At 49.3% G+C, this 142,301-nt stretch overlaps 2 protein-coding genes, 1 long non-coding RNA gene and 7 other non-coding genes across 10 annotated transcripts in view; 3 read left to right on the plus strand and 7 right to left on the minus strand.

Annotated features, from left to right (window-relative positions):
- Positions 1-13,928: 13,928 nt before the first annotated feature.
- Positions 13,929-14,001, minus strand: TRNAF-GAA (transfer RNA phenylalanine (anticodon GAA)). The gene has a single exon. It is a non-coding gene; the product is annotated as a tRNA-Phe (tRNA).
- A 923-nt stretch (positions 14,002-14,924) lies between these two features.
- TRNAS-UGA (transfer RNA serine (anticodon UGA)) lies at positions 14,925-15,006 on the minus strand. Its single transcript has one exon. It is a non-coding gene; the product is annotated as a tRNA-Ser (tRNA).
- A 10,039-nt stretch (positions 15,007-25,045) lies between these two features.
- TRNAS-ACU (transfer RNA serine (anticodon ACU)) lies at positions 25,046-25,127 on the plus strand. Its single transcript has one exon. It is a non-coding gene; the product is annotated as a tRNA-Ser (tRNA).
- Positions 25,128-32,235: 7,108 nt separating this feature from the next.
- On the minus strand, positions 32,236-97,207 carry LOC127036085 (uncharacterized). The gene is made up of 3 exons (XR_007770005.1): positions 96,848-97,207; positions 96,213-96,343; positions 32,236-32,625 (listed from the first exon to the last, which is right to left on the minus strand). It is a non-coding gene; the product is annotated as an uncharacterized LOC127036085 (long non-coding RNA).
- TRNAE-UUC (transfer RNA glutamic acid (anticodon UUC)) lies at positions 68,319-68,390 on the minus strand. Its single transcript has one exon. It is a non-coding gene; the product is annotated as a tRNA-Glu (tRNA).
- TRNAS-AGA (transfer RNA serine (anticodon AGA)) lies at positions 73,655-73,736 on the minus strand. Its single transcript has one exon. It is a non-coding gene; the product is annotated as a tRNA-Ser (tRNA).
- On the minus strand, positions 78,753-78,826 carry TRNAT-UGU (transfer RNA threonine (anticodon UGU)). Its single transcript has one exon. It is a non-coding gene; the product is annotated as a tRNA-Thr (tRNA).
- A 13,138-nt stretch (positions 97,208-110,345) lies between the features above and the next one.
- Positions 110,346-110,417, minus strand: TRNAE-UUC (transfer RNA glutamic acid (anticodon UUC)). Its single transcript has one exon. It is a non-coding gene; the product is annotated as a tRNA-Glu (tRNA).
- A 13,916-nt stretch (positions 110,418-124,333) lies between these two features.
- On the plus strand, positions 124,334-127,043 carry LOC127036291 (E3 ubiquitin-protein ligase TRIM7-like). The gene is made up of 3 exons (XM_050927104.1): positions 124,334-124,411; positions 125,168-125,254; positions 126,831-127,043. The coding sequence occupies exons 1-3, from the start codon at positions 124,349-124,351 to the stop codon at positions 127,041-127,043; spliced, it is 363 nt and encodes a 120-aa protein (XP_050783061.1). The 5' UTR covers positions 124,334-124,348.
- A 313-nt stretch (positions 127,044-127,356) lies between these two features.
- LOC127036049 (zinc finger protein 383-like) overlaps positions 127,357-142,301 on the plus strand; it is a 103,137-nt gene continuing 88,192 nt past the window's right edge. The window contains exons 1-7 of the mRNA XM_050926506.1: positions 127,357-127,541; positions 127,682-127,704; positions 129,033-129,148; positions 129,449-129,481; positions 130,305-130,409; positions 133,780-133,868; positions 134,598-134,724. Of these exons, the coding sequence (XP_050782463.1) occupies positions 127,377-127,541; positions 127,682-127,704; positions 129,033-129,148; positions 129,449-129,481; positions 130,305-130,409; positions 133,780-133,868; positions 134,598-134,724 (658 nt within the window). The 5' untranslated portion in view covers positions 127,357-127,376. The remainder of the gene's footprint in view (positions 127,542-127,681; positions 127,705-129,032; positions 129,149-129,448; positions 129,482-130,304; positions 130,410-133,779; positions 133,869-134,597; positions 134,725-142,301) is intronic.

Below are 142,301 nucleotides of genomic sequence, written 5' to 3' on the forward strand. Positions count from 1 at the left end.
TGAGAGCATGGTGATTGCACAACAGCTGCAAGGCCTTTTCCCCTCTCCTTGGCTTCCCCAGACTTTCCCCACAAATGATTCTATCAGGCGCTGGAGGGATCTAAGGACCTTCAGGTTTCCCTCACCCACCTCTTAAGGCAAACAGTGATTCCCTTCTCTGGCACTCCTGGGTCTGGGCTTCTTATGAGTTTTTCTCCAGGGGACCTGATTCCCTGTGAAAATTTGTGTGTGGCACGTAGGGAACTCAGACGCAGACTCTCCCCCACTAGATGAGTCCAACAGCACCTCCCCTTGGTGGGAGAATCCTAAATTCCACCCTCCCCCCATGGTTTCTCTGACCAGCTGATGGTGGCAGCATGCTAAATCAACCCCAGCTCTCTGGGCTAGAAAGCAGCATCTAACCAGCCTTGTGACAGCTCCGGTTTGCTCACTGGAGACATAACAAACCAGGAAAGAAGTCAAATGTCAGACAGAGAACCTCAGCTCACAAATAAACACCCTCAGGGATTGAGAACTGGTTAAACGGTAGGGAACAAAGGGCAGGAATTAATGGTAAATTCTCAGAATGGAGAGGGGTAACTAGTGGTGTTCCCCAAGGGTCAGTCCTAGGACCAATCCTATTCAATTTATTCATAAATGATCTGGAGAAAGGGGTAAACAGTGAGGTGGCAAAGTTTGCAAATGATACTAACCTACTCAAGATAGTTAAGACCAAAGCAGATTGTGAAGAACTTCAAAAAGATCTCACAAAACTAAGTGATTGGGCAACAAAATGGCAAATTAAATTGAATGTGGATAAATGTAAAGTAATGCACATTGGAAAAAATAACCTCAACTATACATACAATATGATGGGGGCTAATTTAGCTACAACGAGTCAAGAAAAAGATCTTAGCGTCATTGTGGATAGTTCTCTGAAGATGTGCACGCAGTGCGCAGAGGAGGTCAAAAAAGCAAAGAGGATGTTAGGAATCATTAAAAAGGGGATAGAAAATAAGACTGACAGTATATTATTGCCCTTATATAAATTCATGGTACGCCCACATCTCGAATACTGTGTACAGATGTGGTCTCCTCATCTCAAAAAAGAGATTCTAGCACTAGAAAATGTTCGGAAAAGGGCAACTAAAATGATTAGGGGTTTGGAGAGGGTCCCATATGAGGAGAGATTAAAGAGGCTAGGCCTCTTCAGCTTGGAAAAGAGGAGACTAAGGGGGTATATGATAGAGGTACATAAAGTCATGAATGATGTTGAGAAAGTGGATAAGGAAAAGTTATTTACTTATTCCCATAATACAAGAACTAGGGGTCACCAAATGAAATGAATAGGTAGCAGGTTTAAAACAAATAAAAGGAAGTTCTTCTTCACACAGCGCACAGTCAACTTGTGGAACTCCTTACCTGAGGAGGTTGTGAAGCCTGGGACTATAACAATGTTTAAAAGGGAACTGGATAAATTCATGGTGGCTAGGTCCATAAATGGCTATTAGCCAGGAAGGGTAAAGAATGGTGTCCCCAGCCTCTGTTCATCAGAGGATGGAGATGGATGGCAGGAGAGAGATCACTTGATCACTGCCTGTTAGCTTCACTCCCTCTGGGGCACCTGGCATTGGCCACTGTCAGTAGACAGATACTGGGCTAGATGGACCTTTGGTCTGACCCGGTATGGCCGTTCTTATGTTCTTATAGGGCACCTTCTACATGGCGACTGGGAAGTTGACTGACTTTAAATCTAACTAGCTGTGTTGGTAGACCATGATGCTCTTAATCCCACCATCATAAATTCAAGCCCCATGGTGGGTGGTAGCGACAGCCCTTAGGGGTCACTCTTCTGCTAATAGTCCCAGATCCAGCTGAAACAAACTCTCTATGCTCTTTGGCAGGTCATGCTTCTTCTCTCTGAGCTTCACTAAAACATGAAGAGAGAACAAACTGATATTTGCATCCTATGTTAAGAGAGTATTTTCTCCTCTTCCATTGTACCCCAGGCAAGAAGAGGGGATAATAACCAGTTAACGGATGATTGCAGAGGGAAAAGTTTGGTCTTTATAAATAGGACAATGATCATTTGGTCTCCATGTCCACTGACAGTAGGACAAGAAGTAATGGACTTAATCTGCAGCCAGGGAGATTCACGTTAGATGTTGGGAACAGCTTTCTAACTCTGAGGGTAGTTAAGCTCTGGAACAGGCTTCCAAGGGTGTCTGTGGAGTCTCTGTCCTAGGAGGCTTTTAAGAACAGGTTGAACAAACCTCTGTCAAGGATACTCTGCATATACTTGGTCCCATAGACAACCTGCTCTGGCTCTGGTTCCCTCCTTCTGCTCCCTGCCTGGGCCGACTGCTGTGGGCACTTGATCCCACATGCCCCCAATGCATCGTCTCTGCTTGGCTCTGCTTCAGCAGAGAGGGCTGGATTTCATGACCTCTCCAGGGCCCTTGCAGCTGTACATCTCTATAATTTGATGCCATCACAATACAATATAAACAACAACAAAAGTGGAAACACCCCAATCTAACATCTAACAATTTTGTGTGAACTGACATTCCACAGCACAAAGTGACAACACGTAGGAGTGCAAAGCCCGACAATTCAGCACCATGTAAATGAACGCCCCATAGGGCAAAATGACGCACTGCAAAAAAGCTCAGCTCAAACCAGTGCAACACAAGCCAGTGCAAAAACCATACAACACGAAACAATGCATCAGAGTGCAAAGTGACACTGTGCAAAACAGCTCAGTGTGGAACAATGACACAGCACAAACCCACACAACAGAATCATATAGAAAGGTAGGGCAGGGAGGGACCCTGAGAGTCAGGACCAAGTCTCCTTGGGCCGTCCCTGGCAGGTGTTTGAAAAACAGGGAAACAAAGGGCACCACAAACTTATGTTTTTTGGATGAGCAAATAAAAGGGAGTAGCATTGTCCCCCTCGGGTAGCCCCTGTTCAATTCCAGGTAAGAAAACAAAACTCTTAGACTCATAGACTCATAGGTCAGAAGGGACCAATCTGATCATCTAGTCTGACCTCCTGCACAAGGCAGGCCACAGAACCCCACCCATCCAATTTTATACAACCCCTATCCCAGGACCGAGTTATTGAAATCCTCAAAAATGGTTTGAAGACCTCAAGCTGCAGAGACACCACCAGCAAGCGACCCGTGCCCCACGCTGCAGGGGAAGGCGAAAAACCTCCAGGGCACCTGCCAATCCGCCCTGGAGGAAAATTCCTTCCCGACCCCAAATATGGCGATCAGCTAAACCCTGAGCATTTGGGCAAGAGTCACCAGCCAGCACCCACTCTTCTGCAAGAATATCCAAAAAATGTTGTGTTTCACTTTACTTTATAAGTACAGTTGTGTGGCAATTAAATGATGACTCTAAAGTTTCATAAAAGTGTGGGAAATATGGATGTATCTGAGGAAATGGCTTGGAATGAAGGAAGACAAAAACTGATGAGTCGAGAGAACAGGCCCTGTTTCCCCCTGGTTTGGAACTTCTCTCACAACTACTGGAAGAGAAAAGCTAAGCAAATGGTGTTCTATTGTTGCAAAGGAGATTAAAGTGAGGCCGTTTTCTGCAGACAGAATTAAATGGTCATGTCAGGAGTGGGATTTGAAACCACATCTCCATGCAGAGACCAGAACACCCAATGGATTGGAAAAAAGAGTCTCATAACTAGCACTTTAGACCAGTCCACCATCCTGATACTACAAAGAATGTGACTTATCAACCCTAGTTTTCATTAATAGTTGATGAACTCTTTAGGGCGGTCAAGATGGCACATCTCTTTCAACTCTTAGAGACCTTCTACAGCACAGCTGATTTTTAGACACACTCACCCAGACCTAAAGTTACACGTTTCCTGGAGCTCCATGAGTTCTGCGGTGTTGGAATCTCCCTGTTCTCTTTTTAAGTGAACAAAAGATGGGTGCTGGCATTCTGAGAGAGTAATGGTGAACCTCAAAATCCTGCCCTGTGCGCCAGACAGTTAAGCAACCAGCACCCACAACCTCTACTAGGATAGCATCCTGTCTGGGAACAATTCATTTACCAACAGCTGGGGAATGAAATCCTCATTTCTTTGTTGTTCTATCACTGTAGTCCCCACTTTCCTATTGCTTGTCTGTATAATCTCTGTCTGGTTCTGTAACTGTTTCTGTCTGCTGTATAATTAATTTGTTTTGTGTAAACCCATTAAGGTGGTGGGGTATAATTGGTTAGATAATCATGTTACAATATGTTAGGATTGGTCAGTAAAATGATTGGTTAAGATAGAGCTAAGCGGAACTCAAGTTTTACTATATAGTCTGCAATCAATCAGGAAGTAAGGGGGGGATGCGAATGGGAATTGGGGTAGGGGAATTGGAATTATGTTTTGCTAAGGGGGGGAATAGGAACAGGGAGGGGGAACAGGGACACAGGCAAGGCTTTATGGTGTCAGAGCTGGGAAGGGGGACACTAAGGAAGGAAATTGGAATCATTGCTTGCTGGAAGTTTACCCCAATAAACATTGAATTGTTTGCTCCTTTGAGCTTCGTGCATTGCTGCTCTCTGGTCACGTGAGAAGGACCAGGGAATGGGAGGGTGATGGGACACACCCTGTAACAAGTACGTCTTTCAGGGTGTGAAACCCCGCAGAACCAGTATAATTAAGCTGACCTAAGCCATGGTTAGATAGTGCTAAATGAAAGGAAGGATTGTTTTGCCAATGCAGCTAATACAGGGATGGAAAACCCTTCTGGTCACTGTAGCAACTGTCTACTCCACAGGGCTACAGCAGTATTTTAAGCACAGCCAGCCTCAGAGGGAGATGAAATCTGGCTCCATGGATGCTCAGGCACTAAGACAGCAGCAATTACAATACACTAATGCTCCCATAGTTGACAGGATTCGAACCTGCATGGGGAGACCCCAATGGATTTCTAGTCCACCGCCTTAACCATGCAGCCACAACAACTTGATGTATAGCTGGTGCCCTACACGATGATTCTGTTCTCAGAGAATTGTCACTTCAAATGGCTCAGACCAACTCCCCCAGCGCGCTCACGGCTGTGCATTAGTGTAAATGTGTCCATGGTGAACAGCAAGAGTTCCTGCCCATTTCCCTTCCAGCTGGAGCATGATTAGTGTGTTTGTGGCTAACGACATTGCTGTAGATTGTTGTTCATTCCCCACACTGACAATTCAGACAGTCCCTTTCCTATTCGAATCTCCACCACATCATTCCAATAGCTGGGGGCAGGATCTCTCTGGGGCACTGAAATGTTTCAGGGGTTGGTGTGTGAGCTCAGCCTTGCATTCCATCCCTGATGTTCATGGACTAACAACAGCAGCAGAAAGAAAGAGCTGAGCCAATATCTCCCTGGCAGGGATGCAGGTGCCATGTCCCCTCTGTCTGACCATCTCCATTGCAGGAGAGAAGGGTTCACTGCAATCGAATGCCCTGGCTCAGACCAGAGACACAGGGAGGTTTTACTGTGATTGGATCTGTGCAAAGGAAACTGTGTCTCTGTGTGAAATTGAGGCAGGAAATGAAACGCCCACATGGTGGCCCAGTGCCTTAAGGAATGTGGGTGATGGACTCTGGCTGAGAAATGATTTAACAGGAATTTGTATCAATGTATTGCCCTGATTAAAAGCTATGGCTGTAAGGTGCCATTGTTGTTAGTACTTGAACCTGCGTGGAGACACCCGAGTGGGTGTCAAGTCCATTACCTTAACGAGGGGTAGTTGATTATTTTGTCAAGATCCAAATTTCTTGGTCAAGGTCTAGTCAATGTCTGGATGACAGAGTAAATAATACACTGATGATAATAAGAATAATTTAGAAATATTTACAGTTGCTATGGGCATAACTATGATGATTGTTTCATGTTTCACTCTTTATATCTGACACCACCATCACCTTTCCCTTTAGCCTTGTAGTTTACCAAGGGTAAAACTAAACATCTCTTCAGATACAAGGGAGTGTTTGTGTTCACTCCTGCTAGCTACACAGAGGCTTGATGTAGCTGCTTTCAATCCTCCGGCTCTGCCCTGATAAGTAACATTTCACTGAACTGAAGGAGGGAGATTATTTTTTGACAGATGATGCCTCCTCTTAAAGGTGTTTGTCTGGCTGGCAGCCCTGGTTCCCTGGTCTCTCCTGAGGGAAGAAAGTTTCTGTGCAAATTCTAAAACTTTTAACAGAGAGGAGGGAAAGGCGATGGCCACATGATGGGGCCAGTATGTACCACAATATGATTCTTTTATGTGTGATGACTCTGAACATTGACTGATCTCCACTCCCTTGGATTTGAAGAGATGTTTAGTTTTGTACTTGGGAACCTGTAAGGCTGAAGCAATTTTATGGATGATGACACTACGATTGAAGGGTTATTTAATGTTGTAGAAATCATTAAAAACACTTAGCTTCAACTTGAGCTGCCTGTTATTAAAGGCTGGTTTCCCCATGTCAGTTTCTTAAGCTCTTCTAGAAAGGCCCTGGGTTCTCTCCTGCCTTGGTGGGAACTAAAGGCAATCGTCCCCTGCTGCCCTTGGCTTCAGGCTGATTTTTCTGGGGAGGGGATGTGGAATTGGTTTGTTCGCTGTTGAGAAGGGAGCTAGGCCAGTTCTCAGGGAGCGAGAACTCCCAGCACCTTCCCAGCCCAACCCAGGATGCTGCCCTCTCCCAGCCTCTTTTCCCCTGGAAGCCCTGATTGTTTGACTCTAGAGCAGGCCGGGAGCAGCAGCTGAGGCAGAGGACAGCCTGGGCTGGGCAGATGCTAGGAGCAGAGCTCCAGAGGCCTCTACTGGCTCCCTCCTCAGCAGCAAACAATCAGTCCCCACCCACACCCTGGGACAGCAGCCTGGAGCCAAGGGCAGTGCCCAGTGGGGGTTTCTCTTTTTCTTCTTCCTGGGGTGAGCAGGGACCTGGGGGTGTTTCTAGCAGGGAAGTTGGAACTGAATTGGGGAACCAGCTTTTAATAACAGGCAGCTCAAATTCTGACTACTTTTGTTACAATTTTATTTATAATGTAAAATAATTCAAAAGTAAATGGGCAGAAATGATTGGAACTCTTTTCTCCCTGTCATACAAAGAAACGGCTTTTTGGCTTTTCATGATACAGGAGTCAGGTTCATTCACTGTGCAGAATCAATGTGCACAGAAGCCTGTTGTGTTTCATTTCTTAGGTTCTGCTGCCATCGTGTGGCCATTTCCTTCCCCTCCTTTCTGTTCAAAGCGCAGAGCCCAGTTCCTCCAGGGAGAGAAGGACATCTTTCTTCTTTCCTTTCTCAACAGCCCCCTTCCTTGGAAAGCCCTTTGCTGGGGTCTGGGTGGGGAACAGCCATTCCTGAGGATTAATTTCACACCATTATTGGGGTTGATATATAGATTTTACAGCCCGACTAGATCACTAGATACCTCTGCTCTGACCTGAGTCATAACAGAGTGCAGAGAATTTTATCCAGTGACTCCTACACCCACCCCAAGATCTTCTGGCTGAACGAGGTGGGTTCATTCAGAAAGTCATCGTGTTTGGATGTAAAGGTGTGAAATGATGGGGAAATTGGCCCCTCTTTCAAGTTTCAGTGTTGTAACTTCTACATCTAGGCCGGGGTGAACAACCTGAGCCAATATAACTGCCAAACGTGCATCTTTGTATGCAACTATTGCATCAATTGTGAACTTTCCCATCATTATCATTATCCCTTTGAAATAATGATGGTGATGAACACTTGGCTGTATATCCCAGTGTGCCCTGCACGTCTACTGGTTGCATTAGCCAATCCAACCATTCGGCACTTGCAGATGGGCACCTCTGTAATGTGCCTGAGTCTTGTACAGCTATGAAAGGCTGGTAGATGCCGATATTTTCCCCTCTTTTTAACCAGCACTAGTACCAGGTGTCATAAACAGATAGTTAAGGGTTAATGTCTCTTTTACCTGTAAAGGGTTAAGCAGCTCAGTAAACCTGGCTGACACCTGATCAGAGGACCAATCGAGGGACAAGATACTTTCAAATCTCAGTGGAGGGAAGTCTTTGTTTGTGCTTTTTGTTTTGGGGGTTGTTCGCTCTTGGGAAAAAGAGGGACCAGACGTACAACTAGACTCACCAAAACTATCTGAATCAGTCTTCCATGTTTCAAAATTGTAAGTATAGCCAGGCAAGGCGGATTAGTCTTATGTTTGTTTTCTTTCAACTTGTGAATGTTTTTTCCTTTTGCTGGAAGGATTTTTACCTCTGTTTGCTGTAACTTTGAATCTCAGGCTAAGGGGGAGGGAGGGAAGTCCTTCTAGGCAATATGAATCTGAATACCCTGTGAAACATTTTCTATCCTGATTTGGCAGAGATAATTTTTACCTTTTCTTTCTTTAATTAAAAGCTTCTTTTTTAAGAACCTGACTGATTTTTTTCCTTGTTTTAAGACCCAAGAGGATTGGGTCTGAACTCACCAGGGATTGGTAGGGGGAAAGGACGGGGGGGAAGGTTAATTTCTCTTTGTTTTAAGATCCAAGAAGTTTGGATCAGTGAAGCTTCCCAAGACAACTCAGGGAGGGGAAAGTCGGGGGGGGGGGAAGGAAGGGGAATGGTTTATTTCTCCTTGTTTTAAGACCCAAGGGGTTTGGGTCTTGGGTTCCCCAGGGAAGGTTTTGGGGGAACAGGAAGTGTGCCAAACACCATATTTTGGCTGGTGGAAGCCTACCAAATTTAAGCTGGTAATTAAGCTTAAAAGTGATCATGCAGGTCTCCACTTTTTGAAAGCTAAAGTTCAAAGTGGGGGAAAAAACCTTGACACCAGGCTAGGCCAGGACTGGGAAGAGAGAGAGAACAGAAGGTTTCCCCTATTGTTTCCTGCTCTCTTTTTCTTCACTAGTTTCCCATCTAACCCCCCCTTCTCCCTGCTGCTCTGAGTGGCACGGTAAGGGGGTTGGGGGGGTTGGAGAAGCGGTATGGGGTTCCCGGGGGCTGTCAAGGGATAGGGAGCGGGGGGGGTTGGATGGGTCAGAGGTGGAGGGGCAGTCAGCGGACAGGCAGCGGTTGGATAGTCATGGGAGTCTCATGGGTCTGTCAGGGGACAGGTAGGGGGTGGGGTCCTGGGGGGAAGTTGATGGGGTCTCAGGAGGGGGCTGTTGGGGACAAGGAGAAGGGAGGCTTAGAAAGGGGGTGAGGTTTCAAGGGGCAGTTAGGGGCAGGGGTCCCGGGAGGGGGCAATCAGGGGACAAGGACCAGTGGTGCTTAGATAGGGGGTGGGGTCCTGGGGGCAGTTAGGGACAAGGGTCCCAGCAGGGGGTGATCGGAGAAAAGGAGCCGGGGGGAGTTGGATGGGTTGGAGTTTCTGTGAGGGGCAGTCGGAGGGAGTGGATGGTGGCGGGGGGGGCTTCCCTCCCCCTGGAGTGTCCTGTGTTTTGAATGTTAAAATACGGTCTTCCTCCATTCACAGTGCAACTCTCCACTCACAGCACGCTGCCGCATGAGGTCCCCCTCCTTCTTTTCAAGTTGGTAGTGGCCAAGGGAATGCTGGGAAATGTAGTTCTTTCCCTGCTCCAGGCCTTGCTCTATAGGCAAGGAGCTAACGAAGAAACTACAGCTCCCAGAGCCCCCTATTGGTTCTCAGCTCCCATGCCGCGCCTGCAAATGGGCTGCCCCAAGCAGGTGCTTGCTTTGCTGGTGGCTAGAGCCGCCCTAGGGGGTGACGCTCCGGCTCCCCAGCCGCAGGGCAGCCTGACCTGCAGTCCAGCCTGTGCACCTCAGGCTGCCGTGAGCGCCATCTTGTTACTGAAGCCAGAATTGCAGGGTCAGTGCCAGCTCAGCCTGAAAGCCTCAGCTGACAGGGAACATCTTGGTTCAGGGCTGGCTCCTGGCTTTTTGCGTGCCCCCTGCTCCAAAAAAAGAGGGGGCAGGGGCTGGAGTGCCGCCGCCAAGCACATGCTTGGAGCACTGGTGCCTGATCCCAGCACTGGAAATGGAACCCAGGAGTCCTGGCTCCCAGCCTCCCTTCCTCTAACCACTAGACCCCACTCCCCCCTGCTTTTGGGGAGCCAGGATTCCTGGGTTCTAGCCCCATCTCTGGGAGCAGAGTGGGGTCTAGTAGTTAGAGCAGGAGGAGCCAAGACTCCTGGGTTCTACTCTCAGTGCTGCTGTCCGACCCTGGACCTCTGTTTTTCCTCCCACTTTTTGGGTATGGAGCCTGTAAACTCTCTGGGGCATGGCCTGTCTCTCGCTGTATCTGAGCAGCGCCTGGCCCAACGGGGCCCTGATCTCAGCTGGGGCAGGGACTTTCTCTGTGTCTGTGCAGCCCCTGGCACAACAAGGGTTTGAGTCTGCCCCGCTCTCTGTAGGTGCTGCTATTGTACAGATAAATAGTCATGATACTAAAAGGTGTGCCAGTGCATGAGTGTACCACCATTGCCATGCAAGGGGAAAGCCGGTACAGATTACCGGGGCCCAGTGGTCCAGAAGAGGGCCCAGGGCCTGGCATCCTTGGCTTCATTGCCCTGTTTAGCTACTCCACTTTTGCTGAGGGGCCTGAAAAATTTTTTCACCGGGGCCTGAACCCGCTTTCAGCGGCCCTGCGGATATGGGGGGACTTGCCCCCCCTTCACGGAGCATGGGGGTGTCAATAGGCACTTATGCATGGTACCCCCAAGCCTGGCCCTGGCACTCCTTCCTTCAAGTGCCATGTGGACAAGAGGCAACATGTGGCTGCAAGCAAAATGGTCAAACTTGTGGGCATCAGGCAAAGCTGTGAGAATCCCAAGCATCTGGTCAAACCACAGGACTGCAGGCATCAGCATCCTGGGTAGTAAGTTCTAGAGCCCCAACCCATTGTGGCCATCACAATCAGGCTCTAGAGGGCAAGTCACCCAGCAGGAGAAGAAAGATTTGCTCTTGCACAGCTGGAGACAGGGAAGTTGAACACTGTGAGCTCCAGGGGTTTGCCACAAGGTCCCACTCAAATTTGAACTCAGATTGCAGAATTTAGAGTCCTGAGTGCTGCCCGTTACACCATGGCACCAGTTTGTGCTGCTGTCTCTGCACATTGGTGACCCTCATGGGGCCGGCTCGTGTAAGGGACTGTTGGCCCCTTACTAAAGCTCAGTGGGTTTTTGGTTGGCTAGTTCCCAGGACCAATAGAAGGGGGAAGGATCAATAGGAAATCAGGACCCTAAGACTGACAGTCCCCAGGTACAATGGGGAGAGGCCAAAGCTCCAAAGTTAGCCCGACTGACAGGCCAGGCAGTGTAATGAGGGAGTCACCAGGACAGGGGATCCCATCATCTGTGTGAGCTGGAACTACCTGGGCCAGAATGGGACCCAGCTAAGGAGAAAGCAGGAGCCCAAGAAGAGATGGGGGGAAGAGCTGCGCCAGCCAGGGAGAACCAGAGCAGATCCATGCTGGGAACTGAGCCGGAGCAGCATAAGCCACAGAAGCTGCCCAGGGAGCAGATCTATGCTGAGAGAAGAACTGCAGCAAGCAGAGCCAGAGAAGAAGCCCAGAGAGATGGAGGCAGAGCCACAGCAGCACTGGGGCTGGAGGTGGGTGCAGTGAGCAGCTTGGGAGAGTGAGAGGGACCCTGGGCAGAAGGCCCAGCACAAGGAGATGCCACCAATCAAGAGGCCTTGCAGGCCAGACCTTCGGGGGTGGAGGTATAATATTCCCTACATGGGGCCTGGCACTGGGAACAAGGGTCCTGTCACCTAGAGTATGTGGCCACTGCCAGAGCAAGTGTCCGGCCCGTGGTGTCCCTGCAGCACAGCCAGGGCCTGGGAAGGAGGCCTGGGACATGTGAGGGAGAGACTGTGACCTGCTCTGACACTCCAGAGATGCTGATTGTGCTCTCCCTGCACCACAGAACAGGGTGACGTGTTTTCCTTTAATCTTTCCTTATGTTTTACATTAATTGCTGGGTAATAAATTGTATTTGCTTGAAGCAATGCAATGCAATGAGGAGTGGGTCAGGGAAGTGCCCAGAGTACCCCAGAGTGGGGACACTGTAGCCCTTTTCAAGTGAGCATGACAAGATTGGGGGTCAAGCCCCCCAGGACTCCTGGGCCCAGCCTTGTTGGGGTTATGAAGACTCTGCCACACATGAGAGTAGAAAGAGCGTCCTTGGGGTCAGGCAGGCCTCTGGGTAAGCAGGTGGGGACTCAGACCCTTTCTCTGGCCAATTGCACCAAGGTCATGTATAAACCAGGTAAGTTCCCCACAATAGCCAGACCTGAACTCCCTGTACACTTGCCCTCTGTCCTCATTGCTTCTCTGTCTTCTCCTAATCTCTGCTGCTCTCCCTCTGAGCTTTCTCAGCACCTGGCCCCACAGCTCTTCCTGCCAGCCAGAGACTGCTTGTTCTAGGCCTGTTCCTGTGGATGTGGCCTCTCTCCTGATTCCTGAGGAAAGGCCATGGATTCTGGGAATCTGCATGTGGCTGGTGGAGAGCACCAGGAATCATTTGGCTCCTGGCATACAAGGCCACTTAAAAGCTGGGTGCTCAGACAAGGGCTTGAACCCTGGATCCTCAGATTAAGAGCCTGCTGTGTTACCAACTGAGCTAGTTGAGATCACTTTCACTGTTCCCCACAAGAGCGAGCAGGCAGGCAAAAGAGAGGCAAAAAATGTCCCCAGAACCCCTCCTCTTTTTCTGCACATCCACTGCCTGTCAGCAGGATTCCTCCTCCTTCTCCCTCCTGTGCCTCAGTGTGACTAAATCTCCACACCTAGACAGTCGGTCCATCCACTGCACCCCAATCCCCCATGCCTGAGCCTCCCTACCAAAGCCCTGCACCTGGCTCCATAGAATTAATTCTCACTTGTCGCTGGGAACTCTACTTCTTGTGCCCAGAGAGTCTTGGCCCCCCTCAGTAGATGACCTGAGAAACACAATGTCTACCTTTTCCAAAGAAGTGCTTGGAGGGCTTCTTCTTATGTTACCATGTGGCCTAATGGATAAGGCGTCTGCGTGTGGATCAGAAGGTTGAGGGGTTGAGTCCCTTGGTGGTTGTGTTGCTGCAGCTTTACCTTTGTGCTGAACATCCTGCTCCCTTCAGGGCTGGAACCTCTTCTTGGCTGCTCAGGCCAATGCTCTGGCTTCAGCTAGAGCCCCGGGAAGGAGTTGGGGGTTGGGTGTCACAAAGGCTGGGACATGAGACCCAGGTGCTTCCAGTCTAACCTTTACCCTTCCTGACTTGCCAAAGAAAGTGGGCGGCTGCCTAGGCTAGCGTGTGCACCTGTCCCTGTGCTGGAGGGTACTTGCTACATAATGTCTTGGGAGCCTGGGTGTTTCTCTGCTTCTTGCCAGCTCAGGAAAAGCCTCTTGGGGTAAAATCTCCTGCCCCACAGCAAAAGTGAGCACCTTGAGTGGGACCAGTCAGAGGTCCCACCATGGGGGCTGGCCCTGGCCCTGCTTTCCTACTATCTTGTGATGTTGGCCACAGAGCATCAGTAGCCACCCCGCATGCTGGTGACCTTCAGTGGGTGTTTGGCATGGCAGGCAGCATCCTGGCTGGGTGTTTTTGTGCCTGTCTGAAGGCCACACCTAGGCATGGTCCTGCCCTCCTCTAGCCCCTCTGTGGCTTTTAAGACTTCCCTTCAAGCTGTCAGCACCAGCTGCCCAGAGGAGGAGAGGTGTGTGGAGTCACTTTTACAGATGCCTCTTCCCTGGTACTGCCCTTGCTCAGCTGCATAGAGGAGTTTTTATCCCCAACCCCTGCTTAGCAGCCCTCTGGCACCATTCCTGAGGGCTGCCCTGCCTCACTTTCTTCCCACCATGTTGGGAAAGACAGCTCTCATCATTAAAGGTCAGATGGGCCAACCTGGGGCAGTAAGCCCCTTCTGTGTTTTCCTACTGCAGATCCCAAGGTCAGGAACTCCCCTTGGGTGCAGGTACTGCTGTGCTCCCAGAGGGCAAGCCATCTCTGCACAAAGCATAATGACAGGGCCTGCCAAAGCCCAGGATTGAACCAGAGACCTTTAGATCTTCAGTTTAACACTCTCCCAACTGAGCTACTTTGGCAGTTGCATGACAGTATTTTGGCCTGTTGCTTGTCTGTCTGGGATGTTTTTGTCAGCAGTTGCACACAAAAAGGATAGGAAAAGAATGGCTGCTTCACACCTACACTGGAGGAACCCGGCGCCCTTAGCTGTGGTGAGTAAGAAGTGTCTGTTAGCTGACAGGGCCTGTCCCCCAGGAGCTGGAACAGTAGCTGCCACCTCACCCTTGGCTCCAGGCTGTGAGAAATGCTCATTGCCTGGCTGCATGGGCGGATGCTGCTCCGTGCTCTGGAGAGTGTCTGTCTTGGTCTGTCAACCCCCCGTCTTCAATGAGACAGTCTGGTAAGGTCCCAAGTGTCCTCTCTGGTCTGGCAGCTGAGAGTCTGTGCAGACATCAACCCCCCTGCCAGCCCCAGAGCCAGCAGCAGCGCCAGCCCCCCTCCCAGCACCACAGGGGCACTCAATGCACATCCTGTGGGGAAATGGCTCCTTAGTGTCCAGCTGCTAGAGTGAGAGCCAGGAGAGAGCAATGTCTGGCTCACCTTGGGGGAGAGAAGAGACTTGATGAGTGCGGATCTCCCTCAGTCTCCCCGCAATGCTGATCAGTTGTATTGTCACTGTGATAGTCAGTGCTTCTCTTCAGGGCCGGCCCTAGAGGGGTCCGGGACAAATCCCATGGAGTCACTGACTTGGCTCCTTTCACACACTAGAAAGAGGAGCAGAACCAGGGTTATGGCTAATCTATGGGGCACTAGGTGAGTGGCAGAGGTTACAGGCGCTGAGAGTTTGCCTGACCCCTCAGGGACACAGTGTGAGGTGGTGTCCCAGGCATCTCTATGAAAGAAGCAGAACAGGATTTACTTGGGGTGGGGAGAGACTTGAGAGTGTCTCAGGGGGTTGTACAGAGGTATTGTCTGGATAAGATACTGGCTAAAACACAAGCCTCGCTGTGAGCAGGATTTGAACCTGCGCAGGGGAACCCTATTGGATTTCAACTCCAACACCTTAACCGCTCGGCCATCACAGCTGTGAGCATAAAGGTGCTCCAATGCCAGAGAAACTGGTAAAGGATCACAGTGCCCAGGAGTGAAGTCATCTGAACTGCAGAATTCCCATCGCAAACCTGGCTCCCAAAGCACAGGGGGGATTTGGGTTTGTTCTCTTTGCTTAGCCATGTGCAGTCGCACAGAGAGTGTGTTTATAAGTCTCCCCTCCCACAGAGCGGGAATAGGAAATTATTCTCAACTTGAAGCCTGATGTGAATGAGGATGTCTGGACCACAGGGCCAGGGACTGACCTTTGCTATAGAAACCACTGACATACGGAACCAGGCTAAGGAAAATGTTTCCTGGAATCAATAACTGGAATAGCAGCAGTATTGTGCAGAGAAATGTCTCACAAGATGAGTCAGCGCATTGGTGGTTTGGTAGCAGAAGTCACAGCTACAGCAGGGGAGGTCTAGCTTTGGTTTCTGGCCAACAGAGGAAGGAGTTTTATTATCTCCAAATTTCAGTAGAAAAATTCAGACCCAAACTGTGTGTGGTGGGAGTTTCTCTGGTTTCGTTTGTTTTTCTCATTTGAAATGTCCTTGATCATTTTTCTGGGAAAACTATTTGGACAAATCCAAGGAAGAGTTAGAACAATTACAAATCTCCATGGGAGTAAAGGGGGTCTCTCAGCACCAGGGGAGGGGTGGAGATTTTCATGGAGGGGAGTTGGGGAGATAAATGAGAGGCTTTTGCTCCAGCAAAGGGAGTGGCTTGGGAGTTTCATTTTTAACAAGTGAATCCCCCCGCACACACACACTGCTTCCCTGCTATTGCTACCCCAGCTCAAATCTCACTAACACCCCCAGCATGTGACCTACAGCTTCCTCCTGACAAAGCCCTTATCTATCAGAGACAAAATCCCCTCATCTGCCCCTTCTCCCAGCTCAGCCCTCTGCCCCCAGAGCCCAGGACAAACCCGACCTAACCATGCCGGGGGGTTGGGCTTAATCTTCAAGGCCGAGCGCAAAACCTTCAGCCGGGGACGTTTCGCTCCCTTCCCACCTCGGCCCAAGTGGCAAGGGAGAAATGGACGAGACACGCTGGCTGGAAGACACCTCTCTCCCACTTCTCTATAGCCTTCTGTGATGTTATTAATATGAACTGGGACCGTAGGGATCATTGTTGCCACCACTGTTATATATGTGCAGCAAATATTGTGCAAAGGTTGTCATGTGAGGTCTCTATGACAAGGTTATGATTTGCTGGTTATAATTATGCTGGCTGTATGTGTGTACCATTTTTGTATTTGAAGTTATGAATATGGGCTATGTGCTTGTATCTCAAATGTATTTGATTCCAAGTAGCCTCAGTGTCATCAGCCCCCAACTCCTTCAGGAGTCCATAGCAAAGAGACCCCTCCACCCACAATCCTGGACTCCCTGGGAGGTGCCTCCCACACACACACCCCAACCCAATGGCGCATCAAGGAATAAAGTGGCAGCATCTAGTGTCAATGGGGTTCAGTGGCTCAGGCCAGACACCTGAGCTGGGGACCCACCCCCATAGCACTGCTCGAGGGCCTGGGCCTGGGGTGTTCTCAGCCCCTTCCTTACCCCTCCGAGCCCAGCCGGGCTCCTCACCTGGAATAAAGCAGAAGCGTCTGTCGGCCTCGCTGCTGTCCAAGTTCCAGGCGCTGCTGTTGTCCCACAGGAAGCGGGCCGAGCTGCTGGGGCTGGGAGAGGGATCCTCCACCTCCTGCCCTGGGAAGGCTGGAAGGTCCCCACTGACTGGGCCGGGCGATGCCTCCTGCTGGAAATCGGGGCTGGGCTCCTGGGGCCGCTGCTGCCCACACAACAAGCCCCGGAACCACCCTGCCCGGTTCTGCTCCAGGGCTGGGTCCTGCCTGCCCAGCCGCATCCTGGCCCAGCTCCATTTTGGCCTTGACGGTGCCTCTCCCACCTCGGCACCTGCACTAGGAGCAGGTTTCCTCTTCCAGAAGGCTGGGCACTTCCACCTCCTGGCCCGGCCGAGAGCCCCTTCCCCGCCATTGGGGATGGTCGGGCCGCTCCTGGGGAAGATGGCAGCTGCTTCCCACAGGCTCTGGGGCCGCCTGCAGAGCCTTCTCCCTGAACATCCTCAGGCGCCTGGCCATCCTGGAACCGAGCGGCGAGCAGACGTGAGTCTGGGGTCAAGGCAGCCTCTCACTTACCAATTTGTTTGGTCTCTCCCCATCCCTGCCCCAGCCAGAGCAGATCCTCCCCCTCCCCACGGGGTGCAGGGAGTGCAAGCTACACACACTGGCAGGAGTTCATTGCATGATCTGCTCCCCCTCAACCTTCCCCCTCGTCATCCCTGGGGCTGCAAGAACCGGGGAGTCTCGTCCTTTTCGAGCAGTGGGGTCAGTCACAAAGACCATCGGTCACTTTGGACAAGCAGCTCCCTCCTGCCAGCCCAGGACACATCACACTTCCTCCCACCCATCCTCTGCCCAGGCTAGAGAAGGAACAGAACCCAGGAGTCCAGACTTCTCCTGGGAAACCATTCCCCACTTCAAAGTCCCTAGACATAGCAAGGCCAGGGCCCCTTCGTTTCCCATTGATTTCCATGCTCAGCAGCTCACTGGGTCTGGTCCAGCTCCGAGACTCTCAGCCTGGGGAACAGTCTCCCACAAGGGAAGGGCTGGGAGCCCCATTGCTGGGACCTTGCCAAACACGCTGGAGACGGCTCTGGAGAAGCCCCTCCCTGATCTGAGAGTGGATATGGACTCCTGGGGGCTGTTTGCAAATCTAATGTCCTTTGGGAGAGATTCTCTCCCCCTCTTTCTGCCTCTCCCCAGACAGACAGGGGATGCCACCGAGGAACCCTAATGCCACTCACTTGCTCTGGTGATGGAGCGATGGATGGAGGATGTTCAATGTCATCCCTCACTCTTCTCCTCACTTTCCAAGCCCAAGACAGGCTGGAGAGGGGGGTGGTGACCTGAGGAGCTACCCTGCCCAGCCAGCAGGCAGGGTGATGACACTGGGCGATTGGTTGACAGGGAAAACAAGAGTCTGTCTTATTGCCAGGGAAAGGAGAAACTTGGCCAGCATCAGGGGGTGTAGAACATCACCCTAGTGCGGGTCACTTCCATGATTTCTGAGAACATTTTGTCTCTCGTCTTTTTTTTCCACTGCCTTATCTGAGATAGCCTTCGGGATGGAGTAGGGAGGCTTGAAAAATTTGCAGCTGCATGAGCTAGGGAAAAAAGGAAGAGAAGTATTTTAAAAGATACATTTTACAGAACAATGCTTATACTCTTTCACGGTGAACAACACTATTCACCTTACATAGCACATGTGATTTCACTGCAAGGTCACATTTTGCATCTTAATATTGAGAGCCTGCGTCTCTGGTGTTAGAGATCTCACAGATGCAGGTCCGGGCAGCAGAATTCAACTTGCATGCATCCATGGTAAGCCATTGTCTTTTGGCTTCTGCAACCTTCATATATCCAGCACCCTCCTTTACCAAATAGCAAGCAAAGCCCGTGCAGTGCTGCTTCTTTCCTCTTAACATGCGGCAGCAGAAGCCACCCCCCGCCATCCAATTCTCTGGGATGATCGCTTTACCCCTCCTCCCACGGCGTGGCTGGTATCATGGAAGATCATTGCTAAACACCTCCCTCCCACCTCCCCCCCACATTGCGTGTCTGGTAGCAGGGAAGATCCCTGCTAGCCAAACGCGAAAAAGCTCAGTGCCAATCACCCGCTCCCCTTCCCCCTGCTTGGCTACTTGCAAGGAAGGATTTCTTTTAAGCAACAGGCAAACAGACCAGTAGGAATGGCCATCTCTGTCCCCTTAATTAAATTCCTGAATTTCAACCAGGTTACCATGATTGATATCACTCTCCTGAGGATAACACAGCGAGATAAAGAATGGATGTTGCCTGAATGCCAGCAAACACCGGGACCATACGCAGCTAGACTTTGTCATGCAATGATACCAGATTACTTGCTACATGCATGGCGTGGTCGAGTGTCCTACCATGGAGGACGGAATAAGGCTGCCCTGCCCAGAAACCTTCTGCAAAGGCTTTTGGAGTACCTCCAGGAGAGCTTCCTGGAGATGTTCCTGGAGGATTTCCGCTCCATCTCAGACATGTTAACAGACTTTTCCAGTAACTGTAATGGCTGCGAATGCATCCCAAGTTCTCAGGGCAAATTAATCATTAAAAAACGCTTGCTTTTAAACCATGTTTTTTATTTACAAAGGTACACTCACCAGAGGTCCCTTCCATGGCTTCATTGTGTGGGATAGCGGCTTGGGAGGACTGGGAGGGTAATTCCATCAAGGTGAGAAAAAGCTCCTGGCTGTTGGGGAGAATGGAGTGCTGTGTGCTCTCTGCAAGCTCGTCCTCCTCTTCCTCCTCCTCATCTTCCCCGTCTGCAGAATCCTCAGCCATGGCTGAGATTACCACCCCACCTAGGAATCCATGGACATGGGTGGGGTAGTGGTGGCGGACCCCCCCGAGAATTGCATGCAGCTCAGCGTAGAAGCGGAATGTTTTCGGCCCTGCCCTGGACCTTCCGTTTGCTTCTTTGGTTTTTCTGGTAGGCTTGTCTGAGCTCCTTAACTTTCACACGGCACTGTACTGAGTCCCTGGTGTTGCCTCTCTGCATCATGGCCTTGGAAATTTTTTCAAATGTTTTTTCATTTCGTTTTTTGGAACAGAGTTCTGTTGGGACGGAATCCTCTCCCCAAATAGCGATCAGATCCAGTACCTCCCGTGCGGTCCATGCTGGAGCTCTTTTTTGATTCTCAGGAGACTTCATTGTCACCTGTGCTGATGAGCTCTGCATGGTCACCTGTGCTGATCAGAGCTCCACGCTGGCCAAACAGGAAATGAAATGCAAAAGTTTGCAGGGCTTTTCCTGTCTACCTGGCCAGTGAATCTGAGTTCAGATGGCTTTCCAGAGCAGTCACACTAACCCTAATCTGACATGGCAATACCGATTTCAGCGCTACTCCCCTCATCAGGGAGGAGTACAGAAATCAGTTTTAAGAGCCCTTTATATCGATATAAAGGGCTTCATTGTGTGGACGGATGCAGGGTTAAATCGGTTTAACTCTGCTAAATTCGGTATAAACACATGGTGTAGACCAGGCCTGTAAGTCTCAGAGTTCTCTTAGTTCCCTTTTAAAGATAGGTCCTGTCTTGTTGAAGGGTGGGAAAATGTTCTTCTTCAGGGATCTTAGACAAGAACTGGGGTACAACACCTGGTTTGTTAAGGCCACAAAAACAGAGGCAGGAACCTCTTCTCTCCTGCTGGCAAAGAATCCCAGGTACCTAAGAGACAGGGACTCACATCCCTGAATGGGCTTTAAAAAAGGCAGTGGTTAAAAAGTTTGGCCCCAACCATTTCTTGTTTCTACAGACTAGACATTTTAGCAAACTTTAGAATTCCTTGGTGCTAAACACCGTGAAACTCCCCTTTCTCCTTCACGGAGGGTTTTAACACCCCTTATCTCACCCAGGCTCACAACTGCCCAGAGTTCGAGAACTGTCCCTGTTCCCATTGGACAGATGAGGAGGAGCCTGAAGTCCAGAGAAGGGAAGTGACCTACCCAAGGGCCTAGACAGCAAGGCAGTGGCAGAGCCAGAAATAGAAGCCACTGGTCCTGACTCTTGTTCTAACAACCAGCAAATCTCCACTCCCCAGAGGCAGGGATAGAGCTCAGGAATTTAGATGGTGGGGAAATTTAATTGAAACTGTTTCTGTCACAAAATTCCATTCAGACTAAACCACTTTCTTTCGCGAAATCAAAACAAGTGGGATGAAATTTCTTTGCAAAAATATTTTGTTGCAAAACAAACGCATCTCCTGTTTGTCAGAATGTGTTAAATTGCCTCGTTGCACACAAAGAGGAGACACTTAGATTACAAACATGAGATAACATGCTTCACTCTGAGCTAAGTAGTTGCTGCTCTTAAAAATTTCAAAATAAAAAAGCACAAATAAAAGAGACTATTTCAGCTATTCTATTATGTCATAATCTGCTCTGAGTAAACGTGATAGGACACTTCATATTATGCACTACACCTCGTGACACTCTCCAATGGATCCCCATCCTCCATCCACCTTGAGATAGGTAGGAGCGGATCATTATTATCCCTACTTGAAAGAGGGAGAAGCTAAGGCTGAGAAAGGAGAATTGACTTGTCTTAGGTCACACAGCCAGCAAGTGGCAGAGTTGGGAATAGGACCCAAGAGCCCTGATTTTCAAACTAACCATCAGATCTTGAATTTCATACATGGAATGACTTGAGTAAAATGTTCTCAAATGAGCTGCAGACCAACACTGCACAGTAATTATTCAGCAAGTTTTTGAGGAGAATTGCAATGTTAGAGAGAATCATGAACTGCTCAGAGACCATTAATGCAGAGAAGCAGCAAAATTCTTCAAACATATGACTGGTTATGACTTATTTACTTGTTCGTAAAAGAGAAGAAAAAGGACCTGAGTCTCCTCCTTGTCAATAACCCCCTGCTCAGCCAATCAAGGTAGAGACTGAAGACAGGAGGCTGAGGGTTCTCACCAGAGGCCAAAGGACGGCCCAGGTCACTGGTGGGGATCACTGCCCGAGCACTATCTCAGCTGCACATTTTTGGGTGGACCTCCCAGAGTGGGAGCTACAGAGCACTCCCCCGCAACACACACACACACACAAACCCCTCACTCTTGGTGTTGGGAGGGGAACAGGTGAAAGGATAAAAGAAGCAAGAGACAAAGAGAAAGGAGGAAGGCATGGATGGAGGAAAAGGTGAAACACAAAGGACAAACCCTAATGTCCCCAGTGATTCTAAGGGACAAAATCCCAGGTGCAGAATAAAATTCTGCATCTTTAAACTTGTATTTTCCATGCCTAGAATTCAACTGTCAACAGATGGATCAGACTGAACAGGGTTCAAACCTCGAGGGGGCTCTTACCTTCTAAACAGGGATGGCTGTTTTCTAGTAAAATCAGGAAAAGGGAAGGAGAAAATACAAAAGAGGTTCCTCCTGGTGCTCACATCCGTGAACCCGAATACTCTCTTAGTCTTAAAGAGAGACCTGGAGAAACAGACTTGCTGAAGCAAAGCCATAGGGGTCTCTGAGGTGTCCCTGGTCCCTCGCCCCTGTCCTGCCTGGCTGATGTCAGCATCTCTCTGTGAGGTCACCACCTCCCCACCACCTTTGACCAATAATCTGAGGTCCTGCAAAAGGCCTTTGTGATGTCAGTGCTAGACCCCTCCCTTGCTGTGCTAATGTCCTTCCCCTGGCCAGGCGCTTTAGAGGTTTGAGCTACTCCCTGTGGATCACTCCACTCAAGGAGCATTCGTTCTAGGAAGCAAGCCGGCTAGACAGTAACACATCAGATGCTGCTCCCAATGCTACCCTCAGTTTTTCAGAAATTAGTCAACTTTATGGCCAGAAGAGTCCATTAGAGCATCTAATCTGACCCCCTGCATATCACAGGCCTCCTGTATGACACAATAGCTACTTTTGGGGCAAACACATTCCACAAAGGCATCTAGTTTTCATTAAATGACATCAGGAGATGGCAAATCCACAACGTTCCTTGGTAGCTTGGTCCTGTGGTGAATCATACTCGCTCTTGCATATATGTGTCTTATTTGTAATATGAATTTGTCTCTTTTCACCTTCCAGCCACTGGGTCTTGTTATGACTTTCTCTGCTAGACTAAAGAGCCCTTTCATACCCAATCTTTTCTCTCCATTAAGGCACTTCAACACTTCAATGAAGTCACCTTTCAATCTTCTTTTGATAAGCTAAACAGGTTGAGCTCGTTCAATAGCTCACTAGAAGGCATTTTTCTCCAGCCCTCAGAACATTTGTTGGCTCTTTGCTCATCAGAATCCTGAACCCCAACTGGATGTGGTTCTTGTTCTTCTGCACAACATAGCTCCTGGAGAAGAGGGATCTGCAAATGCACATTCATATGATACCTTTGTTTAATTGATGAAAACATAAACTAGACACTTAGAGGATTAAAACTGATTTCAGCTGATGGACAGCTTCGCTAGGTTTTTATGCCTTTGGACAGCGAAATGTTGAATGTTTACATTCATATCAAGCCCCCCCGTATAGTGGAGCTCCTGAACATAATGGAGAATGGAAATGAAAATGTTTTCCTTTTTAAAAAAAAAGAAAGAAATTTATAAAAGAACACTGGGGTTTGAACTGAGGACCACATGAGCTGTAATCAAAAACCTCTACCACTGAGCTATACCCTTATGACAACAAGTGCATGGAATTGTGATCTCCAGGACTTTGACGGACAAACCCTGCTTCATCAACATCCTTTGCCATTCCCAGACTACAGATGGTTTTAAAAATGGGGTTTTATTAAACTTCTTAAATGTGGTAAACACCACAGCTTTCACACCCACTGATATAGCTTCTCCCACTGGCATAGCTGCCACCTCTTGGGGAAGTGAATCAACTACACCCACAGGAAAACTCCCTCCCCTCAACATAGCGCAGTGGTTCTCAAACTATGTCAGGACCCCAAAGTGGGATGTGACCCTGTTTTAATGGGGTTGCCTGGGCTGGCATTAGACTTCTTGGTGCCTGGGGCTGAAGCCAAAAGTCTGAGCCCCACCACCCAGGGCTGAATCCCTCAAGCTCTGGTATTCGCCCTCCCCCAACTGGGGCAAGGCTCAGGTTTTGTCTCCTTTGCCTCTGCTCAGTGCGGAGAGGCTTGGTCCCTCTTTCCAGGGCCATGTAGTAAGGTTTTTTTCAGCAAAACGGGGTTGCAGTGAAAGAAAGTTTGAGAAACCCTGGCAAAGAGCCTCTGAATATGTCTAGACTTGGCTCCCTGTGGCACCATGGGTAATCAGACTCTGAAAAAACAGCCATGGAGACACCATGCGCCAACCTTGCCTAGCAGGCAAGAATCAAACCTCCACAGAGAGATGCCTGTTGTTTTTTAACCCAGATCCCTAAGCACTCAGCCACAACCACTTAACAAGGGGGCTTTTCTACACTATGGTTCTGGTCTCACTGAAGGGTCATGTCCAATTGCTAGGACCAGCATTAGGGAAAATGGTGCCCTGGGCAAAACTTGTACTTTAGCACTTCCCCATTGTCCCTGAATGATCCCCACTCCCCCTTTACTGCTAGCTCCTGCATGCCCAACCCTTGCACCTCTTTCACCCCCAACTCCTGCCCCCTCCTGTGCCCACTTTGCCCTTAACTCCCCGTGCTACCAGCCATTGCCCCTCTTCTGCAGCCCCTTCACATGGTTCCAGTGCTGGGGGCCCTGCACTTGTTCTCCCTTTCCCTGGGCTTTGGCATCACTAGCCCTGCTTAGCAAGTAGGGTTCAGTGGTTCCCAAAATGTGGGGCATGACCCCTAGGGGGACACAGAGGAACATTCTTGGGGGCACCTCAGGGCCTGAGCCAGCCCCCATGGAGGTAGCATCATTCAGCCTCACTCTGTCCCAGCTCTTCCCCAACCCCACCCTTATCCTGGGGCTCTGGCTTCCAGCTTGGCCTTGACCCCCTTACCCATCTGCACCTCTCTCTCCAGCAAGCAACAGCCCCACTCCCAGTCTCGGTTCTTGACCGCGGCTTCCAAGGGTCCACCGTCATGGATAAGAGGGCACAGTGTGAAATGTTTGGGGACCACTGCTTTAGGATGATGTCCTCAATCACTTCTACAAAGTCCAATAAAAGCTATTCCTTATCCACCCACCCCTCCATCAGGACCGACTAGGTATGTTCTGCTGCCCTTCACTCATACAGGAAGGATAACAACATTTCATTCCATTCAATCGTAAAGTGATTTGTAACCCACCACCAGCCAAAACTGGTCATTTTGGGAAAGTGGCCCCATGATGCTGCATACCTAGGCAGAGTAAGTGTATCTGTGCAAACACGGTCTGTTCCTGAAGTCTTTCCCCCAGCTCCTCACTAGATATGAGGGGGGAGCTTATTCAGCCCCTGCTTCCGCTTAGTATTTAAAAACTCCTTATTGTCCCTATCTCTGCTGGCCTGAGATTTCTCCTCCTGTCTCTTTCTTGACAGCTCAGATGAGGTGATCAAGTGGTTAAGGTGATGGACTACTAATCCATTGTGCTTTGCAGACATGGGTTCAAATCCCCTCCTTATTGGATGCATTTAGTCTTCACCCTTCCTTTATAGACAACCATCTTCCCCCTTTGGTACAATGACAGATCAAACAATGTTGCTTCTTGCAAACAAAAACCTACTCACAACTCCCTTGCTTTAAATAAAATGTCTAAATCCCAGTTTTCTTTAAAAAAAATTCTCTAGTGGTGTATTGCTTAGTTTTTATCTCAAAAGGTAACATCCTCATCATCTCCCCCAAACCCTGGGACCTGCCCAAATTATTAAAATACCCTCGACCCGAGCAAGGTCAGAGCAGTGAACCAGAGCTAATGTCTAGGCCAAGCTGTTCTGAAGGAGGCAATTCAAACATTTTCTCCCTGCTTCCCTTGGCAAGGTCTGACTGAGAAAACTAAATTCCCCAAACTGAAAATTTTCTGCTGAAAAACCAAGACTAGTTTGTTTGGAGACTTTGATTTGAAAGTATTATTGTTATTATTCTCTTCTGATTTCTGAATCAGTTCAGTTCAGTCTTTGTCTCCCAGGTGTGTTTCCAGCTGCTGAGTTGTGGGGGAGAGAGGCCAAGTCATGATGTCTCTTCCCCTCTTTCATAGTTTCTTCCAACTTGCTAGGAAGCTCCTTTGCTACGATGTGAGTCAAGCAGTGTCCATTGTCTCTGTGCTATCTCAGAGAAGCCTGCATTGTACGCGGTTCCTGGGATAGTCCTTGGAAATGTGGATACCTTCAATGGGCCAGCAGCGAGCCTGGCTCCTCTCTTGTCGCATCTGAAAGGCTGGTGGTGGGCATTTCTCAACCTCATAACATACCTCAGTAACGCACGCAAAGCAAAACTTCATAACTTCTCAACCAATGAAAGCACACACAATCCAACAAGATATTAATGTTCAACAGATCAACACTTTTGAAATGATACCTCACCAGGCAGACTTTGTACTAACCATGTCATCATTATATGAGAGTGGTGAATATGGGGCTTCTAGGTGCTGCTTTGAGCACAGCGTACCACACCTGGGCTTCCACTGCAATGGAGACGTACCCTTAGAGTCCATCTCTCCTGGGATAAAGATGGCAGCATGGCTGACCTGGGTCATCTGACTTGGGCTCATGGAGTTAAAGCTCAGAGGCTAAAAACTGTGGTGCAGATATTTGTGTTCACACTGAAGCCTGGGCTCAGAAACCCTCACCGGGCCTCAGAGGTTGGGCTCAAGCTCATATGTATGCACTGTAATTTTATAGAGGTTGGGAGGGAGTTTAGCAAGTGGAAATGGTAAAACCACATTGAGGGGACTGGACCACTGACCTATCAGCTCTTAACACCCAAACTTTCAGTAACTCTGTTATCAGTGCCTGTGAGTGTAGTTTAAACCATAGGTCCATCTAGCTCTGAATCTTGTCTTCTGACACTAGCCAATGCCAGGTGCCCTAAAAGCCATTCCTCAAGGCACTACTAGGAGTTGAACCCAGGATCTTCTGTTTACAAAACAGGTACTTTAACCAACTAAGCCATGGTGCCTGCTGTGATTTAAAACATTGTGTTTGCCCACACCTGACTCTCTCCCAATCCCCACTGCGTCCTGACAAGTGTTGCTAGTGTTTGGCTTCTCTAAAGCAGAGGAGAAGGTGAAGTTTTGCTCCCAAGGTGTGTGTGTGTGATTCTTTGGACAGGTCTACACTACAAAATTAGCTTGGTCTAATTACATTACTTAGGCTGGCAATGCAGTTCTATCAACCTAATCCCAGTGTAGATAGCAGCTCAGCTGTTAGAACTTTCTGGAGCTATGAAACGGGAGCGGCCCAGCCTCTGTAGCAGGAATGCAGGGCAGAAGAGTTCACGGCAGGCATTATGGGATACTGGTGGAGGCCAGTTATGGTGATATAATGACCAGCAGCATTTACACTGACAATTTGTCACTTTAAGTTTGCTGCAAAAACCTCTAGGCCTCTTGTCGAGGTGGTTTTATTTTCTCACCAAAACAGGGCAGTTTTGTCGCCAGACGTGGCATTGCAGCGTGTACACCAGCCACAAGCTGCCAACCGAGGGAGCGTTGTGTGTTTTTCACACATCTGAGCAATATAATGATGCTGAAATAACTTTGTAGTGCAGACCTGGCCAAAGATTCACACACACACACAACTTGCAAGGAAAACCTCACCTGCTCCTCTGCTTTGCAGAATCCAAACACTTGCAAAGCTTATCAGTCCCCAGTGGGGATGGCAGGGAGTCAGGTGTGAGCAGACAGTGTATTCTACCTATAGGAAGGTACCATGGCGTAGCTGGTTAAAGCCCCTGTTTTGTAAACAGGAGATCCTGGGTTCAACTCCCAGTAATTCCTTGTTGAGGAACTCTCGGGGCACCTAGTATTGGCTACTATCAGAGGACAAAACACAGAACTAAAAGGACTTTTGGTCCAGCCTAGGATGGCTGTTGTCATGGTTTAAATTACACTCACAGGCACTGACAATAGAGTTACTGAAAGTTTGGGAGTGAAGAGCTGATAGGTCAGTGTTCCAAGCTCCTTGCAGATGACCCCATCCTTCCGGGACAGGGGCAGGTCTGGGCTCTCACACCAAATGGCTCATTGTGGCTGCCAGAATCTGCGGGCAGCTCATTTAGTTTCCACCGAGGATTGAGTCCTGCTTCATGCACTGTGTGTGAGAATGAAAATCCTAAACCACCCTTTGAAATAACGAATGCAGCAGGACGTGTTATTGTCCCTGCCTCAAAGCAGACAGACCAATGGAGAAATGCCATTGAGTCCACTGTAATACTCCACTGCCATTTTACCTTTTTTGCTTGCTAAACTCATTCCCAACCTTGTGGAGTCCAGAGCCCGGTATTCAGCCGGAGCCAAGATGTCTACACTGCAAATTTACCACCCCACAGCCCAAGCCCTGGGAGCCTGAGCTTGCATGGGACAGCCCTGGATGTTTCATTGAAGTGTGGACATATCCTAGCATTATGTCTGCACTGCCATTAACACACCCAAGTCACTATTGTTAAACACTGGGTCAGCTGACTGAGGCTTGTGGGGCTTGTACTGCAGGGTTATAAAATTACAGTGTTGACCCTTGGGCTTGAGCCCAGCCTCCGAGACCACACGAGGGGTGAAGGTCTCTGAGTCTAGGCTCCCGTCTGAGCCCCAGGAATCCAAATCAGATCATCTAGGCCAGACAGGCCACAGGGATTTTGTCACAGTATAGATGCCCTCTCAGGGTATGTCTACATTGAAACGTAAGCCCAGGGTTAGCAGAGGTCATGCCTGCAGCCCCAACACATAAACATAAACCACGAGGAAAAGACCCACTCCCAAATAAGCTGGGCAGTGTCCTTCCTCCTACGGTTTGTAAGTCCACCAACCAAAAGTCCTTTAACATGAGCCATCCCCTCTCTGCACCCCACTCACAGCTGTTGCCCTTAGTCAGTGCAAGCCCAGAGGTGCCTCTGTACAGTTCACCTACCATCCTGGGTGGAAAAGAGGGAAAATAAGAAGGCACCATACTCACTGTGCTGTCTAGGGACTCACTCATCCCTCCACAGCCACCCTATCCTAAAGTTGGTCTAACATCTAAATTTTAGTATTAGAACCCAGCCCCCAGCCCACTTGGCTTTGGAACCCTTATCCACTGCCTAGCAAGTGCTATTGAATTGAGAGTGAGTCCCTCAATTGGGGTCTGCCAAGTACAGTTGTGCTGCCCTCAATTCACCCAACAAGGATAACAACCCTTAATTTCTCCTGTCCCAATAACAAGGAGACTGGGAATCCAACACCAGCCAAAAGTGATCATTTCGGCAAGCAACCCAACATATTTTCAACATACCGTAAAATCCACATGCAGATTCATACATCAAACCTTGCAAGAAAATCTTCCTGAGGGGGCATCTAAAGCACCTACTGCTGGAGGGAAGGAGGGGGCTGTGGGTTGGGATTGAGGGGCACTGGAAATAGGAGGGGGCTGTGGGTTGGGACAGAGGAGAAGGGTGAAGAGGAGTAGGCTCTGGTTGGGAGTGAGGAGCAGTGTGCATAGGAGGGACTAAGGGTTGGGACTGAGGGGCACTGGGAAAAGAGGGGACATGGGTTTAGGCTGAAGAACATCTTCATTTGGGGATCCAGCAGGAAAGGGGAAGGCAGCAGGTGATTCTAGTTGCTTAGGGATATTCTATGTGTGTGTGTGTGCAGGAAGGAACATGCTATATGCCCAGAGGCCTTTATTCTTCCAGGCCGCAAGGACAAAGGGGCTGTCAGGAAGTTGCCCCTTTAAACCCACACACAAAAAGGCCCTTCTGAGGAAAGGGAAAATCCTGAAGAGAGAAAGTTAAGTCAAAGAGGACTCCAGAGAAACAATTTAAGATTTTGGGGAGTAGTTTATCACCTGACCAGGAACTTGAACCCTGGACCCTCAGATTAAAAGTCTGATGTTCTGCCATTTGAGCTAGCCAGGCTCACAAGGAGCAAGAGCAACTTGGGGCAGAGGAAAAGCTAGTGAAGAAAACAAGTGCAAGAAACAATAGGGGAAACCTGCTGCTCTCACTGGCCTGGTCAATACTACGAGTTTATATTGAATTTAGCAGCATTAAATCACATTAACCCTTCACCCATCCACCCAACAAAGCCCTTTATATTGCTATAAAGGGCTCTTAATACCGATATCTGTATTCCTCCCTGACGAGGGGAGTAGCGCTGAAATTGGTATTGCCATGTCGGATTAGGGTTAGTGTGGCCTCAATTCAACGGTATTGGCCTCCAGGCACTATCCCACAGTGCACCATTGTGACCACTCTGGACAGCAATCTGTACTTGGATGCACTGACCAGGCAGACAGGAAAAGTCCCATGAACTTTTGAATTTCATTTCCTGTTTGCCCAGCATGGAGTGCCGATCAGCACAGGTGACCATGCAGTCCCAGAATCAAAAAAGAACTCCAGCATGGACCGTATGGGAGATACTGAAGCTAAGGCTTTTTCTCAGCTCCTTTCACCACCCTCTATCCTGCTGGGGTTGAGTTTATCGCAGGTGTTACCCAAAATTCGGCCAGCTAGTTAGTGTAGGGAGGACTAATGACCCACCAGAGTTTGGCAGAAAGCAGCAGGTTTATTATACTGATAGCTAAGCTCAAAAGAAGAAGCGGGGGTGTCACACTCACACTTGCATACTCATGCTCCCAGGACAGGCACAGCACTGGAGATGTCAGGATTCTGCAAGGTAAGTGTCTCACAGCGCAGCTACGGATGGTGCGATGAAGGTAAGTCTTCCTGAGGCACAATGAAATACAACGCAGAGAACCACTGGCCAGATGGTCTGGGCAAAGGGCATTCACTGGAGGTACAAGCTTGTGAGTGCTCTCCTGAGCACATGGCCCCTTCTCCTTTTAAGGACCTGCACCTAATGGTCTGCAACTAGAGATGACTTGGCAGCATCTAGTTGGTCACACTCCGTCTTGGGCAGTGTCCATGCTCTGGGTGTGTGAGTGCTGCCTAATTAGAGTCCCAGACACCTTGTCTACCTGAAAGCTCTTCTGCTCTTCAACCAGCCCATTCATCCCTCGAGTAGTCCAGGAGGGAGCGGGAGGGGAAAAGCCACTTCACAGGCATTCAGAGAGGGAGAGGAGACAAAAGTGGGAGCAGGGGAAGTATAACAGACCTTTTGAGCATAGAAATCACTGCTGCTCCTACAACGGCAGGGACAGGCCAGTAGGAGCTGGGAAAATTAAGCCCTCATCTTTCTGCATGGTTTTGAACCAAAGCCCTTTTGCACGTTAGGCAAACATGATAACCACTACACTACAAAAACTCTGTCCCAGGGTTCTGCCCCTCCCTTCATAAGGACATAAGAATGGCCATACTGGGTCAGACCAAAGGTCCATCCAACCCCACATCCTATCTGCCAACAGTGGCCAATACCAGCTGCCCCAGAGGAACTGAACCTAACAGGTAATGATCAAGTGATTTCTCTCCTACCATCCATCTCCACCCTCTGACAAACAGAGGCTTGGGATACTATTCCTTACCCATCCTGGCTAATAGCCATTCATGGACTTAACCTCCATTAATTTATCTGCAAAAAGAAGGAAAAGTACTTGTAGCACCTTAGAAAATGAACAAATTTATTTGAGCATCAGCTTTCCTGGGCTAAAACCCACTTCATTGGATGCATGCAGTGCAGAATACAGTAGGAAGGTATGTGTGTATATATATATATTCACAGAGAACATGAAAAAATGAGTGTTGCCATACACACTATAACGAGAGTAATTAGTTAAGGTGAGCTATTATCAGCAGGAGAAAAAATCTGTTTTGTAGTGATAGGATGGTCCATTTCCAACAGGAAGGTGTGAGTAACAGTGGGGGGCAAATAAACATGGGGAAATAGTTTTACTTTGTGTAATGACCCATCCACTCCCAGTCTTTATTCAAGCCTAAATTAATGGTGTCCAGTTTGCAAATGAATTCCAATTCAGCAGTCTCTTGTTGGAGTCTGTTTTTGAAGTTTTTCTTTTGTAATATTACGACTTTTAGGTTTGTAATCGAGTGACCAGGGAGATTGAAGTGTTCTCTGACTGGCTTTTGAATGTTATAATTCTTGACATCTGATTTGTGTCCATTTATTCTTTTATGCAGAGACTGTCTGGTTTGGCCAATGAAGGAAGGGGCTGGATTCAATGGATCCTTCCAGTTCTAGGAGATAGGGTACATCCATTATCTTTTTTTTTTCTTACTGCACATCAGACCCAGGACTTTCACCTAGCAGTTCTTGGGGCCGTGGGGCAGAACTGAGCTTCACTGGCAGCAGAGGAAGAACGGTTGGGACTGAGCTGTCTGGGGAATATTTTAATCCTTATTTAATTTTCAGAGGATTAAATCAATGCAGCTTCCACTTCTCCGTCTTTCCCAAGGAAATTACATTTCTGTGTGAAGTACCTAAACCTTTTAACAATAAGAAGTGAAATGAAATGGCCACATGATGGCAACAGAATCTAAGAAATTTGTTAGTCTCTAGGGTGCTATACGTACTTCTGTTCTTTTTGAGGAAACAGACTAACACAGCTGCTCCTCTGAAACCTGAGAAGCTATGTTCTTGTTTAATGAGCATTGAAGCTGAAAAGGGAGATGTCTTCTTGGCCCTCACTTCTAATCCACTACACACCCCTTTCCTCCCACAGCCAGGAATAGAACCCCACAGTCATGCTAGTAGCACCCTCTGGCCCTGCAATGAAAGAGAAGCTCTGAGACCCCTGTGCTGTCCCATCACCTCCTTGCTCAATTTGCCCTTGAAACCCAATGGGGTTTCCTTGGGCAGTTTTGACTCACTCCCAGAAAGGGTGCACTTTTAGGAGCAGGTTCCAAATAGTGCAATTAACCAGCCAGAAGGGGCAGCAGATGTCAGTGTAGGAGCCATTGAAATAACTCTGCACTTACTTAGATGCAGACATAACAAGCTCTATGGTTGGTAAACTTACAGAGACTCTGCTCCTGCTCATGAACTAGCAGCCCATGACCTGTAAACAGCTGCCATTTGAATGCATCTGAAAGTTACAAGGAACAATGACCTGTGTTACAGGAAGGTTAACATTTGTTAGAGCCCCAATTGATACTGTGTGCACAAAGAGAGGTTTGAATGTGTCACAGGGAGTTTGGTAAATCTTGGTTATTTTATTTTTGTAACAGGCTCCTGTCCATCTCCAGTAGAGTTTTCAGTCCCAATGGCAACTTACTTACCAAATGTAATAGAAACTAGTCCATTCCTCCCAAGTGGATGTGGTTCTTGTTCTTCTGCACATTGCAGCCCATGGAGGCCAAGGACCTGCAAATGTGTCTTCACGTGCCTTTGTTTAATTGATGAAAACAAACCTAGACACTTAGAGGATTGGAACTGATTTCAGCAGAGGGACATGTTTGCTAGGTTTTTATTCATTTGCACAGGAAAACCTTGAGTGTGTCCATTCATTTCAGGGAATCCCTATTTAGTGGAGCTCCTGAACATACTGGAAAGGGAATTACTTTTACTGAAAGAACAGGTTTGTAAGTTGCACTTGGATTTGAACCAAGGACCACCTGATCTGTAGTTAAACACTCTACCACTGAGCTATACCCCCATAACATTTACAATGGCAAGTCAGTGATCTTAAGGATTTTGAAGGACTGGCTCTGCCTCAGCGAGCTCCTTTTCTATTCCCAGACCACAGGGGTTTTAAAAATGGGGTTTGATTAAACTTTATATACACATGTAGACACCACAGCTTGCACATACACCAGCATAGCTTCCCCCAGTGACATAGCTACCACCTCTCGGGCAGATGGATTAACTGCACGGACGGAACAGCTCTCTCCCCTCCGCTTACAGCATCTTCATTATTTATAAATAGGTGGGAAATAACCTCCTGAATGGACAGGAACCAATTTATCAAATATTGCTGTGTCTGCATTCAATATGGGGAACTGGTCATATTGGGCTAGGTTAGTAGGAGCATTGCAAGCAGATGGAGGGAAGTGATTATTCCCCTCTATTCAGCACTGGTGAGGCCACATCTGGAGCATTGCGTCCAGTTTTTGCGCCCCCCTCCAATACAGAAACAAATTGGAGAGAGTCTAGGGGAGGGCAACAAAAATGATTAGGGGACAGAGGAGTTACAAGAAGAGGCTGAGGGCAGGGCCACCCAGAGGGGTGGCAGGTGGGGCAATTTGCCCCAGGCCCTGCAGGGGCCCCCCATGAGAATATAGTATTCTATGGTATTGCAACTTTTTTTTATGGAAGGGGTCCCTGAAATTGTTTTGCCCCAGGCCCCCTGAATCCTGTGGGCAGCCCTGCCCAGACCAAGGTGCTGTCCCCCCACTCCACCCCCTTCACTCATTCTCCTCCCTCTGAGGCCCCATCTGTGCTCTGCCCTCACTCCCATTTGGCCCCTTCCTACCCCTGCTCTTCCTCTTTGGCTAAGGCCTGCTGGTCCACCTTTCGCTCACTCCTCTCCTCCCCCAAGGCCTCCTCACACCTCTCCACCCTCTAGCCCAAGGTCTGCCTGCTGCCCACACCTCTCTGCCCCCTCCCCTGAGACTCACCCTGCTCATTGCCCACACCTCTCTGAGCCCTCCTCTGAGACCTGCACTGCCCACACCTCTCTGCCCCCTCCCCCGAGACTCACCCTGCTCATTGCCCACACCTCTCTGAGCCCTCCTCTGAGACCCGCACTGCCCACACCTCTCTGCCTCCTCCCCTGAGACTCACCCTGCTCATTGCCCACACCCCTCTGAGCCCTCCTCTGAGACCTGCCCTGCCCACACCTCTCTGCCCCCTCCCCTGAGACTCACCCTACCCACTCCTCTCTGCCCCCTTCCCCGAGACTCACCCTGACCACCACCCACACATCTCTACCCCTCCCCTGAGACCCACTCTGCCCATCGCTCACACCTCTCTGCCCCTTCCCCTCAGACTAGCCCTGCCCACCACTTGCACCTCTCTGACCCTCCCCTGAGACCAGCCCTGCCCACCACCCACATCTCTCTGCCCCCTCCCCTGGCCTGACCTGCCCACCACCCACACCTCTCTGCCCCCTCCCCTGGCCTGACCTGCCCACCACCCACATCTCTCTGCCCCCTCCCCTGAGACCGGCCCTGCCCACCACCCACATCTCTCTGCCCCCTCCCCTGAGACCCACCCTGTCCACCTCTTTCTTTGGCCATCTGTTGTTATTCCTTGAAACATCAAGGATGGAATAAAAAGCTGAGTTTACTCCAGGGTGAGGAAAGAAAGGAGCCACCAACCCCCTGGCAAAGCCCTGGGGATATGACGGGAAGGGGACTGTCTGAATGATCAAGGCAGGAAATGGACAACAAGCTACAGCAACGTCATTAACCATGAACACACTCTCCTCATGCGCCAGCCAGAAGGGAAAGGAGCAGGAATTCTTGCTGTTCAGCCATGGACACACTTACACAACGGCACAGCAGTGTGTGTGTTGTGGAAGCTGGTCTGAGGAAACCACTGGAATTGATCACTCAGTGAGAACAGAACTAGAGTGCAGTGAGAGCCACATCTCAAGCAAGTAGTTATGGCCAAGTGGTTAAGGCAATGGGCTAGAAATCCATTGTAGTTTTCCTGCACAGCTTCAAGTCCTGCTAACTACAAAGGAAGTTGTGGTCCTTTAATTTCAGTGGAGCTGAGTCTTGTCTCATTTTCATGCTAGGCCCACACTAAAGGGTGATGTGGCTTTAGTTAAAGTGGTTTAATTGAACAGCTGTTGCATGTCCATCCTGTGTCACCAGAGCACATCCATGCTAGCATCTCTTGGATGGCCACAGAGAGCAGTGCATTGTGGTAGCTATCCCACTGTGCAATTGGCTGCAGGGTACTTTGGGAAGGGTTTGCAATGCCTCATGCGCTGGTACAGCATCACATGATACAGTTTTCTATCCCATTGTTCCGTGGGCATCCTACTAGATTGCCAGCTGCTTTTCAACTGCAATGTGCTGGTGCGGTAGAGAGCATGTGTGTGTGCAGGGGAGAGACAGTGTGTGTGTTGTGGAAGAGTGAGTCTGTCGGCACACTGTCTCTAAGCTCAGACAGCTGCTGGAAGCAACCAGTCCTGAGGCAGGGGACAGCCCCGACATCAGCCCCCCTTCTCTCACTGGCTCAGCTCAGCACAGCACAGCACTCTCTGTCACACACACACACATACACGTACACACTGCTGACTGCTTAGCTCTGTGTCAGGGGTGCTGGAACAGGGAGGTTAGAGGGCCATAGCCCCACCACTCTTTACTGGCTGTTAGGACAAGTGATGGGGGGGGGGAAGGTGCAGTCTTGGGGAAGAGGCGTTTTGTGGGTGTGGCCTCAAGGGGAGAGGTGCTGTGAGTGGGGGTCTTTAAGGAAGGAGTGTCATGGGGGTGCCACAGTTCGGATAACAGTGCCCCCTCCCACTGTAAGGAAGCTTCTGCCACCCCTACTCTGTGTTCGCAGAGCGGGAGAGAGCAGCATCAACGGCAGTGATTTGATCCCCGGGGCTCCGGCAGGGGGGCTCGGGAGGTGATTTAAAGGTCCCGGGGCTCCGACCGCAGCAGGGAGCCATGGACCCTTTAAATCACCAGTCTGGGGAAGACGGGCCAGGCTGGCACAGCGTACTGGCTCTTGCCAGTACCCCATATCATAACATACCGGCTTACTTTCACCTCCGGAAGGTCCTCACGTGGATCAATAACTGGTTAAAAGATAGGAAACAAAGGGTAGGACTAAATGGTCAGTTTTCAGGATGGAAACAGGTATCTAGTGGTGTCTGTACTGGGACCAGGACTAGTCAATATATTAATAAATGATCTGCTGAACAGTGAGGTGACAAAATTTGCAGATGATCCAAAACTACTGGCTTGCTTCCTAGAATGAACGCTCCTTGAGTGGGGTGATCCACAGGGAGTAGCTCAAACCTCCAAAGTGCCTGGCCAGGGGCAAGACATTAGCACAGCAAGGGAGGGGTGTGGCAGTGACATCACAAAAGCCTTTTGCAGGACCTCAGACTATTGGTCAAAGGTGGTGGGGAAGTGATGACCTCACAGAGAGATGCTGACATCAGTCAGGCAGGAGAGGGGGTGAGGGGCCAGGGAAACCTCAGAGACCCCTGTGGCTTTGCTTCAGCAAGTCTCCTTCTCCAGGTCTCTCTTTGAGGACTGAGAGAGTATTCGGGTTCACGTACATGAGCGCCAGGAGGAACCTCTTTCGAGTTTTCTCCTTCCCTTGTAGTGATTTTACTAGAAAACAGCCGTCCCTGTTTAGAAGGTAAGAGCTTCCTCGAGGTTTGAAACCTGTTCAGTCTGATCCATCTGGTGACAGTTGAATTCTACGCATGGAAAACACGAGCTTAAGGAGGCAGAATTTTATTCCACATCTGAGATTTTCTCCCTTAGAATCACTGAGGACATTAGGGTTTGTCCTTTTTGTTTCACCTTTTTCTCCATCCCTCCCTCCCTCCTTTCTCTTTGTCTCTTGCTTCTTTTATCCTTTCACCTGTTCCCCTCCCAACACCAAGAGTGAGGGGTGTGTGTGTGTGTGTGTGTGTGTTGCGCGGGAGTGCTCTGTAGCTCCCACTCCGGGAGGTCCACCCAAAAATGTGCGGCTGAGATAGTGTTCGGGCAGTGATCCCCACCAGTGACCTGGGCCGTCCTTTGGCCTCTGGTGAGAACCCTCGGCCTCCCTTCCTCAGTCTCTTCCCTGATTGGCTGAGCAGGGAGTTATTGACAAGGAGGAGACTCAGGTCCTTTTTCTTCTCTTTTATGACCAAGTAAATAAGTCATAACCAGTCATATGTTTGAAGAATTTTGCTGCTTCTCTGCATTAATGGTCTCTGAGCAGTTGATGATTCTCTCTAACATTGCAGTTCTCCTCAAATACTTGCTGAATAATTACTATGCATTGTTGTTGGTCTTGAGCTCATGTGAGAGCACTTTACTCAGCTCATTCCATGTATGAAATTCAACATCTGATGGTTAGTTTCAAAATCAGGGCTCTTGAGTCCTTTTCCCAACTCTGCCACTGCCTGGCTGTGTGACCTAAGACAAGTCAATTCTCCTTTCTCAGCCTTAGCTTCTCCCTCTTTCAAGTAGGGATAATAATGATCCGGTCTTACCTACCTCAACACACACACTGTCTCTCCCCGCACACAAACAGTCTCCACATTGCAGTTGAAAGGCAGCTGGCAATCTAGTAGGATGCCCATGGAACAATGGGATAGAGAAACCTGCATCACTGAAAGTACAGCCATGAAGACACCACACACCAGCCTTTCCTAGCTGGCAAAAATCAAACCTCCACAGAAAGACCCCTACGGTGTCATACCCCAGCTCGCTAAGCCCTCAGCCACAACCACTTAACACAGGGGCCTTTCTACACTCTGGTTCTGTTCTCACTGAAGGGGCATTTCCAATTGTTTGCTCAGACCAGCTTCCCCAGCACACTCACTGCTGTGCAGCTCTGTACATGTGGCCATGGCTGCACAGCAAGAATTCCTGCCCATTTCCCTACTGGCTGGATCATGGTTAGAGTGTGTTTGTGGTTAATGATGTCGCTGTAGATTGTTCGTTTCCTGCCTTGGGAATTCAGACAGTCCCTTTCCCAACATATCTCCAGCACATCAGTCCCTGGCTGGGTCTCCTGGGCAGTGGAAAACATCCCTTGTTTGGTGCTGCCAAGGGGAACGTGCAGAGCTGAGATGTCCCTCGGCTTGGATCAAAGGGGGATGTTGGATGGAATTTATCATAAAACACTCCCTGCTCCCCAGAGCCCCATGGGGAGAATCTAGAGAAGGGGGAGTCATTCCTCCCCTGCGTTCCCAGAAGAGCTGCTAGGACTCCTTCCTGCCAGCTACTCCCCCCTGGATTCCTCCTCAGCTCCTGGGATCTTTCTGCTCCAAAGGCTCCAGAGGCCTGGGGTAGGGAGGGCGTCATTGCACAGTCTGAAACACAAGGGAGGTTTCTGTAATTGAAGGAAGGAGCAGAAAATGGAGAGGAAAGAAACAGAGAGAAAACTCCTCATCTCTCTCCCCTCTCCCTCCCAGCAAGAAATGTTATCAAGGATCAGTGTTAGGGGAAATGGTGCCCTGGGCAAAACTTGTACTTTAGCACTTCCCCATTGCCCCTGGACTATCTCCCTCCCCCTTTCCCCCTAGCTCCTGCACTCCCAACCCTTGCGCATCCTTCACCCCTATATCCTGCCCCCTCCTGTGCCCTAACCCCTACACTGTGTCCCCTTTGCCCTAAAGTCCCACACTCCCTTCCTGTGCTACCAGCCATTTCCCCTGTCCTGCACCCCCTTCACCCCTAACCCCCGCACCCCCTCTTCCACCCACGTGGGGACAGTGACCTGTGTGCATGGAGCAGCTCGCATTGCTGCCCGCTCCTCCCTGGAAGGCTGCTCCTCCGGGCACCCCTAGGAGCTGCGGGGGTGGGGTGCAGGGGCAAGAAGCGACATCATCTGAGTTCCCTGCATCTGGGTCACTTTCCTCAGCCAGGCTGCATAAGGAGAGAGCAGAGAGCAGCAGCTTCTGATGCTCCCCTCACAGCACAGCCCAGGTGGGGAAAGTGACCAGGATGCATGGAGCACATAGTGTTGCTCCTCTCGTCCCCCAACCCTCTATGGGGCCATGGAGGAGCATTGGGGCAGGGGAGAGCAGTGAGCACCTTTGCACTGGCACACAGTGCCCTTTGACCCCCTGAAGTCCGGGGTGGCTGCTGGAGGGCCCCACCCCTAAGGCCAGCCAGGCTCCCCAGCACAAACAGCAGAGAACACAGAGAGACTGGCCACACACTGAGCAGTGGTAGCCTGGGCAGCACATAATGGAGGCCTCCCCAAACCTTGTGTCACCAAGAGGCAGTGGAGCCCACGACTAGGGCCCCTGGAGAAATTAGGTCCCCCTGGAAAAGTCTCCCCCATGTCAGCCCCAGGGCTGGAGGAGCTCTCACTCCGTGCTACGGCCTCAGGGGCTGCAGCAGGGGCACAGAGCTTCTCTGGTCTTGGGGCCACAGCGGGGCAGGGGTAAAGGAGTGACAGGATGGGGCTAGTGGGGGAAGGGGTGGAACAGAGGTGACATAGTGGATGGGGCCGTGGGTGGAAGGTGTGGCAGGGGGCAGAGCCACAGACAGAAGTGAGGGGGCCTAGTTCCAGTGCTGGGGCCCCTGCACTTGTTCTCCCTTTCCCTGGGCTTTGGCATCACTAGCCCCTGCTTAACATGTAGGGTTCAGTGGTCCCCAAAATGTGGGGCATGACTCCTAGGGGAACAAAGAGGAAGATTCATAGGGGCACCTCAGGGGCTGAGCCAGCCCCCATGGAGGGAGCACCAGTCAGCCCGACTCTGTCCCAGCTCTTTTCCAACCCCACCCTCAGCCTGGGCCCCTGACTGCCAGCTTGGCCTCGACCCCCTTGCCCCTGTCTGCACCCTTTTCTTCAGCAAGCAACACCCCACTCCCAGCCCCAGTTTGCTATTCCTCACTCACCTACCCCTCCATCAGGACCGACTAGGTATGTTCTGCTGCCCTTCACTCATACAGGAAGGATAATAACATTTAATACCACTCAGTGCTAAAGTGATTTGTAACCCGCCACCAGCTAAAACTGGTCATTTTGGGGAAGCGGCCCCATGATGCTGCATACCTAGGCAGAGTAGGTGTGTCTATGCAAACACAGTCTGTTCCTGAAGCCTTTCCCACAGCTGGTCAGTAGGTGTGAGGGGGGAGCTCATTCAGCCCCTGCTTCCACTTAGTATTTAAAAACACCTTAGTGTCCCTATCTCTGCTGGCCTTAGATTTCTCATCCTGTCCATTTTCTGACATCTCAGATGAGGTGGCTGAGTGGTTAAGGTGCTGGACTACTAATCCCTTGTGCTTTGCACGCATGAGTTCAAGTCCCATTCTCATTGGATGCATTTAGCTTTCACTCCTCCTTTCTAGACAACCATCTCCCACTTTGGTACAATGACAGAGCAAACAATGTTGCTTCCTGCAAACAAAAGCCTGCTCAGAAACCCCCTTGCTTTAAATAAAATGTCTAAATCTCACATTTCTAAAAAAAAAAATTCTCTAGTCCTGTATGTCTTAGCTTTTATCTCAAAAGATAACAGCCTCATAATCTCCCCCAAACACCCTGAGACCTCCCCAAATTATTAAAATACCCCAGTTCTCAGCAAGGCCATGACAGTGACCCACAGCTAGAGTGTCTAGGCTAAGCTGTTCTGAAGGAGGCAACTCAAACATTTTCTCCCTGCTTCCCTTGGCAAGGTCTGACTGGGAAAACAAAATTCCCCAAACTGAACATTTTCGGCTGAAAAACCAGTACTAGCTATTTGGGGACTTTGGTTTGAATGTATTAATATTATTATCTTCTGATTTATGAATCAGTTTTGTCATCCAGGTGTGTTTCCAGCTGTTGGTTTGTGGGGGAGAGATGCCAAGTCAAGATGTCTCTTCCCCCCTTTCATAGTTTCTTCCAACTTTCTAGAAAGCTCCTTTGCTATGATGTGAGTCAAGCAGTGTCCATTGTTGCTGTGTTATCTCGGCGAAGTCTGCATTGTACACGGTTCCTGGGATAGTCCTTGGGACTGTAGCCACCTTTAATGGGCCAGCAGTGAGTCTGGCTCCTCCCTTGTCCTACCTGAAAGGCTGGTGGGGGGCATTTCCAAACCTCATAACATATTTCTGTAATGCACACAGAGCAAACTTCATAACTTCCCAAACCAATGTGAGCGCATAGAATGCAAGAAGACATTAAGGTTCAACAGATGAACAGTTCAGGATTTTTAAAATGATACCTCACCAGGCAGACTTTGTTCAAATGTATCATCACTATATGAGAGTGGTGAATATGGGGCTTGCAGGTTGCTGTTTTAAGCACAGCGTGCCACACCTGGGCTTCCATTGCAATGGGAACGTACCCGTAGAATCCATCTCTCCTGGGATAATGATGGCAGCATGGCTGGCCTGGGTCATTTGACTTGGGCCCATGGAGCTAAAGCTGAGAGGATAAAAACTGTGGTGCAGATATTTGTGTTCACACTGAAGCCTGGGTTCAAAAACCCTCGCCCCTCACGGGGTCTCAGAGGTTGGCTTTGAGTCCATATGTCTGCACTGTAATTTTATAGTCTTGCAGTCCAAGTCCCATAACCCTGAGTCAGCTGACCTGGGCTTTGAGACAAGTGACCTGGGTGTTTTAATCATAGTGTAAACATAACATTAGGATAGGTCTAGGAGCCCGGAAGGCTGGGAGGGAGTTTAGCAAGTGGAAATGGTAAAACCGCAGGGAAGTATTACCCTGGACTCATGGCAGTTCTCCATTGGTCTGTCTGCTTTTGAGGCAGGGATAATAACTGCCAGCGGGGCCCTGTTGAGTGGCTTTTGGGGCACCTGCTCTTGGCTGTTGTCAGAAGGACCTTTGGTCTAGCCCAGTGTGGGTTTTCTTATGGTTTAAATTACACACACAGGCACTGATAACAGAGTTACTAAACGTTTGGGAGTTAGGAGCTGGTAGGTCAGTGGTCCAGTCCCCTCATGGATGACCCCCTCCCTCTGGGACAGGGGCAGGTCTGAGCTCTCACACCAAATGCTCATTGTGGCTGCCAGAATCTGTGGGCAGCTCATTTAGTTTATGCTGAGGGTTGAGTCCTGCTTTGTGCCCAGTGTCTGAGAATGAAAATCCTATACCACCCTATGAAATAATGAATGCAGCAGGATGTGCTATTGTCCCTGCCCCAAAGCAGGCAGGCCAATGGAGAAATGCCATTAAGTCCAGGGTAATACTTCATTGCGGTTTTACCTTTTTTGCTTGCTAAACTCCCTCCCAACTTTGAGGGGGCTCAGAGCCCAGTATTGAGCCTGAACTGAGATATCTACACTGCAAATTTACCACCCCACGGCCAAAGCCTCGGGGGCCTGAGCTGGCATTGGGCAGCCCTGGGTGTTTCATTGCAGCGTGGACATAGCGTAGTATTATGTCTGCACTGTCATAAACACAGCCAAGTCACTATTCTGAAACCCTGGGTCAGTTGATTCAGGCTTGTGGGGCTTGTGCTGCAGGGTTATAAAATTACCATGTAGACACTTGAGCTTGAGCCCAGCCTCCAAGACCCCATGAGGGGTGAGGGTCTCCGAACCTGGGCTCCAGTCTGAGCCTAAATATCTGCACTGCAGTTTTTAGCCTCACAACCTGAGCCCCAGGAGTCCAAGTCAGATGATCCAGGCAAGCCGGGCCACACTGCTTTTATTACGTTATAGATGACCTCTCAGGGTATGTCTACATTGCAATGTAAGCCCAGGGTTAGCAGAAGTCATGTCAGCAGCCCCAACGCACAAACATAAACCAAGAGGAAAAGACCCACCCTCCAAATAAACTGGGCAGTGTCCTTCTCCCTATGGTTCGTAAGTCCAGCAACCAAATGTCCTTTAACATGAGCCATCCCCTCTCTGCACCCCACTCACAGCTGTTGTCCTTAGTCAGCGCAAGCCCAGAGGTGCCTCTATACAGTTCACCTGCCATCCTGGGTGGAAAGGGGGGAAAATAAGACGGCACTATTCTCACTATGTTGTCTAGGGACTCACTCATCCCTCCACAGCCACCCTGTCCTAGCACTGATCTAACCCCTAAATTTTAGTATTAGGACCCAGGTGCCGGCCTATTTGGCTTTCGAACCCCTGTCTCCTACCTAGCAAGTGCTATTGAACTGAGCATGAGTCCCTCAGTCGGGGTCTGCTGAGTACAGCTGTGCTGCCCTCAATTTACACAACAAGGATAACAACACTTTATTTCTCCTGCCCCAATAACAAGGAGACTGGGAATCCAACACCAGGCAAAAGTGATCATTTCGGCAAGCAATCCAACATATTTCCAACGTACTGTAAAATCCACATGCAGACTCATACATGAAACTTTGCAAGAAAATCTTCCTGAGGGGGTCTGAAGCACCTGCTGCTGGAGGGAAAGAGGGAGCTGTGGGTTGGAATTGAGGGGCACTGGGAATAGGAGGGGGCTGTGGGTTGGGATTGAGGAGCAGCTTGAGGAGGAGGGGCCTGTGGTTGGGATTGAGAGGGCTGTGGTTAGGGACAGAGGAGAAGGGTAAAGAGGAGTAGGCTCTGCTTGGGAGTGAGAAGCAGTGTGCATAGGAAGGACTGAAGTTTGGGATTGAGGGGCACTGGGAAAAGAGGGGACATGGGTTTAGGCTGAAGAGCATCGTCATTTGGGGATCCAGCAGGAAAGGGGAAAGCAGCAGGTGATTCTAATTCCTAGGGATATTCTATGTTTTTGTGTGTGTGTGTGCAGGGAAGGAACATGCTATATGCCCAGAGGCCTTTATTCCTCCAGGCTGCAAGGACAGAGGGGCTGTCAGGAAGTTGCCCCTTCAAACCCACACACAAAAAGGCCCTTCTGAGGAAAGGGAAAATCCTGAAGAGAAAAAGTTAAGTCAAAGAGGACTCCAGAGAAACAATTTAAGATTTTGGGGAGTAGTTTATCACCTGACCAGGAACTTGAACCCTGGACCCTCAGACTAAAAGTCTGATGCTCTGCCAACTGAGCTAGCCAGACTCACAAAATAAAAGGGCAACTTGGTATGGAGGAGAACTAGTCAAGAAAACAAGAGTGGGAAACAGTAGGGAAAACCTGCTGCTCTCTCTGGCCTGGTCAACACTACAAGTTTATGTCTAATTTAGCAGCATTAAATCACATTAACCCTGCACCCATCCGCACAACGAAGCCCTTTATATCGATATAAAGGGCTCTTAATACCAATATCTGTACTCCTCCCCGACGAGGGGAGTAGTGCTGAAATCGGTATTTGCCATGTCGCATTAGGGTTAGTGTGGCCGCAATTCAGCGGTATTGGCCCCCTTTGAGCTCTGCTTGCAGAGGCAATAAAGTCAGTGTTTTTTCAAATTCCTGCATTCTTTATTACTTCATCACACAAACAGGGGGATAACTGCCACAGTAGCCCAGGAGGGGTGGGGGAGGAGGGAAGCAACGGGTGAGGTTGTTGCAGGGGCACTCCCTGGAATGGCATGCAGCTCATCATTTCTGCGGGATGTCTGGGGCTCTGACCCGGCGCGGCCGTTTGCCTCTCTGGTTCTTTAGTAGGCTTACCTGATAGTCTAGACAGGACTGACTCTCTGTCATAAACAGATAGCTAAGGGTTAATGTCTCTTTTACCTGAAGCACCTGACCAGAGGACCAATCAGGAAACCGGATTTTTTTAACTTTGGGTGGAGGGAATTGAGTGTCTGAGTCTTTGTTTTCTGGCTGCCTGCTTTCTCTGAGCTTTGGAGAAGTAGTTCTACTTTCTAGTCTTCTGTTTTTAAGTGTAAGGACAAAGAGATCAGCTAGTAAGTTATATGGTTTCTTTTTTTTGGTATTTGCATGAATATAAGTGCTAAAGTGCTTTGATTTGTATTCTTTTGGAATAAGGCTGTTTATTTAATATTCTTTTAAGCAATTGACCCTGTGTTGTATTATCTTAATACAAAGAGAACATTTGTACTTATTTTTCTTTCTTTTTATATAAAGCTTTCTTTTAAGACCTGTTGGAGTTTTTTTTTACTTCAGGGAAATTGAGTCTGTACTCACCAGGGAATTGGTGGGAGGAAGAAATCAAGGGGAGATTTGTGTGTTGGATCGCTAGCCTGATTTTGCATTCCCTCTGGGGAAATAGGAACGTACTTTTGTTTCCAGGATTGGGAACGGAGAGGGGGAGTCCCTCTGTGTAGTTTCACAGAGCTTGTGTCTGTGTATCTCTCCAGGAGCACCTGGAGGGGGGAAGGGAAAAAGGATTATTTCCCTTGGTTGTGAGACTCAAGGGATTTGGGTCTTGGGGTCCCCAGGGAAGGTTTTTCAGAGGGACCAGAGTGCCCCAAAACACTCTAATTTTTTGGGTGGTGGCAGCAGGTACCAGGTCCAAGCTGGTAACTAAGCTTGGAGGTTTTCATGCTAACCCCCATATTTTGGACGCTAAGGTCCAAATCTGGGACTAAGGTTATTACATGGTGTAGCAGTGGTGGGATATAGACAGAATCCGGAAGCCAGTAGGAATATTATATTTTTCTTTTCTCTGCTAAGGGCTTTTTAGCAGAGAGAGAAGCAGTTGGTTTTAAAAGGGAACCAGAGAGAATTTTTTTTTCTGCTCTCTCTCGCAGTTTGTGGCTTGCATGTTAAGGGTCTTTTGTCATGCAATAGCCCTCCCATTAGGAGGCAAGTACCAGCACTTATAGGCATGCAAATAAAGTGGTTTTTCTGGTTTCCCTTCATTGAACATTAGCTAGAGAGAGAAAGGGAAAAAAGCACTGTTGCTAGGCAGACTTCAGGAGGCAACAGAGAACCTGCAGTTCAGAAGATAAACACCGGAGGGCACCCCAACACAAGAAAACAGGAACCATGACTTCTAAGGCAAAAATCGACGCCGAAGAACAAATCAAAGAAGCTGAACACAGGCGACAACTGGAAATAAAACAAAAAGAGATGGAGATGAAAGAAAGAGAAGAACAGATCAAAGAGGCAGCCTACCAAAGAGAACAGGCAGCCAAAGAGGCAGCCTACCAAAGAGAACAGGCAGCCAAAGAGGCAGCCAAGGAGGCAGCACACAAAAGAAAACTAGAAGAAGAAGAGGTGGCCTACCGAAGGAAACAAGCAGAAGAAAAGTTGGCCCACCGCCAAGAAATGGAAAAGCAACAAAAAGAAATGAAAGAGAAGGAAAAACAGAGGAAACATAAACTGGAGTTGGCAAAAGCTGGGCTGCATGTGCCAGCCAACCCTAACAACCCGGCGCCAATTATTGCTCCACAGCACAGGAAATTTCCCACCTACAAGGCAGGTGATGACACCGAGGCCTTCTTGGAAAATTTTGAAAGAGCTTGTCTTGGGTACAAGATTCCCGAAGACCAGTACATGGTAGAATTGAGGTCACAGCTCAGTGGACCTTTAGCAGAGGTGGCAGCTGAAATGCCTAAGCAGCAAATAAATGACTATAAACTTTTTCTAACCAAGGCCAGATACAGAATGGGGACAACCCCAGATCATGCCCGTCGGCGCTTCAGAACCCAAAAGTGGAAACCAGAGGTGTCATTTCCCAAACACTCCTACTACATTGCAAAAAACTATGAGGCCTGGATAACTGGAAACAACATTCAAACCTTGGAAGAACTGAACCTCCTCATACAAATGGAGCAGTTCTTGGATGGTGTTCCTAAAAACATCACACGGTACATACAAGATGGAAATCCCAAAGATATCGCTGAGGCGGGGGAGATTGGAGCCAAATGGATGGAACTGGCAGAAAGCAAGAAAGCTACTGTCAAGGGGAACGATTACCCCAGGGGGCACACAGACCATAAACCCTACAACCGAGGACAGCCAAAGACCCCACATACCACCCAAGTAAAGCCACAGATACCCTACCCTTCAACCTCACCAGTCTCCAGTAACTCACCTCGGCCCAGTAACCCATCAAATGGAAGATGCTTTAAGTGTAATGAACTGGGACATATCAAGGCCAAGTGTCCCAAGAACACCATGCGAGTGCAATTCATTACACCACCATCACACCAAAGATCCCCAGGCCCGGATGCCTCTCAAATACCCTTGGAGCGAAGGGAAAATTTGAGAGTGGGCGGAAAGAAGGTTACTGCGTGGAGAGACACGGGGGCACAAGTGTCAGCTATCCACCAATCCTTCGTTGACCCCAAATTCATCAACCCAAAGGCCAAAGTTACAATTTACCCCTTCATGTCACAAGCTGTAGACTTGCCTACAGCTCAACTGCCTGTCCAGTACAAAGGCTGGTCAGGAATGTGAACTTTTGCAGTCTATGACAATTATCCTATCCCCATGCTACTGGGGGAAGACTTGGCCAACCAGGTAAGGCGGGCCAAGAGAGTGGGAATGGTTACACGTAGCCAAACCAGGCAAGCTTCCAGACCCATTCCTGTTCCTGAACCGTCCACAGAGGCCCCGTCTGTGTTACCAGAGACCCAGACAGAGGTAGTGGACCCGGATTCCATGCCTACCACTGAAACAGCCACAGCATCTCCGGTCCCAGGCCCGGAACTGGAACAGCAACCAGCACCAGCAAGTGCAACCACATCTTCAAACTCAACGCCAGAGGGCGCCAGCGAGCCAAAACTGGCAGAAGCAACAGACAGCCATACCCAAAAGGCTCAGCCAGAGCCTAAAATACCCTCAGGTGCACCAGCGGAGAGCGGTTCACCAGCAACGAAAACAACCCCATCACCTACATCGCTTCCAGAGGGACCAAGCCCAAGTCCACAGTCTGAGGAAGAACTGGTAACCCCAGACTCAAGGGAACAGTTCCAAACTGAGCAGAAAGTGGATGACAGCCTTCAAAAAGCTTGGGCGGCGGCACGGAGCACCCCACCGCCTCTCAGCTCTTCTAATCGATCCCGGTTTGTTATAAACCAAGGACTTTTATACAAGGAAATTCTTTCTGGTGGACACCGGGAAAAATGGCAGCCGCAAAAACAGTTGGTGGTTCCAACTAAGTACCGGGGGAAGCTCTTAAGCTTAGCCCATGATCATCCCAGTGGCCATGCTGGGGTGAACCAAACCAAGGACCGGTTGGGAAAGTCCTTCCACTGGGAGGGAATGGGCAAGGACGTTGCCAAGTATGTCCGGTCTTGTGAGGTATGCCAAAGAGTGGGTAAGCCTCAAGACCAGGTCAAGGCCCCTCTCCAGCCACTCCCCATAATTAAGGTCCCATTTCAGCAAGTAGCTGTGAATATTCTGGGCCCTTTCCCAAAAAAGACGCCCAGAGGAAAGCAGTACGTACTGACTTTAGTAAACTTTGCTACCCAATGGCCAAAAGCAGTAGCTCTAGGCAACACCAGGGCTAACACTGTGTGCCTGGCCCTAACAGACATCTTTGCCAGGGTAGGTTGGCCCTCTGACATCCTTACAGATTCAGGGTCTAATTTCCTGGCAGGAACCATGGAAAAACTGTGGGAAACTCATGGGGTGAATCACTTGGTTGCCACCCCATACCACCATCAAACCAATGGCCTGGTGGAAAGGTTCAATGGAACTTTGGGGGCCATAATACGAAAATTCATCAACGAATTCTCCAATAATTGGGACCTAGTGTTGCAGCAGTTGCTGTTTGCCTACAGGGCTGTACCACATCCCAGTTTAGGGTTTTCACCATTTATCTTAATACAAAGAGAACATTTGTACTTATTTTTCTTTCTTTTTATATAAAGCTTTCTTTTAAGACCTGTTGGAGTTTTTCTTTACTTCAGGGAAATTGAGTCTGTACTCACCAGGGAATTGGTGGGAGGAAGAAATCAAGGGGAGATTTGTGTGTTGGATCGCTAGCCTGATTTTGCATTCCCTCTGGGGAAATAGGAACGTACTTTTGTTTCCAGGATTGGGAACGGAGAGGGGGAGTCCCTCTGTGTAGTTTCACAGAGCTTGTGTCTGTGTATCTCTCCAGGAGCACCTGGAGGGGGGAAGGGAAAAAGGATTATTTCCCTTGGTTGTGAGACTCAAGGGATTTGGGTCTTGGGGTCCCCAGGGAAGGTTTTTCAGAGGGACCAGAGTGCCCCAAAACACTCTAATTTTTTGGGTGGTGGCAGCAGGTACCAGGTCCAAGCTGGTAACTAAGCTTGGAGGTTTTCATGCTAACCCCCATATTTTGGACGCTAAGGTCCAAATCTGGGACTAAGGTTATTACACTCTCCCTTTTGAAAAAACTCAAAGAAGGGAATGATCTGGGGAGTCATTCCCATTTTTGTCCATGCGCCCCTGGCCAACCTCACCGAGGCCGGCCAGGAGCACCCATGACAGCAGCAGACGGTACAGTATAACTGGTAACTGTCATTGTCAACTTGCAAAGCAGCAGACGGGACGGTATGGCTGGTAACCATCTTTGCTAACTTGAAAAGGCAAGGGGATGCTGCTGTGTAGTGCTGCAGTACCGCGTCTGTCAGCATCATCCAGTAGTCATATGGTGACGCTGAAAAAAGGCTGAACGGGCTCCATGGTTGTTGTGCTATGGCGTCTGCCCAGGCAATCCAGGGAAAAGGGCGCTAAATGATTGTCTACCGTTGCTTTCACGGAGGGAGGACTGAGTGACGACATTTACCCAGAATCACCCATGACACTGTTTTTGCCCCATCAGGCATTGGGACCTCAACCCAGAATTCCAATGGGTGGGAGAGACTGCAGAAACTATGGGATAGCTATGGGATAGCTACCCACAGTGCAATGCTCTGAAAATTGACACTAGCCTCGGTATATGGACGCACACCGCCGAACTAATGTGCTTAGTGTGTCCCTGTGCATTTGACTTTATACAATCTTTTTCCAAAAACTGTTTTCCGTAAAATCGGAATAATCCCGTAGTGTAGACATACCCTGTGATTAACAACTTTGGTGGCTAATTGAAATGCTGATGGTTCAAACCCAAGTGAAGATGGAGGTGGTTTCTTTTAGTGATGAGAATGCAGTTCATTTTAATGGGCAGAAAATCTCCTCAATGCTTGTCTAGCCTCATTGGGTAAGCATAAGTGACACTTTCACCAGGTGCGTTGGTGGTATGGTGGTGCGCATAGCTGCCTTCCAAGCAGTTGACCTGGGTTCAATTCCTGGCCAGTGTGGTGATGTGATGCTTTCTCTGCTGGGAATTAGTTTAATTTCAGTCACATTGTATCAGTTTATCAATGGAATGAGAGAATCAATGTTCTGCAGGTCATTCAACACACAGTGGAGGAAGAAACGGGTAGGGTGTATAGATGAGCAGGTGGAGTTATCCTGGTATTACAACGTTTGGTTTATTTTTTTTAAAAACTTTCTTTACTCCCCTCTCCCTTTTAGACTCAGAGCCTTTAAGGTCAGAAAGGACCAATGTGATTATCTAGTCCGACTTGCTGCATCTTACAGGCCGAAAGACCCCCCTCCCTTCCTGTAATAGACCTGGGAGGGGAGGCAGCTCTGTGCACTGCCCCTACCCCAGGCAGCACATGGACGACCTCTGCCCCCCTCCCCTAATGGGTGTGCAGAGATGTGCCAGCAGCACTAAGGTGCCTCCCTGCCCACTCTGCCTCCATCCCTCTGTGTCACTCCCAGAAATGTCCAGCATGTCCCGGCATCCCTTGGGGCGGGGGAAGTGTCTCCATTCATTGCCCCTGCCCCAAGTACCAACTCCGCAGCCCCCCTTGGCCAGGAACTGCAGCCAATGGGAGCTCTGGGGGCAGCGCCTGCAGGCAGCGGTATACAGAGAACCCCCTGGCACGGCCGACCTAGGACCTGCTGCCGCAGGGTTGTGTGTACCAGTCACCTTGGGAGCTGCAGTGCCCGGGGTAAGTGCCACCCCTCCTGCACCCCAACCCGCTCCCCCAGCGCAGAGCCTGCATCCCACACCCAAATTTCCTCCCAGAGCTTTGCTTGTTTTCCTTTCAGCCAGAACCATCCTTCTTCCCCTGGGATGTATGTAGCCATTCCTGGGAAGCCAAGAGGTAGGCACAGGATTCTACCTCCCAGCAGCCAACCGCACCTCCCCAGGCTTTTCAGGCTTTGCAGAACAAATGGGATTAGCTTCTGCCCTGCCTTCCTCAGCTAGACTTTCCTCTTTTTCCCCATTCCTGCCTCATTCCCTCCTTTGGCAAGTCACACAAAGGAAGCCCACAGGAAGAGCCGGCCGCCATAGGCCAACCTCCAAGGGCAGAGGAGACCAAGCCACAAGGATTCAAAAGTTGACTGGCCAAGGTCCTCTAGCTTTCACCTGCTGATGCTAAGGCTTTTTCCCAGCTCATTTCACCACCCTCTCTCCTGCTGGGGTTGAGCTTATCGCAGCTGTTACCCAAAATTGGGCCAGCTAGTAAGTGTAGGGAGGACTAATGACCCACCAGAGTTTGGCAGAAAGCAGCACATTTATTATACTGATAGCTAAGTTCAAAAGAAGAAGCGAGGGTGTCACACTCACACTTGCATAGTCATGCTCCCAGGACAGGCACAGCACTGGAGATGTCTGGATTCTGCAAGGTAAGTGTCCCACAGTGCAGCTATGGACGGCGTGAGGAAGGTAAGTCTTTCGGAGGCACAATGAAATACAACGCAGAGAACCACTGGCCAGGCGGTCCGGGCAAAGGGCATTCACTGGAGGTACAAGCTTGTGAGTGACTCCTGAGCACATTGGCTCTTCTCCTTTTAAGGACCTGCACCTAATGGCCTGCGACTAGAGATGACTTGGCTGCATCTGGTTGGTCACGCTCCACTTTGGGCAGTGTCCATGCTCTGGGTGTGTGAATGCCGCCTAATTAGTGTCCCAGTCATCTTGTCTACCTGGGAGCTCTTCTGCTCTTCTAGCTGTTCAACCAGCCCATTCATCCCACAAGCATTCCAGGAGGGGGAGAGGGAAAACCACTTCACAGGTATTCAGAGAGGGAGAGGAGACAAAAGCAGGAGGGAGGGAAGTATAACACACCTATTGAGCATACAGGTTATACATAGCATAGAAATTACTGCTGCTCCTACAACAGCAGGGACAGGCCAGTAGGAGCTAGGAGCCATCATGTTTCTTCCTGGTTTTAAACCAGGGACCCTTTGCATGTTAAGCAAACATGCTAACCACTACACTACAGAATCACTGTTGTAGTGTTTTGCCCCTCCCTTCATAAGAATATAAGAATGGCCATACTGGGTCAGATCAAAGGTCCATCTAACCCCATATCCCATCTGCCAACAGTGACCAATGCCAGGTGCCCCAGAGGGACTGAACCTAACAGGTAATGATCAAGTGATCTCTCTCTTGCCATCCATCTCCACCCTCTGACAAACAGAGGCTAGGGATACCATTCCTTACCCGTCCTGGCTAATACCCATTCATGGACTTAACCTCCATTAATTTATCTGCAAAAAGAAAGAGGAGTACTTGTGACACCTTAGAGACTAACAAATTTATTTGAGCATAAACTTTCATGGGCTAAAATCTACTTCATCAGATGCATGCAGTGGAAAATACAGCAGGAAGAGAGAGATATATATACACACACACAGAGAGAGAACATGAAAAAATGGGTGTTGCCATACACACTATAATGAGAGTGAGCAGTTAATGTGAGCTATTATCAGTAGGCGAAAAAAACCTTTTGTAGTGATAATCGGGATGGCCTAATTCCAACAGTTGACAGGATAGTGTGAGTAACAGTAGGGGGACAAATAAACATGGGGAAATAGTTTTACTTTGTGTAATGACCCATCCATTCACAGTCTTTATTCAAGCTTAATTTAATGGTGTCCAGTTTGCAAATTAATTCCAATTCAGCAGTCTCTCGTAGGAGTCTGTTGCTGAAGGTTTTTTGTTGTAATATTACGACTTTTAGGTCAGTAATCAAGTGACCAGGGAGATTGAAATTGTCATAAACAGATAGCTAAGGGTTAATGTCTCTTTCACCTGAAAAAAAAGTAACCTGAAACACCTGACCAGAGGACCAATCAGGAAACCAGACTTTTTCAGATCTGGGTGGAGGGAAGCTTGTGTCTAAGTCTTTTGCTCTGGTCTTCTGTCTGACTCTCTCTCGGCTATGAGAGGATTTCTGTTTCCTGCTTTCTAATCTTCTATTTCCAAGTTGTAAGTACAAATATAGTAAGGCAGTAAGGTTTCTATTGTTTTCTTTTGTATTTACATGGCTATAGTTGCTGGAATGTTTTGAATTGTATTCTTTTTGAATAAGGCTGTTTATTCATATTTCTTTTAAGCAATTGACCCTGTATTTGTCACCTTAATACAGAGAGACCAATTTTTATGTATTTTTCTTTCTTTTTACATAAAGCTTTCTTTTTAAGACCTGTTGGAGTTTTTCTTTAGTGGGGAACTCCAGGGAATTGAGTCTGTGCTCATCAGGGAATTGGTGGGAGGAAGAAGTCAGGGGGAAATCTGTGTGTGTTAGAATTACTAGCCTGACTTTGCATTCCCTCTGGGTGAGGGGGGAAGAGAGATTAGCTCTCGGTACTTCTATTTTCCAAGGCTGGAAACGGGAAGGGTGGAATCCCTCTGTTAAGATTCACGGAGCTTGCTTCTGTGTGTCTCTCCAGGAACACCTGGAGGGGGGAAGGGAAAAGGTTTATTTCCCTTTGTTGTGAGACTCAAGGGATTTGGGTCTTGGGGTCCCCAGGGAAGGTTTGGGGGGACCAGAGTGCCCCAAAACACTCTAACTTTTTGGGTGGTGGCAGCTTTACCAGGTCCAAGCTGGTAACTAAGCTTGGAGGTTTTCATGTTAACCCCCATATTTTGGACGCTAAGGTCCAAATCTGGGACTAGGTTATGACAGAAATGTTCTCCGACTGGTTTTTGAATGTTATAAATCTTGAGGTCGGACTTGTGTCCATTTATTCTTTTATGTAGAGACTGTCCGGTTTGGCCAATATACATGGCTGAGAGGCATTGCTGGCACATGATGGCATATATCACATTGGTAGTTGTGCAGGTGAAAGAGCCTCTGATAGTGTGGCTGATGTGATTAGGTCCTATGATGGTGTCCCCTGAATAGATATGTGGACAGAACTGGCAACAGGTTTTGTTGCAAGGATAGGTTCCTGGGTTAGTGTTTTTGTTGTTTGGTTGCTGGTAAGTATTTGCTTCAGGTTGGGGGGCTGTCTGTAAGCAAGGACTAGCCTGTTTCCCAAGATCTGTGAGAGTGAGGATCGTCCTTCAGGATAGGATGTAGATCCTTGATGATGCACTGGAGAGGTTTTAGTTGGGGGCTGAAGGTGGCGGCTAGTGGCGTTCTGTTACTTTCTTTGTTGGGCCTGTCCTGTAGTAATGACTACTGGGTACTCTTCTAGCTCTGTCAATCTGTTTCTTCACTTCAGCAGATGGGTAGTGTACTTGTAAGAATGCTTAATAGAGATCTCGTAGGTATTTGTCTCTGTCTGAGGGGTGGTAGCAAATGTGGTTGTATCTTAAAGCTTGGCTGTAGACAATGGATTGTGTGATGTGGTCTGGGTGAAAGCTGGAGGCATGTAGGTAAGTATAGCGATCAGTATGTTTCCAGTATAGGGTGGTGTTTATGTGACCATTGCTTATTAGCACAGTAGTGTCCAGGAAGTGGATCTCTTGTGTGGACTGGTCCAGGCTGAGGTTGATGGTGGGATGGAAATTGTTGAAATCATGGTGGAATTCCTGAAGGGTTTTCTTTTCCATGGGTCCAGATGATGAAGATGTCATCAGTGTAGCAAAAGTAGAGTAGGGGCATTAGGAGATGAGAGCTGAGGAAGCGTTGTTCTAAGTTAGCCATAAAAATATTGGCATACTGTGGGGCCATGTGAGTACCCATAGCAGTGCCGCTGTCTTGAAGGTATATATTGTCCCCAAATCTGAAATAGTTATGGGTGAGGACAAAGTCACAAATTTCAGCCACCAGGTTTGCCGTGACATTATCAGGGATACTGTTCCTAACGGCTTGTAGTCCATCTTTGTGTGGAACTTTGGTGTAGAGGGCTTCTACCTCCATAGTGGCCAGGATGGTGTTTTCTGGAAGATCACCAATGGATTGTAGTTTCCTCAGGAAGTCAGTGGCGTCTCAAAGATAGCTGGGAGTGCTGGTAGCATAGGGCCTGAGGAGGTAGTCTACACAGCCAGACAATCCTTCTGTCAGGGTGCCATTGCCTGAAATGATGGTGCATCCAGAATTTCCAGGTTTATGGATCTTGGATAGCAGATAGAATACCCCAACTGCTTTTTTGGCCTACTGCTTCTCTGTCTGGATGTTTTTGTCAGCCCTGGCACACAAAAAGGGCATCATTGCAAGTACCCACAAAGGCAAGATGAATTTTTGCCTGCCTTGCTCAGCTTGACTTTCTTCCTCACCCTATTCCTGCCTTAGATCCTGGGTCACCTGGTGGCTGAAGATGGTCCATTGTCTCAAGTGGTGCCAGAGCCTGACACAGTGCCCCGGGCCACCTTTGCTCTGCACATGCCGGCCATGCATATTTGCAAATACTTGAAAGCTCCTGTCAGTAAGTTCTATGGACAGTTGGTCACCATCAGAGGAAGCTCCCTAAAATTGGCCTGTCTCACCCAGTGGTACATTGACCTCTGTTCAGACTGAGTCAAAGTGGGGGGGCCTTGCTCCTATGGCCGCTGCTGCTGTGAGGGTGGCCACTGTGGTGGATGAATCCATCCTGCAAGCACCTTCCACCTAGCCACCCACTGAAAATTGTGTAGGGTGTAAGGTGGGAGTAGAAGAACACTGGGGGGGCTCCCCCTTCCCCCACCATCAGCCATCCCATACCCAGTGCTGCACCGGGTGGGGTAAAAAAAATACGGCCATATCGGAAAAGTCAGTTGGGTTCTTTGTGGTTGCCCCACCATTCCCCTTGGGACTGACCTGCCCTCCAGCTCAGCCACCCACTGAAAATTGAAACACAAAAAAGTAGAGCCGTACAAGGCTTCAAAGCCCACCAAACCCAACCCCCCTTCTAATACAGCAGAAAAGCCACACTTCTCCTGACTAGGTAGGGACGTCCTATTGCCCCACAAGAAGTGGAAGGCCATCGTGTTCGGTCTCAGCAGCACTCGTGGAGCGGGGGGAAATACATGGCTGAGGAAATTCCCCACAGATGGGTCTTGAGCATGACAACCTTGTAGGTAATGACAAAGTCCACTTACACCACCGGCCAAATCATTCCTCACAGACCTGCAACCATTTCTTCCAGTTTGCGTTTCCCACCTCGTCCCCAACCGAATGCCCAGCCATCAACCTGCCCACTCTTGCAGCCCTCCTCTTCCACCCTGACTGATAGGGTGGAGTATTGAGCCTCCCTCCCTTAGACCCTTCAGCATTCCTGGGGAACACCAACACCGCCCAAGTGACTTTGGGCCAGTAGGTCAACCAATAGGGCTGCCTCCTAGGCCAGGCTGCAGCCCAGCTTCAGGACTCAGAGGAAATGCAGCTCGCATCCCTACCTACAGGACTCCAGGCACAGCCAGGCCTCTGAATCAAACGTCCCCTCTTGTGCTCAAGTCACAACAGCTAGCGGGCAAAAGACAGGCTTTCATGGCATTTGAGAAAGCAAAGTAGAGCCTTGGAAGTCCCAGCAGGGTTTGTGGCGAAGGAATTGTTCACAGAGCCCATTGAGATTTCAGCTCAGATTGCAGGATTCAAAGTCCCGAGTGCTGGCCCTTACACCATGGGACCAATAAGGAACTCCCTGACCTCTGCTGAGGATGACCCTGTGCAGGCAGCCCTGCATTTGCTCACCAAGTTGTCATGCAGCAGTTTGCTGCAGCTCCCAGAGACTTTTCTTAATCCAGATTGAGAGGCCAGTGGGCATGTGAGGAAGTTGCCCCTTCAGTCCCAGGCAGCACATGGCCCTTCCTAGTGAAAATCCTAGTCCTGGGGAAAAGGGATCCTGTCAAATAACATCCTGGAGAGATGTCTTCTTTCATTTTGAGGGGAAAAGTTCTTTTTTCATCTGAGGAGGGGTTTGAACCCTGGACCCTCAGATTAAAAGCATGACACTCCACCAACTGAGCTAGTCAGGCTCATACACAACTGAGACAAATTTCGTACAGAAGAGAAACTGGTCATGAAAATGAGGGCAGGAAACAATACAGAAAACCTGCTACTCTTGCTCTCTTAGCAGTCCTAGCCCCAGCCTGATCCTCCATCTGGCGCCCTGAGGCATTAGTCTTTTTTAGTTAAATATCAGATCCAGGAGAAAACACACTTATACAAAGCAAAACGAAATCACAAACAGAAATGTCGTTGGAAACACAAAAATAAAAAAGGAAATGCAATCCCCATCACTTCATCATGTCTGGGCCATTCTTGTATTGAGAGCACCCGCTAAGGTCCCTGTGTGCTTACGAGAAACCTGGAAGAACTCATACCACAGCCTGAACATGAAACTCAACTGCTCCCAGGTGCTGCAGTAAAACCCTTTCCCTGCTGTGACGTTGCACTCCATAGGATTTTATGAAAATATGCTAATGAGTGTGAATATAATGTAACTGGAATATGCTCCATGCAAAAGGTCTCTTGTAAGGTATCATTACAAAGCTTATTATCTACTGTGTGTGTTCATCCTATTTGTATAAACAGATCATTCTTGGATCTGAAACTAGAAATATGAAATATAACTCTGAGGTCCTGTTGTAATGATGCAAAGTGTGGGCCATTAATAGTAGTTTGGACTCTTGATGGCTCCCATCAACCAGGACAATAGACTGGAGATGGCTCTGTTCTGCACCATCTGTGAGTCAGGCCAGGGAGAATGAGGGCTTGGGGTCTCCCAGGACATGTGACCATGTCACCTAGTACAGGAATCCATCTTAAATCTGGGGCTTTTCCCCAGGAGAGAGACAAAAGATTCCTGCCTTGTACCAAAGCTGTATAAGGGGATGGAACAGAAGAAAGGTGGTTGCAGTCATGAGAAATCCCCCAGCTACCTTGAGCTGGAACAAGGACTATACCTGGTGAAAAGATTGGGCCCAGACAAGAAATAAGTCTAGTCTGCGAAAGAAGCTTATTGGAAGATCTCTGAGGGTGAGATTTGATCTGTACTGAGTTTCATACTGTATTAGGTTTAGACTTGCATGTTTTTGTTTTATTTTGCTCTGTGAAGAATACAAGCTCCATAGAGAAGGAAAAGTTAATGCCCTAGAAAAGTCTCTGTGTGTATGTGTGTGAGATGGTGTCTAGAGACCACTCTCCTCTAGTTTCTTTTCTCTGATTTCCTGTAGAAAATCTGAAGCAGGACCAAAGAATTCTGAGGAGAGACTGCTGGGTGAGGAAAGTGGACGGTGGAAGCATGTGCCTAAGAGAACCAGGCAGAGGAAAAGACGGGCCAGTGAAGGAGAAATAGAACTCAGGAACAGGTTTGCAGAGTTGGAAAATGAAGAAGGGGCACAGCAGGTGGTCGCTGAAGGAGAGAGGGCAAGGAAAAAGAGAAGAGGTGTTAGTCCTACAGGAGGAGGGGAGGAGTCAATGGAGGCAACACCAAATATGAGCCCCAGGAGGATTGCAAGGGGGAATAGGAATCGAGAGGACTTGCAGCCAGTGGGTGCAGGGGATAGACCAGAGAATCACACTGTCACCAGGAAAAGGCAGGAGACTCCTTACTGAGAAGAACAGACAGGCCTGTAACTAGAGCTGATCGGGAGAACAGAAGGATGTGCTGTCTGCCGGGTGCTAAGATACGGGATGTGGACCTGAGGCTGAAAAGGATCCTAGCAGGAACGGGAAAGAATCCGTTGATTGTCCTTCATGTGGGAACGAATGATACGGCTAGATTCTCGCTGGAACGTATCAAGGGAGACTATGCCAGACTGGGGAAGACACTTAAGGAAATCGAGGCTCAGGTGATCTTCAGTGGGATTCTGCCAGTTCCTAGAGAAGGGCAACAAAGGTGTCAAGATTATGGCAATCAACAGATGGCTCAGGCAGTGGTGCTATAAGAAGGGCTTTGGGATGTACGGCCACTGGGAAGCATTTATGGACAGAAGACTGTTCTCTCGGGATGGACTTCACCTGAGTAAGGAGGGAAATAGACTCCTAGGATGGAGGCTCGCCCAACTGATTAAGAGAGTTTTAAACTAGGAATTTGGGGGAGATGGTTGGGAGATGTCCAGGTGATCTCCATGCTGGAATTTAACCTTGAGAGTGAAGAAAACAAAGTAAGAGGGGATACAGCTGTGGACAGAAGAATTGACATAAGGAAGAAGGGTAGTGTAGATACCAGACTAACAGGTGATGTTGGTGGTGGAATGTCTGTGCCTAACAGGGTAAAGAATGTCAGTGAAGCCAAATGGCAAAAATTAAGATGTCTGTACACTAATGCGAGGAGCCTAGGGAACAAAATGGAGGAACTAGAGCTACTGGTGCAGGAAGTGAAACCAGATATTATAGGGATAACAGAAACATGGTGGAACAGTAGTCATGACTGAAGTACAGATATTGAAGGCTATGTGCTGTTTAGGAAAGATAGAAATAAAGGCAAAGGTGGTGGAGTAGCATTGTATGTCAATGATGAGGTTAACTGTAAAGAAATAAGAAGTGATGGAATGGACAAGACAGAGTCTGTCTGGGCAAAAATCACACTGGGAAAGAAAGCTACTAGAGCCTCCCCTGACATAGTGCTTGGGGTGTGCTACAGACCGCTGGGATCTGATTTGGATATGGATAGAGACCTCTTTAATGTTTTTAATGAAATAAACACTAATGGGAATTGTGTGATCATGGGAGACTTTAACTTCCCAGATATAGACAGGAGTACAAGTGCTAGCAAGAATAATAGGGCTCAGATTTTTCTGGATGTGATAGCAGATGGATTTCTTCACCAAGTAGTTGAAGAACCAACAAGAGGGGATGCCATTTTAGATTTGGTTTTGGTGATTAGTGAAGACCTCATAGAAGAAATGGTTGTAGGGGACAACCTTGGTTCAAGTGATCATGAGCTAATTCAGTTCAAACTAGATGAAAGGATAATCAAAAATAGATCTGGGACTAGGGGTTTTGACTTCTCAAGGGCAAACTTTAAAGAATTAAGGAAATTAGTCAGGGAAGTGGATTGGACTGAAGAACTTGTGGATCTAAATGCGGAGGAGACCTGGAATTACTTTAAGTCACAGCTACAAAATCTATCGGAAGCCTGCATCCCAAGAAAGGGGAAAAAAACCTTAGACAGGAGTTGTAGACAAAGCTGGATGAGTAAGCATCTCAGAAAGGTGATTAAGAAAAAGCAGAAAGCCTACAAGAAGTGGAAGAAGGGTGGGATTAGCAAGGAAAGCTACCTTAGTGAGGTCAGAACATGTAGGGATAAAGTGAGAAAGGCTAAAAGCCATGTAGAGTTGGACCTTGCAAAGGGAATTAAAACCAATAGTAAAAGGTTCTATAGCCATATAAATAAGAAGAAAACAAAGAAAGAGGAAGTGGGACCGCTAAACACTGAGGATGGAATGGAGGTTAAGGATAACCTAGGTATGGCCCAATATCTAAATAAGTACTTTGCCTCAGTCTTTAATAAGGCTAATGAGGAGCTTAGGGATAATGGAAGGATGACAAACGGGAATGAGGATATGGAGGTATATATTACCACATCTGAGGTAGAAGCCAAACTTGAACAGTTTAATGGGACAAAATCAGAGGGCCCAGATAATCTTCATCCAAGAATATTAAAGGAATTGGCACATGAAATTGCAAGCCCATTAGCAAGAATTTTTAATGAATCAGTAAACTCAGGGGCTGTACCGTATGACTGGAGAATTGCTAACATAGTTCCTATCTTTAAGAAAGGGAAAAAAAGTGATCCGAGTAACTACAGGCCTGTTAGTTTGATATCTGTAGTATGTAAGGTCTTGGAAAAAATTTTGAAGGAGAAAGTAGTTAAGGACATTGAGGTCAATGGTAATTGGGACAAATTACAACATGGTTTTACTAAAGGTAGATCGTGCCAAACCAACCTGATCTCCTTCTTTGAGAAGGTGACAGATTATTTAGACAAAGGAAATGCAGTAGATCTAATTTACCTCGATTTCAGTAAGGCATTTGACACGGTTCCACATGGGGAATTATTAGTTAAATTGGAAAAGATGGGGATCAATATGAAAATTGAAAGGTGGATAAGGAACTGGTTAAAGGGGAGACTCCAACGGGTAGTACTGAATGGTGAACTGGCTGGAAGGAGGTTATTAGTGGAGTTCCTCAACGATTAGTTTTGGGACCAATCTTATTTAACCTTTTTAGTACTGACCTTGGCACAAAAAACGGGAATGTGCTAATAAAGTTTGCGGATGACACAAAGCTGGGAGGTATTGCTAACACAGAGAAGGACTGGGATATTATACAGGAAGATCTGGATGACCTTGTAAACTGGAGTAATAGTAATAGGATGAAATTTAATAGTGAAAAATGCAAGATCATGCATTTAGGGATTAATAATAAGAATTTTAGTTATAAATTGGGGACACATCAGTTGGAAGCAACAGAGGAGGAGAAGGACCTTGGAGTATTGGTTGATCACAGGATGACTATGAGCCACCAATGTGATATGGCCATTAAAAAAGCTAATACGGTTTTAGGATGCATCAGGCGAGGTACTTCCAGCAAAGATAAGGAGGTGTTAGTACCGTTATATAGGGCACTGGTGAGACCTCATCTGGAATACTGTGTGCAGTTCTGGTCTCCCATGTTTAAGAAGGATGAATTCAAACTGGAACAGGTTCAGAGACGGGCTACTAGGATGATCCGAGGAATGGAAAACCTGCCTTATGAAAGGAGACTCAAAGAGCTTGGCTTGTTTAGCCTAGCCAAAAGAAGGCTGTGGTGGGATATGCTTGCTCTTTATAAATATATCAGAGGGATTAATATTAGGGAGGGAGAGGAATTATTTAAGCTTTGTACCAATGTAGACACAAGAACAAATGGGTATAAACTGGACACTAGGAAGTTTAGACTTAAAATTAGACAAAGGCTTCTAACCATTAGAGGAGTGAAGTTCTGGAACAGCCTTCCAAGGGGAGTAGTGGGGGCAAAAGACTATGGAAGGGATGGTATAGCTTAATTTTGGCAATTGATCTTTGATTATCAACAGATAAGTATGCCTAGTGGTCTGCAATGGGATGGGATCTGAGTTACTGCAGAGAATTCTTTCCTGAGTGCTGGCTAGTGAGTCTTGCCCACATGCTCAAGGTTTAGTTGATTGCCATATTTGGGGTTTGGAAGGAATTTTCCTCCAGGGCAGATTGGCAGAGGCCCTGGAGGTTTTTTGCTTTCCTCTGCAGCGTGGGGCCATGGGTCACTTGCTGGAGGATTTTCTGCAGCTTGAGGTCTTCAAACCACAATTTGAGGACTTCAATAACTCAGACATAGGTTAGGGGTTTGTTATAGAAGTGGATGGGTAGAGTTCTGTGGCCTGCTTTGTGCAGGAGGTCAGACTAGATGATCATATTGGTCCTTTCTGACCCTAGAGTCTATGAAACCCATTGCTTTTTCTGAGGACTGAACTCAGGACCTTCAGGTTATGAGACTGACACGCTGCCAACTGCTTTAAGAAGGCTTGGAAAAGTTTTAGGCTCAGTGTATATGTAAGCAGAGTCAGGATGTCCTCTACCCTGACATCTGGTGGTGAATTATGGGAAGTGCGGAAAGAATGTCAAGAAGTGTGAAATCTCAAATATTTGCATGGGCACACTCAGCAAGGCAGCCTGGGATGGTTATTTTGACAGCTCTGGGATCCCCAATTTCTTTGTTATTGGGGCAGGATAAATAAAGTGTTGCCACCTGATTATGTGAATGAGGAACTACAAGACTGCTTTAGAACAGAAATGTCTCAATATAAATTAAATGACACTTGCTAGACAAGGGACATGGGTTCCAAAACCTGGTGACTTGAGAGAGGTTGGTGATTGGTTTGTGTACCTGATGGGATGGTCATCTTTTGAGGGCTAAGAACATTTTTTACATATTCTTGTCTCTCCACTGTTGAAGAATAAAGCTAATTTTGATTTCATTAGGAGTCCATCTAGAGACTGCTGAGCTGAGTTCATGTTGGGCCAATAATGCACCAGCACCAGGGTTCCTCTACTAAGAAATGAGATTCCTGAGTGCTGTGTTAACTAGTGGGGGAGCCTGAAGACCTGTCCTTAAGCGGCTGGCAGAGCAGTTTACAGTGTGTTGGAGCAGCCCAGGGAACAGTGAGTGGAGTGAAGTGGTTTGCAGGGACAGCTGCAGGAGCAGCACAGCTGGTGTGGTGGATCTGGTCATGGTGAAGGCTGCAGCAGAACTCCATGGAGAGGCAGAGCAGTTGTCCCTGGCCCATGTAAGGTACCCCTTAACACTCTGTGTGGACTCCCCCCCATTTCCACCCAGGCTGGGGGGGTAAAACTCTGCAGATAAACTCTTGAATTCTGGGGTGGCACAGACCAGGGACTTTTGGGTTGTTGGCCTTTGGGGTGATTGGACTTAAGACCCTTAGGGGAAAAGGACATTGCCAAACGTACTTGGAGGTGGGGTTTTTGTTTATGGTTTGTGTTATAATCCTGTTTGTGGTGTTTCTCCAACGTGATGCCACATTGTTTCCTTCCTTTATTAAAAGGATTTTGCTACACTCAGACTCTGTGCTTGCGAGAGGGGAAGTTTTGCCTCCTAGAGGCACCCAGGGGGTGTGGTATGTAAGTGTCCCTGGTCACTGGGTGGGGGCTCAAGCCGGTTATGCATTGTGTTATTGAAACAGAACCCTTGGATACTGAACCCGGCCCTTGTTGCTGCCATCTCAGAGGGGCAGAAGAAGGGTTACATATATAGGACCCTCCTACAGCAGTGACTGGGACAGAAAAGGAGCCAGAGATGTGCTGGAAGAAGCAGAGAGTTCTGGTGACCAGAGACACTTCCTGGCAGCTTTCACAGCAGCAAAGAAATCAATTCATGCTGCCAGTAACCAATCTACTGGAACTAATGGCAACACAGGGGGGATGTTTCCAAGCTGTGCACCTACTTCCACATTTTAGAACTTACTCTCCTTTTCCTAGTACGGCACTTTCCACGTGAATTAAGCAAAGCAATCAGGGGAAACTACACAAGGAATAGAAACCAGTGCTCCAGGGAAGTGTTGAATTCATAACCCCAATAGTATCCCCCTCTGCACTAACCAGTTGCACCACTGTAGGTGCTTCTTAGACAAAGCTGGGATGCAGGCAGTTATCAGTCTCTGTGGGTCACACCTTTGCCTGACGATTGTAAGGCTGATGCATCAAACCTAACTCAAGATGCAGCTTTTCAGCCATGAGACTCCAAGACATTTTAACAGGAAGAAAATCTCCTCCTTTCTGGTTTAGCCCCATTTGACTCCTTCTGCCTGTCTTCTCCCCCTCTCCCGCAGTCTCTTTCCTTCCCCATTGGGGCCATGCAGAGAGGAGCCCCAGTCAGTCTCTGTCACAGAGAGTCTGTGTCCCATAAAGGGAGGGAGGGATCTCTCTAAAACACTGATAATGGGGAGGGGAGGGGTGTCTGTGATTAGGGGGAGAAAGGATGGAGAATTAACAGTGGGGGCCAGAGAGATTCCCCCAGGTTGGGGAGATGCCCTGCTGCCCCTCATCAGCCAGCTGTGGGAAGAACAACTTGGGATTGCTTGGGGAAGCCACCTTTTAAAATACAAGTGTAACATGCTAGTTATATTTTAATAAGACCAAAGCCTCCTCAAACCCAGGGTCACGATCACTGGAATGATTTTGTCCTGATTTTTTTACTGGTCGCAGACACAAAGAGAGTCAAATTACAGTTTCTGTTTGGAGTCAGTGCACACACATGAATCTGGAGGCTTTTAATTTCTTAGGTTCTGCTGCCATTTCATTTCTGTCCTGTTCCAAGATTTATTATTGTGAAAAGCAACGTTAGGCCTTTTGGAGTGTCCCCCCTGGTCCTGCCTGCCACCTCTGGGCAATTTAAAATGGCCCGGGGCAGGAGCAGCGCCAGGCTTTTTGGCGCCCTAGGCTCACAGCTATTTCTCCTCCCCGTGCGCCAGTCCCGTGGCTCCAGTGGACCTGCCACAGGCATTCCTGTGGAGGGTCCACTGGTTCCGCGGTTCCGATGGACCTGCCGCAGGCATGCCTGTGGATGCTCCACCGGAGCCGCGGGACCAGCTGACCCTCCGCAGGCACGCCTGCGGCAGGTCCACCGGAGTTGCCTGCCGTTCCCCCCAGCAAAATGCCGCCCCCCATAATCCTGGCACCTTAGGTGACTGCCTAGGTCACCTAAATGGAAGCGCCGGCCCTGGCCCGGGGACCTCTGCCACCACCAGCAGCAGCACAAAGGGACTAAGGTGGCATCCTGCCCACCCTTGCTCCATGTGGCACACCACTCCCGGAAGCGGCTGGTATGTCTCTGCGGCCCCTGGGGTGGGGGGGGTCTCCACGTGCTGCCCCCATCCCAAGTGCCAACTCTGCCAACCGTGCCAATGGGAGCTGCAAGGGTGGAGTATTTGGGCAGCCATGCTCAGAGAAGCCCCCAGCCCTCCTGCTTAGGGGCTGCTGCCAGAGGGGGGTGCAGGTTGCTTTCGGGAGACGCCCGAGGTAAATGCTGCACCCCTCACCCTCTCCTGCACCCCCATCCCCAACCCAGACCCCACACCTGCACCCAAACTCCCTCCAAGCACCTGCCCCCTGCACACCCTCCTGCAGCACAACCCCCTGACTGAGACCAGACCCTGCACCCTAACGCTTTCCCAGACTCCAACCCCTCTCCTTCCCACACCCAAACTCCCTCCCAGAGCCTTAGGCAGGTGTGTGGGGGGGATGGGGCAGGACTTGGTCCCATTCTGGGCACCACCAAAAATTATAAAAACCTGCCACCCCTGTCCAGCTCAACCTTCTGCTGATGCACCTCAGCCCACACCCGTGCAGGGTTTGAAGCTTCCATTGCTTAAATTCCAGGACACTGAGGGATTTCAGCTCCACTTTGCCCACAGGGAACCTTCACCCCACTCCCAACCAGGTTCTTGTCCATGGGATCACTGTAGGGGGGCTGGGTCCCTCGATGTCTTTTCTCTCTCTATGACAGGCCAGGGTGCAATAACTGGGGCATCTGAGCACCCAGGACCTTCTGTGGGGCTGCCATTCCCCTTCCCCTTCTGTGGTCTCATCTGTCATTGACTCCAGCCTTTTTTCTATCCATCGTCAGCACCATCCGAAGTAAACTGCACTCGCCTCAAAAAGACAAAGAGTCCTGTGGCACCTTATAGACTAACAGACGTATTGGAGCATAAGCTTTCGTGGGTGAATCCCCACTTCGTCAGCTGAATGTAGTGGAAATTTCCATGGGCAGGTATAAATATGCAGGCAAGAATCAATCTAGAGATAAGGAGGTTAGTTCAGTCAGGGAGGATGAGGCCCTCTTCTAGCAGCTGAGGTGTGAACACCAAGGGAGGAGAAACTTCTTTTGTAGTTGGCTAGCCAGGCACAGAATTCCCACTACATTCATCTGACGAAGTGGCGATTCACCCATGAAAGCTTATGCTCCTGGATGTCTGCTAGTCTATAAGGTGCCATGGGACACTGTCTCTTTTTTTAGATCCTGACTAACACAGCTACCCCTGTGATACTCAAAAAGACAGTGTCCCCTGGTGGGTGTAAATCACTGACCTCTCTCGCCTCTGAGCACTGACTGCTCCTCTTTTCCTTGCCTCTCAGTCTGTGCAGATGGGACCTTTCCCTCCAGTGCTGGAGCATTCGCCCTTCTCATCTACCATTGTCTCAAGCAGCACAGCGGGTGGGAATCTTAAATGTACCAAGGTGACTTAGGAGCAGAAACCCTCCCCGACCTTGCATTCAGTTGGCACTTGCCCCTCACTCAGCAGGATTAAAATTCCTGCAGGGAGACCGCTGGGCCACATCCCAGCTGGGCATGAGCAAAGCAGCAAGGTGAAAAAAAGAACATGGAAATACTGAGAATTGAACACAGAGCCTCATACATGCAAAGCATATGCTCTACCACTGAGCTACAATTTACACTCAGAGCTGTCCTATTTCCAGAGCATCCAGTGACCTAAGAGCAGCATGGGGGACACATTCCCTTTTCTGAGGGCCAAACCTGCTGTCCTGGAGGCTGCTGATTCTTAGGGTCACTTTTCAGCAGGGCCAGATTCTATGTGTCGGGCAGAGAGAGTGGGTGCCCTGGACTCAGAGTGCAGAGATACACTCAGCCCTCTCCCCTGCATTGGGTGGGGGGTGCGGCCACCTCCTGCTGGAAGGTAATGGGAGGGGAGGGGCGCTGTGAGTTGCTCAACACCTGACTCTGGTGGTAGCAGTGGTGTGGGAAGCTCCCAGTATTTCTAGGATCTGCTCTTTCCACCTGTCTGTGAAGTCCAGCTTTCCCCAGCACATTCACTGTGGTGTAATTGGGTCACTGTTTCCATGGCTGAACAGCAAAGAATCACTCCCAGTTTCCCTTCTAGCTGCAGCAGGATTAGCCTGTGTCAGTGGTTAATGAGGTGGATCTAGCTGTAGATTGTTATTCATTCCTCACCTTGACAATTCACACAGTCCCTTTCCTACTCAAATCCCCAGCACCTCAGTGATCCTGGTAGCAGGGGTTGGGGCCTGAGACTTTGAGGGTCCTTTTTACCCTCCACCTGGAGTGAACTCAGCTTTTCCCCCATCCCAGACAATCCATGAAATAACAACAGGAGCATAAAGAAAGAGGGGAGGGAACATCTCACTGCCAGGGCTGGATGTGCGCAGGGCCCCCTGCTTCTCCATTGTTTCCATGGAATTTGGCCCCCTGCTTTGCACAAGGGACAGAGAAAGATCTTGCTGTTCCTGTGTCTGTGCAAGGAAAATTGTGCTTCTGTATGAAAGAGAGGAGGGAAATGGCCCCATGATGGGACAATATCCTCAGGATTAAGCCCTAAGGACTCAGGCTGAGAACTGATTTAACTCCACTCATCTGGGATTTAACAAATTGTCTTCCATGGAGCAGGGCCAGTTCCAGTGTTTTTGCCACCCCAAGTCGAAAAAATATATAAAAAAGCTGCAATCAGAGGCAGCTCTACGTCTGCTGCTTTTGGCAGCAAGTCTTTCACTCCGAGAGGGACTGAGAGGGCCCAATTGCCGCAGAAGTCTCCCCATTCCATTGGCTGTCCCAGGAACCTGCTTGCTGTGCTGGGGCCTGGAGCCAGCCCTGCCATTGAGACATTGGGAAGATGGGGGAATCAGGAAAAAACCACAGATTTGTTTATGTTGCAAGTGAAGAATAACTGAAGCTTCTTTTCCCTGACTGGGAATTGAACCCAGGCCTTGGCAGTGAAAGTGCCAAATCCTAACCACTAGACCACCAGGGAGCTGATGGCACAGTTTTTCTTCGCACTTATGCTACACTTTCTTAGGCTACTTTCTATCCACTTTCTGAAACCGCTCCATTGTCCACTCCCTGAAGGGATAGGAGCAGAGTGCAGGAATCCCTGTGCTCAGGGGCACAATCTGAGCCCAACCCAAGTCACTGAAACAAACTCGAATGATGCTTCCTCCAGCAGGACCACAGAGCCACACAAAAAAAGCCCATGAGGAACAATTCTCCTCTGCCTTCATTTACCCCATCGCAACTCTCTCAGCAGCCGACTCTTGCGGGAAGGACTGAGCTGATAGGAGCTCTGGCATAGAGACTAAGGCAGGGATGTTGCTACCGCTTGATATGATCTGATCACGTTCTCACTCTGTGTAATGGGGCTCTGAGCTTTGACATCTTGTGAGTTCTGAGTGCTGAGCCCCCCAGACCCTTCTGCTGGGAGCATGGTGATTGCACAACAGCTGCAAGCCCCTTTCCCATCTCCTTGTCCTCCTCGGCTTCCCCAGACCTTCCCCACAAATGGTTCTATCAGGTGCTGGAGGGATCTAAGCACCTGCAGGTTTCCCTCACCCACTTCTTAAGGCAAACAGTGATTCCCTTCCCTGACACTCATGGGTCTGGGCTTCTTTTGAGCTTTTCCCCAGGGGACATGATGCCCTGTGAAAATGTGTGTGTGGCACGTGGGGAACTCAGACTCAGACTCTCCCCCACTAGATGAGTCCAACAGCACCTCCCCTTGGTGGGAGAATCCTAAATTCCACCCTCCCCCCTGGTTATTCTGACCAGCTGATGGCGGCAGCATGCTAAATCAACCTCAGCTCTCTGGGCTAGAAAGCAGCATCTAACCAGCCTTGTGACAGCTCTGGTTTGCTAGCTGGAGACATAACAAACCAGGAAAGAAAGCAAATGTCAGACAGGGAACCTCAACTCACAAATAAACACCCTCAGGCTGCTTCTACACTGCGACTGGGCAGTTGACTGACTTTAAATCTAGCTAGCTCAGTTGGTAGAGCATGATGCTCTTAATCCCACCATCATAAATCCAAGCCCCATGGAGGGTGGTAGCGACAGCCCTTAGGTGTCACTCTTCTGCTAATAGTCACAGATCCAGCTGAAACAAACTCTCTATGCTCTTCGGCAGGTCATGTTTTTTCCTCTCCCTGAGCTTCAGTAAAACATGAAGAGAGACCAAACTGACATTTGCATCCTCTGTTAAGAGAAAAATTTTCTCCTCTTCCATTGTACCCCAGGCAAGAAAAGACGGGATAATGAACCATTTTATGGATGTCTGCAAAGAGAAAAGTTTGGTCATTATAAATAGGACGATGATCAATTGTTCTCCATGTCCACTGACAGTAGGACAAGAAGCAATGGGCTTAATTTGCAGCCAGGGAGATTCACGTTAGATGTTGGGAACAGCTTTCTAACTCTGAGTGTAGTTAAGCTCTGGAATAGGCTCCCAAGGGTGTCTGTGGAGTCTCTTTCCTCGGAGATTTTTAAGAACAGGTTGAACAAACCTCTGTCAAGGATACTCTGCATATACTTGGTCCCATGGACAACCTGCTCTGGCTCTGGTTCCCTCCTTCTGCTCCCTGCCTGGGCCGACTGCTGTGGGCACTTGATCCCACATGGCCTCCAATGCATCGTCTCTGCTTGGCTCTGCTTCAGCAGTGAGGACTGGATTTCATGACCTCTCCAGGGCCCTTGCAGCCGTACAGCTCTATAATTCGATGCCATTGCAATGCAACATAAACAACAACAAAAGTGGAAACATCACAATCTAACATCTAACAATTCAGCGTGAACTGACATTCCACAGCACAAAGTGTCAACACGTAGGAGTGCAAAGCCCGACAATTCAGCACCATGTAAATGAACGCCCCATAGGGCAAAATGACACACTGCAAAAGAGCTCAGCTCAAACCAACGCAACACAAGCTAGTGCAAAACCATACAACAAGAAACAATGCATCTGAGTGCAAAGTGACACTGTGCAAAACAGCTCAGCGTGGAACAACGACACAGCACAAACCCACAAAACAGAATCATATAGAAAGGTAGGGCAGGGAGGGACCCCGAGAGTCAGGACCAAGTTGCCCTAGGCCACCCCGACAGGTGTTTGAAGAACAAGGAAACAAAGGGCACCACAAACTTATGTTTTTTGGATGAGCCAAGAAAAGGGAGCAGCATTGTCCCCCTCGGGTAGCCCCTGTTCAATTCCAGGTCAGAAAACAAAACTCTTCTGCAAGAATATCCAAAAAATATTGTGTTTCACTTTACTTCAGAAGTACAGTTGTGTGGCAATTAAATGATGACTCTAAAGTTTCATAAAAGTGTGGGAAATATGGATGTATCTGAGGAAATGGCTTGGAATGAAGAAAGACAAAAACTGATGGGTCGAGAGAACAGGCCCTGTTTCCCCCTGGTTTGGAACTTCTCTCACAACTACTGGAAGAGAAAAGCTAAGCAAATGGTGTTCTATTGTTGCAAAGGAGATTAAAGTGAGGCCATTTTCTGCAGATAGAATTAAATGGTCATGTCAGGAGTGGGATTTGAAACCACGTCTCCATGCAAAGACCAGAACACCCAATGGATTGGAAAAGAAGATACTTATAACTAACACTTTAGACCAGTCCACCATCCTGATACTACAAAAAATGTGACTTATCAACCCTAGTTTTCATTAATAGTTGATGAACTCTTTAGGAAGGTCAAGATGGCACATCTCTTTCAACTCCTAGAGACCTTCTACAGCACAGCTGATTTTTAGACACACTCACCCGGACCTAGTATCAGAGGGGTAGCCGTGTTAGTCTGGATCTGTAAAAGCAGCAAAGAATCCTGTGGCACCTTATAGACTAACAGACGTTTTGGAGCATGAGCTTTCGTGGGTGAATACCCACTTCCTCAGATGCATGTAATGGAAATTTCCAGGGGCAGGTATATATATGCTAGCAAGCAAGCTAGAGATAACGAGGTCAGTTCAATCAGGGAGGATGAGGCCCTGTTCTAGCAGTTGAGGTGTGAAAACCAAGAGAGGAGAAACTGGTTCTGTAATTGGCAAAGACTGTGAATGGCTTGCCAATTACAGAACCAGTTTCTCCTCTCTTGGTTTTCACACCTCAACTGCTAGAACAGGGCCTCATCCTCCCTGATTGAACTGACCTCGTTATCTCTAGCTTGCTTGCTAGCATATATATACCTGCCCCTGGAAATTTCCATTACATGCATCTGAGGAAGTGGGTATTCACCCACGAAAGCTCATGCTCCAAAACGTCTGTTAGTCTATAAGGTGCCACAGGATTCTTTGCTGCTTTCACCCGGACCTAAAGTTACACGTTTCCTGGAGCTCCATGAGTTCTGCAGTGTTGGAATCTCCCTGTTCGCTTTTTAAGCGAACAAAAGATGGGTGCTGGCATTCTAAGAGAGTAATGGTGAACCTCAAAATCCTGCCCTGTGCGCCAGAGAGTTAAGCAACCAGCACCCACAATCTCTACTATGATAGCATCCTGTCTGGGAACAACTCATTTACCAACAGCTGGGGTGTGAAATCCTCATTTCTTTGTTGTTCTGTCATTGTAGTCCCCACTTTCCTATTGCTTGTCTGTATAATCTCTGTCTGGTTCTGTAACTGTTTCTGTCTGCTGTGTCAGTAACCTAGTCCCAGATTTGGACCTTAGCGTCCAAAATATGGGGGTTAGCATGAAAACCTCCAAGCTTAGTTACCAGCTTGGACCTGGTACTGCTGCCACCACCCAAAAAATTAGAGTGTTTTGGGGCACTCTGGTCCCCCCAAAAACCTTCCCTGGGGACCCCAAGACCCAAATCCCTTGAGTCTCACAACAAAGGGAAATAAACCTTTTCCCTTCCCCCCCCTCCAGGTGTTCCTGGAGAGATACACAGAAGCAACCTCCGTGAATCTAAACAGAGGGATTCCACCCTCCCCGTTCCCAGCCTGGAGAACAGAATTACCGAGAGTCAATTTCTCTTCCCCCCTCACCAGAGTGAATGCAAAGTCAGGCTAGTACATCTAACACACACAGGTTTTCCTCTGACTTCTTCCTCCCACCAATTCCCTGGTGAGTACAGACTCAATTTCCCTGAAGTCCCTCACTAAAGAAAAACTCCAACAGGTCTTAAAAGAAAGCTTTATATAAAAAGAAAGAAAAAAACATACAAATGGTCTTTCTGTATTAAGGTGACGAATACAGGGTCAATTGCTTAAAAGAAATATGAATAAACAGCCTTATTCGAAAGAATACAATTTAAAGCACTCCAGCAACTATAGACATGTAAATACAAAACAAAAAACCAACTTTGTACTAACAACTTGGAAACAGAAGATTAGAAAGCAGGAAACAGAAAAATCCTTCTCTAGCTGAGAGAGATTCAGGCAGACAGAAGACAAAGAACTCAGACACAAACTTCCCTCCACCCAGAGTTGAAAAAAAATCCTGTTTCCTGATTGGTCCTCTGGTCAGGTGCTTCAGGTTACTTTTTTTTTCAGGTGAAAGAGACATTAACCCTTAGCTATCTGTTTATGACACTGCTGTATAATTAATTTGTTTTGTGTAAACCAATTAAGGTGGTGGGGTATAATTGGTTAGATAATCATGTTACAATATGTTAGGATTGGTCAGTAAAATGATTGGTTAAGATAGAGCTAAGCAGAACTCAAGTTTTACTATATAGTCTGCAATCAATCAGGAAGTAAGGGGGGGATGCGAATGGGAATTGGGGTAGGGGAATTGGAATTATGTTTTGCTAAGGGGGGGAATAGGAACAGGGAAGGGGAACAGGGACACAGGCAAGTCTTTGCGTGTCAGAGCTGGGAAGGGGGATACTGAGGAAGGAAACTGGAATCATTGCTTGCTGGAAGTTTACCCCAATAAACATTGAATTGTTTGCACCTTTGAGCTTCGTGCATTGCTGCTCTCTGGTCATGTGAGAAGGACCAGGGAATGGGAGGGTGATGGGACAACCCTCTAACAAGTACGTCTTTCAGGGTGTGAAACCCCCCAGAACCAGTATAATTAAGCTGACCTAAGCCATGGTTAGATAGTGCTAAATGGAAGGAAAAATTGTTTTGCCAATGCAGCTATTACAGGGATGGAAAACCCCTCCTCTCACTGTAGCAACTGTCTACTCTACAGTGCTACAGCAGTATTTTAAGCACAGCCAGCCTCAGAAAGAGACCAGATCTGGCTCCATGCATGCTCAGGCAGTAAGACAGCAGCAATGACAATACACTAATGCTTTCATAGCTGGCAGGATTTGAACCTGCATGGGGAGACCCCAATGGATTTCTAGTCCCTCGCCTTAACCACTCGGCCACAACTACTTGATTTACAGCTGCTGCCCTACATGATGATTCTGTTCTCACAGAATTGTCACTTCAAATGGCTCAGACCAGCTCCCCCAGCACACTCACTGCTGTGCATTAGTGTAAGTGTGCCCATGGTGAACAGCAAGAGTTCCTGCCCATTTCCCTTCCAGCTGGAGCATGATTAGTGTGTTTGTGGCTAACGACATTGCTGTAGATTGTTGTTCATTCCCCACACTGACAATTCAGACAGTACCCTTCCTATTCGAATCTCCACCATATCATTCCAATAGCCAGGGGCAGGATTTCTCTGGGGCACTGAAATGTTTCAGGGGATTGGTGTGTGGGCTCAGCCTTGCATTCCATCCCTGATGTTTCATGGACTAACAACAGCAGCAGAAAGAAAGAGCCGAGCCAATATCTCCCTGGCAGGGATGCAGGTGGCCACGTCCCCTCTGTCTGACCATTGCCATTGCAGGAGAGAAGGGTTCACCGGATTCGAATGCCCTGGCTCAGACAAGAGACACAGGGAGGTTTTACTGTTATTGGATCTGTGCAAAGGAAATTGTGTCTCTGTGTGAAACTGAGGCGGGAAATGAAACATCCACATGGTGGCCCAGTGCCTTAAGGAATGTGGGCGATGGACTCTGGCTCAGAAATGATTTAACAGGAATTTGTATCAATGTATTGCCCCGATTAAAAGCTATGGCTGTAAGGTGCCATTGTTGTTAGTACTTGAACCTGCGTGGAGGCACCCGAGTGTGTGTCAAGTCCATTACCTTAACGAGAGGTAGCTGATTATTTTGTCAAGACCCAAATTTCTTGGTCAAGGTCTAGTCAATGTCTAGATGACAGAGCAAATAATACACTGATGATAATAAGATGAATTTAGTAATATTTACAGTTGCTATGGGCATAACTATGATGATTGTTTCATGTTTCACTCTTTATATCTGACACCACCATCACCTTTCCCTTTAGCCTTGTAGTTTACCAAGGGTAAAACTAAACATCTCTTCAGATACAAGGGAGTGTTTGTGTTCATTCCTGCTAGCTACACAGAGGCTTGATGTAGCTGCTTTCAATCCTCCGGCTCTGCCCTGATAAGTAACGTTTCAGGGTGTCACTGAACTGAAAGAGGGAGATCATTTTTTGACAGATTATGCTTCCTCTTAAAGGTGTTTGTCTGGCTGGCAGCCCTGGTTCCCTGGTCTCTCCTGAGAGAAGAAAGTTTCTGTGCAAAATACTAAAACTTTTAACAGAGAGGAGGGAAAGGCGATGGCCACATGATGGGGCTGGTATGTACCACAACATGATTATTTTATGTGGGATGACTCTGAAGATTGACTGATCTCCACTTCCTTGGATTTGAAGAGATGTTTAGTTTTGTACTTGAGAACCTGTAAGGCTGAAGCAATTTTATGGATGATGACACTACGATTGCAGGGTTATTTAAAGTTGTAGAAATCATTAAAAACACTTAGTTTCAACTTGAGCTGCCTGTTATTAAAGGCTGGTTTCCCCACGTCAGTTCCATAAGCTCTGCTAGAAAGGCCCTGGGTTCTCTCCTGCCTTGGTGGGAACTAAAGGCAATCGTCCCCTGCTGCCCTTGGCTTCAGGCTGATTTTTCTGGGGAGGGGATGTGGAATTGGTTTGTTTGCTATTGAGAAGCAAGCCAGGCCAGTTCTCAGGGAACGAGAACTCCCAGCATCTTCTCAGCTCAACTCAGGCTGCTGCCCTGCCCCAGCCTCTGTTCCCCTGGGAGCTCTGCTTGCTTGACTCTAGAGCAGGCCGGGAGCAGCAGCTGAGGCAGAGGACAGCCTGGGCTGGGCAGATGCTAGGAGCAGAGCACCAGAGGCCTCTACTGGCTCCCTCCTCAGCAGCAAACAATCAGTCCCCACCCACACCCTGGGACAACAGCCTGGAGCCAAGGACAGTGTCCAGTGGGGGTTTCTCTTTTTCCTCTTCCTGGGGTGAGCAGGGACCTGGGGGTGTTTCTTGCAGGGCAGTTGGAACTGAATTGGGGAACAGGCTTTTAATAACAGGCAGCTCAATTTCAGACTAATTTTGTGACAATTTTCTTTATAATGTAAAATAATTCAAAAGTAAATGGGCAGGAATGATTGGAACTCTTTTCTCCCTGTCACACAAAGAAATGGCTTTTTGGCTTTTCATGATACAGGAGTCAGGTTCGTTCACTGTGCAGAATCAATGTGCACAGAAGCCTGTTGTGTTTCATTTCTTAGGTTCCACTGCCATCATGTGGCCATTTCCTTCACCTCCTTTCTGTCCAAAGCGCAGAGCCCAGTTCCTTCAGAGAGAGAAGGACATCTTTCTTCTTTCCTTCCTCAACAGCCCCCTTCCTTGGAGAGCCCTTTGCTGGGGTCTGGGTGGGGAACAGCCATTCCTGAGGATTAATTTCACACCATTATTGGGGTTGATATATAGATTTTACAGCCAGACTAGATCACTAGGTACCTCTGCTCTGACCTGATCCAGAACAGAGTGCAGAGAATTTTATCCAGTGACTCCTACACCCACCCCAATATCTTCTGGCTGAACGAGGCGGGTTCATTCAGAAAGTCATCGTGTTTGGATGTAAAGGTGGGAAATGATGGGGAAATTGGCCCCTCTTTCAAGTTTCAATGTTGTAACTTCTACATCTAGACCGGGGTGGCCAATCTGAGCCTGAGAAGGAGCCAGAATTTCCCAATGTAACTGCCAAACGTGCACCTTTGTATGCAACTACTGAGTCAATTGTGAACCTTCCCATCATTATCATTATCTCTTTGAAATAATGATGGTGATGGACACTTGGCTTGATATCCCAGCATGCCCTGCATGTCTACAGGCTGCATTAGCCAATCCAACCATTCGGCATTTGCAGATAGGCATCTCTGTTCTGTGCCTGAGTCTTGTACAGCTATGAAAGGCTGGTAGATGCCAATATTTCCCTGTCTTTTTAACCTGCACTAATACCAGGCCAGGCCAGGGCTGGGAAGAGAGACAGAGCAGCAGGTTTCCCATATTGTATCCATTTCCCTTTTTCTTAACTAGTTTCTCCTCTGCATAACTTGTGCTGCTTTTGCTGTGTGATTGGCTAACTCAGCTGGTAGAGTGTCAGACTTTTAATCTGATAGTCCAGGGTTGAAGTCACTGCTCAGGTAATAAACTACTCACTATACCTTTAAAAGTTGTTCTTCTGATGTCCTCTTTGGTGTTACTTTTTCTCTTCAAGACTGTGCCTTTCCTAAGAAGGGCCTTTGTGTGTGGGTTTGAAGGGGCAACTTCCTGACATCCTCTCTGTCCTTGCAGCCTGGAGGAATAAAGGCCTCTGGGCATACAGCATGTTCCTCCCCTGCATGCACACGCATACACAGAAAACACAACAGAATATCCCTAAGGAATTAGAATCACCTGCTGCCTTCCTCTATCCTGCTGGATCCCCAAATGATGATACTCTTCAGCCTAAACCCATGTCCCCTCTACTCTCAGTGCCCCTCAGTCCCAATCCAGTGCCCCTCCTGTGCACATTGCTCCTCACTCCCAACCAGAGCCTACTCCTCTTCACCCTTCTCCTCAATCCCAACCCACAGCCCCATCCTATTTCCAGTGCCCCTCAATCCCAACGCACAGGCCCCTCCTATTCCCAGTGCCCCTCAGTCCCAAACCATGGCTCCCTCCTTCCCTCCAGCAGCAGGTGCCTCAGACTCCCTCAGGAAGATTTTCTTGCAAGGTTTCGTGTATGAGTCCGCATGTGGATTTTACAGTATGTTGGAAATATGTTGCGTTACTTGCCAAAATGATCACTTTTGGCTTTTGTTGGATTCCCAGTCTCCTTGTTATTGGGACAGGAGAAATAAAGGGTTGTTATCCTTGTTGTGTGAATCAAGGGCAGCACAACTGTGCTTGGCAGACCCCGACTGAGGGACTCACCCTCAATTCAATAGCATTTGCTAGGCAGGGGACAAGGGTTCCAAGGCCAAGTGGGCTGGGTCCCAATACTAAAATTTAGGTGTTAAACCAACTTTCGGACAGGGTGGTAGTGGAGGGATGACTGAGTTCCTAGACAACACAGTGAGTATGGTGCTTTCTTATTTTTCCCCTTTTCCACTCAGGATGGCAGGTGACCTCCACAGAGGCACCTCTGGCTTGCACTGACTAAGGACAACAGCTGTGAGTGGCGTGCCGGGGGGGGGCTCATGTTTAAGGACTTCTGGTTGCTGGATTTACAAACCGTAGGGAAAAGGACACTGCCCAGCTTATTTGGGGGTGGGTCTTTTCCTCGTGGTTTATGTTTATGTGTTGGGGCTGCTGACATGACTTCTGCTAACCTTGGGCTTACATTGCAATGTAGACATATCCTAAGAGGGCATCTATACTGTGATAAAATCCCGCTGGCCTGGATGATCTGATTTGGGCTCCTGGGAATGGAACTTGAGCCCAGACTTGGAAACCCTCACCCCTCGTGGGGTCTCGGAGGCTGGGCTCCCGAGGCTTTGGCCGTGGGGTGGTAAATTTGCACTGTAAACATCTCAGCTCAAGCTCAATATTGGGCTCTGGGATCCCTCAAGGTTGGGAGGGAGTTTAGCAAGCAAAAAAGGTAAAATGGCAGTGGGGTAATACCCTGGACTCAATGGCATTTCTCCATTGGTCTGTCTGCTTTGGGGCAGGGACAATAACACGTCCTACTGCATTTGTTATTTCAAAGGGTGGTTTAGGATTTTCATTCTCACACACGGTGCATGAAGCAGGGCTCAACCCTTGGTGCAAACTAAATGAGCTGCTCACAGATTCTGGCAGCCACAATGAGCAATTGGTGTGAGAGCCTAGACCTGCCCCTGTCCCAAAGGGAGGTGGGTCATCTGTGACAGGCTGGAACAGCTCTTAACTCCCAAACTTTCAGTAATTCTGTTATCAGTGCCTGTGAGTATAATTAAAACTGCCATACTGGGCTGGACCAAAGGCTCATCTAGCTCTGTGTTATGTCCACTGACAGCAGCCAATACCAGGTGCCCCAAGAGTTAATCAACAAGGCACCACTGGGAGTTGAACCCAGGATCTCCTGTTTACAAGACAGGTGCTTTAACAAGCTAAGCCATGGTGCCCACCTGTGGCTTAAACACAGTGTCTGCCCACACCTGACTCCCTGCCATCCTCACTGGGGCCTGAAAAGCTTTGCTTGTGTTTGGATTCTGCAAAGCAGAGAAGCAGGTGAGCTTTTCCTTGCAAGCTGTGTGTGTGTGTGTGTGTGTGTGTTTGATTCTTTGGCCAGGTCTGCATTACAAAGTTATTTCAGCATCAATATATTGCTCAGGTGTGTGAAAAACACACAACGCTCCCTTGGTCAGCAGCTTTTGGCTGGCGCACACACTGCAATACCATGTCTGGTGACAAAATTGCCCTGTTTTGGTGACAAAATAAAACCACCTTGACGAGAGGCCTAGAGCTTTGTGCAGCAAACTTAAAGTGACAAATTGTCAGTGTAAATGCTGCTGGTCATTATATCACCATAACTGGCCTCCACCAGTATCCCATAATGCCCGCCGTGAACTCACCCGCCCTGCCTTCCTGCTACAGAGGCTGGGTCCCTCCCCTTTCATAGTTCCAGAATGTTCTGATAGCTGAGCCGCTATCTGCATTGGGATTAGGTTGATATACTGCATTGCCAGCCTAAGTAACGTAATTACACCAACCTAATTTTGTAGTGTAGACCTGTCCAAAGAATCACACACACACCTTGGGAGCAAAACTTCACCTACTCCTCTGTTTTACAGAAACCAAACACGAGCAACATTTGACAGGGCCCAGTGGGGACTGGCAGACAGTCTGGTGTGGGCAGACACGATGCTTTAAGTAACAGGAGGTACCATGGCTTAGGTGGTTAAAGTACCTGTTTTGTAAACAGGAGATCCTGGATTCAACCCCCAGTGGTGCCTTGGGGAGCGGCTTTTGGGGCACCTGGCATTGGCTACTGTCAGAAGACAAGATTCAGAACTAGATGGACCTATGGTTTAAATTACACTCACAGGCACTGATAATAGAGTTACTGAAAGTTTGGGTGTTAAGAGCTGATAGGTCAGTGGTCCAGTCCCCTCAATGCGGTTTTACTATTTCCACTTGCTAAACTCCCTCCCAACCTCTATAAAATTACAGTGCAGACATATAGGCTTCAGCCCAACCTCTGAGGCCCCACGAGGGGTGAGGGTTTTTGAACCCAGGCTTCAGTGTGAACACAAATATCTGCACCACAGTTTTTACCCTCTCAGCTTTCTGTCCATGAGCCCAAGTCAGATGACCCAGGCCAGCCCTGCTGCCATCTTTATCCCAGGAGAGATGGACTCTAAGGGTACGTCTCCATTGCAATGGAAGCCCAGGTGTGGCACGCTGTGCTCAAAGCAGCACCCTGGAAGCCCCATATTCACCACTCTCATATAGTGATCATATGGTTTGTACAAGTCTGCCTGGTGAGGATGGACACTGCTTGATTCACATCCTAGCAAAGGAGCTTCCTAACAAGCTGGAAGAAACTATGAAAGAAGGGTAGAGACACCATGACTTGGCCTCTCTCCCCCATAACTCAAAAGCTGAAAACACACCTGGAGGACAAAGACTGAGCTGAACTGATTCAGAAATCAGAAGAGTATACTAATAATATATTCAAACCAAATTCCCCAACCAGACTAGTAGTGGTTTTTCAGCAGGATTCCTGGGCCCAGCCTTGTTGGAGTTACAAGGACTCTGTCACACATGAGAGTAGAAAGAGCATCCTTGGGGTCAGGCAGGCCTCTGGTAAGGGGGTGGGGACTCAGATCCTTTCTCTGGCCAGTTGCACCAGGGTCATATATAAACCAGGGAAGTTCCCTACAATAACCAGACTAGAACCCCCTGTACACCTGCCCTCTGTACTCATTGCTTCTCTGTCTTTCTTCCCCTCATCTCTGCTGCTCTCCCTCTGAGCTTTCTCAGCACCTGGCCCCACAGTGCTTCCTGCCAGCCAGAGACTGCATGTTCTAGGCCTGTTCCTGTGGATGTGGCCTCTCTCCTGATTCCTGAGGAAAGGAACCTTTCCAGGAAATGGCCATGGCTTCTGGGAATCTGCATGTGGCTGGTGGACAGCACCAGGAATCATTTGGCTTCTGGCACACAAGGCAACTTAAAAGCTGAGCATCAAAATAAGGGTTTGAACTCCGGACCTTCAGATTAAGAGCGTGATGCTCTACCAACCAAGTTATCTGGGCTTGTTGAAACCATCTTCAACATTCACCACCAGAGTGAGCAGGTAGGCAAAAGAGAGGCAAAAAAAAAGCCCTGGGAACCCCTCATGTGGCCTAATGGATAAGGTATCTGAGTGTGGCTCAAAAGATTGAGGGTTCAAGTCCCTTGGTGGTTGTGTTTCTGCAGTTTTACCATTGTGCTGAAAGTCCTGCTCCCTTCAGGGCTGGAACCTCTTCTTGGCTGCTCAGGCCAATGCTCTGGCTTCAGCTAGAGCCCTGGGAAGGAGTTGGGGGTTGGGTGTCATAAAGGCTGGGGCATGAGCCCCAAGTGCTTCCAGTCATTTCCTTCCTTTGCCATTCCTGACTTGCCAAAGAAAGTGGGCAACTGCCCGGGCCAGCATGTGCGCCTGTGCTGGAGGGTACTTGCTACATAGCGTCTTCGGAGCCTGGGTGTTTCTCTGCTTCTCACCAGCTCGGGAAAAGCCTCTTGGGGTAAAATCTCCTGTCCCACTGCAAAAGTGAGCACTGTGAGTGGGACCAGTCAGAGGCCAGCCCTGTTTTCCTACCATCTTGTGATGTTGGCCACAGAACATCAGCAGTTGCCCTTCAGTGGGTGTTTGGCATGGGAGGGAGCAGCCTGGCTGGGTGTTTTTGTGCCTGTCTGAAGGCCACACCTAGGCATGGTCCTGCCCTCCTCTAGCCCTGACCTCAGTTGCTCTTAAGCCTTCCCTTGGAGCTATCAGCACCAGGTGCCTCTGCTCTAGGTGCCCAGAGGAGGAGAGGTGTGTGGGGTCACTTTTACAGATGCCCCTTCCCTGGTACTGCCATTGCTCAGCTGCACAAAGGAGTTTTCATCCCCACTCCCTGCCTAGCAGCCCTATGGCACCATTCCTGAGGGCTGCCCTGCCTCACTTTCCTCCTACCATGTTGGGAAAGACAGCTCTCATTATTAAAGCTTAGGTGGGCCAACTAGGGGCAGAAGCCTGTTCTATGTTTTCCTACTGCAGAGCCCAAGCTCAGGAACTCGCTTTGGGTGCAGATATCATTATGCTCCCAGAAAACAAGCCAGCCCCACACATACAGGGCCTGTCAAAGCCCAGGACTGAACCAGGGACCCTTAGATCTTCAGTCTAATACGCTCCCAACTGAGCTACTTTGACAGCTCCATGATAGCATTTTGGCCTGTTTCTTCTCTGTCTGGGATGTTTTTGTTAGCAGTTGCACACAGAAAGGACAGGAAAATGAACAGCTGCTTCACACCCCCACTGGAGGAACCCGGCGCCCTTAGCGGTGGTGAGTAAGAAGTGTCTGTTGGCTGGCAGGACCTGTCCCCGAGGTGCTGGAACAGCAGCTGCCGCCTCCCCCTCGGCTCCAGGCTGTGAGAAATGCTCATTGCTTGGCTGCATGGGAGGACGCTGCTCCATGCTCTGGAGAGTGTCTGTATTGGTCTGTCAACCCTCTGTCTTCACTGTGCCAGTCTGGTAAGGTCCCAAGTGCCCCCTCCGGCCTGGCAGCTGAGAGTCTGTGCAGACATCAGCCCCCCTGCCAGCCCCACAGGAAGAAGCAGCGCCAGCCCCCCCAGCACCACAGGGGCACTCAATGCACTTCCTGTGGGGAAATTGCTCCTTAACGTCCAGCTGCTAGAGTGAGAGTCAGGAGAGAGCAGTGTCTGGCTCACCGTGGGGGAGAGAAGAGACCTGATGAGTGTGGATCTCCCTCAGTCTCCCCCGCAATGCTGGTCACTTGTATTGTTACTGTGATAGTCAGTGCTTCCCTTCAGGGCCGGTCCTAGAGGGGTCTGTGGTCCAGGACAAATCCCTACTTTCATCCTCAGGCCCTGCCCCCACCCGTCCCATTTCTTCCCATCCTGCACCTTCCTGCCCCATTCCTCTCCCATCCCCACCTCTTCCCGTCCCTGCTCCTTCCCCTCCCCATCCAGTGCCTCCTGCACCCCACTGAACAGCTGATCACTGGCAAGTGGGAGGTGCTGAAGGGGAAGAGGAGGAGCTTGTCAGCAAGGCCTGTAGTGGGCAGGGCGGGGGGGGGAGCTGGCTGCCAGTGGGTGCTGAGCACCTATTTTTTCTTTGTTGGTTCTGCAGCCCCGTAGCTCCCATGGAGTCGCTGACTTGGCTCCTTTCGCACTCTAGAGAGAGGAGCAGAAACAGGGCTATGGCTGATCTATGGGGCACCAGGTGAGTGGCAGAGGCTTCAGGTGCGGAGAGTTTGCCTGACCCCTCAGGGACACAGTGTGAGGTGGTGTCCCAGGGATCTCTATGAAAGGAGCAGAACAGGATTTACTTGAGGTGAGGAGAGAACTGAGAGTGTCTCAGGGGGTTGTACAGAGGTATTGCCTGGGTGAGATACTGGCCAAAACACAGGCCTCACTGTGAGCAGGATTGGAACTTGCACATCATGGCTCTCCTCATCTTCATCCTCTTTTCCATATACAACCTGGCCAGGGGAAGGGGTGTAAACTCAGGGCAGTTGCATAGTTAACCTGTGGAACTCCTTGCAAGAGCATGTTGTGAAGGCCAAGACTATAACAGGGTTCAGAAAAGAACTAGATAAGTTTATGGTGGATAGATCCATCAAGGGCTATTAGCCAGGGTGGGCAGGGATGATGCCTCTAGCCTCATTTGCAACGAGGCTAGAGGCAACAAGGGATGGATCACTTGATGATTCCCTGCTCTGTTCATTCCCTCTGGGGCACCTGGCACTGGCCACTGTCAGAAGACAGGAGGATACTGGGCTAGATGGACTTTGCGTCTGAACCAGTCTGGCCGCTCTTATGTCTCCCTTGGCGCAGCAGTGACACCCAGTGGGCAGTCAGAGTAATGCACAGAAGGTGTTTTGCTTGGAGCAGCAGTGACACCTCGTGGTCATTCAGGGTAATGCACAGAAGGTGTTTCCCTTGATACAGCAGTGACACCCACTGGTCAGGTGGCATAATGCACAGCGTGTATCTGGCTTCTAGGAGCAGTGACACCCACGGACCAGTCACGGTAATGCACAGAGTGTGTTTCCCACCAGTCTGGGTAAGGCACAGAGCATGTTTCCCATGGAGTAGCAGTGACACCCAGTGACCAGCAGGGGTGGCTCATAGACTCATAGACTCATAGGTCAGAAGGGACCAATATGATCATCTAGTCTGACCTCCTGCACAAGGCAGGCCACAGAACCCTATCCATCCACTTTTATACAACCCCTAATCCAGGACTGAGTTATTGAAATCCACAAAACTGCTTTGAAGACCTCAAACTGCAGAGAATCCACCAGCAAGCGACCCATGCCCCACGCTGCAGAGGAAGGCGAAAAACCTCCAGGGCCCTTGCCAATCCGCCCTGGAGGAAAATTCCTTCCCGACCCCAAATATGGCGATCAGCTAAACCCTGAGCATGTGGGCAAGACTCACCAGACAGTACCCAAGAAGGAATTCTCTGCAGTAACTCAGTTCCCATCCCATCCAACATCTCCCAGCAGACCATTGAGCAGACTTATCTGGTGATAATCCAAGATCAATTGCCCAAATTAAACTATCCTATCATAACATCCCCTCCATATACTTATCCAGCTTAGTCTTGAAGCCAGATAAGTCTTTTGCCCCCACTACTTCCCTCGGAAGGCTGTTCCAAAACTTCACTCCCCCAATGGTTAGAAACCTTTGTCTAATTTCAAGTCTAAACTTCCTAATATCCAGTTTGTACCCATTCGTCCTCGTGCCTACATTAGAATTAAACTTAAATAATTCCTCTCCCTCCCTAACGTTAACCCCCCTGATATATTTATATAGAGCAAGCATATCCCCCCGCAGCCTTCTTTTGGCCAGGCTAAACAAGCCAAGCTCTTTGAGTCTCCTTTCATAAGGCAGTTTTTCCATTCCTCGGATCATCCTAGTAGCCCATCTCCGGACCTGTTCCAGTTTGAATTCATCAGACTCTTATCCTTTAGTGGGGGACTGAGATGGGCTAGACAAAAAAAATTGGGGGCCTGTGCCCCCCATCACTTGGTCCCACCCTTCACGGGGGCCATGCCTCTGCTCCTCCTCAGTTAAAGGCCAGGCTCATCTCCTCTCCCCCGAGCCAGGGTTTACAGCAATACAAAGTTTATTAAAATAAAATAGTAAGCAGGGTTTACTTTAAATATTCTAAATCTGTCCAAATGTTAGTACTGAATCCAAAGTTCTCTTAAAGATCCCATGAGTAACCAAAACCTAAATGAAAAATTGAAACCAAAAAGAAGGCTTAATTAAAAACCCAAACATTAAGAAAAAACTTTGTTTGTAACAATAAAAACTAACAAATGCTGTAAATTAATAATTTCAACATTTTATCAAAAAAGTGTGCTACAGCAGAATGATAAAATAACATCAAATAAATAAGCATGACCATTAAAACTTCCTATAAAGGAATTGAATCCTTGAATACTGGTCAAATCTGTATAAAATATGCAGAACTATGTCAAAACTGGTGTTGCAGGTCAGCCATTCGAATCCAGCAAATGTCAATTAAAAGCTCCATTCCAACTAAAAAAACCAGAACAACCCAATAAACCAAAATGGTCACAGCCTGAAACAAACCTACACAGAAGCAAAATTAAACCTGTACCAACACTGGAACAAACTATGTAAATTTCTAATTTTAACTTCTTGTTTCTCCCAGGAGGAAGGTGTTTTGCACCCCAGTAACCAGGCTGTCACTGCAGCTTTCCTTTCACTAAATAAGATTTTTACCAAATATAAACTGTCCTCTAATTTCTCTAAGAGAAATTGAAATTGTATCTTTGTACTAATAGCCCAAGTGTGCAAGTCCATCCCCTCACAGCAGCCCCACACCCTGACGCCAGGGGAGAATCCCAACTGGTTTGTGCATTTGTAACCCTGGGGCCTGAAGCTGATGAGAGAAAGGGAAATGAGCCATCTTGGATCTTTCCGATACCACCTGCGGGGAGCACAGGGATTTGACTGGCTAATTTTCACCTTGTTCTCTGCCAGCAGGCTCCGCTGGCGAACTCGGGAGTGACTTGACCATGGCAGCACCCTATTTACATATTAAAAGCTGGCATTTTGGGGCCAATGGGTGAAATGTGAGTACTTTTGGGGTTGGGACCCACATGAGAAGGGATGTGGACAAACTGGAGAGAGTCCAGCAGAGGGCAATAAAAATGATTAGGGGACTGAGACACATGACTTACGAGAACCTACACACCATATCCTGTATGTTAAGCTAAGGCAAAGTTAGCATATCTATATTGTGACCTTTTACTCAGAGAGGAAAATCGACCTTTCTCATGTTACTTAAATAGATAAGTACCCATGCCTGTCCAAGACCTTTACCTAGACCAATCGACAAATGAGAATGGCATAGAGTTTTTTTCAGTGTTGTACCCACAGATTTAACAGGTACACTACAAGGTAACTTATGTGCATATGCACATGTCATCAACAAGCACAAACATACTAGCGTATGAAGTAAACGTACCCTAATGTTTTGTGGGTGAGGAATGAAATTTGGGCATATAAAAGAGGTAACCCACCTCACTAGAGCACTTTGCTCTATCATTCTGACTTACTTCCTCCACTCTCTCTCTATGTACTATCAGTAGGCTGTACTTGTTCTTAAACTTTAAGTTTCAAGGGAGCTAGGCTAAGTTCGGTTTCCCTAAGTTGTTATTCTTTGTTTATTAGGTTTTGATTTTAAGTTTAACATATTTAAGTAAACCCTAAGTAACACTAGCTTTTTCTAAGTACTGCATCTTTCACTTAAGAATTGAGAAACCTGAACTGCAAGGCTGGTCCTGTGTCTCTTACCACCAGGTTATCAAGGAAGGCTGTGGGTATATTAACCAAAACTTTGTTGCATATAATGCCATATGTATCTTCTGAATAGCAGTAATGCAACTGTAACTTTGTAACTCAATTAAATTAAATAAAATGTAAGCTAATCAATTAAATTTTCATCAAATTATCCAAATGAATATTACTAGTACACCCTAAATCAGGCTACATAGGACAGAGAGTTGGAGTATAGAGGGATGAAGGCACTGGCTCTGGGGGTGCAGACTCTGGGGTGGGGTTAGAATGAGACATTCAGGGTGCAGCAGAGGACTCAGGGTTAGGACAGAGAATTGGGCTGTGAATGCTCTGGAATGAGGCCAGGAAAGAGAAAATTGAGATGCAAGAGAGAAATCAAGCTAGAGCAAAAAGCAGAAAAGAAATGTGTGATTTGAGCTGCAGAGGGGAGAAGAAACCTCTGCCTGTCCCTTCTCACTAAAGCATCTATGAACCAAAGTAGAAACATCTCTCCCCCACTGCAACAAGAATTCCAGTTGATCTGGACTGAGGAAAGAAATCTCCTTGGCAGTACTAACAGACCTGGACTAAATCATGAACACCTCATCCTCTCTCCCCCATCCCCTCCAATCTGGTGTTCCTGGCCTGGGACATGGGAGGGGCTCCTCTCTTCTCCATTTGGGACATGGTGGGATGAGAAAAGTGACAGGGCTTTATGGGAAATAATTATTTGCCTGATTCATGTGCCAGTCCTAGTCCTTGTTAACCCAAACAAACCATTTATCCTGCACGCTGATGCCAGTTTGGAGGGCCTGGGAGCAGTCCCGTACCAAGAAGTAGAAGGAAATGTAAATCTGTAGGCTTTGCCAGCTAAGGACTGCCTGATAGTGAAACTCGCTATCCCATCCACCAGCAGCAGTTCTTGGTCTTGAAATGGGCCATCACTGAGAAATTTTGAGACTACTTGTGTGGTGCTCAGTTTCAGGTGTGGACAGAGAACAATCCACTGACTTATGTGTTAACAAGGGCTAAGCTGGATGCTACAAGGCAGAGATGGGTGGCTACTTTTGCTAGCCATAACTTCACATTCAATACCAATGAGTTGGTATAATAGAGAATGTGATTTATCAGGACCACCAATTCTTGGCTGGGGGGAGGATGTAAGCAGGGTGAGAATGAACTCTACGCTGACATCTGTTGGTGATCTGTTGTAAAGGCCTTTTGTTGCTGATGTGCATGGTCACACCCACCCCGCATTGCATGATGGGGGTGCTTGTCCAAAGGGTCATTTCGGCTGCTGTGGGATCCCCAGTTTCTTTCTTATTAGGGCAGGGGTAATAAAGTGCAGTTATTCCAGTGATATGAATCAAAGACAGTAGAATGGAACTTAGCAGTTCATGATTTTGGGACTCACCCGCACCTACATAAAACTCGTTAGGCAAGGGACATGGGTTCCAAAGCTTAGTGAAATAAAAGAAATTGAAAAGGAGTATTTGTATGTGTATTATGGATTTCTTATGAAACCTCTAAATGTGCATTTTATGTACTTTATATGTCTCTAGTTTAAAAACAGAGCTTTTTACAGTTCTAGTACATATTTGGTTCTATACCACAAATAAAATCATTAATGACTTAATGCAATTTTTAGACATACCTAAGTTGTTGACCTTTGATCTCATTTCCACACTGAAAGTTGTAAACAACTCCATAGTTGGAGAAAATGTTCCTTACCATTCAGACAGCAAGAAAATTTTGCAGATTGGACTCTGGGAGATCAGCTGTGGGACACACCTTTTGTGACACATGAACTATCTCTGCAACCAGATTCTTAGTCACAGGTCAGCAAGTGGGTTTATGCAAATTCTAGAGTCTGTGACCAGAGCTGACAGGAGGGGGCACAATTTTTGTGGCACATGCACCACCTCTGCAACCAATCTTTGCTATCTCACTCCATACCACCACACACACACACAGAGCAGCCTTTTACCTCTCAGAACCAAAACATACCCTGAGATAGACTGAACAGCATAAGCTTAAGGCAAACAACTGCACCACTAACAATAACTCAAAAAGATTCAAAAATGCTTCTGTCTTAACACACCAGAAACAGCCAGAAAGCACTCACAAACATCTATTTCTACCTTCCACAAACTTTGGGTGTTCAGAACCCAGACCCCTTAATGGGTGAGTACTTTTCAGGCGAGGGTGAAGCTCTCAGGCCTCAAATGCCAGGTACAGTTACTCTCTCCTTGATCCAAAACGAACAGGAAAATACACTGCATTACTTCTGCCCCAATAACAAAGAGACTGGGGATCCCACAGCAGCTGAAATGACCGTTTCGACAAGCACTCCCATCATGCAATCTGGGGTGGGTGGAACCATGCAAATGAAAGCAGCCTCAAAAGGCCTTTCAACAGATCACCAACAGATGGCAGGATAGAGTTCATAGCGACCCTGCTTAAACTAGATTGTGGCAAAAATTCAAAAACACTGAATGTTAAAACCCACCAAACGCGGGTCAATCCATCCTCATCCTCGTATCCGCTCATTATACTCCACACCTGAACGTAGCCCTCACATGGACAACATACCCTCCCAACTCAATGTCTGTACATTAACCTTTTACCCCCAGTCGGGGCTACTGCAGATTAGGTATTCCTTATGCCACCTGATCTTAAACTGAACTTCGCATCCCCTGGGTAATCTGTACGTTGTTCCCTGATCACCAGAAACTTCTGCGCTAAATGCTGTACCATACACTTTTTTTTTCTTTGAACGTCATCTTAATAAAATGTTGACATTTGTTTGAGATCCCGGCTCCTGTTCCTTTAAAAGGCGTGTGCGTTTGCTCCGGGTTTTAGTCTGCTAAGACAGCGAGGGGGGCCGACTGAGCCAGAGGCGCTTGCCTGCTGCAGACACAGATCCAAGACTGAACCTCGTCCCCCACGAGCTGAAAGCTTAACTGAAAACAGTTTAAGAAGTGCTCCCATCTCCGGCACTCAGCTACCCAGCTCCCAGTGGGGTCCAAACCCCAAATAGATCCCTTTTACCCTGTAGACGCTGTAAAATCCTGTGACCAGGGCAGCTGCCTAGCAGCCTGCGCATCTGCCTGCCAGTGCAAGAGCTCGTAAGGCACTAATCCAGATAGTACCAGCTGGGTGGCAGGGTTGTGAAGAGCCGCTAGAGTGGCACAATGGAAGCGTGCTGGGCCTATAACCGAGAGGTCAATGGGTTGAAACCATCCTCTGTTACATGTGTGCTTCTTTCTTTTCCCTCTGGGCCTTCCAGCAAGGTGGAGAGTGGCAAGAGGTGGCTGCGGCGGTGGCCTTCCAGGGAGCTCTCTGGCTGCCTGGGCTGAAGGCAAGAGGGAGGTCCCGGTGTGGCAAGGGCCTCCTGTCCCAGAATTAGGCTGCAGTGCTTCCTGGTCCCCTTTTCCCACCCACCCCGGAGGGCTGCGGGAGAACACGAGGGAGGCTCTCGGGGCGCTAGGCAGTGCTGTGTGGCTATCAGGGGAAAAAGCCGAGGCTACTGACTCAACCTGCCATTGGCTCGCGTGGTTCTGTGCGCCATCAGCCGGGGCAGGCCAGGCTGCGCACGTGACTCAGGCTTGGGCAGCATGGCCGCTCTTTCCTGACGAGGCATGAGGCAGGCCAAGAGCTTTGCACAGCCTACAGGGAAGTGGGAGGGAGGCGTCTTTGAGCCGGCGTGTCTCGTCCGCTTCTCCCTTGCCACTTGGGCGGAGGCGGGAAGGGAGCAAAATGTTCCTGGCTGAAAGTTTTTGTGCTTGACCTCAAGGATTAAGCCTGAGCCTCCGGCACAGCTGCTGGGAGACAGGTTGCTGAATGGCATCCAGCACGCTCTTTGGGCCACCAGCTGAAAACACTGAGGCCAAGAGGCAGCAAAATGGGACTTTTGAGGTTCCCCGCAGGCCTCAGGGAAGTAACACAGGCTTATCACCATCCCTGGGTGGGCTCGAACCACTATCCTTTTGATTAACAGCCAAACACGCTGACCCATTGCGCCACAGACAGGCAAAGCTGTATGGAGCCCAAAAGTCGGGAATCAGCTCAGGGTACGCTCTAGCATATGCATGCAGCTCTTAGACAAGCAACAGCAAGGAACTGGACTGGTATGCAGTGAAAGTTCTGTGGGAAGGAACCGAAAAGAGCACTGGGGCTGCGGTACAGCGCTTGCACATACTTTCTTTGGCCTGTTTTGCTGGAAGAGTTAGTAGGGTGAAATTCTTAGTCACAGGTCAGCAGGTGGGTTTATGCAAATACTGGACTCTGGGACCAGAGCTGGGAGGGGGGTGTCACAATTTTTGTGGCACATGCACCACCTCTGCAACCAGCCTTTGCTACCTCACTCCATAACACCACACACACACACACAGAGCAGCCTTTTACTTCTCAGAACCAAAATATACCCTGAAAGAAATCGAATGGCATAACCCTAACCCGAAGGCAGTGAGGCTCCTCATGTTTGTGTGTTCCACAGTTTGATTTCACCTACCACGTATCAAGTGTGAACTTCTCAGGCACTAGAATAGCGTTAACATGGAGTCATAGACATTCTCCTTAGGCATCCTGACTCTATCTTGCCACCCAGGTGTTGAAGCAGCCGGAATTCTTTTCGTATGCTTAGAAGGCATGCTGTCTCCACTAAGTTCATGCAGCATCCCGGGGGCCGGGAAGTTTCTTCCTGACAGGGATTTTTATTCCATTCCCCCAGAGCTCAAGCTGATGGGGACAAGTGTTTGTGCAGGTCTCCGCCTCCTCGTGGGTGCGTTACGGGGAGCAATCAACCAGGTCTTTTGTCCACGGATGATCCACAGTGGCTTGTCTGATGTCTCAGTCAGGGCCTTCTCTTGTTGGAAAGGAGATGACGCCTCTTCTGGTAACCTAGCATTTTATACTTCATAATGCTTCTCTCCTGACTGGTGGCAGGGTGGCGGCAAGGGGGTTTACAGCTGTAGTGCCAACGCTTATAGATCACCTTACAACATGGGCTACGGTTATTATAGGTGAAAATAATGCATGCAGCATGCAGCAACTCACAAGCTTGTCATAAACTCTAAACAGTAAACACATTTTTATGAATCTAATGCCTGTTTTAACAACACTAACAAACAGGTGAGCAAGACTAGTTTCCAGCCATGTGTTGTCACTTTTCAGTAAGGCCTAGGGGCCTTGGCATGAGCTGGCACCTGGTCTGCCAGTGTCAGAAGAGGATCTTCCCTCTCTTATCCCCAGGTGTCTGTACTGGGAGCAGTACTGTTCAACTTATTCATAAATGATCTGGGGAAAGGGGTAAACAGTGAGGTGGCAAAATTTGCAGATGATACAAAATTGCTCAGGATAGTTAAGTCCCAGGCAGCCTGCGAAGAGCCACAAAGAGATCTCACAAAACTGGGTGATGGGACAACCAAATGGCAGATGAACGTCGGTGCTCTTAAGTGCAAAGTAATGCACATTGGAAAACATAATCCCAACTATCCCTATAAAACGATGGGGTCTAAATTAGCTGTTACCACTTGAGAAAGAGATCTGGGAGTCGTTGTGGATACTTCTCTGAAAACATCCACTCCATGTGCAGTGGAGTGTTGAGAATCATTAAGAAAGGGATAGGTAAGAAGACAGAAACTATCATATCGCCTCAATATCAATCGATGGAACGCCCACATCTTGAATACTGCATGCTGATGCAGTCTCCCCAATCTTAAAAAAGATCTATTGGAATGGGAAAGATTCAGAAAAGGACAATAAAGATGATGAGGGGATATGGACCAGTTTCTGTCTAAGAAGAGATTCATAAGATTGGGACTTTTCATTTTGGAAAAGAGACGACTAAAGGGGGATACGACGGACGTCTATAAAACCATGACCAGTGTGGAGAAAGTAAATAAGAAAGAAAAAAATGCTGTGGCTCTTCGGCGGCAGCTCAACCACACGGCTTCTTCTGCGGCAGTTCAGCGGCGAGTCCTCTCTCCCTTCCTCTTTGGTAGACATTTGGCGGCAGCTCAAAGACTAAGACAGGGAATGGGGGACTCGCCGCCGAATTTCCACTAAAGACCCAGACGTGCCGCCCTGATACCAGACGTGCCGTCCCTTTGAATTGGCTGCTCCAAGCAACTGCTTGCTACGCTGGTGCCTGGAGCCAGCCCTGCTCCCATGACAAGCAGGGGCTGGTGCAGAGCGTGGAAGGGCAGGGAGATGACATCTCCTCTAATTGCGAGGCCCTTTCACAGCAAGGGCAGCACCTCCCCAGAGTAGTACAGACCCACCTACTCCTCCTGTTTTCTCCTGACACCAGCACCACCCTTCCCGGCACCGCCTCACGGCAGCACCTGCTTCCAGACTCGCAGCAGAAATGGGAAGTCTGGGCCGGGCCTGGCAGCAGCTGTCACGAAATGGAAGCAGGAGACACAACCACTCCCATGGTGCCGTAGGGTTTTCAGGTGAGGTGCCTTCCCCAGGGTTCGGCTCCAGGGGAGGTTTGGCATCTTAAGGGACTGTGGGGGAGGCTTGGAGGAGGTCTGAAGACCAACAGTGAAGGGGAAGTTGGACACTGGCCAGAATACCAGAGAGACAAGGCAGGTGAGGTGATACCTGTTACTGGACCAGCTCTGGAGTCACACAGGGTCTTCTTCATGGAAGGAGAAAGGTGCTCAGAGCATCACAGTTCAATAGAAGGTGGAACGCTCTGCCCCGAACACCAGATTTTCCCCTACTTCCTGGAATGGAGGGGCTGTCCCCACTGTCCTGTAAACAGCCCCACCACGTAACCCAGAGGTAGCTGCATTTTAGCACCAAGACACCAGTGGTCACCGCTCCAGAGGAGATGGTACATACAGGCCACTGCCCTACGTGGCCACCAGATGTCACAGACTGTGCACTGTCTTAGCTGGCCACACACGTTACTGCCCCAAGAGGTGAGGTACACACAGGCTGCTACTCAAACTGGGCACCTGGGGTCACTGCAGCAATGGTTGAGGGGGATACAGGCAGGGCACTGCCGCACATGGCCACCAGGTGGCACTGCTGCAATGGTGCTGGTGCAGGGGAGATGATAAACAGGCTACTGCCTGAAGTGGCCACTACCACAATGGCGTGGGGAGAGGGGGAGGGAGATACCAATAGGGCACTACCACACCAGGGCACCACGGGGAGGTCACTGCTCCAATTAGTAGAGATACACATCGGGTAGTGCCCCAACTGGGGGCCCTACCCTAGAGAGAGGGGGGGCTGGGGAGAGAAGAGGAAATCAAAGGCCACTGCCTCACTTAGCCATCGGGGTCACTACCTAAATAGGGGACACACACACACAGGGCACTGCCCCACCTGTCCAGCAGGGGTCACTGCCCCAATTGGGGGATAGACAGAGGGTATTGCCCCACAGGGATGCCAGGGATCAGTGACTGCCATACCTGGCACAGGGGTAGAGTGGATAGGGTGACCAGATGTCCCGATTTCATAGGGACAGTCCTGATATTCGGGGCCTTTTTCTTATGTAGGTGCCTATTATCCTCCACCCTGTCCCAATTCTTCACACTTTCTATCTGGTCACCCTGCGGGCGGGGGGGGGGGAGAGGGGGCTACACAAAGGGCACTGCCATACTGGGCCTACAGTGCACATCCCTAGTGGGGGAGTGATACACACCAGAAGCTGGGCTCACTGCCACAAAGGGGTTGGAAGATACCCAGGGCACTGCTTGACACAGCCACCCAGGCACCCTGCCACCTTGGGGGAGGTGAAGAATACACCTTGGGCACTGACTCCTCTGGCTACCAGTGGTCATAGGCCCAATGCAGGGGTTGGGGGGAGTAAATACACACAGAGGATTGCCCCACCTGGGCAACACAAGTCACCGAGATGAGAGTGAGATACGCAGAGGGCTCTGCTCCAATGGCTGATATACATACAAGGCCCTGCCTCACCTACGCACCAGCACTCACAGGCACAATGGCAGTAGTGGGGTCACATAGACAACTGACCTCAGTTGCCACCAGGGGTCTCTGCAGCAATGCTAGTGGGGATACATGCCAGGCACTGCTGCCCCTCGCCACCAGGAGTCACTGCTCCTACAAGAAGGCACCTACAGGACACTCCCGTGCCTGGCCAGCAGAGGTCACTATCACTGGGGAGGGGCTATGGAGAAGCGGAGAAAGAGCAACTAACTGCAGTGGGGAAAATCATAATCTACCAGGGAGAAAGAACGGACTCCGCTAGGACATCGCACCAACTCCAGCCAGGCTGGATACCAGCAATTCGGGGCTGGAGCAGCTCCAGCTAGAGGCTGGGCGGAGGCAGGTGACCTCGGTTTCTGCGCTGAGCAGGCTGCTTTGGCAGCGAGGAGGGACAGGGAACCCCCAGGCCAGGGTGTTGCTGCCCAAGGAGGGGAGATCTGCGGGAGACTTTGGAGTAGCTGGTTCAGCAGCTGCGAGCCACATGCTTCTCCCTGCCTGAGCTCTCCAGGAGCACATTACGCACAGGTGTGCGCTGGATGTAGGCACCAGTGTAACAACAGGGCCAGACTCTGCTGAGCGCTGCCTGGGAGAGACAGGGTCAGAGTCAGACGGGCAGATGGGGGCAGGAGATGACAGAGTCAGCGGCCATGAGCTGAACCCATCACAAGTCCAGCCTGTGACATCACCATCCGTCCCTACAGCTCTTCATCTGTCCTGCTGTCTGTCAAACCCTCAACTCCCCATCCATCCCCAATGTACGCCACACACACCCCTTCACCCATCTGCCTCACACTCTCATCTGTTTCCTCATGCATCCTGCTGTCCCTCTGATTGTCCCTGCAGAGCCCACCACAAGGAAGCATAGTGGACCCTGAGCGAGGCTTTTGGGTGATGCAGTAATGGAGCTAGCGGGTGAAAGGGGCATCTCTAATCCCAGCCCCACTTCTCCTCTGCCCAAAGCCATGACCGCGAGCCCACCCCTCTCACTCTCAGACCTCACAGCCCCAAAGAAATGAATGGCCACTCACACTGTGACCCAGTTACAGCAATGAGGTCTTCTCGAAGATAGGGGGTGGGAGGAGCAACCCCCTTATCCTGGCAGGCAGGACATATCCTTCCCAGTATGGCAGAGACCCTGCCCTTGGGCAGATAGACCAAGATGAGCCCATAGGAGACTGGGGGAGGGGGAGCAGAGGAAGAGAATGCAGGCAACTGAACATGACAGCTGTCCATGAAAGGAGAGAGAGAGAGTTTGAGTGAAAGTTGGCCAACACAGAGAGAGAAACCTAGGAGGACGAAAGAAATTCACAACAGGGAGTCACCCTCATGGATCCAACTTTCTGCTAGGGAGCACATACCACTCCTGGCCAGAGGGATGATCAGCTCTCGCAAATGACAACATCATCTCCCCTGCTGAAGCCACAGCTAGTCCGGAAACCCACACCCAGGTAACGGGAAGTCCCTGCCTGGAGCCAGGAGGGCTGTGACCAGAGCCCTTCCCAAACCAGATACACATCTCACCAACAGAGACGGTTACTCTTGTCCCAGTTGGGCAGCTCTTGCCTGGCATCAACAGGATTCACGCTGTCACTGCTCTCGATCACTTTCCATCTCACCTCAGGGCTGGACTCCATCCCCGCGACTTCTTTTCCCTTGGTATGAAACACAACACAAGAGGAAAAGAAAAAGCAGTGGTGTTGAGGCTCCTCTTCTCGCTACTTCCGCACCCCAGGGCTTCGGCTTCAACCCTCCTCCCATTCTGTCATCACAGCTACAATTAGAAATCTGAGCCCGGGGCTCACACCTGCTTGTCTCCCCAATCCTAGGCCCTGTCCAGCATGTCTCCCTCCACAGAAGTTACCTGGCCTCATCTTACTCTCCATCTTCATATTGCTCTTCTCCTTCCCAGAGCTCCTGATCTGCTCCTCAGACCTGTCTGTCTCAGCTCTGCAGGCAGAGGGGAAGGGGCATGATGGGAACACACATGCCCCATTCCAGACACCACACAGCATCCACAGGGCTACCAAAACACCTCATCTTCGGCCAAAACCACACCCCACCCCGAGGGAGCAAAAAGCCTTTGTGAGCACAGCACACACAAGACAGGAAAAGATTAACACCCACACCCAGCCCAGCCAAAGTGGGAGCTTCCTCACCTTCCTGGCCACAGGTCCAGGGGGCTCATGGATGGAGAAGTTTGCTGGGCTGTGGGGGTCCCTGAAGAACTAGCTCAGCATGTGAGTGACTGGGACGTATGTGGGGGCCTGACTGTGGGTTGGGGTGTCCAGGAGGACCCCAGGGAAGGGAATAGGGGGATTAGGGATAGAGGAGAGTGGCATTGCCAAGGTGCATTATGGGAATGTGGGATTTAGAGAGCCCAGAGTGGATGGGTGTCAGCGGTTGGACGACCCCACAGTGGTTGAAAAGGGGAACCTGGCAGGTTTGGGTGTAGCAGAGATTGAAGATGAGGAACCTCACACCCTGGGGATGGACTGGGGGAGTGGGGGGATGGGAACGTGGGGCCCATCAATGAGAAATGGGTTGGAGGCAATTAGGGGTGGGGCGCTGAGAACAGGGATGGGGGAGGAGGAAGGGGGGCGGGGTGCTGAGGACGGGAAGGAGGATGTGGGAGATGGGGCAAGAGGAGGTCAGTGTCGGGGTGCTGAGGACAAGGGGAGGAGGAGGTCGGAGCGAAGGGAAAGGCCAGGTAGAGTGTACACGATGGGGGAGGGGACGCTGGGGGCTGTGGGATCCCCACAGATGGGGGTGGGGCTGGCGAGAGGGTCACAACAGATCTGGGGACGCCAGGGGGCAGGTTGAACTCTGTCCTGTGCACCCCACGCGCCGACTCTCTGTCCCGCGCTCTCTCTGCCAATCAGGGAGCGAGGAGGGGCGCGGCGAACTGACGAGTTACGGCCCCTCCTCCAATAGAGGCCGCGTGTGAGAGGGAAAACTACGTTTCCCATTGTGCACCGGGAGGGGTGGCGTTGCCTGAGCAACCACTCGTCACTTCCGCTGCTAAACGAGCCAGGAACTACAACTCCCAGCCTGCCCCGGGGCGTTTCCGTCCTCTCAAGCCCAGGAGAGGGCGGGTCCCTGGGTCTATCGGACACCTCCCGCCCCGCCCCCAGAGATCCCCGGCCCCGCCCTCTCCAAGCTCCAGCTTCTGACGCGAACTCTCGTGTCCCAGGGTCTCGGCCTGGCTCGTCTCTGCCGCCCCGATGTGCCCCGCGGGGCTGCCCCACTCGGGGGGGCGTTGGGTGGAGCCCTATGGAAATACGGGGGTGGGCAGGGCTGGGAGCCAGGACTCCTGGGTTCTCCCCCCAGCTCCGCGAGGGGCGGGGCAGGACTCCTGGGTTCTCCCCCAGCTCGGGGAGGGGCGGGGCAGGACTCCTGGGTTCTCCCCCAGCTCGGGGAGGGGAGTGCAGACTAGGGGGTAGAGTGTGGGAGGGGCTGGGGAGTCTCCTGCCCAAGAGGCAAGTCCAGGAGCTGGTGTCGGGCAGCAGGTCACTTGTGGGCCCCGAGTGTCCGATCTGGAAACAGCTGCCTCTCCCCACGCCCGGGGACTGCACGTGGCTGGCAACCGTCTCCTTGTACCTGAGAATTATCCATACACCCCAGGGGTGTGAGCCCTGCGCTCCCCTGTCAGTGCCTGGGGCACGGAGCCATGTGTACGAGTCACTCTCTGTGCAGGGATGTCAGTTCGTACAGACTTTGCTGGTGCTTTTTCTGTAGCCTGTGGTAAAATGAGGCAATTAACTAGATGCGTTGATGGAAGTTCTCTGCGTACCCTCAGGGGTACACGTACCCCTGGTTGAGAACCACTGATGTAGGGGAACCCAGGCCCACCCCCCTATTCTGACTTCCAACCCCGTACCCTGGGCGGCTGGTTCAGCTTTGCTTACCTTGCATCAGCCTCAGGTCAGCTTTACTGGGTCACCAGTTCCACAATGGCCAGGCATCAGAGAGAGGAAGTTTCCTCTCAGCTGTAAAAGCAGCAAGGGCTCCATGAGGGGTCGGTGCTGCTGGAGAAATTATTGACACTTTCTCTAGTCTCCTTTTCAGATTTTGCCCCATTTTCTCTTTAATTCTCCAATGTTAATTTAACAATCTCAGATTTGGGATATTTTCACACCCGTTTGACCTGCAGCAAATTTTCTTCCTTTCTTTGGGAAATTGTCCTGAATCATTCCCCAAATGAGAAGGGGCTTAATGGGTGCATTTTGCAGAGCCCTGAGACACAGCTGCCTCGGGGGTGGGCTGGGGTGGCCTTTCTCTGCTGGCGAGGAAGGGGACAGGAGGAAAAAGTCTGCAGTGGAGACTGTCCAGCACAAGCTTATGCAGTCCTGGCTACTGCTGCCCCCAACTGCCAGTCACCTGCCTGCCCCTGCTTCTGCCGCCTTCCCGCTGCCAGGAAGTTTTCCTGCTCCACACTGCCCTCACATACCCTCTTAAAGCACCTCCTCAAAGGGCTCCCTGCTGCCATGTGAATGGTGTGGGTGTGTGTGTGTGGGGGGGAATTATTGCTGTCTGTTAATTGAACTTCCACTGTCCAATTACTCTCACTTAATATAAAATATCTTCATATTCGGGTGGTTTCCTCTCATCAGAAAATGTTTCTTTTTAGACCCATTTCTTCCCCAGTTCTCAAAGACAGATATAAAATATCCTGTGTGCAGCGCTGTAGTAGGCAGTGTGGTCCCAGGGTATTGGAGGCTTCCCCCTTGGTTTGTATACAAATGTTTGGTGTTATTCTCCAGTCCATTCCTTATGAATACTAACTTGATGTTAACTTTTTTGCTGGCAGCTGTGAATTGAGTGGAGCTTTTCACTGATCTGTCTACAGCAACATGCAGATCCCGTTCTTGGGTTGTGTAGCCGATAATCTGCTCTGCTGCCATCACTAGGTGTAATGCATGTTCAGCAGGGGTTTCTCCCCTCTTCCCTTTTTGTATTTCCTCTCCCTACTAGTGTTGGAGTGTCCTTCTCCTCAGGTTAGTGTATTAATGATCTCATTTTGGGGTCATATGTGTCAATTCGTTGCTACGTCTTCAGAGAACTATCCATGATGACTCCAAGATCTCTTTCCTGATTAGTTGTAGCTAAATTAGCCCCCATCCTATTGTATGTATAGTTGGGGTTATGTTTTTCCAACGTGACATTTATCCACATTAAATTTCATTTGTCATTTTGTTGCCCAATCACTTAGTTTTGTGAGATCTTTTTGAAGTCCTTCGCAGTCTGCTTTGGTCTTAACTATCTTGAGCAGTTTAGTATCGTCTGTGAACTTTGCCACCTCACTGTTTACCCCTTTCTCCAAATCATTTATGAATAAGTTGAATAGGATTGGTCTTAGGGCTGACCTAGAAAAATGACAGCAGCAAGATGGAGTCTGGAGTCACATGGGCAGGTCACATGTCCGTGCATGATTCAATTTGCAGGCCTACGCCATTGTTTACATGTTAGTTTGAATGTTCCCAGGAAAGCTCAGATGTGGATTGGCATTTTCCAAAGTCCATTGTCAGTGAAACGTTTCTTGATTGGGCCCTTACTGAGAATAGTCCTTTCTCAAGAAGCTGACCAAATGCATCACTGAGGGTATTTGAAATCAAATACATTTGAGATACAAGTACATAGCCCATATTCATAATTTCAAATACAAAAATGGTACACACATACAGCTAGTATAATTATAACCAGCAAATCATAACCTTTTCATAGACACCTCACACTACAACTTTTGCACAATATTTGTTGCAAATATATAATAGTGGTGGCAGCAATGATCTATATGGTCCCAGTTGATATTAATAATGTCACAGCCTACAGAGAAGTGAGAGGGAGGTGTCTTCTAGCCAGCGTTTCTCCTACATTTCTCCCTTGCCGCTTGGGTGGAGGCGAGAATGGAGCAAAACACGCCTGGCTGAAGGTTTTGCGTTCAACTTTGAGGATTAAGCCTGAGCCTCCGGCATGGGTGCTGGGAGATGGATTTCTGAGTTGCATCCAGCACAGTCTTCGGGCCTGAGCTGAAACCACTTGGGCCAAGAGAGATGGGTTTAAGGTAGCCTTTGAGGCTCCCAACAGGTCTTGAGGAGCAAGGGGTTACCGCCATCCCTGGGGGAGCTCAAACCACCATCCTTTCAATTAACAGCAAAACACAAAGACCCATTGCGCCACAGAGACACGTCTGCTGTTACCAAGGCTGCTGCCTAGCAGCCTGCACATCTGCCTGCCAGCGCCAGAGCTCGCAAGGCAAGTGTGGGTGCTGGAGGTAAAGAGCCAGTAGAGTGACACAGCAGCTCTAAAGGGGGGTGAAGGCCAGGAGTGAGGGGTTCAGGGCATGGGAAGGGGCTCTGGGCTGGGGCAGGGGGGTAAGGATGCGGGAGGGGGTGAGGGCTCTAACAGGGGATGAAGGGCAGAAATGAGGGGTTCAGGGTACAGGAAGGGGCTCCGGGCTGGACAGGGGGTTGGGGTGCAGGAAGGGGTGAGGGCTCTGGCTGGGGATGTGTGTAACCTTCCCCTTTCCCTAGCTATGTGTCTGAGCCACGAGGGCCAGCACGTACAAGGCCTCGCTGCCGAAGCACTGACAGTGTCCAGTGACGCTACACCTGGCCCTCTACTGACAGCTCAGGGGTTTGGCGTCCTCTGGCACTGAGACGCCACAATAATTACAGGGTTATTTCTAATGGGTTAAAGCAGAACTTGTGCTGAGATTAACACGTCCCTCATGGGTCTGGGGGTTTTACAGCATGAACTGGCTCTGCGTGTGGGTACTGTGCATGTGTTTGAGTGATACTAACATGGCTGAAACACACAACTCCCCATTCTGGGGGTTTCCATCCCCCCGATTCCTTCCACGGGGGGCGCTGACCCGGCTCCTCTACGGCCAGATGCCCTGATGGGCAGCAGTCGGGATGTTGGGAGAGGTTTTGTTTTCTGTGGCTAGTGACAGCCCCAAAGTGACTCCCACCAGCCCCCATTGCCTTGCCCTGCAGCTGCCAGTCTCTGAATCCTGGCCTGGAATTCGATTGGAACTAGGCCCTTGGGAGCTGGATAGACCAAGAGTCAGACACTGCAACATTGTAGCCAGAACATCCATGTCTAGATTTTAAGGCCAGTCAAGACAACTAAATAATCCTGTCTAACCCCCATGCACGTGACAGGCCACAAAGTCACCCCTGCACTGAGCCCAACCACCGGGATTAAACCAAAATATTCCAGCCCTTAGGAGAATATCCCGTTGTGTGCCACAGGCAGAGCATAGGAGAGGCAGAGGGGTACCAATACTGGAGGCCCCTGCACTGGAGAGGATTTGCTGAGATGTACCCAGCTGATCTGGGCAAGTGACTTGTGCCCCATGCCACAGAGGATGACAAAAACTCCAACATCCCTGCCAGTGTGAGCTGGGGGAAATTTCTTCCTGATCCCAGCAATGGAGATCAGGGAGACCCTGAGCATGAGAGCAAGGCCACCAGCCAAGCACCGGAGAGAAATGGTTTTCTATCTCACCCGAGAGCACTTTCTTCAGCCCCTCCCCCCGTCCCCTCTTGCCAGCCTCATGTGGGGTGAAGAATCCATCATTGCTCTGGGTACTTTGTTCCAATGTTTAATCACCCGATTGCAAATGTGTCCCTTATTTCTCATTTTAGTTTCTCTGTCATTAACTTCCAGCCACTGGTTCTTGTTCTGCCTTTTGCTGCTAGGTTAAAGAGCCTTTCAGTACCCAGGATTTTCTCTTTGGGAGGGGATTTACACACTGTCATCAAGTGACCTCTTGGTCTTCTCTGTGATAAACTGAGCAGACTGAGCTCTTGTCTCGCACAGGAAGGCAACTTTTCAGCGCTTTTTTTCCTCTTCTCTGCCCCCCCGCCCCGTCCAATTTTTCATTATTCATCTTAAAATGTGGCCAGGATGACTGTGTGCAAAAGTCCAGTGTTGGTCTGACCAATGTTGTACAAAGATAACACTAGTACCCTATATCTAGTCACTGTTCTCCTGTCCATACATCCAAGGATGACCACAGCATCGCACGGGGATTTCATGCTGAGTTGTTTGTCCATTGTGACACCTAAACCCTTCTCTGAGTCACAGCAGTCTGGCCTTGCTCGTTAGTAAAGCTCAGTGTGTTTGAATGGCCACAGCTGCCCAAGTGCTCCGTAACATGCACAAGGGATTCCCCTCCTCAGTCAACTTCACCTGCTGCTGGTCTCTTGTCTCTTTCTTCTTCTCCAGGATCCACGTGTGTCATTGTGAGAGGAGTTCTCCTCCTCTCTTTGCCTGGGAGCGATGTGACCCCCCGGATGGACTGACCAAACCCAGGATTCCTTCAGCCTGAAAGCAGAGGGGAGCCTTCACCTGCTCCCTCTTTAAGGCTCCAGTCCCAGGTCCTAAATTACCTGCCAAAGCACAAAAATCCACCCTGAGCCCAACTCCTCTCTCGATGGTGATTTCCTTTCTCCCACAAATCTGTCTTGAGGACACAGCCCTGGGAACAGGTGAATACGGCCCCTGAGATTTCCCTTTGCAGCCTGCAAGGGGCAGTTCGCCCTATTAAACAGCTCGGGAATGTCGTCTTTTTTTTTTCTCCTTTCAAAAGTAACTTGTATTTCTAGTCTCTTTATATGACTCCTCGATTTGCCGCTTCCAATTCTCTGCTGTACACGCCAGCACTGAATCAGGTGAGGTGCCTGGAGCCATCCTGTACTGGGTACATGGGGGACTTGCAGGATCAGACCTTAAAATCACTTTGGAGGGAAATTTTAACCCCACCCAACCCCGACCTATTCCTGAGAGATGTTGGTACTGACCCAGGCCGCCGAGCACCATGGAGTGAAGAGACCAATTTTATGAGTAAGTCAGACCCCCCGGCTGCCCACTGCTTGGATCACCTCCCCCCAGGTGACGCGAGCCACCCTCCAGAGCCATTGCTGGGCCCCGGGGGGCAGCCACACAAGCCATGGGGATGGGCAGCTCCCAGGAATCTCAGCAACGAATCTCCAGGCCGGAGGGTTTCCCCTAGTGCCTGATCCACCCTCAGGGTCCAGCCAGCCAGCAGCTTCCACCCAAGGCTTGTGCGCTAATAGCAGCAGTGTGGCTGGGGGGCTCGGCCGGTGGCTGGGGCCAGTCGTCTGAGCATGAACCCAGCCAACCCCAGGAGATGGAAACGGGTCACCAGCCCAACCCACCACGCGGCTGCTGCCACTACCCCATTAGTGCACGAGCTCCCATGGACCACGTTGGGGAGTTCCCCCAGCTGCAGGGTAAATGCCCCTGAGTGCCTGGCAGGGCACAGCTCCTGGCTGACCTGCCCTGCTGAGTTCTCTACTAGGCTGGGTGGATCCGAGGCCAAAGCTGCTGGGTGACAGAGGGGCATTGGCTGTGGGCTGGCACTGTCACTCCCACCCCTGCCCATCCAACAGGATCATAGCAAACGAAACCAGCTCAGCCTGCAGGGGAAGAGTTCAGTCCAGGGCCTGGTGCATTCTGGGAGCAGGGACGGTGCAGAGAAAGGGCAGATACAGGGCACCTCTGAACACTCCGCGCAGAACTGCTTGTCCTGACCCACAACCCCTGTTATCCCAGCCCTGGGCTCCCCTCTCACTGCTCTACCAGTGCCCCTCACTCCCGATCCACAGACCTCCCCTGCTGTATCTGTGACTTCTGCTACTGAACCACCAATGCGCTGACTCCTCTTGTGAGACATTTCTCTGCACAATACTGCTGCTATTCCAGTTACTGACTCCAGGAAACATTTTCCTTAGCCTGGTTCCGTGTGTCACTGGTTTCTATAGCAAAGGCCAGTCCCTGGCCCTGTGGTCCAGACATCCTCATTCACATCAAGCTTCAAGTTGAGAATGATTTCCCATTCCCGCTTTGTGGGAGGGGAGACTTTTAATCGCGCTTTCTGTGCGACTGCACATGGCTAAGCAAAGAGAACAAACCCCAAATCCCCCCTGTGCTTTGGGAGCCAGGTTTGTGGTGGGAATTCTGTAGTTCAGATGACTTCATGCCTGTGCATTGTGATTCTTTACCAGTTTCCCTGGCATTGGGGCATTTCTGGGTTCACAGCTGTGATGGCTGAGTGTTTAAGGTGTTAGAGTCAATAATCCAATAGGGTTCCCCTGCACAGGTTTGAATCCTGCTCACACCGAGGCCTGTGTTTTAGCTAGTCTCTAAGCCGGGCAACACCTCTGTACAACCGCCTGAGACACTCTCAGTTCTCTTCCCACCCCAAGTAAATCCTGTTCTGCTCCTTTCATAGAGATCCCTGGCACACCACTTCATGCTGTGTCCCTGAGGTGTCAGGCAAACTCTCAGCACCTGAAGCCTCTGCCACTCACCTGGTGCCCCATAGATCAGCCATAGCCCTGTTTCTGCTCCTCTCTCTAGCATGCAAAAGGTGACAAAAGTCAGTGGCTACAGGGTTGCAGAACTAACAGAGGAAAAAAAAAAAGCTGCCCAGCAGCCACCTCTGCCCCTGCACCTCCCACCTAGCAGGCCTGGCCGACAAGCTCCTCCTCTTCCCCTTCAGGACCTCCTGCCGGCCATTGATGGGGTGTGCTGGAGGAGTGAGGAGAGAAAGAAGTGGGGCAGGACTGCCTAGGTCGCCTAAATGGAAGCGGGCAAAAGACAGGCTTTCATGGCATTTGAGAAAGCAAAGTAGAGCCTTGGAAGTCCCAGCAGGGTTTGTGGCGAAGGAATTGTCCACAGAGCCCATCAAGACTTCAGCTCAGATTGCAGGATTCAAAGTCCCGAGTGCTGGCCCTTACACCATGGGACCAATAGGGAACCCTCTGACCTCTGCTGAGGATGACCCTGTGCAGGCAGCCCTGCATTTGCTCACCAAGTTGTCATGTAGCAGTTTGCTGCAGCTCCCAGAGACCTTTCTTAATCCAGATTGAGAGGCCAGTGGGCATGTGAGGAAGTTGCCCCTTCAGTCCCAGGCAGTACATAGCCTTTCCTAGTCCTGGGGAAAAGAGGTCATGTCAAATAACATCCTGGAGAAATGCTTTCTTTCATTTTGAGAGGAACAGTTCTTTTTTCATCTGATAAGGGACTTGAAACCTGTACCCTCAGATTAAAAGTCTGATGTTTTATCAACTGAGCTAGGCAGGTTCACACGTGAAAGAAACAAATTTCCTGCAGAAGAGAAACTAGTCATGAAAATGAAGGCCGGAAACAATACAGAAAACCTGCTACTCTCACTATCTTAGCAGTCCTAGCTCCAGCCTGCTCCTTCATCTGGAGCCCTGAGGCCTTATTATTTTTTTAGTTAAATATCAAATCCGCAGTTTGAGAAAACTGAGAAAACATAGTTATACAAAGCAAAACAAAATCACAAACAGAAATGTCATTGGAAATACAAAAACAAAAAAGGAAAATGCAATCCCCATCACTATATCATGCCTGGGCCATTCCTGTATCGACAGCACCCACGAAGGTCCCTGTGTGCTTACGAGAAACCTGGAGGAACTCATACCACAGCCTGAACATGAAACTCAACTGCTCCCAGGTGCTGCAGTAAAACCCTTTCCCTGCTGTGACGTTGCACTCCATAGGATTTTATGAAAATATGCTAATGAGTGTGAATATAATGTAACTGGAATATGCTCCATGCAAAAGGTCTCTTGTAAGGTATCATTACAAAGCTTATTATCTACTGTGTGTGTTCATCCTATTTGTATAAACAGATCATTCTTGGATCTGAAACTAGAAATATGAACTATAACTCTGAGGTCCTGTTGTAATGATGCAAAGTGTGGGCCATTAATACTGGTTTGGACTCTTGATGGCTCCCATCAACCAGGACAATAGACTGGAGACGGCTCTGTTCTGCATCATCTGTGAGTTAGGCCAGGAAGAATGAAGGCTTGGGGTCTCCCAGGACATGTGACCATGTCACCTAGTACAGGAATCCATCTTAAATCTGGGGCTTTTCCCCAGGAGAGAGACAAAAGATTCCTGCCTTGTACCAAAGCTGTATAAGGGGGTGGAACAGAAGAAAGGTGGTTGCAGTCATGAGACATCCCCTAGCTACCACCTGAGCTGGAACAAGGACTATACCAGGTGAAAAGATTGGGCCCAGACAAGAAATAAGTCTAGAATGATTTTATCCTGATTTTTTACTGGCCGCAGACACAAAGCGAGTCAAATTACAGTTTCTGTTTGGAGTCAGTTCATACACATGAATCTGGAGGCTTTTAATTTCTTAGGTTCTGCTGCCATTTCATTTCTGTCCTGTTCCAAGATTTATTGTTGTGAAAAGCAACGTTAGGCGTTTGGGAGTGTCCCCCCTGGTCCTGCCTGCCACCTCTGGGCAATTTAAAATGGCCCGGGGCAGGAGCGGCGCCAGGCTTTTTGGCACCCTAGGCTCACGGCTATTACGCCGCCCCGTGCGCCAGTCCCGTGGCTCCAGTGGACCTGCCGCAGGCATTCCTGTGGAGAGTCCGCTGGTTCCGCAGTTCCGATGGACCTGGAGCAGGCGTGCCTGTGGATGCTCCACCGGAGCAGCGGGACCAGCGGACCCTCCGCAGGCACGCCTGCGGCAGGTCCACTGGAGTCGCCTGCCATCCCCCCGGCAAAATACCGCCCCCTCATAATCCTGGCACCCTAGGCGACTGCCCAGGTCGCCTAAATGGAAGCGCCGGCCCTGGCCCGGGGACCCCTGCCACCACCAGCAGTAGCACAAAGGAACTAAGGCGGCATCCTGCCCACCCTTGCTCCATGTGGCACACCACTCCCGGAAGCGGCTGGTATGTCTCTGCGGCCCCTGGGGTGGGGGGGTCTCCACGCGCTGCCCCCATCCTAAGTGCCAACTCTGCCAACTGTGCCAATGGGAGTTGCAAGGGTGGAGTCTGCGGGCAGCCATGATCAGAGAAGCCCCCAGCCCTCCTGCTTAGGGGCTGCTGCCAGAAGGGGATGCAGACTGCTTTCGGGAGATGCCCGAGGTAAATGCTGCACCCCTCACCCTCCCCTGCACCCCCCCCAACCCCAACCCAGATGCCACACCTGCACCCAAACTCCCTCCAAGCGCCTGCCCCCTGCACACCCTCCTGCAGCACAACCCCCTGACTGAGCCCAGACCCTGCACCCGAACTCTTTCCCAGACTCCAACCCCTCTCCCTCCCACACCCAAACTCCCTCCCAGAGCCTTAGGCAGGTGTCGGGGGGGATGGGGCAGGACTTGGTCCCATTCTGGGCACCACCAAAAATTATAAAAACCTGCCGCCCCTGTCCAGCCCAACCTTCTGCTGATGCACCTCAGCCCACACCTGTGCAGGGTTTGAAGCTTCCATTGCTTAAATTCCAGGACACTGAGGGATTTCAGCTCCACTTTGCCCAGAGGGAACCTTCACCCCACTCCCAACCAGGTTCTTGTCCATGGGATCACTTAGGCGGGCTGGGTCCCTTGGTGTCTTTTCACTCTCTGTGACAGGCCAGGATGCAATAACTGGGGCATCTGAGCACCCAGGACCTTCTGTGAGACTGCCATTCCCTTTCCCCTTCTGTGGTCTCGTCTGTCATTGACTCCAGCCTTTTTTCTATCCATAGTCAGCACCATCCAAAGCAAACTGCACTCACCTCAAAAAGACAAAGAGTCCTGTGGCACCTTACAGAGAAACAGACATATTGGAGCATAAGCTTTCGTGGGTGAATCCCCACTTCGTCAGATGAATGTAGTGGAAATTTCCAGTGGCAGGTATAAATATGCAGGCAAGAATCAATCTAAAGATAAGGAGGTTAGTTGAGTCAGAGAGGATGAGGCCCTCTTCTAGCAGCTGAGGTGTGAACACCAAGGGAGGAGAAACTGCTTTTGTAGTTGGCTAGCCAGGCACAGAATTCCCACTACATTCATCTGACGAAGTGGCGATTCACCCATGAAAGCTTATGCTCCTGGATGTCTGCTAGTCTATAAGGTGCCACGGGACTCTGTCTCTTTTTTTAGATCCTGACTAACACAGCTACCCCTGTGATACTCAAAAAGACAGTGTCCCCTGGTGGGTGTAAATCACTGACCTCTCTCCTCTCTGAGCACTGATTGCCCCTCTTTTCATTGCCTCTCAGTCTGTGCAGATGGGACCTTTCCCTCCAGTGCTGGAGCATTCGCCGTTCTCATCTACCATTGTCTCAAGCAGCACAGCGGGTGGGAATCTTAAATGTACCAAGGTGACTTAGGAGCAGAAACACTCCCAGACCTTGCATTCAGTTGGCACTTGCCCCTCACTCAACAGGATTAAAACTCCTGCAGGGAGACCGCTGGGCCACATCCCAGCTGGGCATGAGCAAAGTGAAAAAAAAACATGGAAAGGCTGAGAATTGAACACAGAGTCTCATACATGCAAAGCATGTGCTCTACCACTGAGCTACATCCCTAGATGAGCTGCATGTTACACTCAGAGCTGTCCTACTTCAAGAGCATCCAGTGGCTTAAGAGCAGCATGGGGGACACATTCCCTTTTCTGAGGGCCAAACCTGCTGTCCTGGAGGCTGCTGGTTCTTAGGGTCACTTTTCAGCAGGGCCAGATTCTATGTGTCGGGCAGAAAGAGTGGGTGCCCTGGACTCAGGGTGCAGAGATACACTCATCCTTCTCCCCTGCATTGGGTGGGAGGTGCGGCCACCTCCTGCTGGAAGGTAATGGGAGGGGAGGGGCGCTGTGAGATGCTCAACACCTGACGCTGGTGGCAGCAGTGGTGTGGAAAGCTCCAGGTATTTCTAGGATCTGCTCTTTCCACCTTCCTGTGAAGTCCAGCTTTCCCCAGCACATTCACTGCGGTGCAATTGGATCATTCTTTCCATGGCTGAACAGCAAAGAATCACTCCCAGTTTCCCTTCTAGCTGCAGCAGGATTAGCCTGTGTCAGTGGTTAATGAGGTGGATCTATTTGTAGATTGTTATTCATTCCCCACCTTGACAATACACACAGTCCCTTTCCTACTCAAATCCCCAGCATCTTGGTAGCAGGGGTTGGGTCCTGAGATTTTGAGTGTCTTTTTACCTTCCACCTGGAGTGAACTCAGCTTTTCCCCCATCCCAGACAATCCATGAAATAACAACAGGGGCATAAAGAAAGAGGGGAGGGAACATCTCACTGCCAGGGCTGGATGTGCCCAGGGCCCCCTGCTTCTCCATTGTTTCCATGGAATTTGGCCCCCTGCTTTGCACAAGGGACAGAGAAAGATCTTGCTGTTCCTATGGCTGTGCAAGGAAAATTGTGTTTCTGTATGAAAGAGAGGATGGAAATGGCCCCATGGTGGGACAATATCCTCAGGATTAAGCCCTAAGGACTCAGGCTGAGAACTGATTTAACTCCACTCATCTGGGATTTAACAAATTGTCTTCCATGGAGCAGGGCCAGTTCCAGTGTTTTTGCGACCCCAAGCGGAAAAAAAATATAAAAAAGCTGCAATCAGCGGCAGCTCTACCTCTGCTGCTTTTGGCCGCAAGTCTTTCCCTCTGAGAGGGACTGAGAGGCCCAATTGCCACAGAAGCCTCCCCATTCCATTGGCTGTCCCAGGTACCTGCTTGCTGCGCTGGGGCCTGGAGCCAGCCCTGCCATTGAGATGCTGGGAAGATGGGGGAATCAGGAAAAAACCACAGATTTGTTTATGTTGCAAGTGAAGAATAACTGAAGCTTTTTTGGTTTAAAGCCACTTTTCCCTGACTGGGAATTGAACCCAGGCCTTGGCAGTGAAAGTGCCAAACCCTAACCACTAGACCACCAGGGAGTTGATGGCATAGTTTTTATTCTCATTTATGCTACACTTTCTTAGGCTACTTTCTATCCACTTTCTGAAACCGCTCCATTGTCCACTCCCTGAGGGGATAGGAGCAGAGTGCAGGAATCCCTGTGCTCAGGGGCACAATCTGAGCCCAACCCAAGTCACTGAAACAAACTCAAATGATGCTTCCTCCAGCAGGACCACAGAGCCACACAAAAAAAACCCATGAGGAACAATCCTCCTCTGCCTTCATTTACCCTATCGCAACTCTCTCAGCAGCCAACTCTTGCGGGAAGAACTCAGCTGATAGGAGCTCTGGCATAGAGACTAAGGCAGGGGTGTTGCTACCCCTTGATTTGAGCTGATCACATTCTCACTCTGTGTAATGGGGCTCTGAGCTTTGACATCTTGTGAGTTCTGAGTGCTGAGCCCCCCGGACCCTTCTGCTGGGAGCATGGTGATTGCACAACAGCTGCAAGCCCCTTTCCCATCTTCTTGTCTTCCTCGGCTTCCCCAGACCTTCCCCACAAATGGTTCTATCAGGCACTGGAGGGATCTAAGCACCTGCAGGTTTCCCTCACCCACTTCTTAAGGGAAACAGTGATTCCCTTCTCTGACACTCCTGAGCCTGGGCTTCTTTTGAGTTTTTCCCCAGGGGACCTGATGCCCTGTGAAAATGTGTGTGTGGCACGTGGGGAACTCAGACTCAGACTCAGACTCTCCCCCACTAGATGAGTCCAACAGCACCTCCCCTTGGTGGGAGAATCCTAAATTCCAGCCTCCCGCCCTGGTTGCTCTGACCAGCTGATGGCGGCAGCATGCTAAATCAACCCCAGCTCTCTGGGCTAGAAAGCAGCATCTAACCAGCCTTGTGACAGCTCTGGTTTGCTAGCTGGAGACATAACAAACCAGGAAAGAAGGCAAATGTCAGACAGGGAACCTCAGCTCACAAATAAACACCTTCAGGCTCCTTCTACATATAACCCTTCTGCCCAGCTGGGTTGGCAGCAACAAGGGCTGGGTTCAGTATCCAGGGGTTCCATTTCATAACACAATGCATAACCGGCTCGAGCCCCCACCCAGTGACCTGGGACACTCACATACCACACCCCCCTGGGCGCCTCTAGGAGGCAATACTTCCCCTCTCGCAAGCACGGAGTCTGAGTGTAACAAAATCTTTTTAATAAAGGAAGGAATCAATGCGGCATCCCATTGGAGAAACACCACAAACGGGGTTATAACACAAACCATAAACAAAAACCCACCTCCAAGTACGTTTGGCAATGTCCTTTTTCCCTTTAGGGTTTTAAGTCCAAGCACCCCAAAGTCCAACAACCCAAAAGTCTCTGGTCAATGCCACCCCAGAGTTCGAGAGTTTATCTGTAGAGGTCCCTACCCCCAGCCTGGGTAGAAAGGGGCACCTTACGTGGTCCGGGGCCAACTGCCCTGCCTCTCCGTGCGTTCTGCTTTCACCTTCTCCACGAACTGCTCCGCTTTACCAGCTGCTCCACTCTGCTCCTCCAGCCGTCCTCAGAAACTGCTCCGCTCCACCAACTGCTCTGCTCCATGAGCTGCTCTAGTTCTCCCTGCAAACTGCTCAGCTCCGCTCGCTTTCTGGGCCACTCCACCCATCCCACAGCTACTCCGCTCTGCCAGCTGCTCCGCTGCCACCAGCTGTCCCATGATCTGCTCCAGCCATCCCCACAACTGCTCCGCTGCACCAGCTGCTCTGCTCCATGAGCTGCTCCAGTTCTCTCTGCAAACTGCTAGGCTCCACTCGCTCTGTGGGCTGCTCCACCCGTCCCACAGCTACTCCGCTCTGGCAGCCGCTCCGCTGCCACCACCTGTCCCATGATCCACTCCAGCCGTCCCCACAACTGCTCCACTCCGCCAGCTGCTCTGTTCCACAGTATAGCTTCAGGCTCCCCCACTAGTTAGCACAGTACTCAGTGCTCTCAGCTCAGTAATTTCAGCTCTTTAGTGATTTCAACTCTTAGTGATCTCAGCTTTTAGTGGGGGAGCCCCAGTGCTAGTGCACCATTACCTCAAAGTGAGCTCAGCTCAGTAACCTGTATTTAGATTCTTAAGAAAATAAAAAAATCAACTCTGACATTCCACAGTAGAGAAAGCAGGCACAGACACAAACCTCTCAATTCACTGGGTTTGGAACCCATGTCCCTTGTCTAGCAAGTACCACCCAACTGAGGGTGAGTCATTTGTCACCAAGCAGTCCCACAGCTCAGCAGTCTGGGATAGGGTAGGTATGCCTATGCAAATACACTCTCTGAAATTCTTTCCACTAGATGTCAGGGTAGAGCTTATCCTGACTCTGCTTACATACACTGCGACTGGGCAGTTGACTGACTTTAAATCTAGCTAGCTCAGTTGGTAGAGCATGATGCTCTTAATCCCATCATCATAAATCCAAGCCCCATTGAGGGTGGTAGCAACAGCCCTTAGGTGTCACTCTTCTGCTAATAGTCACAGACCAAAATGAAACAAACTCTCTATGCTCTTCAGCAGGTCATGTTTCTTCCTCTCTCTGAGCTTCAGTAAAACATGAAGAGAGATCAAACTGACATTTGCATCCTCTGTTAAGAGAGTATTTTCTCCTCTTCCATTCTACCCCAGGCAAGAAGAAGGGATAATGAACCATTTTACGGATGTCTGCAAAGAGAAAAGTTTGGTCATTATAAATAGGATGATGATCAATTGTTTCCCATGTCCACTGACAGTAGGACAAGAAGCAATGGGCTTAATCTGCAGTCAGGGAGATTCACGTTAGATGTTGGGAACAGCTTTCTAACTCTGAGGGTAGTTAAGCTCTGGAATAGGCTCCCAAGGGTGTCTGTGGAGTTACTGTCCTCGGAGATTTTTAAGAACAGGTTGAACAAACTTCTGTCAAGGATACTCTGCATATACTTGGTCACATAGACAACCTGCTCTGGCTCTGGTTCCCTCCTTCTGCTCCCTGCCTGGGCCAACTGCTGTGGGCACTTGACCCCACATGGCCCCCAATGCATTGTCTCTGCTTGGCCCTCCCTCAGCAGAGAGGGCTGGATTTCATGACCTCTCCAGGTCCTTTGCAGCCGTGCAGCTCTATAATTCGATGCCATCGCAATACAATATAAACAACAACAAAAGTGGAAACACCCCAATCTAACATCTAACAATTCAGCGTGAACTGACATTCCACAGCATAAAGTGACAACACTTAGGAGTGCAAAGCTCGACAATTCAGCACCATCGAAATGAACGCCCCATGGGGCAAAATGACGCACTGCAAAAGAGCTCAGCTCAAACCAGTGCAACACAAGCCAGTGCAAAACCATACAACACGAAACAATGCATCAGAGTGCAAAGTGACGCTGTGCAAAACAGCTCAGCGTGGAACAATGACACAGCACAAACCCACACAACAGAATCACATAGAAAGGTAGGGCAGGGAGGGACCCTGAGAGTCAGGACCAAGTCTCCCTAGCCCGTCCCCGACAGGTGTTTGAAGAACAGGGAAACAAAGGGCACCACGAACTTATGTTTTTCGGATGAGTCAAGAAAAGGGAGCAGCATTGTCCCCCTCGGGTAGCCCCTGTTCAATTCCAGGTCAGAAAACAAAACTCTTCTGCAAGAATATCCAAAAAATGTTGTGTTTCACTTCACTTCATAAGTACAGTTGTGTGGCAATTAAGTGATGACTCTAAAGTTTCATTAAAGTGTGGGAAATATGGATGTATCTGAGAAAATGGCTTGGAATGAAGGAAGAAAAAAATTTGATGGGTCGAGAGAACAGGCCCTGTTTCCCCCTGGTTTGGAGCTTCTCTCACAACTACTGGACTAGAAAAGCTAAGCAAATGGTGTTCTATTGTTGCAAAAGAGATTGAAGTGAGGCCATTTTCTCCGGATAGAATTAATGGTAATATCAGGAGTGGGATGTGAAACCACGTCTCCATGCAGAGACCAGAACACCCAAGGGATTAGAAAAAAAGAGTCTCATAACTAGCACTTTAGACCAGTCCACCATCCTGATACTACAAAGAATATGACTTGTCAACCCTAGTTTTCAGTAATAGTTGATTAACTCTTTAGGGAGATCAAGATGGCACATCTCTTTCCACTCCTAGAGACCTTCTACAGCACAGCTGATTTTTAGACACACTCACCCAGATCTAAAGTTACACATTTCCTGGAGCTTCATGAGTTCTATGGTGTTGTAATCTCCCTGCTCACGTTTTAAGTGAACAAAAGATGGGTGCTGGCATTCTGAGAGAGTAATGGTGAACCTCAAAATCCTGCCCTGGGGGCCAGACAGTTAAGCAACCAGCACCCACAACCTCTACCATGATAGCATCCTGTCTGGGAACAACTCACTTACCAACAGTTGGGGTGTGAAATCCTCACTTCTTTGTTGTTCTGTCACTGTAGTCCCCTCTTTTCTATTGTTGTCTGTATAATCTCTATCTGGTTCTGTAACCGTTTCTGTCTGCTGTATAATTAAATTGTTGGATGTAAACCAATTAAGGTGGTGGGGTATAATTGGTTAGATAATCATGTTACAGTATGTTAGGATGGGTTAGTTACATTTCAATAAAATGATTGGTTAAGATAGAGCTAAGCAGAACTCCTGTTTTACTATATAGTCTGCAGTCAATCAGGAAGTAATGGGGGAATGGGAATGGGAATGGGAATGGGGGTAGCGGTAGGAATAGGGGAATTGGAATTATGTTTTGCTTGGTGGGAGGGAATAGGAACAGGGAATGGGAACAGAGACACAGGCAAGGCTTTGTGGTGTCAGAGCTGGGAAGGGGGACACTGAGGAAGGAAATTGGAATCATTGCTTGCTGGAAGTTTACGCCAATAAACATTGAATTGTTTGCACCTTTGAACTTCGTGTATTGCTGCTCTCTGGTCACGAGAGAAGGACCAGGGAATGGGAGGGTGATGGGATAAACCCTCTAACAAGTACGTCTTTCAGGGTGTGAAACCCCCCAGAACCAGTATAATTAAGCTGATCTAAGCCATGGTTAGATAGTGTTAAGTGAAAGTAAAGATTGTTTTGTCAACATAGCTATTAGAGGGATGGAAAACCCCTCTCCCCATTGTAGCAGCTGTCTTTGCCACAGTGCTATAGCAGTATTTTAAGTGTAAACAGCCTCAGAGTGAGACCAGATCCTGCTCAGGCACTAAGACAACAGCACACTAATGCTGTTGTCTTAGTGCCTGAGCAGGATCTGGTCTCACTCTGAGGCTGTTTACACTTAAAATACTGCTATAGCACTGTGGAGAAGACAGTTGCTACAGGTTCAAATCCTGCTGACTAATGCATCCCATAATCAGCAGGATTTGAACCTACATGGAGAGACCCCAAGGGCTTTTTAAGCCCATCACCTTAAGCACTCAGCCACAACTACTCAATGTACAGCTGCTTCACTACACAATGATTCTGTTCTCACAGACCTGTCACTTCAGATGTCTCAGACCAACTCCCCCAGTGCACTCACGGCTGTGCATTAGTGTAAGTGTGTCCATGGGGAAAAGCAAGAGTTCCTACCCATTTCCTTTCCAGCTGGAGCACGATGAGAGTGTGTTTGTGGCTAATGACATTACTATAGATTGTTGTTGTCATAAACAGATAGTTAAGGGTTAATAGAACAGAAGTACTTCATGTCTCTTTTGCCTGTAAAGGGTTAACAAGTTCAGTGAGCCTGGCTGTTACCTGACCAGAGGACCAATCAGGGGACAGGATACTTTCAAATCTTGAGGGAGGGAAGTTTTGTGTGTGCTGTTAGTGTTTGATTCTTGTTCTCTCTGGGTTCTGAAAGTGACCAGACGTGCAACCAGGTTTCTCTCCAATCTCTCTGATACAGTCTCTTATACGTCCAGAATAGTGAGTACGGCTTATGTTTGTTTTCTTTATTTGCAAATGTGTATTTGGCTGGAAGAAGTTCAAATTTGTATTTTGCTGAAAGGATTTTAATTTGTACTTGTATATTTATGCTGGGAGGCTATTCCCAGTGTCTATAGCTGAGAGACCTTGTAACATATTCCATCTTAAATTTACAAAGATAATTTTTACTGAGATTTACAAAGAATTTTTCTTTCTTTAATTAAAAGCTTTTCTTGTTTAAGAACCTGATTATTTTTTTTTTATTCTGGTGTGAGACCCCAGGGGACGGGGTCTGGATCCACCAGGGAATTGGTGGGGAGAAAGGAGGGAAGGGGGAGAGAAAGGTTAACTTTCTCTCTGTGTTAGGATTACTTTCTCTCTCAGGGAGAGTCTGGGAGCGGGAGAGAGAAGAAGGGAGGGGAAAGTGAATTTTCCTTTCTGTTTTAAGATTCAAGGAGTTTGAATCACAGTGATCTTCCAGGGTAACCCAGGGAGGGGAAGCCTGGGAGACGCAACGGGGGGAAAGGGTTTACTTTCCTTATGTTAAGATCCAGAGGGTCTGGGTCTTGGGGGTCCCTGGGCAAGGTTTTGGGAGGACCAGAGTGTACCAGGCACTGGAATTCCTGGTTGGTGGCAGCACTACAAGATCTAAGCTGGTAATTGAGCTTAGAGGAATTCATGCTGGTACTCCATCTTTTGGATGCTAAGGTTCAGAGTGGGGGTTTCTACCATGACAGTTGTTCATTCCCCACACTGACAATTCAGACACTCCCTTTCCTATTCGAATCTCCACCATATCATTGTCATAACATATTTCCCAGATTTGGACCTTAGTGTCCAAAATATGGGTGTTAACATGAAAACCTCCAAGCTTAGTTACCAGCTTGGACCTGGTAAAGCTGCCACCACCCAAATATTAGAGTGTTTTGGGGCACTCTGGTCCCCCAAAAAACCTTCCCTGGGGACCCCAAAGACCCAAATTCCTTGAGTCTCACAACATAGGGGAATAAACCATTTCCCTTTTCCATCCTCCCCTCCAGGTGTTCCCTCCCTGGGTTCCTGGAGAGATATACAGAAGCAAGCTCCATGAATCTAAACAGAGGGACTCCACCCTCCCTGTTTCCAGTCCTGGAAAACAGAAGTACCGAGAGCTAATCTCTCTTCCCCCCCTCACCCAGAGGGTATGCAAAGTCAGGCTTAGTAAATCTAACACAAAGAGATTTTCCCCCTGACTTCTTCCTCCCACCAATTCCCTGGTGAGCTGCAGACTCAATTCCCTGGAGACCCCACTAAAGAACAACTCTAACAGGTCTTAAAAGGAAAGCTTTATATTAAAAGAAAGAAAAGGACATAAAAATGGTCTCTCTGTATTAAGATGACAAATACAGGGTCATTTGCTTAAAAGAAAAAAATGAACAAACAGCCTTATCCAAAAAGAATACAATTTAACACATTCCAGCAACTACACACATGTAAATACAAAAGAAAACAATATAAACCTATGGTCTTCCTATCTTTGTACTTACAACTAGGAAACAGAAGATTAAAAACCTGGAGATAGAAAAATCACTCTCATAGCCGAGAGAGTACAGACACAAAACAAAGAACTCACACCCAAAACTTCCCTCCACCCAGATTTGAAAAAGTCTTGTTTCCTGATTGGTCCTGTGGTCAAGTGTTTCAGGTTACTACTTTCCAGGTGAAAGAGACATTAACCCTTAGCTATCTGTTTATGACAATCATTCCAATAGCTGGGGCCAGGATTTCTCTGGGGCACTGAAATGTTTCAGGGGGTTGATGCATGAATTAAATCTTGCATTCCATCCCTGATGTTTCATGGACTGACAACAGCAGCATAAAGAAAGAGCCGAGCCAATATCTTACTGTCAGAGGTGAAGGTGGCCAAGTCCCCTCTGTCTGACCATTGCCATTGCAGGAGAGAAGGGTTCACTGGAATTGAATGCCCTGGCTCAGACAAGAGACACAGGGAGGCTTTGCTGTTCATGGACCTGTGCAAAGGAAATTGTGTCTCTGTGTGAAACCGAGGAGGGAAATGAAATGTTCACATGGTGGCCCAATGCCTTAACGAATGTTGGTGAAGGACTCGGCTGGGAAATTATTTTACAGGAGTTCGTATCAATTTATTGCCCTGATTAAAAGCTATGGCTAAAAGGCAGCCACTGTTGTTAGTACTTGAACTGAGTGGTTATCAAGTCCATTGCCTTAACCAGGGGTAGTCGATTATTTTATCAAGATCCAAATTTCTTGGTCAAGATATAGTCAATGTCTAGACTCCAGAGAAAATAATACACTGATGATAATAAGAATTTAGAAATAATTTGCAGTGACTATGGGCATAACTATGATGATTGTCTCGTGTTTCACTCTTTATATCTGGCACCACCATCACCTTTCCCTTTAGCCTTGTAGTTTACCAAGGGTAAAACTAAACATCTCTTCAGATACAAGGGAGTGTTTGTGTTCATTCTTGTTAGCTACACAGGCGTTTGTTGTAGCTGCTTTCAATCCTCCGGCTCTGCCCTGATAAGTAACATTTCAGGGTGTCACTGAACTGAAGGAGGGAGATCACTTTTTGACAGATTACGCCTCCTCTTAAAGGTGTTTGGCTGGCTGGCAGCCCTGGTTGCCAGGTCTCTCTTGAGGGAAGAAAGTTTCTGTGCAAAATACTAAAACTTTTAACAGAGAGGAGGGAAAAGCGATGGCCACATGATGGGGCCAGTATGTACCACAACATGGTTCTTTTATGTGGGATGACTCTGAACATTGACTGATCTTCACTCCCTTGGATTTGAAGAGATGTTTATTTGTGCACTTGGGAACCTATAAGGCTGAAGCAATTTTATGGATGGTGACACTACGATTGAAGGGTTTTTTAATGTTGTAGAAATTGTTAAAAACACTAAGCTTAAACTGGAACTGCCTGTTATTAAAGGCTGGTTTCCCCACATCAGTTCCATAAGCTCTGCTAGAAACACCCTGGGTTCTCTCCTGCCTCGGTGGGAACTAGAGGGAATCGTCCCCTGCTGCCCTTGGCTTCAGGCTGATTTTTCTGGGGAGGGGACGTGGAATTGATTTGTTTGCTGTTGAGAAGGGAGCCGGACTAGTTCTCAGAGAACCAGAACTCCCAGCATCTTCCCAGCCCAACCCAGGCTGCTACCCTGTCCCAGCCTCTGTTGCCCTGGGGGCCCTGCATGTTTGACTCTAGAGCAGGCCGGGGGCAGCAGCTGAGGCAAAGGACAGCCTGGGCGGGGCAGATAAGAAGGAGTTTAGCGAGCAAAATGGCAGTGGAGTATTACCTTGGACTTGACGGCATTTCTCCATTGGTCTGTCTGCTTTGGGGTAGGGACAATAACACATCCTGCTGCATTTGTTATTTCACAATGCAGTTAAGGATTTTCATTCTCACACATGGTGCGCAAAGCAGGACTCAACCTTTGGAGTAAATTAAACAAGCTGCTCACAGATTCTGGCAGCCACAATGAGCATTTGAGTCAGAGCTCAGACGTGCCCCTGTCCCAGAGGGAGAGGGTCATCTGTGTGGGGACTGGATCACTGATCTACCCCCTTCTAACTCCCAGACTTTCAGTAACTCTATTACCAGTGCCTGTGAGTGTTATTTAAACCATAAGAAAAACCCTACTGGGCTAGACCAAAGACCCATCTAGCTCTGAATCTTGTCTTCTGACAGTAGCCAATAACAGGTGCCCCAACAACCAGTCAACAAGGCAGCACTGTGAGTTGAACTCAGGATCTCCTGTTTACTGAGCAGGTGCTTTAACCAGCTGCCATGGTGCCTGCTGTTATTTAAAGCAGCCTATCTGCCCACACCTGATTGTCTGCCAACCCCCATAGGGACCAGACAAGCTTTGCTTGTGTTTGGATTCTGTAAAGCAGAGGAGCAGGTGACGTTTTACTCCCAAGGTTTGTGTGAGTGATTCTTTGGACAGGTCTATGCTACAAAATTTGGTGGGTGTACCTACATTACACAGGGGTGTAAAAAATTCACACACACTCCAAGCAATGCAGTTATATCAACTTAATCCTGATGTAGATAGCGCTGTGTGAACAGGAGGGCTTCTCCCAGCAACACAGCTTGGGGAGGGGCTTGGTTAGTGAAGACCCAGAGAACAGGTGGCCCATGACTCTTGCATGTGGGGAGGCTGGACGTGAGCTCTGGAAGCTCCCTAGAAGTTAGTCCGCCTCTTGCTTGCTCCTCTCCTCCCCTGAGGCCTCCTTGCCTGCTGCTCTTGCCTCTACACCCTCTGCCCCAAAGTCTGCCCACCACCTGCACCTCTTTGTCCCCTGTCCTGCCCACCACCCACACCTCTCTGCTCCTCCCCTGAGACCTGCTCCACCCACCATCCACACCTCTTTGTCCCCTGTCCTGTCCACCACCCACACCTCTCTGCCCCTCCTGTGCACCCATCCTGCCTGCCACTCATGCCTCTCTGCCCCTCCCCTGAGACCTGCACTGTCCACTACTCGCACCTCTCTGCCCCTCCCATGACACCCGTCCTGCCTGCCACCTACATCTCTCTGCCCCTCTTCTGACACCTGCTCTGCTCACCACCCACACCTCTTTGTCCCCTGTCCTGCTCACCACCCACACCTCTCTGCCCCTCCTGTGCACCCATCCTGCCTGCCACCCACGCCTCTCTGCCCATCACCTGAGACCTGCTCTGCCTACTACTCGCACCTCTCTTCCCCTCCTGAGACCAGTACTGCCCACCACCCACAGCTCTCTGCACCTCCCCTGCCCAGCCCAGCCCAGCCCAGCCCAGCCCACCGCTTGCACCTCTCTGCCCCTCCTCTGAGACCCACTGTGCCCACCACTTTCTTCATGCTACTTTTGTTATTCCATGAAACATCAAGGATGGAATAAAAAGCTGAGTTTACTCCAGGGTGAGGAAAGAAAGGAGCCACCAACCCCGTAGCAAAGCTCAGTGCCTCAGAGAAAACCTGCCCCCTGCTATCGCAATCACTGATGTGCTGGGGATATGACGGGAAAGGGACTGTCTGAATTAAGGCAGGCCCCTGGGGATCGGGGAAGTGAGGGGGCGAGCACTGCGGGCGGGCAGGAAAGTGACTCTCCACAAGCGGCCCCTCCTCAGCTCATCTCTGCCCACCGTGTCTGTGGCTCCCAGCGCTGCTGGCCCCACTGACATCCCCCTTGGATCTGGCTCCACTCAGGAGCAGCCGATCCAGCTCCAGGAGAGCACGAGCCCCCTGGGAATGGGACACGGGTCAAGTGTCCCAGCCAGAGCGGGAAGCGGGCAGCCCAGGAGTTCTCAGACTGGGGATTACAGCCCCTCGTGAGGGGGGGTGAGGTTATTATGTGGGGGGTCACAAACCGCCCAGCTCTGCAGGCAGCAGAAATGAGGGTAGCAATGGAGCAAAGTCTGCTGTGAAAAGTGATATTGACAAATGTCTTCACACCCCCAGTACTGAACAGTAACTATTTTAAAAACCCTTTTCTGCTTATAACAATAATTCAATCAAAGCATGTTCAAGGCTTAATTTAAAAGTAGTGAGAAAAGTTAAACTCATTTTAAAGAATTGGGTTATAAATTAAGTATTTAAAATAATGTTAAATAAGAAAAAATGTGTTTTGAATTGATGCGGGGGGGGTTTGCACTCAGCACCTTGCTTTGTGCAAGGGGTCACCAGTTCAAAAAGTTTGAGAACCACTGGGTTACACAGGGAAAGAGCAAAGAGAGACACTGAAACAGGCCTGCAGGGGAACTATCCGGGGAGAGGAGTTCCCAGCTCACAAATCTTCCCCACTCCATTTATTGCCCCATCCCTGGGCTGTATCGCCAGTGCCGAGGACATCACAGATCCCCCTCTCTGCCAAGGGTGCTTGCACAGTTAGTTCCTTCCTGCCAGGCCTCTGCCTCACTGAATAATTGCATAAATTAATGGGTGCTCCTCCCCTCCCCCTGCTTCTTTCTGTGACCCTTCTGCCAATTGGAGTCAGCAGCAACATGGCCCAGGGTTCAATATCTTGGGGATCCTTTTTAACAACACAACACAGAACCCGCTCGAGCCCACACCACCCCTCGGTGACTCTAGAGGCAATACTTCCCCTCCCCAGCACCGAGTCTGAGGCTGTGTCTACACTACCAGTGCCAACAATGGGTTCCGCTCGACAACAATCCACAGCAGTGTGGCCCGACACACATTCATTTTCATTCTCTGAGTCAGGAAACCCACAAAAGCCTCTTCTTTTGTACTGGGGCAGACAAAAATAAGGTGACACTAAATTATTCTGATTGCTAAAAGCAGGTTTAGGGGGTTGTGTATTTTTGAAAAAAAAATCAATACTGATCCTTCTAACTAGCAGCATGAGCTAAAGAAAAGAACGCGGACAAACCTTGTCAGTAACGGCTAATGTCCTAAATGGGAAATCAGCAGCAGGGAGAGCGTACAGTCTGAATGTGTATGACCCGACCCCAGCCCCCACTCCCACATAGCAGTAGCACTCTCTGTGCATTGGTGTGGTGGCTGAGTAGTTAACCAAGCAGTGACAATCCAAGGAGGTTCCCTGAATCAGTTTCACTCCTGAGGAGGTTCTGCACCAAAAAAATAAAAATTCTGTGCACAATATTTTAAAATTCTGCAAATTTAATTTGCCAATAAATAAATGTGGAGGCTCCAGCATGGTAGAGGGGAGCAGAGGCTCCTGGCTGCACAGAGGTGACAGATCACTCTACAGTCCCCTCTCTCTTCCAGGGAAACAGACTTAGTGGTGAGGCTGTACCTCTCTGCCGCCTACTCCAGGAGCCCCAAAAAGACTCCCCAAAGCTGCTCATGAGGGGTGCATGACCACTCCTGTGGCTTCCCTATCAGAAAGTCAGATCAGCTGGCCCTGGGGGCTCCTGCCACCACTACCGGCAGCACAGTGGGGCTAAAGCAGATTCCTGCCCACCCTCGCTCTGCATGGCGCACCACTCCCAGAAGCATCTGGCACGTCCCTGCGGGGTGTGTCTCTCACACACTGCCCCTGTCCCAAGCGCCAACTCTGCCATTGGAACTGCGGCAATGGGAGCTGCAGGGGTGGTGCCTGTGGGTAGCGGTCCCAGGAGATCCCCCCCGGCCTCCTCCATGTAGAAGTTGCTGCCAGATGTGGATGCAGGTCACTTTCAGGAGCTGCCCAAGATAGGTGCCACACCCCAACACTCTGCCCCAGCCCAGATCCTGCACCCAAACTCCCTCCCAGAACTTGCCACCGCCCCCCCAGCCCATCCCAGAACCTGCACCTCACGTACCCAAACTCCCTCCCAGCACCTTAGGCAGAGGCTGGGCGAGGGGAAGGGGGAGGGGCAGGACTTGGACCCGTTCTGGGCATCACCAAAAGTTACATAAACCTAGCAACTCTGAGCTGGTGCCCCAGTCACTGCACATCTCTCGCCTTCCAGGAGGGGACTCTGTGTGGCAGGGGCTTTATTCCTTCCTTTAATCACTGTGGAAGGGTGAACAGGGAGATAATTTGTTCTTTTCTCTGCAGAGCAGACTGCAGGCAACTGGATTATTGCCAGGGCTGTAAATAAAGCCCAAGCTAGCAAAGGACAGTTTTGATCCATCGATCTCTGGGTTATGGGCCCAGCACGCTCCCCCTGCACCACTCTGCTGTTGGGGCAGAGGCTTCCTGCAGGATCTATTCCCAGTGTAGCTCCCAAGCTGTGCCCTGGCGAGCTGTGCCCCCAGGATTTAGAGGCTTTAGAGGCAGGTGATTGACACGTGCTGGGTCCCAGCTCCAGCGCTGAACTGACACGTGCTCGCTGCATTCTCAGCCGGGGGCTCCTTGGGCTGATGGTCCAGCAGCACCAGCCCCTGCCCCTGCTTTTCCCCTGGGGAGACCCAGCCCCTCTCCTGCCCCCTTCCCAGCTGAGGCGGGTCCCCGCTTCCCCGCCTGTCCCAACCCCCCTGCAAGGGGCCCGGAGGCAGGGCCAGGCCCGGGGAGGAGCCGCCCCTTCCTGCCCCCGCCCCCGCGCCCCGCCCTGCCCCTGCCCCTGTGTGCGGCAGCGGGGCCATGGCCGGGGCCGGGAGCGCAGCGCGGAGGCTTTTCCAGCCCTGCAGCCCGCGGGGCAGCGCGGTGGGGCCGCGGGCAGGGCCCAGGGGGCGGGGACACGCGTGGGGTGGACACGCTCCTGCCCCTGCCGGGAGGGGCCGCCCCGAGCTCCCCGCGGCCGGAGCGGGGCTGCCTGGGGCTGCGGGGGGCGAGTGGCCCGGGCGGAGCGGAGCGGCCCCTGCTGCGGGGCCGGGGAGACGGAGCCCGGGAGCGGCTGGGGCAGGAGCTGCAGGAGGGACCCAGAGAGCGGCTCGGCTGCAGAGCTCGGAGCCCAGGCTGGGCCCGGGAGGGGGAGGGGGGGATCTGGGGTGTCAGAGCCGGGCTGGGGGGGTGACTGTGGGGGAGCTTTGGGGTGTATTGGGGGGTCAGGACTAGGGGTTGGGGATGTTGGGAGGCTCCATGTTCAGATATGGCTCTGCGGGAGCTTTGGGGTGTATTGGGGGTCAGGACTAGGGGTTGGGGATGTTGGGGGGCTCCATGTTCAGACATGGCTCTGTGGGAGCTTTGGGGGCTGGAGCTGGGGAAAGTGGGGGACTGTCTGAAGTTGGCTGCCTGAGATGTGGGTGAGGCCCCGGGGAGCTGGGAGTTGGGCTGCAGCCCTGTCACTACAGCCTGGGGCCCTGCGTTTTCTCTGGAAAAGCTTCTCCCTGTTTCACCATCTCCTCTCAGGCTGAGTCCCAGGGACCCTGCACAGGCGTCTGCAGGGCAGGAGGGGCCCTGAAATCTGGCAGCTGGGAGGTTTGCAGCAGTTTCTAACCCTCCCTCCCCTGCTTCTTCCAGGAGGCACCACAAAAGCATCTGTCCCCTCTGGGAAAAGAGAGAGAAGCAGCTAAAGCCGAGGAGGAGCGACAAAGTGAGGAGCTGCTGGTAGGTGCCCAGAGACCCCAGCCACTGAGGTTTGCCTGGCATAAGAATGATCTGGGGAATGCAGGGCTCACCCTGCCAGCCTCAGCCAGGGACCCATCCCCACTGAGTCCAGGGAACCTGCAGGTCAGACACGGGGGTGACATGATGCCCTTAGGATGCAGGAGGCTGCTGGGCAGGAGAGGGTCAGTCTGTGTTAGCCAGAGCCCCTGCCCACGGACTGTCTGGATGTCACAGTGACCAGGGATCCTTTCTAGCTCCTGGGGGGTTGGGGAGGAAGGAGATGAAATGTGGGCTGCAGAGATGGAGGATTTGGCTCAGTGCAAGTTGATGAGGTTTTGGGGAGAAGTGTCCCTCCTGTTGGTGATGTACAGCTCACCCCGGCCCTGATCCCTCCTCCCTTCCTGGGATAAATGAACTTCCCATCACTCACTGCAAGAGATCTTGTGTTCTGGTAAATAACTCTGCCACCCGCCTCGAGGCACATTTATGATGTTCCCCATTTACCGAGCAGATGAATTTCGGTGTTGATAAATGCAAAGTAATGCACATAGGAAAAGATAATATCAAATGGACATAAAATGATGGGGTCTAAATTAGCTGTTACCACTCAAAAAAGAGATTTTGGAGTCGCTGTGGATAGTTCTCTGGAAACATCCACTCAATGTGCAGCGCCAGTCAAAAAAGCAAACAGAATGTGGGGAATCATTAGGAAAGGGATAGACAATAAAACAGAAAATATCCTATTGCCTCTATATAAATCCATGGTATCTCCACATCTTGAATACTTTGTGCAGATCTGGTCACCTTATTTCAAAAAAAATACATTGGAATTGGAAAAGGCTCAGAGAAGGCCAACAAAATGATGAAGGGTCCAGAACAGCTTCCGTATGAGGAGAGATTAATAAGACTGAGTCTATGGCTACACGCCGCAGCTTTTAGTGACACATCTGTGCCGCTACAGCCGTGCTGCTAACAGGCACGCAGCGTAGCTGCTGTTTGTCAGCAGGAGAGATGTGCCAGTGCAGACAAAGCCTGAGACTGTTCAGCTTGGAAAAGAGACTACTATTGGGGGGAGGGGAATATGGTAGAGGTCTATAAAATCATGACTTGTGTGGCGAAAGTAAATAAGGAAATGTTGTTTCTGCCTCATAACACAAGAACTAGGGGTCACCTAGTGAAATGAATAGGCAGATTTAAAACAAACAAAAGGAAGTATTTCTTCACACAACGCACAGTCAACCTGTGGAACTCCTTGCCAGAGGATGTTGTGAAGCCAAGACACTAACAGGGTTCTAAAAAGAACTGGAGAAGTGCATGGAAGATAGGTCCATTAGTGGCTATTAGCCAGGATGAGCAGGGATGGTGTCCCTAACCTCTCTTTGCCAGAAGCTGGGAATAGGCGGCAAGGAGTGGATCACTTCATGATTCCCTGCTCTGTTCATTCCCTCTGGGGCACCTGGCATTGGCACTGTCAGAAGACAGGGTAATGGGCTAGATGGACCTTTGGTCTGACTCAGTCTGGCTATTCTTATGTTCTGTGTTCCCCTGTTACTGAGCCGCCCTCTCCCTGTTGCAGAAACAGACGGCAGGCGAGAGGCAGAAGATCGTCTGGGAGTGGCAGGAGCTGCGAGTGTGTCTGGAGGAGCAGGAACAGCGTCTGCTGGCCCGGCTGGAAGAGCTAGAGAGAGCCATTGTCCAGAGAAGGGATGAGGGCGTCTGCAGCCTGTCGTGGGAGATTTCCCTGCTCAGCGAGAGGGGAGGGGAGGAGAGAAGGGGCAGCAGCCGCTGAGCCAACCCCTGAAGGTCTGGCTGTCATTGCAGCATTTCTTTGGGCGGTTCTGAGCTCTAGACCCCAAAGCACTTTACAGAGTGCGGTCAGGGGCATTATCCCTATAAGACAAATGGGGAAAGTGAGGCAGAGGGAGGGGCAGAGCCCTGCCCAACGTCACACAGTGAGTCTGGCAGCGGCGCCATGGATGGGTCCTGGGAGTCCTGGATGCTGCATCCCCAAGACCTTCTCTCCTGGAAATTACTCTCTGCATTGGCACTTGGAGGGTGAAATCCCCTCCCCTACCCTGCTGAGGTCCCAAGCCAGGCCCAAGGCCCCTCGCACTGCAGGTTAATGGGTTTAGTGGGGCCAGGGGTCTTCTGGATCTCTCAGCACTGGGTGAAATTTGATTCTCAATGCAGAGAAATATCTTCTGCCTGTAAAGTGCCCGGGGAGAAGATTCCTGCAGTGGTGACCTGCCCACAGGGATTGCTGGGGCTGCGTAGGGGAAAGTCCCTGGTGAGGGGGGCAGCTGCTCTGGGAATGTAAACCTGAAATTCCCCTACTTCCCAAGGCCTCAGTAGTGACCCCTGCAGAGCAGGAGGCTTCCCCACCCAGGAACCCCCCACTGACAGCCTCCTCTTTCTCTCCCTCTTTAGGGTGTTGGGAGCACTGGGGGCAGGTAAGTCCTGGGCTCCATTTCGCTCCCCCTCATGGGCCATTAGGTTTGATAACTGCACTGAATAGGAAGCTGCCCCCTGCCCTTGGAGCGTGTGATTCTGGCTCCCCTAATGGCTGACTCAGGTAGGAGAAGAGCTGTTTACTGTCTGATCGCTAATGAGGTCACAGGAGGGCTGCTAGACACAGGGCCGATGGGACAGATCAGGCCCGTCTCCTGGACTGATGTGGCCACGTCATGTATTCCAAGGGTGCAGAATCTCAGCTTTCACATTTGTTAAAGTGAGTTGCTGGCCCTCAGCACCTCCCTAGTGTAAACAGAGACAGCGTTGCCTTGCTGGGGTTGCCAGCAGCCTGAAGCCGTAGCTCTGAGAGCGTGAACTCTCCTGTCTCCTGTTAATGTCATCGGGGTGTCAACTGAAATGATGACACTTTGATGTCAACATTGAATGTTCCCTGGTGATCACCTGAGCAGGTGGATCAAGGAGAGGGCGGGAGTGAAACCTTTGCAGGGTGGGAATAGGGGGTTGCTGTAGGGAGGGAAGAACAGAGGAGAGACACAATGACAAGGAAGCAAGAGAGAAATGGAGAAAGGAGGGTGGGAAAGGAAGGGAAGAACCAGCAGGGCCCTACGGGGTGTCCGGGAAGGGGCTGTTTTCCTCCCGAGTGACACTGAGTGTGACAGACAAAGACTTGGCAAAATACTAAGAAGTAAAAATTTTTTCTGATACGAAGGGCAGATTCTCCCCTTGTTCCTTGTATATGGGTGTCCCATGGAGAGCAGTGGGTGTTCTGCTGTGAATGGAGCAGGGCACAGAGTCCTAACCTGATGCCCTGGCCACTGGCCGTAACGGACAGGGCAATCTGGCCCTCTCTGCGAAATGAGCTGGACAGCCCAGGGTTACTGCTTCAGCTGAAGGGCTTGAGAGTTTTGGTGTTTAAGGGCCTAGGTTCATTCTCTGCTGGAGCCCTGAGCTCTGTCTGTGGCCACTGTCAGCATGTAGGACCTGCCCACTCTTTGGTCTGTGTCTCCTCCCTTTCCACGTAATCCCAGTGCTGGTGGCCCTTGTTCCTGCAGTAAACTAGCGTAGGGGGTGGCTCTGCCCCCCACAGAACCAGAGCGTCCCTAAGGAAGCTCCTGAACAATGTCTCCGTTCCTTGCTCTAGTGTCTCCCCACTTCCCATCTCTCTGGGGAGCACAGGGCTGAGGTGACTCACCATGACAACGACCATCTCAGGCTACAAAGCTTAGATCCAGGTTTCCTGGAGTTTGGGGGTTGCTGGGCTCAGGATCTGGGGCTCAGGCCTATTTTTCACCCCTCCTTTCCCCAGCAGGGAGGACAGGACATTTCGGAAGCTAGAGCCGTCGTTTGCGGAGTTGGAGAAGAGACTCAGCGATTTTTCTCTGAAAAGTGCCATGCTGCAGGAGGTGGTGCTGAGATTCAAAGGTGAATTGGAGTCTGGGGGTGGCGTCTCCTATGGTTAGAGCGACCCTGGCCCTTGGGAGGAGTTGGGGACTCTAGTGATGTCACTGATCCTCGGCTCCATCTCACAGCCCAGCTCAGCGAGTCGCCCTTCCCCATGGAGCAGCCCTGGGGGGCTGGCTCTGTCTGCAGCGGCTGCGTTATCGGCCTCTGATCTCTGTCACCATCTCGTAGTTAACAGCAGTTCCATTAATAAGCAATGGGGATTTCTCCATGAATGCGAGGGCCTGAATTCTCACCTCTTCCATCTTCTCCTTCCCCTAGAGACGCTGCGACGGGGTCTGGGGAGCGACACAGGTACGTGTCTGTCTCTGACTGGCCATGGGGAGATTTCAGACCAATAACCATATTAACGACAGGGAATTACAGCTTCCAGCGCCTGGAAGCTGTGTAACAATGGGAAGGGATGTTACTTTCTTCTTGCACCACTATATTTTCAACTGACTTGTTTCTTAAATATTTTAGCTCAACAATATCACATAAGCATTTAAAGTGTTTTGCAGGTTTTTTTAGTACTCATTTTTTTGCCTTTGCTTTCTTTAATTATTGCATTTTTAGCACTACATTAAATTTAAGAATTTTATTTTGCAGTTTTAATTGCAGTAATATTAATAGTGTTTTTAATTAAGTTTACATAGTCTGATTTTAAAACTTTTTTTTAAAGACCACTAAGGTCTTTGACAACTTTTCCTGTGTTTGAGTGGTTGCTTGACACTTTTTGAAAAAAAAATACAAAGGCTGAGGTTTTTTTAAACATATTTATTTGAAAGTTTGTTAGTATGACTCTAAATTGGTAATGTATTCACATTTTTAACCTATAATTATTTTAGTGCACTATTTACCTCTTGTGAGACAGGTTGTACCTGATTTTTACACTTTAAATAAATAAAACAGCTATTAGCATCTAATTTGGTTAAAACAGCAATTCAATATATATTTAAATATTGGCATAACCTGCACTACTTTAAGAATGCAACGTTTGTTTGGTTCTTTTAATTAACTTTTTGCTCTAACCTTTTTTTTATGCTTACATTATGCCTTACATTAATTTATATTTCTTGGAATGATTTTATTCATTTAAGATAGAATCTTAATTTTTTTTCTCCCAATACATTTCTAGCCATCCCGATGATAATTAATTTCTGGGAAACATCCTCAGCAGAATTATTTGAAGGTGTTGTACCAGACAGTAAAGGCACAGAGGCAGTGGCTTGTGGGAAAGAGGGTAAGTTTCATTACTAATCCTGCTCTTAAAAAGAGGCTCTTTTTAGAAAACTAGTTTAACTTACAAGCACTGAGAGACTTTAAAAAAGTCACTGATCACGGGAGCAATGGGTCCCTTTGGAACATATTTTAACTGACAAGCCCTTAGAGCCTTTCTGAGAAACAGGATAGAACTATGGTCAAAATGAAGTGCAAATTAATGAACGTGCATCATGAGGAGAAAGAGAAGGGAACACAAATTAAAATATAATGAAAACAAAGCCTCTCAGAAAGGAACTGTTATCAGTTTAGTAGCAGTGTTGCCATGTCAGGGGTGAGGTGGGAGATGATTTTCTCCCCCCACCCCATTGCTTTTTCAAAGTCCCAAAAGGAATAAAAGTAGGTGGCATAGTTAATTTTTTTTATTATTTTGTTTACGAATTAAATCCATGTCCCTAAGGCCAAATTTGGCCTAGGTAACTTTGTTGCCACATTTTCTTGTTTACCAAGCAGAGGGCTTAATACTGGCCCTGAACTACATCATTAGCCCCCTTTTGTTTGGACTAATTTAATTTTCTGTAGTTGGTCGTCTTGCACCTGTGCATGGCATTCATGGCTGAAAAGAATTTAACCTAATTTTCATCAACTTGTTGCTATAGGGTATTGTAAGATCTTATGAACTTTTGTCATCTTTTTACGGTGAAGTAAGGCAGAGAGTTCAAAACGTGGGTGTTACTGGAATTAACAGTTCCCAGGGTTGGTCCATGTGTGCCATTGCACTCGGCTCATTCACGCTTTGTCCGGGTACCATGTAGCACACTCTTCCCATGCGTAGTCAATGCTGATACAAAAGAATGCTCTAGGCTTGTGTTTCTCAGCTGGTGGTTTGTGACCCCCGGGGGCTCAGGAAAGGCAGTCAGGAGGCTGTGAGATGTTGAGTGTTTCATTATGATCTAAAGCAAAGAAAATCTCACTCCCCCACTCCTGCACTCCCCTGTTCATTGTGATCAGTGTTCTCCGTCAGCCTCTTGAAATACACAAGTTATATATAGACTCAGCACGGACACATGTTGTATTCTTACTTTTATAGTAAATGTTCAGGGGTCAGAAAAGATTTGGCTTCCAATAAGTGGTGCTTGCTTACTTATCTCAGCTGTGAAATGAGGCAGTTTGCAGCCGTGCACAGTAACCCTTTCATTGCCTGTATCCCAGCCAGTGAGACTGAAAGCCCTGCGGTGGTTAGTAGAAATGGGGACGAAGCAGAAAGTTTTGATGCAAACCGGCATTGAGTGCGGTCAGCGATCGCAGGAGAGCAAAGGAACCCAGGGATCATTGGTCACTAAGTCTTCCAGGCAGAGGGAGGGGAGTGGGGGAAAGAGAAGAGAGAAAATGAAGGAGAAATAAGTGGGGGGTTGGAAGTTCACAAGCTGCCAAACCTGTGCACATCCAGTCATGGAGTCTGTCATGGTATAAATCCCCACTCTGAAGCTTAGCGTCCAAAAGATGGGGTACCAGCATGAATTCCTCTAAGCTCAATTACCAGCTTAGTACTTGTAGCGCTTCCACCAACCAGGAATTCCAGTGCCTGGTACACTCTGGCCCCCCAAAACCTTGCCCGGGGACCCCCCAAAACCCAGTCCCTCTGGATCTTAACACAAGGAAAGTAAACGCTTTCCCTCACCGTTGCCTTTCCCAGGCTTCCCCTCCCTGGATTACCCTGGAAGATCACTGTGATTCAAACTCCTTGAATCTTAAAACAGAGAGGAAAATTCACCTTCCCCCCTCCTTCTCTCTCCCCCTCCCAGACTCTCCCTGAGAGAGAAAGTAATCCTAACACAGAGAGAAATTAACCTTTCTCTCCCCCTTCCCTCCTTTCTTCCCACCAATTCCCTGGTGAATCCAGACCCCATCCCCTGGAGTCTCCCACCAGAATAAAAAAACAATCAGGTTCTTCAACAAGAAAAGCTTTTAATTAAAGAAAGAAAATCAGTAAAAATTATTTTTGTAAATTTAAGATGGAATATGTTACAGGGTCTTTCAGCTATAGACACTGGGAATACCCTCCCAGCCTAAGTATACAAGTACAAATTAAAATCCGTTCAGCAAAATACAAATTTGAACTCCTTCCAGCCAAATACACATTTGCAAACATAAGCCTAACTCGCCTTATCTACCTAGTACTTACTGTTCTGAGCACATATGAGAGACTATATCAGGGAGATTGGAGAGAAACCTGGTTGCTCCTCTGGTCACTCTCAGAACCCAGAGAGAACAACAACCAAACACTAACAGCACACACAAAAACTTCCCTCCCTCAAGATTTGAAAGTATCCTATCCCCTGATTGGTCCTCTGGTCTGGTGACAGCCATGCTCACTGAACTTGTTAACCCTTTACAGGCAAAAGAGACATGAAGTACTCCTGTTCTGTTAACCCTTAACTATCTGTTTATGACAGAGTCATAAAGTCTAAGGCCAGAAGGGACCACTGGATCATCTGGTCTGACCTCCTGTCTAGCGCTGGCTGCCAACACCCCCCAGTACCCGCCCACTAAACTCAACAGCTGGAGTGAGACCAAAATCTTGCAGCCCACAGGAGACTAGACTGTTATATGCCCCAGGCAGAGAATAGGAGGGACCGAGGTGCCCCAGTGCCCCAGACCCCTGCAGTGGCAGGGAAATGATTAAGTGAGATATTTCTGGGTGATCCTAGTGAGTGCCCCACACCCCACGCTGTAGAGGAAGATTGAAAAACCCCCAGATCACCTACAACCTGACCCAAGAGGGAAATTTCTTCCCCATCTCACCTATAATGATCAGTTAGACTCTGAGCATGGGAGCACAAAGGGAGAGAGAGAGAGAGAGAGAGGGATTCAACCTACCCAATATCCTGTCTTCTTCTCTGGATGTTCCTGAAGCTTCAGAGGAAAGAGATAAAAGAACCCTCCAAAAATATATAGGGGGGAAAAATCCCTTCCTGACCCCTAGCAGTTATGGGTGAAACTCTGAAGCATGAGGGTGAGGAACATAATACATAAAATGGAAGTGAGCCGCACTTCATGGTCCACTATTTGTCTCTATTGACCAAGCCTTCCAGGTATCACCAGCAAACTTCATTTAATTTACTGCACCTACACTGGGCAGACTTTGTCCTGTCCCTGCCTCCCCCTGCTCCCCACGTTTGGGGGAGTTGCCCTCAGGGTTTTAAAACTAGCACAGTAGGTTTAGCACTGGTGGGAAAGGCCGGGTCTGGGCTGTGATAAAGTGATGGAATGTTTTCCCAGCATGTGAGTCAGAAATATCTTGTGCAGGGAAAGGGCCAGGGAAGATCATGCTGTGACAAGAACTAAAGGTCCTTCTGAAATCTTCTCTGTCACCCTTCTCACCCTGACAGGCGGCAGAGTAACGCCTACCTTTGGCTCCAGATTGTCCCAGCCTCCCACAGGACAGGGAAGGGAACTGGCTGTAGTGGAGCCAGTCCAGGTAGAGATTATTGCGGGGTGGCTAGTGGGTTCCTGCTGGAGGGGGAGGGGCAAGAAATACTGAGGGCTGGGATCTTTGGGGAAGCTCAGTGTGGAGGTGGGATGGGGGCAGGAAATACTCAGGGTGGAGAAAGGGAGGGGGACAAGGCATGTGACAAACTTGCTGGGAATTGTTTAACCCAAGTCCTGGATTCTAGGAAGAGACCCATGGGGTTTGGGGGAGGAAATTACCCTATTTGTGGAATGGGGCTGGTGGGGGAACCCTGGACAGCGCTGGGGAAAACGTATCAGATTCCCAGTGCAAGAACATGAACCTACTGGCCAGAGGCTGCTAGGAGATTGGAAGGAGGGGTGGGAGGTGACCCACCAGTGGGGCTTAGAGTAGATAACCCCTCCCCTTCCTTCCAGCTGCCGGCAATGGGAAATCTGTTGGGATTCCTACTGGGGAGCTGACCCTGGAGGCTGCTGGGGGCCCCATCCCCCGCATCAGCCTCTGGCTTGTAGGTGTGTGATGGATGAGAAGACCCTTCCCCCTCTGTCTGCTGGGGGGGTGAGGGGATCTCTATCTCCCCTCCTGTTTTGCCTCCTGGCTGCTCTGAGCGGGGTGGGAGTGGGACCCTGCTGACTGTGAGCCTGCCAGAGCTTCCATTTGATTGGCTGCTCTCCCCCATGAATAGTGGGGCTGTGAGTGGGGCAGCAGGTTGTGAGTGGAGGGCTCTTGCTCTTTCAGGGGCCGGTGACCTTCGAGGAGGTGGCTGTGTATTTCACCAGGGAAGAGTGGGCTCTGCTGCACCCCCGTCAAAGAGCCCTCTGCAGAGACGTCATGCAGGAGAACTATGAGAATGTGACCTCGCTGGGTAAGGATTCCCATCCCCTCCGTTTTTAGAAGGGGAAATGAAGAGTTAAGGTTCACGCCACCCCCACAATGCCACCTCTGCTCTGCCCTGTCTCAGCAACAGCTCACTGAGTGCATTGAAATGGGGCAGACTAGGTCTCTCAAGGTTCCTGTGCACCTCCCTTCATATCGCAGTCACACCTCTGCCAAGCTGCTCCAACTCCTCCCCTGACCATCCAGTTACAGCTACAGCTGGAGGCATGTAGAGAAATGCTGGGATTCCCATCTGTGAACACAACACAAACAATGGCACGTTCTTAGTCCTTCATAGCTATATTGGAATCATAGATTTTATGGCCAGAAAGGACTATTAGGTCATCTAATCTGACCTCCTGTATAACCAGGTCATAGAATTTCATCCAGTTACTGCTGTACTGAGCTGAATACCTTGTGTTGGACTCAATCCGCCCCCAGAAAGGCATCCACTGCGACTTGAAGACTTCAAGAAATGGAGAAACCTCCATTTCCTTTGTTAGTTTGTTAACATTTGCACCAGACTTACTGAGCCATTCCTAGTGGCTAGTACCAGCTGCAGGGCCGGGGCAGAATTAAGGTTGCATTTTAGGGGTGGTGTGTATGGTCTGCATGAGAGAGTTTGCCAGCATAATTATATCAATTAAGGATGTGTTCTTTTGCATCCGTAACAAACAGAGCTATGCTGACAAAACTTTGCAGCTCAGAAGAGGCCAGAGTGGATTTTAAAACACTTTCCAAAATTTCAGGGCTGAGAGCAATATTTTAATCAGGGGAAATGTCTAAGAGGAACTCCTTCAGAATGCAAACAAAACGCACAATACACCTAGTCTGAAAGTAAACAGTGGTACGGCTCTGACTCAGATGAATGGGTGTAGCTCAGAGGCAGTGGCCACAGCATGTCCTCTTGACCCAACCAACCAATGACTATGAGAGCATTGTGAGGTTCCTATTCAGGAGTTCTTGGGGGGTAGGGGAAAGGAGAGCAGGGAGCAGTGGGAGTGGAGAAGATGATGGGAGCTAGTGCTTGTGGGGTGCCACAAGGTAGGGAAGGCTGAGTGTAGTGGGAGGAAAGGGATAGGTATGTGGAAGACTACAGGGAATCAGGGAGGGATGGGTACCATGGAAGGAAGCAGAGGTGAGGAATCAGAGACAGAATCTCCTGGGAACAGGGAGTGTGGTAGTTTGGGGGAGTGGGAGCCTGGGAATGGAGAAAGGTGATGGAGGTCCCAGCAGTGGTGCTGTTGGAGCTGGGGGGATTGGGTAGGAGTTGTGGGATACTTGGAAGTGGAAAAGACTGAGGATAATGGGAAGAGGATGAGGAGTGTTTGGTCCAAGGAGCAGGAAGGATCTGGTGGCAGTGGGAAGGGAAGGTGTCAGGAAGGCAGATATTTGGGGCCTTCCACTGAGAATGCTTTTGCCATAGTCTCTAATGACCTCTCCCTAAGCAAAGCTCAGAACCAATGCTCCACCCTTATTCTTCTTGACCCGTCAGCCGCCTTTAATACCACTGACCATGGTCGTCTTCTTGACATCTTGTCTGCTTCCTGGTTCTCCTCTTACCTCTGTAACCACTTCTTCAGCGTGTCCTTAGGAAGATCGTCCTCACCCCCACTCCATTTTTCTGTGGGGGTTCTACAGGGCTCAGTCCTTGGTCACTTCCTCCACACTTTATCTCTGGGAAATCTCACCCCCAAATACAAATTCAGCTACTGTCCGTATGCTGATGAATCACAGATCTACCGCTCTAGTCCAGACCTGTCTTCCTCTGTCCAAACTGAAATCTCCGCCTCTCTCTGACGACTCCTCATGGATGGCTTGCCACCAACTCAAGCTCAACAGCTCTGATAACAGAGCTCTTAATCCCCCAAGCCAGCCCCCCATCTCCTTTCTTGCTGTTCAGCACAGAATTAGCTGATGAAATCTCAGAGCCTCTGGCAATATTTGCAAACTCAGATGACAGAAGGGGTCCCAGAAGACTGGAGAAGGGTTAACATAGTGCCCATCTTTACAAAGGGGAAAAAGGAGAAGCTGGAGCCTAGTCAGCCTGACCTCAGTACCAGGGAAGCTACTAGAGCAATGTATAAAACATTCAGTTTGCAAATACCCAGAGGATGAAGGGGTAACCGATAGCAGCCAGCATGGATTTACTAGGAACATAGCATGACAAACCAGCCTGATATCCTTCTTTGATAGGGCAACTGGTTTGGTGGCTAAAATGGACCTGAACTTCAGAAAGGCTTTTGACACAGTCCCATGAGTAAGCTGGAGAAATGCGGGCTCAACAGAACTCCCATTAAGTGGATATATAATTGGTTACACAACCGCAAACAAAGAATAACTATTATTGGAATGATGTCACATTACAGGCATTTCTCAAATGGGGTTTCAAAGGGATCTGTTTTGTGTCTGTTGCTATTTAACATCTTCATTAACGACCTGGATGTAGGAATAGAGAGCATACTGATCAAATTTGGAGATGACACTAAGCTGGGTGGGCGGTTGTCAACACTTTGGAGGATAGAGCAAAACTTGAAAGAGATTGTGATAAATTGGTGACCTGGGCTATAGATGTCAATGACATTCAACAAAGACAAGTGTAAGGTGCTACCCTTCGGGAAGAAAAACCCAGTGCACAAATCCTGACTGGGAGATAACTGGCATGGCAGCAGCACCGCTGAGAAGGATCTGGAAGTTGTGGTGGATCACAACCTCAACATGAAGTCAACAGCGTGATGGTAATGCAAAAAGAAGCAAATGCATTAAGAGAAGCATAGCATGCAGATCACAGGTGGTGATAGTACTGCTCTGCTCAGCACTGGTTAGGCCTCAGGGGGAGTCCTGTATCCAGTTTTGGTCACCAGTGACTAGACAGGATGTAGAGAAGCTGAAAAGAATCCAGAGGCAAGTGATAAAGATGATCAAAGGGATGGAACACAAACCAGTGAGCAAAGGCTGATGGAATTGGATGTGTTTAGTTTGGAAATGAGTTAATGGGGGGAGAGATATAACAACGATCTTCAAATACTCAAAAGGCTGTGTGAGCATGTGTGGCCGTCCTTCCTGGTCTGTCTCAGGACAGAGCTGCAAAGTCTCCAAGCCCAGGCCCTCAGACAGGATGGGGCAGCAGACAATTAGGGGCTTTGCACAGGTCAAGCACCAAACAGTCTAGCGTCCTTGCTCGGCGGCCGGTCGACCAACACAGGCCTCCTGGCCAAAGGTGGGGTGGCAGGAGGTAGGGGGACCCTGGCCCACCTGACTCCACTGGTTCCCAGCCCCTGGTCCTAACAGTGGCAGTGTAATCTGCCACTGGATCAGGGGGGGTCCACCCACAACACCCTTACTTAGTGTCAGGCCAACACTCAGGCAGACGATGGTCTAATTTCCCTGGGCTACTTCCTACAATCCCCAAGGTTTGGTACCTCTGGCCTCCATTTCCCCAGGGCTCGGTGGTCTATGGCAGCCCCATCAGCTCATTGGCACCTCGACTGGCTGGTGATCCTGGGAGCTTTGGCCAGTCCTCTGGTGGCAGCCCTAGTGGGTCCTCAGTGTCCCACTCTGGCAGCGGGTGATAAGCGTCTGTCTCCCTCGACAGCTCCAGCCCAACTGAGCTGCAGGGCCCCCTCTTGTACTTCTGCTTCCTGTCCTCATCTTCCAGAGGGGTGGAGGTGGCTTTCCTGGCTCTGTAGCCCAACAGGCAGGTTGTGGTCCCTGCTGGTCTTCCCCGCTACAGGCTGCCATACAGAGGATGGAGAACAGTTCTTCTTTCTTGTCACAGAGGGCAGGAGAAGAAGCAGGGGGTTCAAACTACAGCACAGCAGATTTAGATTACATCTCAGGAACAACTTCCTAACTGGAAGAACAGTAGGACTATGGAACAGACGCCTAGGGCAGTGGTGGAAAGTTATTCACTGGAGGTTTTCAAAAGGAGGCTGGTTTAGTCACAGCAAATCCTGCACCTTGGCAGAGGTTTAGACTAGATGACCTTTGCGGTCCCTTTTAACTCTATGGTTCTAAGGGGAACCGGGGTTCACTCTTGGAAAAAGCTAAAGCGAGCGTGTCACTCATTAAGGGTATGTCTGCACTGCATGTGGAAGCTGCCTCCCAGCCAGAGTCCATGCTGACTCACTACAAATAACGGTGTAGGCGCTGTTGGTTGGGTTGTAGCTTGGATTCTAAAGCCAGAGGTTGAGGGTGGGTGGGCTGGATGGTCTGAACTCCAAGCAGAGCGCTAACATCAAAGGAATGTCTCCACAGCCATTTTTAATGCACTAGCGTGAGACTCAGCCTGGAAGGCGGCCGACTCCCTGATGCACCTTAGACGTATCCTAAAGAGGGCGGTCCCAAGGGAGACTGTATGAACGTTGGGTCACCTAACTCCCTGTAAATCCATGACCCAGCCCCCTCCCTTGGCACCCTGTCACCGAGCCTTAGCGAGTCACAACTGAGGATGCCAAATTCAGGACGAACTGCTGAGAAATAGGGCAAACACAACCCAAAACTGCTGGTTATTCTTTTATAAGTTTCAGAGTAGCAGCCGTGTTAGTCTGTATCCACATAAAGAACAGGAGTACTTGTGGCACCTAAGAAACTAACATTTATTTGAGCATAAGCATGCATCCAATAAAGTGGGCTGTAGCCCATGAAAGCTTATGCTCAAATAAATTTGTTAGTCTCTAAGGTGCCACAAGTACTCCTTTTATAAGATAAATCAAACCAGCCACAAAAGTAACTTCTGTTTCACTACACTGGCTAACAAGAAAACATAAAGGCAGTTTTCTCAGGCATTCTGGTTCTTATAACACCACCAAACACACTGGATTCAGAGATGAGTGGTTCTTTACAACCAGTGTCATTAAATGATAGTTTCTTCTGATCCCAAAGGGCCAGCCACTCCCAGGTCAATATACAACTTAAAACTCACCCAAAAATCATGCTGGTGCCAATCCTTTAGTATGTAATATCTAAAGGTTTATTCATAAAAAGAAAGAAAGGTGAGAGTTAGAATTGGCTAAGGGAATCAATTACATCCAGTAATGGCAAAGTTCTTGGTTCAGGCTTATAGCAGTGGTGGAATAAATTGTTGGCTCAAGTCAAGTCTCTGGAGTACATGCACAGCTGCGATGGGTCATTCAGTCCTTTGCTCAGAGCATCAATCTGTAGCAAAGTTCTTCCAGAGGTGAGAAGCAGGATTGAAGACAAAATGGAGGTGTTTCCAGGACCTTCTATAGCTTTTGCCGTGTGGAGGGCATCCCATGGTTCTTACTGTGGAAAATTAGAACAACAGGATGGAGTTTGGAGTCACATGGGCAAGTCACATGTTCATGCCCAGTTTCCCTCAGTCATTGCAGGAGGCCATTACCTAGATTCCAGACACCACATTTCCATGACGGTCCACTCAGTGTAGATGAGCTTCTCCCATGATCCGCTGTCAACCAAGTGTGTCTTGATGAACCACTTAATTTGAACAGTCCCTCCAAGATGTGCTAGCTAGCTGCCTTGTGGGCATTACCCCTTTATGCTTATAAGAAGCATGCAGCATCTTTTTCAGGGGAAAAGGCAATACTCCGCATTTATTGAAAATAGAACAATTCGCATATGTGTTCACACACACACACACACACACACACACACACACACACACACACACACACACACACACACACACACACACACACACACACACACACCCACCAGTCAGTGTTACAGTTACCAGTCCAGAGTCTAGATCAACCTAGTGGCCAGCTAGGTTGATCATGGGTAGGAGGAGCTGGGTTCCGTTGGTCATGACACGATGCTCCGGGGAAGTCTTGGCAGGATGAACCCAAAGTTTCATGGCAAGGCACCTTGTTTATATAGTGATTTTCCTTCATTGGGACCAATGAGTTTTGCACTGTCATGCTGTATTCAATTGTTTGACGAGTGCTTGTTATCTTAAATTGTCCTTCTCATCCTTTATCTTATTCTTTCATTAAGTCCCTCAGGGAGTTCTCCCAGGCTGGTTTTGATCACAGCTATCTTGTCCTCACTGATAGGTGCCTGTCTCATCTTTAGAATCATCAGTCTGCCCTCCTCTGACATTTTAATAGGAGCGTGTTGCAGTCTCCTGGTGCCCTTGCATCTTTCTTCAGTTCTTCCCTCATACATATGGTTCAGCGATGACCTTCACACTTATCTCTTAACATGTACATTCCTTATTCACACATAAAACAGAATTAATTTACACAGAACATTTTACACAGGAACATCAAATTGCCATGCAAAAGAAAACAACCATGACATTCTTTTACTTATTTTAAAATGCTAAACCTACAACAAATTGGTGACCATCAAAGGTCTGTTACTGCCTTGAAATCAGTCCAGACACAGATTCTGGCTGATGTAGCTCTACCCACTGGCCCATTAGCCATTCCTTTCTGTTACTCAAAAAGGGTGGCTGGCAGGATGTGCTCAGATCATACACCAATACACTTAGTGCACGCTACATAATTATTAGTTATCCTTCATTCCAAATTATATAAAATACAAACATAAAATCCTACTACAACATTTGGGGGAAGAGTTTGGGGGAGTTCAGTTCCTGATTTTTATTTGACCTCTCTCCAGCACTTGTTTTGGTTTGGCCTTCCCCTTTCCATCCCTGACTGAGGTTTCTGTCTCTATCACAGCAGATGATGCAAAGATACGTGAGAAAGAGGAGCAGAATTCTCTGAAGGAAAATGTTGAGCAAGTGGATAAACACAGAGAATTATCGCAAAGATCGAAAAGGAATGTGTCCAGGAGTCATGAGCAGGGAAACTCCTGTGAGAGTCAGCACAGACCAGAAAAAGAGCAGGGAAACCAGCCAGAGGAGAAAGTGGGTACATTAATTTCACGAGAAGGAACTCAGAAGGACCTCAAGGAAACCACAACACAGCAGGAAATCCTTATGGAAAAGAGCAAAAATACATGCACTGAGTGTGGGAAAAACTTACGTGACTATTCAGCCCGTAAAGAGCATCATAGAATCCACACAGGTGAGAAACTCTGTGAATGCAGTGTGTGTGGGAAAAGCTTCGCTTGGCATTCAGCCCATGTTAGTCATCAGAGAATCTGCCAGGGAGCTCAACACCGTAAAAACCTCTAGGGCAGGGCTGCACAACTCGTAAAGCAGTGAGGGCCATATTACTCCAAAGAAAACATCTGAAGGCTGAACTCCCCCCCAACCCGCCCAGCACCGACAGAACACCACCCCCACCAAAACACACACACACCCAGTGCTCTCTGCACTGTGGAAACAAACCCTCCTTCCCCAGTGCCACCCCACTGAAACAGCTGTGGGCCGAAAAGGAAGATTGGGGGGGGATACTTTATTAAGAATTTTTCAATTAAAGCAAACAATTTTTTTAATTTTTTTTTTATGAATCATGGAAAAATGAAAAACACCTGTTTCGTTGAAAGAAAACTTTGTACTTTTCATAATTACCTTGCAAATTTAATGAGAGATATTACATCTCTTTTGGGCAACAAGCTTGTCATATTCAGGGGTCATATCTGAAGTGGATATTTTAATTATGTCTTCCAAAT

Source organism: Gopherus flavomarginatus, chromosome 17, assembly GCF_025201925.1.
Source record: "Gopherus flavomarginatus isolate rGopFla2 chromosome 17, rGopFla2.mat.asm, whole genome shotgun sequence".
In the NCBI taxonomy this organism is placed as follows: Eukaryota; Metazoa; Chordata; order Testudines; family Testudinidae; genus Gopherus; species Gopherus flavomarginatus.

What these genes read in the sequence shown, in the direction of transcription:
- LOC127036291 (XM_050927104.1), top strand. Translation starts at nt 124,349, where the DNA reads ATGGCCGGGGCCGGGAGCGCAGCGCGGAGGCTTTTCCAGCCCTGCAGC. An exon ending in GCAGCCCGCGGGGCAGCGCG is followed by an intron (nt 124,412 to 125,167) that starts GTGGGGCCGCGG and finishes TGCTTCTTCCAG; the next exon opens with GAGGCACCACAAAAGCATCT. An exon ending in GACAAAGTGAGGAGCTGCTG is followed by an intron (nt 125,255 to 126,830) that starts GTAGGTGCCCAG and finishes TCCCTGTTGCAG; the next exon opens with AAACAGACGGCAGGCGAGAG.